The 144,179-nt window shown below is 42.3% G+C and overlaps 2 protein-coding genes and 1 long non-coding RNA gene across 4 annotated transcripts; 2 read left to right on the top strand and 1 right to left on the bottom strand.

Moving 5' to 3' along the window:
• Positions 1 to 50,404: 50,404 nt before the first annotated feature.
• BMP15 (bone morphogenetic protein 15) lies at positions 50,405 to 53,047 on the top strand (the record flags this gene model as incomplete). The annotated part of the gene is made up of 2 exons (XM_079765990.1): positions 50,405 to 50,732; positions 52,188 to 53,047. The coding sequence occupies 2 exons, from the start codon at positions 50,405 to 50,407 to the stop codon at positions 53,045 to 53,047; spliced, it is 1,188 nt and encodes a 395-aa protein (XP_079622116.1).
• Positions 53,048 to 87,177: 34,130 nt separating this feature from the next.
• On the bottom strand, positions 87,178 to 126,826 carry LOC307095901. 2 transcript variants are annotated; one of them, XR_013813235.1, is made up of 6 exons: positions 126,444 to 126,826; positions 126,091 to 126,205; positions 123,707 to 123,753; positions 120,182 to 121,023; positions 107,759 to 107,836; positions 87,178 to 88,400 (listed from the first exon to the last, which is right to left on the bottom strand). It is a non-coding gene; the product is annotated as an uncharacterized lncRNA (long non-coding RNA). The 2 variants fall into 2 exon arrangements; XR_013813236.1 differs by lacking the exon at positions 107,759 to 107,836.
• Positions 126,827 to 127,171: 345 nt separating this feature from the next.
• Positions 127,172 to 129,070, top strand: LOC307095200 (diphosphoinositol polyphosphate phosphohydrolase 3-alpha). The gene has a single exon (XM_079764404.1). The coding sequence runs from the start codon at positions 127,448 to 127,450 to the stop codon at positions 127,928 to 127,930; it is 483 nt and encodes a 160-aa protein (XP_079620530.1). The 5' UTR covers positions 127,172 to 127,447; the 3' UTR covers positions 127,931 to 129,070.
• Positions 129,071 to 144,179: the final 15,109 nt, after the last annotated feature.

Here is a 144,179-nt window from a genome sequence, read left to right as displayed (position 1 = left end):
CTAATCACAAAGTTTGTGGCAACTATTATATTCATTACAATTCAGAATAAATTTTTGGCACAATTTCTTTATCACTAGCATAGCTTGCATAATATCATTGGATTGCACAGTGGAAGAACAATTCTTAATATGTGAACACACTAAGTGATCTTTCAGTTGGCATATTGATGTGCATATTTAAGAAAAGAGCTAGTGAACTTTTGTTCTAGTTATCACTGAAAAATAAGTCTTCAAGATAAGATAATCTTCATGTACTTAAAGATAATTTTGTGATATTTGCTAAAGACTGAAAAACATTGGCCTAAAACCAATGTTGACAAGGTAGCAGCTATGCATGCAACAAGGAAGGGTGCTACAGTCACATGAATAAAAGAAGCTGTACCTGAATGTCAATTCATACTTAGATGTATTCAAAGAAACATTAGTGGTCAATAATATGCCTTTTGATTTTGATTAAGTGCTGAAGATAAGGGTCCAGATTGGGATTATGAAAACATATCCCCCATTGAGTGTTTATCTTTTCATGATGCTAAGTGAAGAAATGGGCAGTAAGTACAAGTCTATCTGATTTATGAAGGTCATTCAAGGGGAAAGATATTCTCCCAAGCTTTTTGAGGGACAAAACATAAAGCATTTCTTCATGACAGTGATAACACCAAAGACCATCTGTATTATTTCGATTGAATGTTCAAGTGGTATATCTCAGCAATATATTTTGTATTTTGAACAGCCTGAGCTTATCACTTCAGGGCTTAAATGTTACTATTTTATGATATCAGGATTTTTTTATATGACTTAAATGTGGTACAAATGGTTCAATCTCTGAATCTGACTTGGTGCTTTTCTTTGCTCATTGGAGAACAAAAAAAAATGGTATATTGTATATCCACATCCACATGCTGTAATGAAATGTGGAAAAATACCTTTCAGATCTGAATGCAGCCAAAGAAAGGATTAGATCTATTTGCTACTATCTTCCAAGTTGAAACATTCATCCTTTCAGTTTTTATGTGTGAAATGCTTATCACCTTCGTGTCTGATGGAGTGTTGAATGTAGCCTTTAGTAAGAAATCATTCCAAATTTCTAGTTTAATGTTCTATCTGAATATGCATATCCAAAACTATCTGTCAGAGCCACCAAATACTTGCTGCCATTCGCAACAACTTTAATTTGTGAATTTTTTTTCTTTTAGTAAAAATAAAGGTTAAAAAAAAAAAGAAACCAAAGGGATATGAAACCTGACCTATAGTGCTAGTAAGTATGTAGCTAGATATAGTTGTCTGGGTGAAATATTGCAAATAAATTATTTATTCTCACTGTAACAAATCAAAAAGACAAATTACCCTGCCCAAGTTTACACAGCTCATGAGAGTAGATCTGTGGTTTGAATCCAGGAGTGTCTGATGTCTAAGTCTCACAGGCGTTATGCTACACCATGCTGCCTTAGGAGCTGTCTCTCCACTTGAGAGCTGATAGTAAAATTTTCAGGAAGTTTGCAAGGAAGTTGTGAAACACAGCCATCATTAAAAATTAAATTAAAGCCCTAGCCAGTTTTGTTCAGTGGATAGAGCATTGGCCTGCAGACTGAAGGGTCCTGGGTTCACTTCTGGTCAAGGGCACATGCCTGGGTTGCAGGCTTGATCCCAAGTAGGGGGAGTGCAAGAGGCAGCTGATCAATGATTCTCTCTCAATATTGATGTTTCTAACTCTCCCTCCCTCTCCCTTCCTCTCTGAAATCAATAAAAATATATTTTAAAAAATTAAATTAAAGCCCTGGCTGGTGTGACTTGGTTAATCAGGCATCCTCCCATGCAATGAAAGGTTGCCTGATCAATTCCTGGTCAGGACACAAGCCTGAGTTGCAAGCTGGATTCCCAGTTGGGGGTGTTCAGGAGGCAGCCAATCAATGTTTCACACTCAGATCGATATTTCTCTCTCTCCCTCTCTCTTCCTCTCTCTCTCTAAAAGAATCAATAAAAAAATTAAATCACATAAGCTTATATTTAAATAAAGATGATAAATATGTATCATTTATTAATTATTTTACTACATGTTACTATTATGTATGATTTAAGGTTATTTATATCTGTTGTAGCTATATGGTGGAAATATCATATAATGGTGTGCTACAGAGCATTTCTTCTCAACTCTGTATTCAATAATACCACATTGGTAACTTGAAATTGGCCATGGTGGGGGTAATTACAAGAAAGACATTAGCAACTGCTACAAATTAAGGTCTTTTTCCCCTGGAGAGTTAGTTGTTAAATATTTACCAGCATACCATTGAACTTACGTCCCTTAAGTCTCTACAGAATCTAATAGCTATCATCTCAAGTGGAACACTAAGACCTCTGTCTATATCTCTTAGCCCAAAACAGTATTTCCTGATACAGCCTTGTAATTAACCATTACTCCTCACCACCCTATTTTCATTCTCTCTCTCTCTCTCTCTCTCTCTCTCTCTCTCTCTCTCTCTCTCTGTTATTTCTGTTTCCTGTCTTTAGTGCTGGTAACATTATCTATTCACTTGTTCATACATTCATGAAGCTTTTATCAAACATCTACTGAGAGAATTAGGTACTAAGAATCCTGAGGTTAAAATAAGACATGGCTCTGCCCTCAAGAATCTTAAAATCTAGAAGGGAGACAGATGAGTAAACATAGAATAATCAGATAGTCTGATAAGTGCTGAAACAGAGATATGTATAGAGTGTGGTGGGAAATTGGAAGAGTAAACAACTTAAGCTTTTAGAGAAAGTGTAGACTGGGGAAGGTTTCACAGAAGTAACATTTAGATTGGATATTAAAGGATGAGTAGACATTATTAGACCAAAGATACAAGGAAGGGCATTCTGAAGACTAGAAACAAGGACTCAATGTATGGAGGAATGACAAGCATCATAGTCATAACAATTGCCAGACCTAAGCAAATTTGAACAGATAAAGAAATTTAATGGAAAATTTGATTTAAAAAATTTTAGAAAAATTAAACAAGTATGAATTAGAGTGTCTTTGGGAATCTAAGTAAATAAGAATTGAAGCATAATTTTTTTCAAGGTACCCTCATATGGCTAAAACAGTTCCAACTATTTTCTGTCCTTGTGCTCAATATTAAAATTGCTGAGAGAGAATGTGCTTGGAATACCATGCATCATATGCCTACCCATGCCCTAGTAAGAGTTGGGCATGACTGTATCACCAAGACTGAAACAAATGGGAGAGGAGCAGTTCCCTAGAAAGAAAACTCATGGTGTAGATATCAGATGAAATGAAAATGGGTTCTGGCTGATCAACAACGAAAGGTATACAGAAAAATGTTCTCTAATTCAAGTGGCATCTCTGGCTGTAGCTGGGTATCCTCTTAATTTCTAATTTCTGCTGAAGAGCATCCCCTCAATTTTATAGTTATTACCTGACAGCCTCTACAATGAACTTGGTATCTGGGTATAGTAACACTGATTTCTCCCTGTCTTCTTGCAGTCCTAGAGATGGTAGGCAGTTTCTACTCTTGATCATCTCTGGGTGCTTCACTTCCTCCTGTTTGGTCTCTCAGCTCTTCTCATGTGTTTTTCCCACTAAAGTTCACCTATTGGACTCATATGCTCCATTTTCCTGACTAGACTCTAACTGATGTAGTTCACACTACCTTTCCCAGGGTAAAAACTGACAAAAAATCAGCATTGGGTGGGGGAGGAGGGGGTCACTGGGCTCAGAAGAACCCACAAATAAAGTCTAAATATCAGGATATTTCATTCACATATCTGGACTTTAATCTTTGAATCACCAGTGCTGAGCAAGATTGGCAGAGGAAACTGAAAAACCACAGCAGTGTATCAAGGGCAAAAGAAGTAGCTATAAACTGTAACCAAATAGTCACTAAGCTGTTGTTTTGTCCTAAACCTCCATGGGGGGTATTTAAAAAAATGAGTTTTCCATTGACTTAGTTAATTATTATAGGCTTCTTCTTGTGACCTTGTCCTTTTTTGGAAATAAATGTTTTGCTGTTGTTGTTTTATAGTATAATCATGCTGTGTCTCGGCTCACAGCATGTGCGTGGGGTGTGGTATGTGGACTCCTAGGGAAACACGTGAGTGCAGAGGACTGGGTGTGCATGCCTTCAAGTCTGGTGACTCCAGTTTAGGTTTTTTTATCTCTACTCTTATTTAGGAGGACTTTGACTCTACAGTGAGGCTGGAGATATTTGCTGTCTCATTGGACTGGTCCTTTTATTCATCCTCTCAAGTCTATTTCTATAGATGGATAGTTATTACTGATCAAGAGAATGTAGGGACAGCAGAGGGAGAGACACCTGATTTGGTATCAGGGTAGGGATAAGTCTTTAAACCCTCATGATTTCGTCTAGTCACTCCTAAAACTCCCAGAAAAACTTAACACTCTAATCCAAAATAGTATGCAAATGTAGTTTCAGAACAAATTCCCTAGTTTGCCCTGAAAATCCCTAGTTTGCCCAGACCATTTACAAACAGAACAATTATCCAACCTTCTCCTACATGGAAATTCAGAAGCCTTCACTGCCCCAGAACATCATTTATTTGAGATTCACTCAAATTTACATCAGTCTCTGAATTTTGGTTCTATGGCCTTTCGCATGAATATTAAGACCAGTAACCATGCCTCTGTAGAATGGGATTAAGCCACAATCAAGTCCTAGATTTCACGTTTTCAGCCATAGCTGGTCTGACTTTCTCAGACTTTGATTCTCCTAGATAAAGTCCAGTAGTATAAGGGATGTGGAGCCAATGTTGAGTGGCCATGACTATGTGTTCTCTTTGGGAGCAGTAGAGAAAGGAGACATGAGTAGAGGTCAACTCACCACTGGACTTCTGGTCAAAGAATGCTAAGATAGAGATGCCAGAGAGTATCACAAAGTCCAGAAAATTGAGCCATATCTTAGACCCATGACAAATTCTCAAAATTAATCTTGCATCAGAATCACCTGGAGGACTTATAGAATCTCTATGCTCTCAAAGAAACATAAAAAAGCAATTAAAAAAACCTGTCAGAATAAACTGTGTCAGTACTCTGGAAAACAGTCAAGGGTTTACATCAACCAACTGAATGCTTAATAAAGAAAAATGCAACTTAAAAATGGTAGGAAAGCTTGTGGCACTTTTACTTGCCTATTACCCATCTTCTCCCCAGTACAGTAGCTGTCTTAGCCCATATTCCTAGTGTGGGATCCTGGTCCCTAGTTCCAAAGAAAGAAGAAGAAGTCTTATTTTTCAAGTATTGTGTATATCTGTTCCAACCTGTCTGGGGCTACCTAATGGACTGACATTAAATGCTCATCTCTGTTTCACCTAACTTGGAACTCAGGCTAAAAAGTGTTAGACATTTAAAAGCCATAGGCAGCAAAATAGCAAACATTTGCCCTAACAATATCTTTACCGATACAGCTTTTAGGGCTGTGGTCGGCAAACTGCGGCTCGCGAGCCACATGCGGCTCTTTGGCCCCTTCAGTGTGGCTCTTCCACAAAATACCACGGCCTGGGCGAGTCTATTTTGAAGAAGTGGCGTTAGAAGAAGTTTAAGTTTAAAAAATTTGCTCTCAAAAGAAATTTCAATCGTTGTACTGTTGATATTTGGCTCTGTTGACTAATGAGTTTGCCGACCATAGGACCTAGGGCAATGGAAACTAAGGAGAAAACAAACAAATGGGACTACATCAACATAAAAAGCTTCTACACAGCAAAAGAAACCATCAAAAAACAACAAGAAACCCCACTGCATGGGAGAACATATTTGCAATGTTATCACCAATAAGGGCTTAATCTCCAAAATTTACAGGGAACTCATACAACTTAACAAAAGAATGATAAACAATCCAATCAAAAAATGGGCAAATGACCTAAATAGACACTTTTTGAAAGAGGACATACAGAAGGCCCAGAGACATATGAAAACATGCTCAAAGTCACTAAATCATCCAAGAGATGCAAATCAAAACAATAATGAGGTACCACCTCACTCCTGTCAGAATGGCTATCCTCAACAGATCAACAAAGGACAAGTGCTGGCAAGGATGCGGGGGAAAAGATACCCTCGTGCACTGCTGGTGGGAATGCAGACTGGTGCAGCCACTGTGGAGAACAGTATGGCGTTTCCTCAAAAAAATTAAAAATGGAACTTCCATTTGACCCAGTAATCCCACTTCTAGGAATACATCCCAAGAAAACAGAAACACCAATCAGAAAGGATATATGCACCCTTATGTTCATAGCAGCACAATTTACAAAAGGTAAGATTTGGAAACTGCCTAAATGCCCATCAGCAGATAAGTGGATTAGAAAACTGTGATACATCTACACAATGGAATACTATGCTGCTGTAAAAAAAGAAGGAACTCTTACCATTGGCAATAGCATGGATGGAACTGGAGAGCATTATGCTAAGTGAAATAAGCCAGTCAGAGAAAGATAAATATCACATGATCTCACCCATTTGTGGACTATAAAGAACATTATAAACTGATAAACAAAAATAGATACAGAGGCAAAGAAGTATCGAACAGACTGTCAAACTACAGCAGGAAGGCAGGGGAGGGTGGTGGGGGGTAAGAGATCAACCAGAGGACTTGTATGCATGCATATAAGCTATAAGCCTAACCAATGGACACAAGACACTGGGTTGGGAGGGGCATGTGCCAGATGCAGGGCTCGTGGCTGGTGAGCGCAGCTGCAGAGGTGCCCGCAGTGGAGCAACAGCAAGCCTGCCAAACAGCGGTGGCAGGCGCAGCAGGGCCAGGATGAGCGGGAGCGGTGCATCACCTGGCCCAGGCTCGGGCTCCTCCCTAGCCGCCTGCCACTTCACGCCCTACTACATCCCTCAGGGGATGTTGGACTGCCAGTTTCGGCTGATTCTCACAGGCCATGCCGAGGGACCCCACAGGTGCACGAATCCATGCACCAGGCCTCTAGTAACATATAAAGACAAACAACTGGATTGAAAAATGTAAAAAGGGCCCAGCCATCATCGCTCAGTGGTTGAGCATTGACCTATGAACCAGGAGGTCACGGTTCGATTCCTGGTCAGGGCACATGCCTGGGTGGCGGGCTCGGTCCCCAGTAGGGGACGTGCATGAGGCAGCTGATCAATGATTCTCTCTCATCATTGATGTTTCTATCTCTCTCTCCTTCTCCCTTCCTCTCTGAAATCAATAAAATATATTTTTAAAAGAAAAATGTGAAAAGGATCTAAGTAGACATTTCTTCAAAGAAAGCATACAAATGGCAATAAGCAGCCCAGCTGGCATGACTCAGCGGTTGAGGGTCAACCTGTGAATCAGGAGGCCGCAGTTTGATTCCTGATCAGGGCACATGCCCAGGTTGCAGGCTCGATCACCAATGTGGGGTGTGCAGAAGGTGACCAATCAATGATCCTCTCTCATCATTGATGTTTCTATCTCTCTCTCTCTCTCTCTCTCTTCCTCTCTGAAATCAATAAAAATATAATTTAAAAAACAAATGGTAATGAGCATATGACAAGATGTTTAACATCATTAGTCATTAGGGAAGTGCTAATGAAAACCACAATGAGATATATATACCTCTTCATACCTGTTTGGATGGCTATAGTTTTTGTATAAAATGGAAAATATCAGGTATTGGCAAAGTTGTAGTGAAATTGGAACCCACACACTTTGCTCGTGGGAATGTAAAATGTTTAAGTAGTTGGGAAAAGCAGTTTGGCAAGTCCTCAAAAAACTAAACAGAATTACCATATGACTCAGTAATTCTATTCCTAGATATATCCAAAAGAAATGAAAACAAGTTTCAAATAGACACGTGTACACCAATGTTTATAGCAGCATTATTCACAATAGTCAAAAGGTAGAGACAACCCTAGTATTCATCAACAGACTAACATAAACAAAATGTGGTATATTCAAACAATGGAATATTATTCAGCCATGAAAAAGAGTGAAATTCTGAAGCATGCCTCAGAATGGATGCACATTGAAAACACTATGCTAAGTAAAATAAGCCTGACACAAAGGACAAATATTTTATGATTCAACTTATATTAAGTACCTAGAAGAAGCAAATTCATAGGTACAGAAAGTAGATTAATAGTTACCAGAGTCTGGGTTGAAGAGGGAATGAGGAGTTACTGCTTAATGTTTACAAAGTTTCTATTTGGAGTGATGAAAACATTTTAGAAATATACAATTTTTATGGTGCCATAACATTGTGAATGTAATTAATGTCACTGAATTGTACACTTAAAAATTGTTAAAATGGCAAATTTTATGCTACAGAATTTTACAACAATAAAAAAGGGGGTGGAATTGGATGAGAAAAAATGACAACAGTAAAAATAACTTCCAAATTGTAAAAACCAAAAACTTGAAAATGCAAACTCTATTGTGTCAGAAAGTGAGCCAATGGTTGCCTGAAAAGGAAGTGATTACAAAGGGGAAGGAGGAAATTTCAGGAGTGATGGATATAAGCATTGTATTGATTGTGGGATGGTTTCATGATATATACATATATCAGAATTAATTAAAATGCACATTTTATATGTGCAGTTTACCATATGCCAATTATACCTCAACAAAGCAGTTTTCTTAAAAAATGGAAACTTATTAAGTAAACAGTTTTGTTAAAGACTTGGTCTACATAATCAACAAGAGAGGCCCAGTCCCTGCTGTCATGGAGCTTACACCCTAGTAAGAAGGATAGGCTTTAATCAAATAATCATACAAACCACTGCTTAATTAGAAACTAGGATTTATTCTAGGAAGGAAAATTGTGGAGAGCTCTGAAAGCATATTAATGCAGGGCCTAACCTTGTCTGGGAATGATTAGGGAAGGCTTTCCAAAGCAAATGGTCTTTGAATTGAGGGCTGATGGATGAAAAGGTATTAATTATGCATGGATTAATGGAGATGAAAGGATGGGTAGGAGACAGATTTTCAGTACAGGAAACAGCTTATGCAAAGGTCCTGAGGTATAAAAGACCTTAGTATGTTTGAAGAATTAAAAGAAGGCCAGTGTGCCTAAGGCATAGTGACTGGGGAGAGAGTGGTAGGAGAAAAATCTGAAAAGATAAGCAGTGTCAGACAATCCAGCATGTGATAAGCCATATTAAGGATCTGAATTTTTATCTTAAGAAAAGTGTAAAACCATTGAATGGTTTTAAGTGAAGAGTAACATGATCAGATGTGAATTCTGAAAGGAATACCCCAGCTGCTATGTGAAAACTGAACTGTAGGTGGACAAGAGTAGAATCATATAAATTAATCAGGACCCTTCTGCAATGAATGGTCCAGGCAAGATAGACAGTGGTTTACTCCAGGGCAAAGGCTTTAGAGTTGCCAAGAAGTAAACAGATTTGAGATTTTTTTTATGAACTATATAAAAGAATGGGTCAGAGAGCTTATTAGAAGGCTGATAGGAAGGGAAGGGGGAATTCCTTTTAGTGACAAAATTAGTTTTTCAGTGGCTTAATTAGGGACATTAAGAGAAGACACAAAGCAGGAAAGGTTTATGAATAAATTGGATAATGAATCAGGATCCAAATCATAGCATTTATTGAGTTGTCTATATATATATAAATAAAAGCCTAAGTGACTGGACGACTGGCCAGTAGCTATGACGTGCACTGACCACCAGGGGGCAGACGCTCAATGCAGGAGCTCAGTGCACTCCCACAGCCAACCTCCCGTGGCCAGCCAACCTCCCGTGGTCCCTCCCCATCACTGGCCCTGATTGGGACTGGGCAAGAAGGCCCAAATTGGCCGGGAGGAACCCCACCCACTCATGAATTCGTGCACCAGGCCTCTAGTTAGTATATATATATGCAAAGCTCTGTTCTAAGCTCGTGACCTATAGTAAAACTCCTCACAATAATTCTTAAGAGGCAGATTCTCTCATTATAACCATTCTAGGGATGAGAAAACTTAGTCACAGAGAAGGAAAGTAACAGAAACTGACAGGGCTGGAATTTGAACCCAAGCAGAGACTCTGCTTTTAATAACAACATTATGAAACCAGATGAAATGGAAAAGTGACATAGCCTTGGGAATGGAGAGACCTAGCCCTGAGTTCTAGAGAAAAAGATCCAATCTACACTTGGGGGTTTCACCTTGGAAAGACACCCTTGCCTTGCTCAGGGTTTGTTTATTAGCAAGTACTCATAGCATCATGTTCAAGAGAGATTTTGTGAATAATTTGGAGCCAGCATCAGTAAGCTTCAGCTCTGGGGTCTGTACAGAGCATCTTATGGTCTCTGGACTATCTGCTCCCCACCTCACAACAGTCAGCCACCAGAGTTGAGCGAGAAGTGAAGCTCTTAATTCTACCCTATCCCTTCCCCCCTCAGAGCTGCTCCACGGTCTTCTGGGGAGATACTTTTTTTTTTTCCTTCAAGTCCTCAAATACCAGCCATCCTGTCCTCAGCACACCAGCTACCTAGCTCAAAAAAGCCTGTGCCTTCCTCTAAACACGTTGCCCTCATTACCACACTGGCTACTCAGATTATCTGCCCTCAGCTCAGACAGAGCCATGCCCCAGCAGTTTGCACCACTCTCCCTCTTTTCCCGGATGAGCGGCTAGCCAGATAAAGAAAAAAAAAAAACCTCTCCAAACCAATACCTTGCTAATCTGGGTTCCAGGGAAGAAGTTCCAGACAGCATTTTCACCTGCATTTTCTTGTCCCTGTCCCCCTCTACTTCATACACTACCATTTGTACAAAAAGTCTATTTGCTGTCTTCATTTCAAGGTCATTTTTCTGTCCACCTTCCTCTTCTTCTCAGATCTCTGGAATGTCTCTACTCGGCCTGAGGCTCTTTCTGCCTGCACTTCTGAAGCCTCCTTCCTGATGGCTATTCCCAGATCAGCCTCCACCTGGAGAATTGCTTGGAACTAGAATGGATCTGGCTTTTCCACATCTCTGTTCAAATTAAAGGTTTGATCCTTTGTTTAAGTAACCTCTTTTCTCAATGTGTAGTACATTCTAATTTTATGGTGAAAAGCAAGGCTAAACAGAGCCCTTTTTAAGACTGATGAGCTAAAGAACAAATGTGGGTGGCAGATATCATTGCTACCATTGCCTGCTCTGTCTGCCAGGCAGCCTTGAACCCCCTTGAGAAGGTCTGGTATGAAGCACACACCCTAATTCAAGGAGGTTAACAATAAACATGAGCCATACTTGTAAAACTAAACTCCATTTACATGAAATTTCTAGAATACACAAATTAATCGAGACATGACATAGGTTGCCTGGGCTTCAGGTGCTGGGGAAGAATGGGTTGATTATAGGTACAAAATTTCTTTTTGGGATGATGAGAATTTTCTAAAAGTGGCTGTGGTGATGGTTGCCTGACTCTGTAAATAAACTAAGAGGAATTGAATTGTAAACTTTGAATGGATGAATAATTGGATGGCATGTGAATTAAATATTAATAAAACTGGAGAGAGAGAGAGAGAGAGAGAGAGAGAGAGAGAGAGAGAGAGAGAGAGAGAGACCTGGCTAGGGAGCAAGAATGGCAGAGGTAGCTGTGTTCAAATATGTGAAGGACATTCCTGAGATTAAGGAGCAGTCCTGTCTGGTTGGTTGTCCTGAGGGCAGAACGTGGGTGTATAGGAGGAAGTTACAGGGGGGCAGGAACAACATTCTGTCAAGTGGAATCCTGAGCTTGCTGAGGCAGGGAGCTCCCAGGTCCATCCCAGTTCACTTGGAAACTGGCTGGGAGTGCTTGGCAGGAAGGCTGAGGAGGGGGTCTTACACCAGGTGGAGAGGGTGGGAGCAGGTGATCTGACAGATTTTGTAGCCTGGGTCTGATGAGTCTGGAGGCAGGAGGGCTGATGAAGTGGGACAGATGGACTCTGTGCCCCTCTGGACCTGACACTCTGGTGCTTTGGTTCAACTCTGTCTCCTGGCTGCCCAGCAGTAGCCCCGCCTGTTTCCTGGGTGGCCAAGGGGAGCCTGTGAGATTCTCTATGGGAGGCTGAAGTCTCTGCCTCCGAAAGGCACATGGGCTCTTTCTCCTGGAGCAGTCAAGGTCCCAAGTTCACATTTTGGCCCCTTCTCCTGCCTAACTCCCTGAGTTTAAAGTTGTTTTCCTCAGAGCAAGAGAGCAGAATGGGCTCAGGCTATCATGGGCTTTGGCTTTTGATGTTATTGTCTCTAACTCTGGGAAGCACTGTTCACAGAGTTATTGTCTGGGTTCTTCTGAGTGTGCAGCACTGTATAGAGTATATGGGTGAGGGATAAGGTGGTAAAAGGATGAGTCAGGTTAAGAATCTGGGTGACTGCCCCCATTCTGTTGCAGTTGGGAAAGTAAAAGCCCCAGAGAGTAAATGACCTATCCAAGGTCATAGTAAATTAGTGAATTAGTTTATAGTGAGTTAATGACACACCAAAAAATAATTAAATATTATTCTGTTTCTGGCCCAGGACTGTTTTATCTATCTATCATCTATCTATTCATCTATCCACCTATCTACATAGCCAAACCTGTGTTTGATCAAAGAGTAGAGGAAGTGTTTTGAATAATGGTCATAATGTTATGTTGCTTGAGGATCATTTATCTGAAACAGGCCATGCTTATCCCAGCTTCCAAGCCTTTACTTAAGTTATTTCTTTGCCTGGAGTATTGTCTTTCCTCCATTCCCTGCCTTTTCCCCTTTCTACCCTATCATATCCAACCATCATTCAAGGTCTAGCAGTTCAGCTCACTTTTGCCTGGGGTCTCTGAGCCCACTTATGTGGCCTTTTAGTACATTTTGTAATGGAAACCAAAGGTTTGTTTTATCTTCCCAGATAGCAAGACTAGGTCTCAGTCTCTTTTTGTCTACTAGAATCACCTTCTATTGAGGCTACATCTCAATTAAGTGTTCAGAAAAATCCAGATTTAAATCCAGTTGATGAACACTAGATGTAGTACAAGCCAGTCAAGCAGCTAGCCACATAGTTGTAGCTGTATATTTTTGTTGAAATCACATTCAAATTAGCTAAGATAGCCCAGATGGCATGGCTCAGTGGTTGAGTGTTGATCTATGAACCAGGAGGTCACGGTTCAATTCCTGGTCAGGGCACATGCCTGGGTTGCGGGCTCGATCCACAGTGTGGGGTGTGCAGGAGGCAGCTGATCAATGATTCTCTCTCATCATTGATGTTTCTATCTCTCCTTCCTCTCCCTCCTCTCTCTAAAATCAATAAAAATATTTTTTGAATTACATAAGAGACATAGTGTAGCACTCATATCCAGTCTGAGGTCACCTATGCTTTTTAAACCTCACCAAGGCCTCTCTCAGCCCCCTTGCTAGTAAACTTGGCTATCCCTATACTAGTCATTACAGGCATTACAAAATAAGAAGAAAATACTGCAAGTTCTGCTCCAGCTTCCACATGGGAAATATGTCGGCAATCTCCACTCACTGTTGTCTCTCTGGTTCCAGTCCAGGCATTGTCCTTTCTTATAGTAAACCCAGCCTCCTTTAGATCAGTCCCTCAGCCTAGTCTGTCCATAAATCTCTCCTACCCTTCTCTCTCCTTTGCATCCTCCCACTCAAACCTCAGTCAGCAGCTGCCAGTTGTAGGGACTCTGAGAACCCAAATGGGGATTTTCCAGATACTTCACCTTTTCCTCACTGTTAAAAAATGTGTTTTGCTCACTTGAAATGATTGGATTCCTCTTGCCCTCAGTAGCACTGGGTGGATGAGACACTTGTCCTAAGCAGACCAAAAAGGGTCACAGCCTGAGCAAAATCTAGCCACTTGTGTCTCTGGAAATCTTAGTATGTATAAAGTGTAAACATCTTCTCAGACCCTTTCTACACAGTAGTCCCAGACATTTATTTCCCTCCCTGTTCACTTTATTCTTGGAAACCAGGGTTGCTGGACCACTGCTTGACTCCTTGTTGTCCTCCCCACATTTCTTATTGATGATGTCTGAGGTAAAAAATTTGTAGCTTGGACTGGGACATGTTGATCTAGTTCAAGTTCTTAATTTGCTCTGTGCATTGGTCACACTCCTCTCCCAGTGGATACCTACTATGCCCAGAGTGGAAACTCTTACCAAGGTTTCATAGGTCCTTTGTTTTTTGTTTGTTTGTTTTTTTTTTTGTCATATCACTTGATACAGTATTTTCCTTTCTATGCCCTGAGACTCTTCTTGCCAAGCCCTAACCACCACCTGGCCTCTAATAGGGGTATATGTCAGATATCCAACAAACTTTGTAGCTATAGCCCACATGAGGGAAGGTAGAAATCTATATATATAAAAGGCTAATATGCAAAGTGTCCCCTCTGGAGTTCAGGAGACCAGGAGTTCAATTGTTCACTATGACGTGCACTGACTACCAGGGGACAGCGCAAAACGAAGGGAGATCCTGGCCCACAGCCAGCAGCAGAGGAAGGAAGGACCTGATCGGCCCTGATCGCCTGAATTTCATGCACTGAGCCTCTAGTTTATTTATATAACACCACACTCATACACAATCTAGGAGTTGTGGGCCTTTTGGCAGAGGCAGGGTCAACCCGAGTAGCCTTCTCCAACCTTTTGGCAGTGTGCCACTCACTCCACCCGTGAGTGTGAAGCTAAGCCCAGCCAGCATGGCTCAGTGGTTGAGCGTCCACCTATGAACCAGGAAAATACTTTTGATTTCTGGTCAGGGGACATGCCTGGATTGCAGGCTCAATCCCCAGTAGGGGGCGTGCAGGGGCAGCCAATCAATGATTCTCTTTCATTATTGATGTTTCTATCTCCCTCTCCCTCTCCCTTTCTCTCTAAAATCAAGAAAAATGTATATTTTTAAAAAAGAATCGATCAGACCATCAAACCTCAGAGGGAAGGTAGGGGAGGGGAGGGGTAAGGGGGAGAGATCAACCAAAGGACTTGTATGCATGCATATAAGCCTAACCAATGGACACAGACACCAGGGGGGTGAGGGCATGAGTGGGGGGGGGATGGGGGGATAAGGACACATATGTAATACCTTAATCAATAAAGGAAAAAAAATTTTTAGAGAATCTTAGCTGCACGGAATCTGAGCTTCAAGGTCTGAACAAATGGCCTGGCATATTTTCTAAGTTTAGTTTTAGCATCTATACTGTGTGGTTAGATGACAAAGCATTTCCACATCTGTTGCCTCATTTGATCCTCATGAAAACCTGGTGAGATAAATATTCTTACCCCCAGTTTTGTATGTGAAAATACTAAAGCATGATAATAACATTAATGACTAATATTCATCAAGCATTTACTATGTTCTAGTGTTCTAAGCACTATGTAAGTATTAACTCTTATTTTCCTTACAACAAACTCATGACCTAGTTACTACAATTATCCTAATCTTATATAATAAAGAGGTAATATGCGAATTGACCATCACTCCAACACTCCCCTGCAGGCCTGATTGCCCCCAACTCCCCTCCCTTGCAGGCCTGGTCCCTCCCAACTGCCCTCGCCTGCTGGCCTGATTGCCCACAACTGCCCTCCCCTGCTGGCCATCTTAACACAAGATGGCTGCTACAAGATGGCCAGCAGGGGAGGGCAGTTGTGGGCGATCAGGCCAGCAGGTGAGGGCAGTTGGGAGGGACCAGGCCTACAAGGGAGGGCAGTTGGGGGCAATCAGGCCTGTAGGGGAGGACAGTTAGGGGCAACCAGGCCAGCAGGAGAGGGCAGTCAGGGGGGACCAGGCCAGCAGGGGAGGGCAGTTAGGGGCAATCGGGCCGGCAGGGGAGCAATTAGGCGTCGATCAGGCTGGCAGGTAAGTGGTTAGGGGGTGACTAGCCTGGCAGGCAGAAGCGGTTGTGGGCAATCAGGCAGGCAGGCAGGCGAGCGATTGGGAGCCAGCAGTCCTGGAAAGGGATGTCTGACTGCCCGTTTAGGCCCTATCCCACCTTTGAGGGGTCTCAGATTGGAGAGGGTGCAGGCTGGGCTGAGGGACACACACACACACACACACACACACACACACACACACACGCATGAATTTCATGCCCTGAGCCTCTAGTTTTAAATATTAGGAAACTGAAAGCCAGAAAGGATAGGGACTTGCCCGAGGTTACAGGACCAGTAAGTGGTGGTGCCTTATTTTGAACATGGGAAGCCTGGTTCCAGAGCCCACATGTGTAAACACTATGCCAGTGATGGGCAACCTTTTGAGCTTGGTGTGTCAAACTTCGCCAAAAAACTGAGCATAACTTGGGTAGTGTGTCATTTTGAGGAAAAAACTAACTCCAAGACTCTAGTCGCAAATGTTTCATCCTCAGGAGCAGCAAATGTTTCATCCTCGGCATGCGGCCACGTATCATCAGAAATGGCTACGCGTGTCAGTGCTGACACGCGTGTCATAGGTTCGCCATCACTGCACTATGCCATTCAGACTTAAAGGGTTGAAAGGTCAACTCATTTTCTCAAAACCAAAACAATTGTTAAATGATAGATACTAGGCTGGACACTAGGCTTTTTTACTCCAAACTATGTTCTCTTTTCACTATGTATTCATTTATTCACTCATCTAATAAGAATCACTGCTATATGCCAAGCACTGGGCACAAAATTGCTGCCCATAAGAAACACAGGCTAGTAGGGGAAATAGACAAGTAAACAAAAAGTAAAACATAGCATGATGATTAAAAGCACACCTTTCATGCTCAATGTAATTAGGTTCAAATCACAATACTACTACATATTATCAGTACGACGTGAATCTTGATATCATCATTTATAACATGGAGATGATAATATCAGTACATACCTAATATAATTGTCATGGTGAGGAATAAATGTATTAATATGTGAAATAAACTTAGAAAGGTACACAGCACATAGTGTTAGGTGATGCTATAATAATAATTATTATTACTATTATTTTTATTATTATTAATTTATTTGTTCCATGATAGAATGCAAATGGCTAAGAAAAGGCCCTAAACCAATGTTTGAGGAAGAACAAGAGGATGCCTGGATGGAGGCCCGGGCTTGCATGCCATGCACTATGCCATGCTATGTAGCAGAATGGGATTGTAGCAGGGTCTCTGAAGAGGTGAGTGACCAACCCCTATATGACTGCTATTTAAAGGAAGAGCAGGCTGGGTAATCAACCTTTATATGTGGTCTAGTGCCCCCAGCATGCAGCAAATCTTTTTTCTTTAGCTTATTTTCACAAGATTGAATATCTGTGAGTGACCATATGAACTTCTGATCTGTTTTGAAAGAAACTCCTCCCTTCCTCAGTTGTCAGCAGCCTTCTGCTCGACCAGGTAAGAGCTACAGGTCATCATGTCCCCATATAATTCCTATGGCCTCAGGCAGTGACCCAGGAGTAATGAGGCTACTGGACAATGTCCTTTGATGCTGACTTCTATAAAGTGAGAGTTTGGGAGTGGGATAGGTGGAAAGAAAAGGTGTGTGACATTGCACTGGGTACTGGGTAGTCCGAGGCCAAAGGAGCAAGACACCTTAAGGATCTAGCTAGGAAGTGTTCCAAACAGCTTGAGATGTTTCAATCTGCCCTCAGGGATTGTTTTTATAAAATATATTAGGACTTGGGCCAAACAAGCCAGTGTCAGTCTTAAGGCCACTGTAGTTCTTCCATTGTATATTTCCCATCTTCTCTTTTTCCAAGGTCACCTGCTTGAGCTGCTAGGCCCTGGGGAGTGTAAGGAGAAATATAACCATCATTCCTCACATTTGGATAAGTCTCTATGATTTACAAAGAACTCATATATTCATTGAATTCTAAAATACCTCTGAAAAGGAGGCAGAAAAGAAGCATTTGCTTGGTCATGATTTCATATTTTACAGATGAACAAATCAAGGAACATGCCCACAGTCACACAGCAAGTGAGTGGTGGAGCCAGGACTCTGTATTAGTTTTCTATGCTGTGTAACAAATTACCAGAAATTCAGCAGTTTACTAGTAAAACACCATACATTTATCTCACAATTTCTTTTGTTGAAATATGGACATGGATTACTAGCATCTTGCAAAACCACAACCAAGGAGTTATCCAGGCCTGAGTTCTCATCTGGTGGCTCGACTGAGGAGCATTCTGCTTCCGCATTCATGTGGTTGTCGGCAGGATTCAGCACCTTGTGGCTATAGGATTCATGGCAGCTTGTTCTTCAAAGCCAGCAAGGGGAGAAAGAGCAAGTCTGCTAACAAGATGGTGTCATATATAACAGAGTATAAAGGTGAGAGTGACATGCCATCATTTTTGCAATATTCTGTTGGTAAGGAGCAAGTCATAGGTTACACTCTTGCTCAGGAGGAAGGGATTACATGAAGGCATGAATGCCAGAAAGTGGATATTATGGTTGCCAACTTAACATCTGTTTGCCATAGGCTCCAACTCAGCTTTGTCCGGTTCCAAGTCCAGGAATCCTTCTAGTGGATTACACTATTACCACTAGGGAAACATTGTATCTATACCTAAATGTATGTCCACCTATTTAAAGGTGCATTTTCCAAACACAGAGTAGAATAAATCTAAGAAGCCTGCCTTGTCCTTACATCTGTGCCCTGGGTCTCACAGCTTAAGGTCCTAACCATGTGACATATAGACTTCCCCACACACTTTCTTAACTTGGAAAAAATAACTCATCACTTCTAAAGATGGAATGATGGAATGTTGTTTGGGAACAATTTTGTGTAAACCCTGAGCTTCTTATCATCAAAAAAAAACCAACAACATTGTATGTCTTTTCATTTTAGGAGACTTCAGCTCTTATCCTAATAATGTTCAAATTACTTACAAAGGCAAAGGGAGTCGTGCTGTGTTTTGCTCCTTTTGCCTTTGTGGTTAGGTCCCATTAGTTTGATCCCATTAATGACTGTCAAAGAAGATGTGGCCTCAGAGGAAAGGGGTTAAAGAGAGCTTTTTACATTTCCAAGCCAGGACCAGAAAGCTCCGTGTGGATGGTTTTTAAAGTTTAAGCTTGCCTGCAAAGAAGCCCTGTAGCTCTCTCCAGGGGCCTTTCTTATTTGATAATAGGGCCTAGGACTACCCAAACTATTCTTTTTTTTCCATCCATCTAACAAGTCATTCAACAAGTATTTATTGAGCACTTCTTTGTGCAAGGCATCTTTCTAGATGCTAGCAATACTGAGATCACCATTCCTATACTACAAGTAAAGGAGTTCACAGGGGAGTGAAGACTCAAACAAGAAAACAATCAGCAGTCTGTAGAACTGCTTTAAGGAAGATGTGCAAAGCCTGCGGGACTCTGTCTGAAGGGGTTCAGAAAAGAGATATGCTCACTCAAAATTGCAAACCCAACGCTTCCAGTACCAGGCAAATGAAACAAACAGGTGAATTCAGGGAGTGCTGAAGATTATACTAAACTGGAAGGCATTTTAATTTTAAAAATGTAAATGTACCATGTGGTCCTAATAAAATATAGCCTGCAATCTAGCCATTTGTGATCCCAGCTTAGATAAAGGAGGTGGTGTTTGAGCTTGGATTTAAATTATAAGAGCAAACACTTATATATAAGTTATTGTGTACCAGATATGCTTGTAAACAATTTAAATGAATTAACTCATTTAATCTCCATAACAAGTCTATTAGGTAGGTACTTTTATTAGCCCTATTTTATAGATGGGGAAACAGAGACCCAGAGAATTTAGATAATTTTCCTGATGACACAGCTAATAACCAGAGCTGAAATTTAAACTCAGCCTGCCTGGCTTCAGAGCCTATGTTCCAAACTACTAGGTCTCCAGACTCTGCTAAAAGATGATTAAGTGTTTAAAAGGTGGTGATAGAGCATGCCATGCAGAGGAAGCAATATGTGCAAAGATGGAGACCTGGAGATTCTGAGGGATTCCAAGGTCCATAAACAGCACAGTATTTTTGGAGTAGCAGGATAAGGAGATGGATAGGGAGAAATAAGGCTATACAGAAAAATCAAGAAAGTACTTATATGCCATGTAATGATCTTATTTATTCCTTAGATATTCATTATGCACTTGCTATATGCCAAGAGTTTACAAGGGATTGTGATGAGTACTGACATAGACCTAAGCACAAGATATTGGGGGTGGATCTTCAGAGAAAAGGCATCAAATTCAGCATAAGGGAGACTGGGAACACTTGCCAGAAAAAAAAATGATTGGATTTATCTAAGTCAAGAAAGGATTGACTGGGCAAAGGAGATGAGAGAGGACATTGCAAAAGAGAGAAAGCATTTCTGAATTCATGGTAAAAATGACCTTCCTTCTTGTCTCATTTCCCTATTCTTTCTTATCTTCTCATTGATTCACATGTCACAGTGGAAAATAGAAATCCAGAGAAGAATCATACTAAGAATTGTTCCACAGCATTTCCATATTCTGGTATACCTAGCAGAGGAAAGAAGGATAAATTTGGGATAAAAATAACCGAGTTCGGGTTCAGGCACTTTATTCACATTAACTCCAATCATCAATCATCCTGCAAGTTTTCTATTTAGTCCTTTATCCCATTGTATAGATGAGGAAATGAAGGTTCAGAGAAGTGATCTCACCTGCTTGAAGTACTCTGTTAGTAAGAGTCATAATTTGGGGTTTGAACCCAGGATTGACTGAACCCAAAGCCTGAGTTCTAATATTTTCAGTCTGAGAACCTTTTCTTTTATTTTCTTTTCTTTTCTTTCCTTTTGGTAGAATATTATTTACATTTTATTTCTTTTTAATTGAATTTATTGGGAATTTATAAATTCACAAAAACATATAGGTTTCAAGTGTACAACTCAATAAAACATCATCTACACACTGCATCATGCACCCACTGCCCCAAGCAAAGTCTGTCAGTCCCCATCCCCTCCTTTGCCCACCCCCACCTACCTTCACCCCCTTTCCCTCTAGCTAGCACTACACGATTATCTGTGTCTATGTGTTATGTATATACTAGTGGCCCAGTGCACGAAATTCGTGCACGGGAGGGAGGTGTCCCTCAGCCCGGCCTGCACCCTCTCCAATCTGGGACCCCTCGGGGGATGTCCGACTGCCGGTTTAGGCCCGATCCTACAGGAATCAACCCTGTAGGATCAGGCCTAAACCGGCAGTCGGACATCCTTCTCATAATCCGGGACCACTGGCTCCTAACCACTCACCTGCCTGCCTGCTTGATTGCCCCTAACCACTCTGCCTGCTGGCCTGCTCGCCCCCAACTGCCCCCCCACCAGCCTTCTTGCCTCCAACTGCCCCCCCCCTGCTGGCCTGCTCACCCCCTGCCAGCCTGCTCGCCCCCAACTGCCCCCCTCCCGCTGGTCTGATCACCCCCAACTGCCCTCCCCTCCTGGCCTGATCACCCCTAACCACCTCTTCCTCAGCCCTGCCACCATGGCTTTGTCCAGAAGGACGTCCGGAAGGTCTCCCACTCTAATTAGCATATTACCCTTCTATTAGTATAGATGTTTTCTGTCTAATCCCTTCACCATCTTTCATCCAGCGCCCCCTCTCCTCCCCTCTGACAGCTGCCAGTCTGTTCCATGCATCTATGCCTCTGTTTCTGTTTTGCTGAGAACCTGTTTTTCTGAAACTGAAAGCATGTTTTCTCTTGGTAATGACAGCTAAAAATAATTTTTTGCAAGCTTGGTCCACGATACAAATAATTTCCATCAACATGTCATTCCTCTGAGTTTTGGATTTCTCAGCTGTAAAATGAGGCTTTAGTAGAAATTACTAACTGTTCACCAATATTCAGTTCCTTTCTTTTTTCAGACATACACGGATATTATACATTTTTGCCTCCTTGAAGTTAAATGTGGCCATTGACTCATTTTGACCAATGAAATATGAGTGGAAGTGTTGTGTGTAGAAGCATTTAAGAGATTGCATGATTCTGTCTTCTCTTTCCCCTACTACTAGACATTCCAAATGGTAGTGCTTCCATTGTCCTGGGTTTCTATGTGAACATGGCATGAACCAGAGTCTTCCACTTACCAGCAATAAACATATAGAATAAGTAAATATTTTTTTTTTCATTTTTTAAGCCACTGAAATTCTGGGGTTGTTTGTTACCCTAGCATAACCTATACTTTTCTGACCAGTACAGAAGTGAATGCTCTCTGTCTTATAGATTTGTTGTAAAGATCAATTAAATAATGGGAGCAGAAGTGCTTTATAAATTCTGAGGCTGAGTGCCCATGCCATGTATTATTAGTTGCAGGTCCTAATGAGCTGTGTTCTAATGGAATTTCACTGTGCAAATAGAATGTTTTTAGAAACTACATTGAATTTTTTTTACATTATAGGCAGATATTTACTTTTTTGCATAGTGCTCTTGTGTGGGAGGCTTCCATTTTATTGATAGGGAGGAAACCAACCCTGAGATATGAAGTTGATTTCTCAAAGATGATGGGTTACTGATAATCTTTGTGCAAAACAATTACTACTAGTTCCATTTTTTTTTCTATCTAAGCTCAAAGGAACATTTGTGTGTGTGGGAGGAAACCCAATCCTCCCAGATAGCAACTCCAGATTCTACTTCTCCTGGAGTAGATGAAAGCCTGGTGATTCTAGGCCTGATAGTTCCAAGCCAATAACCCACCAGACGCTGACCTGCAAACGTTAGCCTCAAAGAGCTAGTCATGACACTTGTCATTTAGTGTGACTTGGACGGTTTATGACCATGGGAAAAAAGCCTGCACTTCCCCAGGACTTTTCTCACTTGAGCCCAGTAAGGTTGCCATCAAGGGAAATGGCAGTAATCAAAATACTTATATTCTCTGACCTAGTGATTATCTCCTGAGGATCAATCCTAAGAGAAAAATTCAATAGAAAAAAAAAGCTATATGTATGAATTTTTTTATTGTTGTTACTCCTCACCCAGGGATATTTTTCCACTGATCTTTCAGAGAGAGTGGAAGAGAAAGGGAACAGCAGAGAGAAACATCAATGTGAGAGAAACACATTGATTGGTTGCCTCCTGCATGCACCCTGACCAGGGTCTGGGCCAGGAGGAGCCTGCAATCAAGGTACATGCCCTTGACCAGAATCAAACCCAGGAGCCTTTGGTTCACAGGCTGACACTCTATCCACTGAGCCAAACTGGCTAGGGCGTGAATATTTTTTATAATAGTAAGACTACAGAAAACATCTAAAACTCAACAATGGGGTAAAGGCTATATGCAAATTTAAAATGAAAATTGTGTGGAAACATGGAACTATATGTTAGAGGTGATTATTAAGGCACAGGAAAGCCATGCTAGTTATTTAAGTTCACCAGACTCAATAAGTGATAAGAGTTGGACTTGAACCCAAGCAATGCAGCAATCAGGATCTATGAGTATTTTAGTCTGCTCAGTCTACCATAACAAAATACCATAGACAGTGTGGCTTAATCAACAGAAATTTATTTTCTCACAATTCTAGAGGCTGGCTGGAAGTCAAAGAGCAAAGTTCTGGCACAGTTCATTTCTAGTGAGAACTCTCCTCCTGACTTGCAGACAGCTGCCTTCTCACTGTGTCCTCCCATAGTGGAGAGAAAGAATTCTCTGGTGACTCTTCCTCTTTTCCAAAGACACCAGTTCTATCAGATCAGGACTCCACCCTTATGACCTCATTTAGTCCTAATCATCTCCTTAAAGATCCTATCTGCAATACAGTCATATGGGGAATTAAGTCTTTCACATATGAATTGGGGCAGGGTGGTGAGGGGAGGAAACACAATTCAATCCTTAGCATTCTGCCCCTGATCCAACAAAATTCATGTCCTTATTGCATTCATTTCACCCCAACAGCCCAAAAAGCCTTAATTCATTCCAGCATCACCCTAAAGTTTAAAGTTTCATCTACAAGTTAGGTGCTTTCAAAATACAATGTTGGGAAGGCATAGGATAGACATGCCCATTCCACAATGGATAAATAGGAAAGGAGGAAGGAGTGAAGACTCCCAAGCAAGTCTAAGACATTGTAGGGCAAATTCCATTACATGTTAAGGCTCAAGAATAATCTTCTTTGATTTGATGCCTGCCTTCTGGGCCCACAGGGGTAACAATTCCACCCCCAAGACTCCAGGCAGCTCTGTCCCCACAGCTCTGGTCAAGAGCCATGTGGCCCTTTGAAACTGAGGAGCCAGCCCTGATGATTTCTGAATTACCTCCAGAGTCATTTTTCCGTTTCTGAAAGAATAGTGCATGTTCACAGCTGAAGAACTCTATGGTTCTGCTCCATGGGATATAAAAAGTCTGATGGTCTTCCTTTCTTTCATCTCATTTTTTTCTGTCCTCTTTAGTCCCATCTGGCAGTGTTTCTGTTGGTATAAGCCCATCTCTATTCCTAGCTTCTGCTGAGATGGCTGATCAAGTTTATGAGTCACACCTGATCTCCTTATCAAATGATTGTCCAGCCACACCCTTAGTGTTCTCTTCAGAACAAGGTATCTTTTTTTTTTTTTTTTGCATTATGGATAGGCTGAGAATTTTCTCAGTTCTGGTCCCTTTCTGTCTAACAATTCCTTCTTAAATCCATCTCTCTCCTCTCACATTTTACTATAAAAGGTAAGGAGGGCCCAAGCTGCATCTTCAATACTTTTCTTAGAAATTTTTTTCTGCTAAACATCCAATTTCATCAGTCTCAAGTTCTACCTTTAACAAAGCACTAATACACAATGAACAAAGTTTGTTGCCACTTTTTAATAAGGATAGTGTTCCTATCAGTTTCCAACAACCTATTCCTCATTTCTGTCTGAGACCTCACCAGAATCACCTTTAACATCCATATTTTTGGAATGTACATCAAAACTCTTCCAGCCTCAACACATTATCTAATCTAAAGCCACTTCCACGTTTTTAGGTTGTTAAATCAGTATCCTACTTTTAGGAACCAAAATCTGTATTAATCAGAATTCTCCAGAGAAATAGAACCAACAGGATATATACAGGGTATCCCCCAAAAATGTATACACACATCAACAGCTGATAGCTCAATTTTGAAAATGAAATGTATTTTAATAAACACTGCCTTTATTCAATGTGTTTATATATTATCTATAATAATAAAAGTGTAATATGCTAATTAGACTGGGGACGTCCTTCCGGATGACCATCTGAATGAAGCCGGGGCTGCAAGGAAAGCCTGGGTCCCAGGTGCCAGAGGGAAGCCGGTGCTGGCTGCCAGGGGAAGGAAGGCCTACTCTTGCACGAATTTCATGCATTGGGCCTCTAGTCCTATATAATAATATGCAAATCAACTGAACAGCAGAATGATTGGTTGCTATGACACACACTGACCACTAGGGGGCATACACTCAATGTAGGAGCTGCCCCCTGGTGATCAGTGCGCTCCTGACTGTTGGCAAGTGCAGCGCTAAGGATGTGGGACATCCCCCGAGGGCTCCTGGACTGCTAAAGGGTGCAGGCCGGGCTGAGGGACCCCCCCCCCGGGTCTCTAGTGCAGTGGTCAGCAAACTCATTAGTCAACAGAGCCAAATATCAACAGTACAATGATTGATATTTCTTTTGAGAGCCAAATTTTTTAAACTTAAACTTCTTCTAATGCCACTTCTTCAAAATAGACTCGCCCAGGCTGTGGTATTTTGTGGAAGAGCCACACTCAAGGGGACAAAGAGCCGCATGTGGCTCGCGAGCCACAGTTTGCCTACCACAGCTCTAGTATATATATATATATAATTATAATTTTACATAGATTATATTTTTATATAGTTCAATTTATTATAAAGAACTGTCTCACATTATTATTGAGGCTGCTAAATCCCAAGATCTGTAGTTGATAAGCTGGAGACCCAGGAGAACTTACTGTGTATTTCCAATCTGAGTCCTAAGGCCTGAGAACCAGGAGAGCTAATGGTGTAATTCTAAACTGAGAGCCAGCAGGATCAAACCTAAAAAGTGTTTATTTTTTCATCTTGAGTTCAAAGGCATGGAAAGACCTATGTCCAAGCTCAAATGTCAGGCAGGAGGAGTTTATTCTCATTCATGGAAGGGTCAAATTCAGGCCATCACCCACATTAGGGAGGACAATCTGCTTTACTAAATCTATTACTTCAAATGTTAATTTTATCCAGAAATACCCTCACAAACACACCCAGAATAGTGTTTTATCAAATGTCTGGGCACACTGCAGCCCAGTCAAATCAACACAAAATTAACCATCATAAAATTGACCCATTAACCATAAGTTTAACAATGGGCTTATTTTATCAGTGCCTGCCCTTCTTGACCCTTATTGGCTCTTTGTAAAGCTTTCTTAATTATTTTGCTGTTTACTTTTAAAGTGCATTTTTCTGAATTCTAAAATTTATTAGGATTTGCATTGGAATTGACATCCAATTCAGCCTCCACGCTACTGCCAGGGGAAATTTCTTCATTTACAAATCAGATAGCATTCCTCTCTTGATTAAAACATTTTGATAGTCTCCAAAGCTCTCTAAACTCTTCTGCAGGAATACTAGACTTTCACAGTCTGACCCCTGCCAATCAATCTCTCCTCCTGTCCCATCTATCTTATCTAATAAAAGATTAATATGCAAATTGACCATCACTCCAACACACAAGATGACTGCCCCCATGTGGTCAAAGATGGCTGCCCCCATGTGGACACAATATGGATGACACAAGATGGCCAGCAGGGGAGGGCAGTTGGGAGGGACCAGGCCTGCAAGGGAGGGCAGTTGTGGGTGATCAGGCCAGCAGGGGAGGGCAGTTGAGGGTGATCAAGCCTGCAGGGGAGGGCAGTTAGGGGTGACCAGGCCAGCAGAGGAGGGAAGTTGGGGGCGACCAGACCTGCAGGGAAGGGCAGTTGGGGGGGACCCAGGCCTGCAGGGGAGAGCAGTTGGGGGAGACCAGGCCTGCAGGGGAAGTCAGTTAGGGGTGACCAGGCCTGCAGGGGAGGGCAGTTAGGGGCAAACAGGCTGGCAGGGGAGCAGTTAGGCATCAATCAGGCTGGCAGGAAAGTGATTAGGGGGTGATCAGGCTTGCAGGCAGAAGTGGTTAGGGGCAATCAGGAAGGCAAACAAGCGAGCAGTTGGGAGCCAGCAGTCCTGGATAATAGTACAAGTTGAATGACAGTGCACAATTATGAATTATGAAGCCAGAAGTTTTATGGTGAAAGAAGAGAAACAGATATAAATAGAAACTAGACCATCAACTTATACCATACACAAGAATAAACTCAAAATGGGTAAAAAGCTGAAATGTAAGTTGTCAAACCATGAAAATCTTAGAAGAAACCATAGGCAGCAAAATCTCAGACATCTCTCATAGCAATATGTTTGCTGATATATCTCCTAAAACAAAGTAAACTTAGGAGAAAATAAATAAGTGGAACTACATAAAAATAAAAAGCTTCTGCACAGCAAAAGAATTATCCCAAGAAACTAGAAACATGAATCAGAAAGGATATATGCACCCCTATGTTCATAGCAGCACAATTTACAATAGCTAAGATTTGGAAACAGCCTAAATGCCCATCAGCGGATGAGTGGATTAAAAAACTGTGGTACATCTACACAATGGAATACTATGCTGCTGTAAAAAGGGAGGATCTCCTACCATTTGCAACAGCATGGATGGAGCTGGAGAGCATTATGCTAAGTGAAATAAGCCAGTCAGAGAAAGATAAATATCACATGATCTCACTCATTTGTGAATTATAATGAATAACATAAACTGATGAACAAAAACAGATCCAGAGACAGAGAAGCATCAATCAGACCATCAAACCTCAGAGGGAAGGTAGGGTAGGGTTGGGGTAGGGGGGAGAGATCAACTAAAGGACTTGTATGCATGCATGTAAGCCTAACCAGTGGACACAGACAACACGGGGGTGATGGCATGAGTGGGGGGTGGGGAAGGCAATGGGGGGGGATAAGGACACATATGTAATACCTTAATCAATAAAGAAAAAAAAGAAAAAAGAAACCATCAACAAAATGAAAAGGGAGCCCACTGTATGAGAGAACATATTTGTCAGTGATATATCTGATAAGGGGTTAATATCCAAACTATATAAGGACCTCATACAACTTGACAAAAGGAAGAAAAGCAACCCGATTAAAAAGTGGTTGACAGGGGAGATATCGAGATGGCAGCTGGTGGGACAGCAGTGAGTGAGAGGGTGTGAGTGAGTAAGGAAATGAAAAGGGCATGTGTGCATGTGTGTGATGTGTGTATGTGTGAGAGTGCGGGACAGTTAGATCTTGCAAGAGTCTTGGGGGCTGGCAGACCAGGCTCTCCTGGATGGGGAGCCCCTGCCACCACTGTGGGCACTTCCAGGGCTGTGGGGCTCAGTCATGGAGCCCATGCCAGCTTGAAGGGGAGAGCAGCCTCTACTAGGAACTCAGCCTCACAACCACCCATACTGGCTTTGGACACTGCCCAGGACCCTGCAGCCACTCTGGCCAAAGTCATGCTGCCTTGCCTGCAGACCTGCAGACCCCAGGACATCCACCTCCCGGCTACTGGCTCCTGGTCCCCTCAGGCGTGTGGCTCCAGTAGCAGAAACCACAAATTACCCAGCCTTGCTGCCAGCTTCTGGACATCACAGTCATGCTATTCCAGCAGCAAGCCCCATGAGCCCACCTCCCTAGCAGACGGCTCCTGGGCCCCTCTGTGAGCCACCGCTGGGTGCATCCCTTTCCAACCAAGGGTACACAGCCCCAGCAGCAGAGCCTGTGACTTCCTCCTCCCCCCTGCTGGCTTCTGAACACCCCAGCTTCTGGACACTGAGGTTGCACTGCTCCAGCAGCAGGTCCCATGACTACTGCTTCCCTAGCCACTGGATCCTGGGCCCTGCAGTGAGTTACTGAGTGCGTGCCTCTCCAGCCAAGGGCACACAGCTTCAGCTGTAGAACTGGTGACTACCACTTCCCTGGCCTCTGGACCTTGGGCCACTTGGTGAGTTGCTAAGTGTGTGCCTCTCAGCCAACATCGCATGGCTCTAGCAACAGACCCCATGACTTCCCCCTCCCAGGCTGCTGGCTTCTGGACATCTCTGTGAGCTGCTGAGGGCTCAACCTGTCTGGCCAAGGTCATGCTGTTTCAGCCACAGACTCCAAGATTCCTGCATCCCCAGCCACTGGCTCCTGGACACCCTTGTGATATGCAGAGTGAAACCACCCTGACCAGAGTCCCGCTGCCTCATCCACAGTCTTGGACACCTACCCCCCGCTGTCACGGGTTCCGGGATCCTCACGGTGATTTGCAGAGTGACACTACCCCAGCAAGAGTCATGCCACACTGGCCAGAGTCACACTACCTCAGCCTCAGGCCCTGTGACACCCTCCTCCCAGGCCATGGACTCTGGGATCTCACAGTGAGCACATGCCAGTGAGACTTCAGGCAACCCTTGCCACAAGAACTGGAACCACAAGCACATCCACAACAGCTTGCACGATGAGGCCAGGTGTGAGACACATTGTCAGACAACCTGTGATGAGACTTCATCCATAAAGGAGAAACCAACATTCAAGACCAACTACATCAGGAGAACCCAAATAGTTCAAGTAGGGGGCTCCACTAGAACATCAAGCTCAGGAGATCTGAGAGACTGCACCACTGGGTCCCACAAATCACCAACTATATAGGACCACCCTCAAAAGAACCTGGGTAGCATATCAGTTGGATCTAAGACATAGAAACAATTACAATAGGACAGAAAAATGGGGAGACAAAGAAACATCACCAAAGAAAAGAAAAAGAGGAATCACCAGAAAAGGAATTAAATGAAATGGAGGCAAATAATTTGTCAGAGAAATAATTCAGAGTAATGGTTATAAGGATGCTCAAACATCTGGATGACAAATACACACAACTCAATGAGAATTATAAGGAGCTGAATGAGAATTTTACCAACATGAAAAAGAATCAAGAGGAAATGAAGAATGACATAGCTGCAATAAAGAACACAATGGCTAACCAGTTTGGCTCAGTGGATAGAGCATCAGCCTGCAGACTAAAGGGTCCCAGGTTTGATTCTGGCCAAGGACACATGCCCGGGTTGCGGGCCTGATCCCCCCCAGTAGGGGGCATGCAGGAGGCAGCCAATCAATGATTCTCTCTCATCATTGATGTTTCTATCTCCTTTCCTCTCTGAAATCAAGAACACAATGGAAGGCTTCAACAGTAGACTACAATAAGCTGAAGACTGAATTAGCAAGTTAGAAGACAAAGTAGAAAAAACACCCAAGCTGAGCAGCAACTGGAAAAAATAATTTTAAAACAGGAGGAGAGTCTAAGGGAGCTATGGGACGACCAGAAATGAAACAACATTTTCATAATTGGGGTGCCAGAAGGAGAGGAAGCTGAGCAAGGATTAGAAAACCTGTTTGAAGAAATAATGACAGAAATCTTACCAGACTTGGGGAAGAAAAGTCACACTTATCCAAAAATCACAGAGTCCCAAGCAAGATGAACCCCAAAAGATCTTCACCAAGACACATTGTAATTAAATTGACAAATGTAAAAGACAAATAATCTTAAATGCTGCCAGAGAGAGACAGGTTGTTACCTACAAGGGATCTCCCATTAGACTATCAACTGATTTCTCAACAGAAACACATCAGGCTGGAAGGGAATGGAATGAAGTAAACAAAGTGATGCAAAGCAAGGGACTGGACCCAAGAATACTCTATCCAGAAAGGCTATCATTCAAAATTAAAGGTGAAATCAGGAGCTCCACGGACAAAAAAAAAAAAGGCTAAAGGAGTTTATTACCATGAAGCCAGCAATGCAAGAAATGCTAAAGGGACTACTGTAAAGAAGAAATAGAAAGGGAGAAAGGATAATAGGCATAAAGAACAAAGATGGCAACAAACAAGTACCTATCAATAATAAACTTAAATGTAAATGGATTAAATGCTCTAATCAAAAGACATAGGGTAGCTGAATGATAAGAAAACATGACCCATATATATGCTGTCTACAAGAGACACACCTCCGAACAAAGGACTCACACAGACCAAAAGTGAAGAGATAGAAAAAAAATTTTCAGGCGAATGGAAATGAAAAAAAAACACACCAAAAAACACCTGGGATAGCAATACTTATATCTGACAAAATAGACCTCAAAGTGAAGGCCATAACCAGAGATGATGAAGGCCACTACATAATACTAAAGGGATCAATCAACAAGAGGATATAACTCTGGTAAACATATACTAGTATGCATCCAATACAGGAGCATCCAAATACTTAAAAAAACTTCTGGAAGATATCAAGGCAGAGATCGACAGTAATATAATCATAGTAGGGGACCCTAATATCCCACTGACATCACTGGATAAGTCTTCTAGACATAAAATCAACAAGGAAATGTCAATCCTAAATGACTCACTAGATTAGATGGAACTAATTGACATCTTCAAAGCATTTCACCCCACCAAAGCTACAGAATATACATTGTTCTCAAGTGCACATGGGACATTTTCAAAGATAGACCACATGTTAAGACATAGACTAAGTCTCTACAAATTCAAGAAGACTTAAATCATATCAAGCATCTTCTCAGATCACAATGGCATAAAATTAGAAATTAACTACAATAAAAACAATCATGAACAATCAAACATATGGAAGCTAAAAGGCATGCTATTAAAAAACAAATGGGTTACCAAAGACATCAAAGAAGAAATAAAAAGCACACTGGAAACAAATGACAATGAAAGCACAACCCAAAATCTATGGGAGACAGTAAAAGCAATCCTGAGAGGAAAGTTCAGAGCTTGTAAAAAGTTGTCTAACCCTACAACTTAAAGAATTAGAAAGAGAACAACAAGAAAAGCCCAGAGTAAGTAGAAGGAAGGAAATAATAAAGTTCAGAGAAGAAATAAATGACATAGAGACAAAAAAAAATACAAAAGATCAATAAAACCAAGAGCTGGTTCTTTGAAAGGATAAACAATATTGATGAACCTCTTGCCAGACTCACCAAGAAACAAAAAGGGAGGACCCAAATAAACAAAATAAAAAATGAAAGAGGGGAAGTAACAACTAACCCCACAGAGCTATAAAGGATCATAAAAAAAATACTATGAACACTTTACTCCAATAAACTGGACAACCTTGACCAAATGGACATATTCCTAGAAAAATACAATCTTCCAAAACTCAACCAGCAAGAATTAGAAAACCTGAATAGACAAATAACTACTGATGAAATCAAAGAAGTAATAAAATAAAATTTGAAACTCCCAGAAAGCAAAAGCCCTGGACCAGACAGCTTCACAGGGGAGTTTTGTCAAACATTCAAAGAAGAACTAACACCTATCCTCCACAAACTATTCCAAAGAATTTAGAAAGAAAGCACACTCCCAAGCTCTTTCTATGAGGCCAGCATTACCCTAATCCCAAAACCAGGTAAATACACTAAAATAAAGAGAATTACAGGCCAATATCCCTGATGACCATAGATGCTAAAATCCTCAACAAATTTCTAGCAAATTGGATCCAGAATTACATTAGAAAGATCTTACACCATGACAAAGTGGGATTTATTCCAGGGATTCAAGGATGGTACAATATCTGCAAATCAATAAATGTGATACACCACATAAACAAACTGAAATATAAAAACACATGATAATATCAATAGATGCAGAAAAAGCATTCAACAAAATCCAACACCCTTTCCTGATAAAAACTCTCACAAGGTGGGAATAGAGGGATCACACCTCAACATAATAAAAGCCTTATATGACAAACCTACAGCCAACATCATACTCAATGGACAAAAGCTAAAACAATTTCCCATAATAACAGGAACAACAGAGGGATGCCCACTTTCACCACTCCTGTTCAACATAATACTAGAAGTGCTAGCCATTGCGATCAGACAAGAAGAAGAAATAAAAGGCATCCAAATTGGAAAGGAGGAAATAAAACTAACAAATGACATAATGTTATACATAGAGAGGAATAAAAGATGGCGGCTGGCAGGACAGAGGTGAGGGAGAGGATGTGAGTGAGTGAGGGGATGAAAGGAGAGTGTGTGGATGTGTGTGTGTGTGTGTGTGTGTGTGTGTGTGTGTGTGTGTGAGTGAGGGACAGTTAAATCTGGCAAGAGCAGCAGGGGCTGGCAGACCAGGCTCTCTTGGACAGGGAGAGACTACCACCGCTGCAGGCAATCCCTGGACTGCGGGACTCGGGCACAGAGACCATGCCATCTTGAAGGGGAGAGTGACCTCTTCTAGGAACTCATCAGCACCACCACCCAGACAGGCCTTGGACACTGCCCGCGACCCAGCAGCCACCCCAGCCAAAATCCTGCTGCCCCACCCACAGACCCACGGACCCTGGGACCTCCACCTCCAAAGGGGCACCGTTCCTGCAGCAGTAAGTGTGACTAACACCTCCCCAGTGGCAGACCTCCGGACACCACAGTCACATGCATGTTTCCAGCACACAGGCCTCCAGGGCACACCACTCCACAGGCTGCTCTTGGGAGCCACTGTGAGCCCCCTCTGGGTGTGATTTTGTAAAAACAAGGGTGCTCTGCCCCGCAGTAGAAATTCTGAATTCCCTCTTCCTGAATAACTGCCCACAGACACCCCAGCTGTGCAACTTCAGCCCCAGGGCCCCTCAGAGTGTGTCAGAGCTCTGAACGGGCAAACGCACCACGGGTGCCTGTGTGAGTCACCACTGGGAGCGCGTGGGTATCCAACCACAAGCACAACAGCAAAAACTGAGTCTTCCCACCCCACAGCTGCAGAACTCTGGACACTACAGTCGCACACTTTTCCAGCATGCAGGCCTCCCAAGCCCACTGCTCCACAGGCAGCCCACTGTGAGCCCCCACTGGGCACGCACTTACATAAACAGGGATGAACTGCTGGGCTGTAGAAACTCTGAATTCCCTCTTCTGTGATACCTGCCCACAGACACCGCAGTCATGTGGCTTCAGCACCAGGGCCCTTCAGAGTGAGTCAGTACACCCTGCTGGCAAATGCACCATGGGTGCCCCTGTGAGCCGCCACTGGGGGCACATGTATTCAACGAAGGAGGCAACAGCAAAAGCTGAGTCTTCCCACCTCACTACTACAGAACTCTGGACACCACAATCATGCCTTTCCAGAGCACAGACCTCCTGAGCCCCACCACCCCAACAGACAGCTCCTGGGTGCCACTGTGAGGAGTATGCATGATTTCAACCAAGGGCACAAGACAGCAAAAATTGGGACACCTCCCTCCCCAGCTGCTGACCTCTAGACACCGCAGTTGTGACTTTCCAGCTCACAGGCCTACATCAAGAGAACCCAAATAGCTCAAGTAGGGAGCTATGCTAGATTATCAAGCCCAGGACACCTGAGAGATCACACCAGTAGCACCATCCCCAAAAGAACCTAGGTAGCAAAGCAATTGGATCTACAATTAAAACATTACAGCAAAACATGGGAAGACAAAAAAGCAATCCCCAAAGGAAAGAAAAAGAGGAATTACCAAAAAGGGAGTTAAATGAAATTGAGGTAAGTAACTTGTCAGCGAAAGAATTCAGAGTAATGGTTATAAGGATGCTCAAATGGCCCACTTTCACCACTCCTGTTCAACATAGTACTGGAAGTGCTAGCCAAAGCAATCCGACAAGAAGAAGAAATAAAAGTCATCCAAATTGGAAAAGAAGTAAAATTGTTATTATTCGCAGATGACATGATACTGTACATAGAAAACCCTAAAGACTCCATCAAAAAATTATTAGACTTAATAAATGAATTTGGCAATGTAGCAGGATACAAAATTAACATCCAGGAATCTATGGCTTTTTTATACACCAATAGTGAACTTACAGAAAAGCCCAGCAGGCTAGGTGGGTTTGGTATCCTTATTGGTAGTTCTGAAAGTGGACAAAAGAGGAGGTAACTGCCTACTCACCATATTTATTATATCTGTGAGCCAGGTCTCTCCTTTCCATCCACAGGTACTATGAAAATCCTGGGATTTTCTGGAGCTATTTGTCCTATTGACTTGGCTCTGATATTGAATCTTAATCTACCAACCCCACATCTTCTCAAACCCAAAGGGTTTTACTAGAAATGATATCTCTCTCTGGAAATGGCCAACCCCCTTCTGCATTCTGCTTAATTCTCTACCTTGGGCATCTGGAATGGGAAGTATAAGTGATTTTAATCTGCCTTTTAGCTCAACAACAAGATAATTAAAAATTGCTGAAAGAGTATTTTAGGCTCTAAATTAATCGTTTCCCTGCACTTGATTATATTCCAAACTGGCTTGTTTCTGCTCCAGTACAATCACAGCATACGTTCTGGGCAAAGAGTACTGTTAGCTGTTTCCTGCTAGTGCCTCCTGCTTGCAATTTTTCTCTCTGATCCCCTCTTTTCTTTTCAGCAGTCCTCCCTCCCTTAGAGACTTCTAGTAACATCAAGCCCTTGCTCAGGGAAATAAAACTCTCATGGGATAAGGTTCAGTGATAGGCTAGCAGGAGTGATGGTTGAATGCAGTGAGGATCTCAATGATTCCCTGAAATCCTACCACATGACTGTCCTCCAACTTCCCCAAATATCCCACTGATTACCATGGATAGCCACACAGCCCCTCTCAAAAATGGCCAAGAAAACAGAGGTAAAAGCATTCATTCATTCATTCACTTATTTACTTATTTAACAGGTATTTTTTGTTGTTGTTGAGTACTTCAGCTGAAGGCATTCTAGAAAAGGGGAACAGCTTGAGAAAAGGCAGGAAAACTAAGGGAGAACTTGACTGGTGGTTCAATAAATTGTTAATACTCAGGCTTAAATGGAGTGTAGGATGCAAATATGCATGTAAATATAGATCAGGCCTGAGAAATAGCTTCAGGAGAGGTCAGAAAGGGCCTTGCTTGTCATTCTGAGGAATTTGGGGCTTTATCTTGAAGGTAGTAGAAAACTGCTGAAATGTGTTAAGCAGAATAGTGACATGATGAGATGTGTGTTTTAGAAAGGTTACTCAAGTAGTCACATTTGGGACAATGTTGAGCAAAACGAAAGACAGTTACAAAATATTATCCAAGTGAAAAACAGGGCCTTAGCCTATAAACATTACAGGAAAACCCTTCTTTCTTTAGGGGCCATCAGAGAAACTAAAGTATCACTTATTTAAAAGCAACTGAGAGAGAGAACCAAGATGGTGGCATAGGTAAACACCTATACTTGCTGCATCTCACAACCACATCAAAATTATAACTAAAAGGAAGAACAACTACAACCCAGAACCAAGGGAAAGCTGGCTGAGTGGAAGTTCCACAACTAGAGAGGTGAAGAAAGTGCATTGAGACTGGTAAGAGGTGCGGAGGCGCAGAAAGTGCTGGCACCTGGATGTGCTGCTCTTTTAACCAGGAGGGAGATACAAGTTCCCGCTTGCTCTGAACTCCAGTTCCAGGCAAGACTCTGGGGGACCCAGGCACATACAGGGAGAAACTGGACTATCTGGAATCAGGAAAGAAACACAAGGGTGGCTTTCTCTCAGAGGTGCTCGCAAAGTGCTCACAGCGATCATTGTTCCTGCACAGTGCTGCAGGACACAGAGACCAGGGGACCTCTCCAGTGCAGGGCTGACTAGCAGCATAGCTCTTTGCTCCACCCTGGTGATTCCCAGAGACCCCGCCCCACCAAATTTACAACCCCACCCAAGCTGTGTACATCGGCTTTTGCATATGAATGGCCTGTCCTTTCTCTGCCTAAAACCTGTCAAACTGCAGCTGCATCAGAGAGCCCCAGAGCTTCTAAAAGAATGCCCAAGGCCCATCAGCAGCAGTCTGCCTTGCTTCACAGCTGGGCTTTGTCTAGGCACTTCCAAACCCCATACAAAGAGGAGGAACCTGCAGATATCTCTGTAGCTCCTCCTGGGTGGCCCCAGACAGTGGCTGACCTTGCACCTCCTTGGAGATCCAAGAGCCAGTGTACCCAGTGGTCAGAGTGAGACCATAGCAGATTACAACTCTTCACATCCATAAGAGACACACTCAAGGGGCAGACTCAATGAGCACCAAATCCCCACTGAAGCAAGTCCTGCCCCATAACTGTGTCTCCTGCACAATAGATCTTCCAGTGTAGACACAGCTGGTCATTACAGCCAATTGGCCTGGAGGTTAATTCCTCCCAGTGACACCAACAACAATCAAGACTTAACTACAACAAGGCTGAACACACAGTCCACAAAGGGGTGCACCAAGAGCGTCTGCCTCAGGTAACTGGGGAGGCTGAGCCCCTGGGCCCTATAGGAGACCTACCACACAAGGCCACTCTATCAACTCAAGGACAATTAGCAGCTACCCAGCACATAGAAACAAACACAGGGAAGCAGCCAAAATGTGGAGACAAAGAAACAAGTCACAAAAGAAAGAAATGGATGAAAGCAAAATACTAGATATAGAGTTCAAAACCATGGTTATAAGGTTACTCAAGAATCTTCTAGAAACCTCTGAGAAATTTAGTGAGACCCTCAAGGATATGAAAAAGGACCAATCAGAAATTTTGCATATACTGACTGAAATAAAGAATAATATACAGAGATTCAATAGCTGACTAGAGGATCCCAAGAATCAAGTCAAAGATTTGAAATACGAAGAAGCAAAGAACACCCAACTGGAAAAACAAAAAGAAAAAAGAATCCAAAAATATAAAGATAATGTAAGAAGCCTCTGGGACAACTTCAAGTGTACCAATATCCGAATTATGTGAGGTGCCAGAAGAAGAGAGAGAGCAAGATATTGAAAACCTATTTGAAGAAATAATGACAGAAAACTTCCCCTACCTGGTGAAAGAAATAGACTTAGAAGTCCAGGAAGCACAGAGAACCCCAAACAAGAAGAATCCAAAGAGGACCACAACAAGACACATCATAATTAAAATGCCAAGGGCAAAAGACAAAGAGAGAATCTTAAAAGTAGCAAGAGAAAAACAGTTAGTTACCTACAAGGGAGTACCCATACAACTGTCAGCTGATTTCTCAACAGAAACTGTGCAGGCCAGAAGGGAGTGGCAAGAAATATTCAAAGTGATGAATAGCAAGAAACTACAACCAAGATTACTCTACCCAGCAAAGCTATCATTTAGAAATGAAGGTCAGATAAAGCACTTCACCGATAAGACAAAGCTAAAGGAGTTCATCACCACCAAACCAGTATTACATGAAATGCTGAAGGGTATTCTTTAAGAAGAGGAAGAAGAAAAAGGTAAAGATAAAAAATTGTAACAACAAAGTGACAACAAATACATATCTATCAACAAGTGAATCTAAAAATCTAAGGAATAAAAAAACCTGATGAACAGAATAAACTGGTGAATGTAATAGAATCAGGGGCATGGAAAGGGAGCAGACTGACAATTCTCGGGGGGAAGGTGTTGTGGAGGGTGCAGGAAGAGATTGGACAAAGAGCTTACACCTATGGACAAGGTCAGTGGGGAGGGAGAAGGCCTGGATTGGGGTGGGAACCGGGTGGAGAGGAGCTGTGGGGGGGGGGGAGAGGAACATCTGTAATAATCTGAACAATAAAGATTTTAAAGCAACTGAGAGTAGTATAATTGGGTCTGATCAGGACATCCCAAGGGAATTTGCTTTTGTTGGCAGTGGACCCAAGCATTCTTTCTATCTACAGACTGACCTTGACTAATTTCTGGTCTTTAGGGCATGAAAAATAGAGTTGATACATAATGCTTTCCCATCAGCACTTATGAGTTTCACTCATTAAAAAAACAAAAACAAAAACAAAAAAAAACTTCCTGGATCCCTCACACTCCTCTAGCTACCACTTTGTCTCTTTTCTCTCCTTTATAACCACACTTCTGAAAGGAATTTCTAGTCTGAATTTTTCCATTGTCACACCTCCTATTCATTCTCAACCCCAATGCAGTACAATTTGATTAGTGCTAACACTACTTCACCAAACACAGCTCTCACTAAGGTTATCAATGACCTTAATGCTAAACCCAATGGCCACTTATTTGTTCTCATATTCTTTATTTCTGTGCCTCATTCAATACAGTTAATCATTTACCTCTGAAAACATTGTCTGTCTTTATCTTCTGGTCCCAGCATCCTCCTGGCTCTCCTGCCTCCTTGGCCTTCTTACCTCTACTCAACCTTAAAATGCTAGAATTATCTAAGTGTTAGCCTAGGCCTTCTCATTATCACTCTATATTTTCTCCTCTAGATAAACTCAACCATTTCCATGTCTTCAATAATCATGTATATGCCAACGACTCTCAGTTTTGTATTTCTAGATTTCACGTCTGAACTTCAAAATAGCATATCCAATCACCTACATGACATGCATTTGAAATTACAATATTTAGACTCAAACTCATTATCTCCCCTCCTCTCCAAACCTGCTCTTCTCCCAGTGCTCCACAACTCAGTAACAAGGAACACAATGTCTCCAGTGGAGCATACCCAAATTCAATTAGTTTTTAATTCTTCCTCTCCCAAATACAAAATAATTGATATAGTCCAAATGGTTACTGCATAGTTTAACTCCTGCCAAATTCTCCAGCCTCATCTTATGTTCTATGCCCATGCCAAACTTCACTTCTTTCAATTCTTTGAGGATATCCAGGCCTGCTTTCTTTCTTTCTTTTCTCTATTTCTTCCTTTCTTTCTTCTTTCTTTCTTTCTTTCTTTCTTTCTTTCTTTCTTTCTTTCTTCCTTTCTTTCTTTCTTTCTTCCTTCCTTTCTTCCTTCCTTCCTTCCTTCCTTCCTTCCTTCCTTCCTTCCTTCCTTCCTTCCTTCCTTCCTTCCTTCCTTTTTTCCCCTCAGAGTTTTCTCTTGCCAGAATATTCTTTTCCCATAACTTTACCTGGTGAACTCCTCCTTAACCTTTATGTCTCCACTTACATGTCACTTCCTTGGATGAACCTTCCTGGACCCATGTGAATAAATTAGATCTTCCATCCCACCTTCATCTCCTGCTGGGTTATGTTCCCAGGGAGGCCTGAAATTTCCGTTCATAGCACTCCATTACAATTTTTAATATTTATTCATTTGTGAGGTTGTCTACATGATGTCTGCCTCCCCCATTGGACTATAAAATTCACAAGGATAGGGACACTATCATTAGTATTTTGCTCTTCTGTGTCCCCAACACAGAACTGACACCTAGGAGGTAGTTAATAAATATTCCTTCAGTGAATATACATATGAATACAAATTTTTCTCAAAGAGCATATATTCTTCTGTTAAAGAGCAAGGGCCTTGTGAGTTTAGGAGCCTCTCTATGAAGAATGGATACTCTGAGAGGTTGAGAACTGTCTTGAGAACACAGTGACATCCTCAACAAAGTTCCCAATCATTTTTACAGTAATTTTCCAAGTTGAAGTTATTATCCTCCCTTATTCTCTTTTTGCCCCAAGGCCTCTCCCTGGGATTTCTATAAGCTTTTCTTTAACCTGAGAAGAGACAACAACAAACACCATAAAACAAGCATGTCAACTCAAACACTAACATGGGCCAAATAAACAAGATTCAAGTTTATGTGGGCTGCAAAAAAAAACAAAAGCTTCAATTTTCATAGAAACGTAGGTTTATTTCCAAAAGTATCTATACTAATAAAAGAGTAATAGGCTAATTAGACTGGGAGACCTTCCGGACATCCTTCCCGACAAAGCCATGATGGCAGGGCCAAGGCAGAGGCAGTTAGGGGCGATCAGGCCAGGAGGGGAGGGCAGTTGGGTGTGAGCAGGCCAGCAGGGGGGCAGTTGGGGGCGAGCAGGCTGGCAGTGGGGGGCAGTTGAGGATGATCAGGCCAGCAGGGGGGGGAATGTTAGGGGCAACCAGGTTGGCGGGGGGGGGCCATTGGGGGTGAGCAGGCTGCAGGCAGAGTGGCTACAGGCAATCAGGCAGGCAGGCAGGTGAGCGGTTAGGAGCCAGCAGTCCCAGATTGGGTGCAGGCCAGGCTGAGGGACACACACACACCCCCGCCCATGCATGAATTTCATGCACCGGGCCACTAGTAGAGAAATAAAAGCAAAAACTTGTTAATTCTTACTTCTTTTCCCTTCTCATGGTTTATTTCCAAAAGTATTCTATCTAATAAAGAGGGGATATGCTAATTGACCTTCATGCCGTCTCAAAGATGGCGGTGCCCACAGCTAATAAGGAGGAAATATGCTAATTGACTGCCCCACCCTCAAAGATGGTGGCACCCACAGCCACAAGATGGCAGCACCCAGTCCCCTCAGCCCCACCAGGGCAACAGGTGCCCAGCCGCTCCGTGTGCCTACCTCCGGAGTCCCCCAGTCCCCTAAGCCCCCCAGACACCCAGGGCCAGCCCGAGGGGCAGGCAAGCCTCCGATGGCAGCTGCCCAGCTGCCCAGGGCCGGCCCGAAGTGCAGGAAGCCTTGGATGGTGGCTGCCCAGCCACCCAGGGCTGCCTGAAGCTCAAGTAACCAGGGCCGGCCGAGGCTTGCGCTGCTGGCAGTGGCAGCAGCAGAGGTGTGATGGGGCGTCACCTTCCCCTGATCGCTGGGTCACCTCCCACCCCTGAGGGCTCCCGGACTGTGAGAGGGGGCAGGTTGGGCTGAGGGACCCCCCCTCCAGTGCATGAATTTTCATGCACCGAGCCTCTAGTAGTAGTAAAAAGAATAACAAGAGCAATGATAAAATTAATGTTTTCTTCCTGACACTTGGCATCTCTTCTCTGCTACTATCTTTCCTACTTCGGGGGAAATCTTGTTTGAAGTGATTACTTTCAAAACTGACCTAAGGTGAATGTCAGTAATTCTGTATCTGACAGGAGACTTATTTCCTTTCATAATTGTAAATAGCTGCTCACACCAATATGTTGGCTGGGCCGCAAAAATATTTGTTGTGGGCCGCATGCAGCCCGCGAGCTGCGAGTTTGACATGCTTGCCATAAAATGTTCGCTAGATTTTGTTGAGTATCTAAAAGATTTGAAGCTGCTTAGAAATTTGGCTGGAGTTTTGAGTTGTCTCCAAGTTTATGCAAACAATTTATCTGGGGCTAATTTGGTTGTTCACAAGTTTGCTTTCTTCAACTTTCAGTTTCAGTATGAGAGATGGAATTGGACTCTCCTTACGGCCCAAATGGAGAAGTAAAGCTCAGGATTTAAGGTAGGAAAGGAGAGACAAGCAATCTATATTTTCAAACCTCATGATCCCCATTCTTTGTGTCTCAGATTCTGGCTCCCACATCCATGGTGGCTTATGCTCTGGTTTTTCCAGAAGTCTTGCCACAGAAGTAGGAGAAGAGAACACTTCTTATGGACAGTGAAGGAGAAACATCCACCTGTGCACTTTTTTCCTGACATCAAAAATGAAAAGTAAGACAAAGACATTTCTAGCCCTATATGACTCAACTAGAGAGTGGCAAGGATTTGTTTAGAGAAAGTGACCATTCTAAAAAAATTCCTTATAACTCCCCTACTGTTAGTTTCAAATGCTTGCCTTAGATCCAAGTTCTAGGTCTTTTCCTTTTTAGTAACACCAAACTCTGCATTTCCCCTTTTAAAAATTGAGATATAATTGACATGTAACATTATATTAGTTTCAGATATACAATATAGTAATTTGATATATGTATATATTGTGAAAAGACCATGACAAAAAGTCTAGTTAACATCTATCACCACACATAGTTACAAGATTTTTTTGTGATGAGAATTTTTAAGATCTATTCTCTTAGCAACTTTCAACTCTCTTAGCAGCAGTCTTGTTAACTATAGTCACCATGCTGTACATTACCTCCCCAGGACTTATTTATTTTATAACAGGAATTTTGTACCTTTTGACCACTTTCATCCACACTGGCTTTGAGATAAGGGCAGAGCTTGTAGACTTGTAGAACAGGCATATAGCTATTGAGTCTTTGAAGAGGCCACTCTTTTTTAAAAAAAATATATATTTGTATTGATTTGAGAGAAAGGGAGAGGGAGAGAGACAGATAAATATCAATGATGAGAGAGAATCATCAATTGGCTGCCTCCTGCATGCCTCACACTGGGGACTGAGCCCGCAACCTGGGCATGTGCCCTGACCGGGAATCAGACCCTGACCTCCTGGTTCATAGGTCGATGCTCAACCACTGAGCCACTCTGGCTAGGTGAGGCCACTCTTAACTTCCCTTTCTTATGTCACAAGCATCCATAATGCCTTCCTTGTAGTTAGTTGTTCTGGCCCAGGTTCTATTGGTATTCAGCCATGCCCAACCCATGTGAAGTTGATATGCAATAGAAAATGGATTATACTTATGCAACCAGTCTCTGTGGGACTTTCAGAAGGACAGTCCCTCTATCTCTAATGCAGGAATTCAATTACCTAGTCATTTGCTTTATTATCAAATAACAAAAAATACAAGTGGCTACTGGGATCAGAGGGAAGGAGGCCAGAGAACGGAATTATGGCCAGTGGTAAAAATACTGATAAATTGAATATCCAGGAATGACCAAAAACTCCAAAAGCTACACCAGCTAATGCTGTCTCTGAGGCCAAAAGGATATTCAGAATGTATCATCACTAGCTCTTACTTGCATACTTGGCTAAAAGAAAACATACCCTTCTGGTTGCCTAGGAGTGAAATGATCTATAAGCAATGATGAGAGTTAAAATTTTGCACTCTTATGCTGAAAACCAAATTCTGAAGACCCAGAATGAGAAGCCAGGCTTTGAGAGTACTGAATAACGTTAAGTACAGACTCCTCAAAGATACACAAAAAGCCCTGAACCTGGAGTCAAGATCTGAGTGCAAATCTGCCTTTCATTATAGCTATGTTATCCAGGTTAAATCACTTAACTGCTTTGAACTTCAATTCCTCTTTCTGTAAAATAGGAATGCCCATACCTATTTCACAGTTGTAATTAATGAAATAACACATGCACAAAGGATCTAGTATATGCTCAGATGGCGTGACTTGTATCTGATTTTGTTCCTTACAACTGCTGCCCTGTTCTTCTTAAGTGTCCCACAGTAGGAATGACACTGTTCTTTAGGTCCTGCTTTGCAGAACCTTTCAAGATCTCTTCAATCCATCCTTCTTACAATTTTGAGGGCAATATTTAAAATATTCTGGTTCCAGAATGACATATCCTCTTTTGTCTATCCATTAAAATCCTACTTATAACTAAGAATCCAATTCAAGTGTCATCATCATTGCAGATCTTCTTCAAATGCTCTTTAGATCTAATCTAAGGACTCAGGGACAGCATCCTCAAGGAAGCAATACTTTAGCTGAGATATAAAGGCTAAGAGGACATACTCTGGGGAATGGGAGGGGAAGAGAGTATTCCAGGCATAGTAGATAGTGTATGTAAAGACCTTGAGACAAAGGTACTACAGTTTGTTGGAAAAACTGAAAGATAACCAGAAGGCCAGTGTGGCTAAAGCACAGAGAAGGCCAAAATCCTTACAAATAGGATAATTATAAATGGCTGTGCAATTAGTGCACTACACAAAGGTTCCCTGTCAAAGGGGCATGTGCGGGCTGAAATCCAGCATAGAGCTGTGTCCACTCAGAAGGGTTATCTCTTTCTAATTTGTGCACTCTTGTTTTAATTGTCAAAAAGATGCACAGCCCAGCCAGTGTTGCTCAGTGGTTGAGGGTCAACCTATGAACCAGTAGGTCAATGTTTGATTCCTGGTCAGGGCACATGCCCAGGTTGTAGGCTTGATCCCCAGTGTGCGGCGTGCAGGAGGCAGCCAATCAATGATTCTCTCTCATCATTGATGTTTCTATCTCTCTCTCCTTCTAGCTTCCTCTCTGAAATCAATAAAAATATATATATATTTAAAGATGCACAAAGGCTAGCAGCAGCCCTTTCAAAGCCATGCATATTTTGGCTCCTATATACCATCGTTACCTGAAACTCTTTCCTGCGGTCTCTTCTCTGCACTCTAGCTATATGGATCTTTTGCATCCTTGGGACCTTTGCAAATGTGTTCCTTGCTGAACTGGGTTCCACTATCATACACCCACAATATGTGGCACACCATTGAGGCTTGATAAGTGTTTTAGTTCAGGGTCCATGCCCCAAGGTTAATTTGGCTACCTAGGAGTCTAGACCTAAATGTACTGCAAGTAAAGACCTTTCCTGGTCTTCAGACAAGGGAGGCTGGACACCAAATGCTGTGAGCAGTGATTCTTGCAGCCCATGCATGGAAAAGGCGGTGCTTCTTTTACTGGGGCCTCTGGCATCAGTAGGAATGGTGAAGTCAAAAGGACTTATTAAAACAGGCAATAATAACTTTTTTGAAAAAGTAGTTGAATGCACAGGGAGGGAGAAGTGATTGTTTCATTTCTACCTCAAAACTCAGGAGAGCCTTCTCTGAGGACACATTACAACAAGAGTCCAACGAAAGTCTGCCCATAAGCCTAGATTTTGGCAAGAATAATAAGCTCCTATTGCAACCATTTGTTCAATAAATACTTATTGAGTACCTATAATAAATAAGATGGACATGATCATTGATTTCACAGAACTTATATTCTAGTGTTGTTTTTCAGAATCTCTGTGAGATTACCTTATGGAGTTACTGAGTCTTGTTAAGGGGCTAAATGCTTATTGGTAGTTACATAGCAATGTATAAAGTATAAAGAGAGGGTCTCTAAGATCAACCTGACTTGGGGACCAAATCCCAGTGGACTCCATCTTTTGAGAGCTGTACAACCTTGGGCAAGTTTCCTTTTCCTATCTTAAATTTCCTTATCTTTAAATGAGAATAACAATACTTAACTCAGAGTTGATATGAAGATAAAATGAGATACAATAGAATATAAAAGGATGTAGTCTAGTATCAAATTAATATTTCTAAAAATATACTATAATCTGTTTTTTATATTTTTATTTTTCAAATACAGTTGACATACAATACTAGTATTATATTTGTTTCAGGTGTACAACATAGTGATTAGACATTTATATAACTTACAAAGTGACCATACTAATAAGTCTAGTACCCTCCTGACACTACTTAGTTATTACAATATTATTGACAATATTCTTTATGCTATACTTTACATCCCCATGACTGCTTTTATAACTGGCAATTTGTATATCTAATCCCTTCCCCTTTTTTACCCACCCCTCCCTATAATCTTTGTTTTATAGAAAATGATTTTGTAAACAACATATCTAGAAAATAGGTCCATTTTTCAAGAACTCAGAACAGTAATCAGAGAAAATGCCATGGCTTTGGGGAAATGGTTCCTATCTTTTATGTCACTATGAAAGTTGTTATTTCCTTGAAATAGAAACTTTTATCTTGGTATCTACCAACCTATTTCAGTGCTTAGTATAGTGCCTGGGAGTGCTGAAGATAGAGGACTTGTCATATTAATTTCTGTAGTCTCAGGGTTTAATATAGTGTCTAGAACACTGTATGCTTATTACGTACATTAACACATTTAATCCTCACAACAGTCCTCTAAAGCAATGTTATTATTATTCTAATTAGATGAGGAGCCTGAGGCACATAAACATCAAGTCAATTGCCCAAAATTACCAAGCTAGTTAAGTGGTAGAGCTGGAATTTGAACCCACACAGTCTAGCTATAGCCCTGGACCCTTAATTTCTAACACAAGAAGATGCTTAATTAGCTATTTGTTGAATTAATACAATTGCAAGAAAATGTGAATTATAATAATGTAAAAGAAGGAATCCTTTATACATGTATACTTTATAAAATAGCCATCCTCCCCAAAACTAGATAAAAGTTCACTCTTTTATAAATTTCATGTGCTTTACCAGTATGCCCAACACATTAGAATTTCAAAAGTTAACCCACACCACATATTAAGGGTACCTGCTGCTCAAAGCAACTTGCGGTGACCCATTTTGTTGTTTCAAGAACCCCCTTTGTCATGTCAATAATCACCTCCTACAGTGTCCAATTTATACAATTAGTTGTTTGCCACATACTGGCTTTTCTAAAGCAGGAAGGGTTGGTAAATATCCTTTAGTTAACCCTGTTCCACTCACCTATAACCTGCCCCTCTACCTCACCCCACACCTGTAACCATAAGGCTAAAAAGAAAGTTGGTGCCCTCCTTTGGGGATATGGGGCAGTATCATACTTTGGGCCCACCAGAGGGCATTTCAAGGAAATAATCATATTAGCTTCTTTAAATTCTAGTGGTAAGAATGGGGTTGCTTTAGGGATCTTTTTCTGAAAATAAGAAAGCTGACCTATTCAATCAGTTGTGTCTCCTCAGGGTATGAAGGGATGGAATAAAAATTCAGCTGAACTTTAGATGAATGCTGACCAGATATTTCCTTCGGTCAGATACACTTATATATACTTTTAAATCATAGGCTATTAATGATAAATTTTACCATTTATCTATGTGTTGGGTACTTTATATACATTATCTCATTTAAATCTCACCACAACCTTGGAAAGTAAAGAATATCCCCAATTTACCGTTAAGAAAGCTGAGAAGCAGAGAGGTTAAGCAACAACCAATAACAGGCAGAACCAGGAATTCAAACCCAAATCACGCTCTTTCCAGTGTAATATGTTGTTTCTTTTTACTTCTTTTGATCCTATGTCAAAATCGCATTACTAAGAGATGGCAGAAAAATGTTCTTGACAGATGTAATCCCAATCCAATACCACTGAAACATCAAAGAAAACTGTACCCAAAACTCTTATATAGACCCTTTGATAGTTGTCCTGACAACTTGTTCTTTTATTTAGCTATGTTGAATAGAAAAATAGGAAGTTTAAATTGGTAACAGGCAGAGGTCAAGGGCCAAAGAGAATGTTGGGGCAGCAGAGAAGCGGGTAAGAGAGGAGGGAGGAGCCGTGTAGACCAAGGGGACAGAGAGGTTTCTTGGCTGCCTCTCTGCAGCTCATGAGGCCAGAACTAGCACAACAGTGAAAGCCAAGCTTTCTGGTGAGCACAACTTGCATCAAATGTAGTAACAATTAACCTGTGTCTAGAATTTACTTTGTGCCAGGCACCCCTTTAAATGCCTTATGTGTATTAACAAATTTAATCCTTACAAAAATACTGAGGTAAGTCTTTTGATTAATCCCATTTACATGTTAGAAAATTGAAGCAGAGAGAAGCTATGGTTTCCATTTTACAAATGAGAAAACTGAAGCACAGGGAAGTTGAATAACTTGCCCAAGATCAATCTAATAAATGGTGGATCTGAATTTAAACAGGATTCTAGCTTCAGAGCCGTGTTCTTACCCATCATGATATATTACCCCTCCCAATATGTCGTAAGGATAAATATTGCTTCAGAAAATGTTTACTTCAAGTACATATGTGTGAGTGTGTGTGCTTATGCTTGTATTGGGTTGCAATGTAAAATGTATTTATTGCTGTGAGCCACAGACAAGAATTTCTAAAAGCTACTGCTCTAGCATTGGTATGGCTGAATTATACATCTTCAACCTTACTAGAGATAATGCAGATTGCTCTTTAAAGTGATTGTATCAAGTCACTTCCCCAACTGCAGTGTAAGAGAGTTACGTGTGTTCTATATCTTCACCTGAACTTAATAGCATCACCCTTTTAATGTGCTGCCAATTCAATGGGTGTGGAATTGTATCTTGTGTGATTTTAAATTGCATTTTCCTGGTTTCCATTACATCGTTTTGTATGTTCTTGCCAATCAGGTTTTGCCTACTGTGAATCATCTGTTTGGATCCCTTACTTGTATATTATTGTATACAATCCAAATGCATGCAATATTCTCACAACTTTCTAAAGGAACTAACAGTTCAGATGGAAAGAAAAAAAAACTCACACTGGGAGAAACTTTGCTTAACGTCACCCAGCTAATGGGTTTTTTTTTTATTGGGATTTGAGTCCAGACCTAAAAGACCCATAATCCTAGGCCTTTTGTTTTGTAAGGCATGTGTACATGCCAGGGACCAAGGCCATGTTAGAAAAACTAAGGAAAGGGAACAAATAATTTTGAGCATGTAGCCAACATGTTGTGTGATATCCATCCTGTGTCTAATTAGATTTATGCAAAGAACATAGATTATTTCTTTGTATCCTCATAACAACCTGTGAGATAAAACATGTTATCTCCATTTTGCAGGTGAGGGGAGTGAGGCTCAGGGAAATGAAGAGATTTGCTTCGGAGAAGTTAAATTACAGCTAACAAGAGATCATCACAATTCAAAGAGGGGGTAGAGAAGAGGGAGGAGAGGTGTGAAGCAGAACTATCTAGTGCTGCTTTTTTTCATCCTAGTAGATAAGGTAAAGGACAGAGAGGCTTCTTGGCTGCCTCTCCACAGCTCATGAGGCCAGAACTAGCACATCATGGGGAGTGCAGTGTGATTACAACGTCCATGCCTGTTTCACCATAATGATGCCCATCCATAGATATTTTGGGTATGAGGTAAAGGCCTCCTACCAATCAGGCCTGCCGCATCATCTCCTAGACTCCTAGGACCTAGAGCCATGGCTTGACCTCCTGCCCCACCTTCTCCTTAGAACCCCAACAAACTGCTTCTCCTTGGACAGAACCAGAACTCCACCTATCATTTTTCTGCAGAATCCTGGTTTGAGCAGCCTTAACTAAACTGACCCAGTCCTGCTGCTTCCCATTAACCATCCAAGCTAGGTAAGTTCCCAGCCAACTTCCACAGATTTATCTTCCATCGCTCCAGCCTTCTCTGATGAAGCACATTCAGGATCTCAACACCTTCCATGGTAAACCAGAAAATTCTAAGTCAGGGCACTAAAACAGGGCTGCACATTAAAATCAGCTGCAGAACTTGAAAAAATCGTGATGCTCTGGTAACACCCAGATCCACTACATCAGAATATCTGGAGATGGTACCCAGGCATCCCTGATAGTTAAAGCTTCCCAGATGATTCTAATGTACAGCCAAGATTGAGAACCACTGTTAAGGCATCTTCTTCAAGTTCTACCAGCCACACTCACACAGTGGTTTCCACATTTACTGTTCCCAGGAACTTCTTGGAACATTTGTTAAGATTCAGATTTCTGGGGACCCAGAAGTCTGCATTCTTACCAGTCACAGAAGATAGTTTCACTACAAGTCATCAGCAGACCACATTTTGGGAAATGCTGCACTAGAGACAGTACTGCATGGAAGTAAGGTGGTAGCAGGAGTCCTCTGGCCCTTTAAGGACTGATTAAGAGACTTCCTTTAAAGCTGTGAAGCAGAACTAGCCAGTACTGCTTTTTTTCATCCTAGTGGATAAGGTAAGGGAGCAGATCCTGGAATGGACTTTTCCTTTTAAATTACCTCAGCCTCCAAATAAGTGCTATCTTGTTACCAGCCCTGGAGAGCAGGAGGGGCATGCTGCCTTGTCCCACCTGCTGTTTTTATTTGTTTTGATGCAAAGAGGCCAAGTTAGGAGACCTCATTTGGTCCAGAAGATCTTCCCAGAAGAAGCAACATAGGGCTTACCTGCCTTTCATTTTTTTCTTGCCCTCTCTTTTGTGGTTGTGGAGCCAGGATGCAATTACCTCTGTGACAGGAAAGAGACAGAGTGATATCCTTTGGGCTTGGGCTGGAACACGTTGTTGAACACCAAGCCTTTCAAGATGGTCCTCCTCAGCAGCTTTAGAATTCTTCTTCTCTGGGGACTGGTGCTTTTCACAGAACACAGAGTCCAAATGGGAACGGTAGGGCAGCACTCTGCTGGCCCCCTGGCTGAAGTCCCTACCATGCCCCTGATTCCGGAGCTGCTAAAAGAAGCCCCTGGCAAGCAGCAGAGGAAGCCACAGGTCCTAGAGCATCCCATGCGGTACATGCTGGAGTTGTACCAGCGCTCAGCTGATGCGCAAGGGCACCCTAGGGAGAACCGCACCATTGGGGCCACCATGGTGAGGCTGGTGAGGCCCTTGGCCAATGTAGCAAAGCCCCTCAAAGGTGAGTTATAATTCCATACTATACTGGAGGGAGAGAAATCTTGGGGAAGTGTGTCAAGGACCTGAGTTTACTGTCAGGTTTCATTGTCTGGTAGGGAGGTTGTTTTCTCAGGATTGGTTTTCAAAGAATGGCAAACTTGGGGAAAGCTGGCTCCAATCCTGCTATCATTTAGAGACCCAATTTAAGAATGAATTGCCTTGGGCCTACCTGAGGAATATCTCCGAGGCCCCAGGGCAATTGAGTGATGTGTCAACTTCTATCTTATAAAAAAAAACTCTTACTGCTTATTATATCACTGAAAACTGTAACTGAGAAATACCCATATACATTCTTGTGGAGGGCTGTTTATATGTTTTATTCTTAAAATAAGGCAAAGACTATAGAATGCTGAATTGGGGACATTTACAACGCCTCAGAAAGGACAGAAACAAGCTGTATACTGGCTGAATGAATATCAATTGTACTTAATCCTTAATGACAGCTACTATCACTAGCTGTCAGAGCAATTAGCCTAATTGTTAAAGATAAGAAAAACTAAAGCACAGAGAGGTTAACTTGCAAAGGTCACAAGGACAGTGGGTGGCAGGGGCAGGATTTGAGCTCAAGTCTTTTTTATTCTAAAGTATGTTCATAACTTCGCAAGTGTTTAAATGCTGTACCCCAATATCCTTGTTTACCAAGCAGGTGTGTGTGTGTGTGTGTGTGTTTTTATTTAGATCATGTTGCCATATTGGGATTTTGGTAACAAATATATTTTGGAATTGTCTTTGTTCTCATTATGCTTAATTCTGTTTTAAACGTATTCATTAGACACTGTTCCAGGACAGCAGTGGGTTCCTGAAGTACAGGGCTCTCTAGGGAAAGCTGATAGTCATCAACTTCAAGGAAACCTTTGGAACATTGTTATATCAAACTTAGGCCTTTGCTAGTCTCAAAGATGACAACAGACAGGATTTACACTCCCTCCTCCAAGAAAAACAACCAACATCCCCTAGCTAACCTTTACTGTTAGCTAACCAGGTGTCAGGCATTGGGTAAAATACAAACATGATCTTCCTTAATATCACTATCCTATGAGGTAAGTACTATTAACATACCCATTTTATAGGTGAAGAAACTGAGACTTAGAGTAACTTACTCATGTAACACACCTAGTAATTGGTAGAGCTGGGTGTGACTTGGGCTCAAATTTTTATTGTACCACACACTGGCTGTATGTCCTCTGGCATAGACTTCTCTGAGTCTTAATTTCTTTGTAAAATGGGGATAATAACTAGCTCATAAGGCTACTGTAGGTTAAAGAGCTAATCCTCAATAAACAATAGCTATTATTGTGATCTTGAGTTAATTTTAGGGCTGCTTACAGCTGTCTGTGTGTACTGAGGTTTGTGAAGGAGTTTCAGGCTCAGGGGCAAGAAGCTAATCCTCTATTCTTGTTTCCTCTAACTTATGCAGGCCCCCGGCACATACAGACCCTGGACTTTCCTTTGAGGCCAAACCAGGTAGCCTACCAACTAGTCAGAGCCACTGTGGTTTACCGCCATCAACTCCACCTAGCTGGCTTCCACCTCTCCTGCCATGTGGAACCCTGGGTCCAGAAAAGCCCAACCAACTGCTTTCCTTCCTCGGGAAGAGGTTCCTCAAAACCTTCCCTACTATCTGAAGCTTGGACAGAGATGGATGTCACACAACACGTTCAGCAAAGACTCTGGAATCACAAGAGGCACCGGATCCTACGACTGTGCTTCATGTGTCAGCATCAAAAAGGTAGTGAGGGTCAGGAGCTCCTGTGGCATGGCACTTCATCCTTGGACACTGCCTTCTTGTTACTCTATTTCAATGACACTCATAAAAGTGTTCAGAAGGCCAAACTTCTACCCGGAGTCCTGGAGGAATTTATGGAAAGGGACTCTTCTCTTCTCTTGCGTAGGGCACGACAAGCAGGCAGCATTGCATCTAAGATTCCTGGCCCCTCCCAGGAACATGATAGGCCTGAAAGTAACCAATGTTCCCTCCACCATTTCCAAGTCAGTTTCCACCAGCTGGGCTGGGATCACTGGATCATTGCTCCTAATCTCTATACCCCAAACTACTGCAAGGGTGCCTGCCCTCGGGTACTGCGCTATGGTCTCAATTCTCCCAATCACGCCATCATCCAGAACCTTGTCAATGAGCTGGTGAACCAGAGTGTCCCTCAGCCCTCGTGTGTCCCTTATAAGTATGTTCCCATTAGCATCCTTATGGTTGAGGCTAATGGGAATATCTTGTACAAGGAGTATGAGGATATGATTGCCCAGGCCTGCACATGCAGGTGATAGCACAGATACAGGTAGCTCAGGTTTCCCAAGAAATTGGAGTAGGGTTTAAAATAAAGATACAAATGTCAATGTTAAAGCTGCAGTGATCCTCTAGTTAATCTATGGGTTCTATTTCTTGCCTTAAGTGTGGTTACTTAAGTCTCCTTCCCTGTTTATGATCTCACTTTATAAAAACAGTTCTGATACCAAACATCAGTATGTTTTGACCACTAGTCAGAGCCCTTAATGCTTGAGTAAGATGTGCCTTTGGATATGTCCTCTATTTTCTTGTCTTTTCATGGTGATTTTGTTAAAAAGGTCACGAGTCCATTATGGATACAATTTTAGGCATTGTCCCACCAAGACCTGGGAAAGGTGGAATCTTCCTAGTGGTACATCTTCTGAGGCTCTCTAGAAGATTTGGGGTGAAGAAAGCAAACAGATTTTTTTTATACCTCCTCTTCCTTGCCTCCTATATTCTAGAAACTAGTAACTAATCAGAAAGACTGCCTGCCTCTATGCTTGGATTGCCATCTAAATCTAAACTAACTTTTGCCAGATATATTAGAAAACTTGTAGGCAATAACCTCCACAAAAATCCTTTAAGGGAAACAGAGGAAGGGCTTTTCCTACATTATCAGAGCTTTTCCTCTCAGCCTCTGGACCTGGGAAAAGTATCTGAGTTTCCTTCCTGTCCTTGGGTGAGGAGAACAGCCTTCAATAAGACCACTAGGGAAATATGGAGCTGTCTGAGACAAAATCATTTCAAAACCACCCACATCTATGGTGAAGAGAAAGAGGGAAAGAGCTGTCATTTCTCATTAGGATTATGTATAGGGGAGTCATTTTAACCTTTCTATGGAAGACTAGATTTCACAGGTTATTGTCTTTATGTAACACTTAAACCCCTGTAATTACTCCATATAGAAAGCTCTCTGGTGTCTCAGAGGCTAGGAGTTGGCCTAGTTGTGGGGGTAGAGAGTGCAGTTAGGAAGATTAAAGGTCTGTGGGGGAAGGATGCATCATGTTGAGGTCTGACTTCATTCTACGCTTGCCTGTTTGTGCAAGTTCAGTTTGGCTCTGGGCATGGGTCTCTGGAGGAGATGGGTTTGCTGCCTTGGGAGGCATGGGGTTCTCTACCTTGGACTGCAGGATGCTTGCAGTATAACTCTTCAACTCCTGTGCTGTATTGAAGTGATGGGAACTGGACTGTTACAAATAAATCATTTTGTTGTAAAAGAGACTCTTGAATGTTTTGGGGGTTGGGGGAGAGTGGGCAGAAGGAATTTATTTCCTTTATTTCCTTTAGCTATGACCAGAAGCTGAACTCTAATCCCCAAGGGTGGGGCTGGAGGCTCCTCTGAAGTTATGCCCTCTTAAGGCAGCCCTGGTTCCCCAAGGGGCCCCTTTGAAGAAGCCTAATAAGGCCTTTTCCCTGTCCAACTGTTTTCTTGCTTAGTCTTATGACCAGTCTCGGTGGGATGGGACTGATTTAGGATGGGTGCATGTATTTGCCAAATATAAATCCTTCTTTCTTACCTATCCATTGTAAATTAACTTCATCTCATGACTCCAATCTCAATAATTGGTTCCAGCTAGACTGAATGTTTATAAATACACACATTTTACTCTTTTACCTGAGGAGCTGTTCCATAACATCCTTTCGTCCATCTACCTTCCATACAGTATCTTTGGGAATCAGTTTAGACATTTCTCTACACCTCCTCTCCCCATGACATCCCAGATTCAGGCAGGTGTCCTGTACCCTGTGCTCACATAGCACTATTTTCTTTCCTTTAACACACTACGGTGTAACTTTTTGGCCAAAAGATGGAGCTCATTTTGAGAATTTCATCTGTGTTTTACCCATTTCTATATTAGTGGAGCCTGGCACATAGTATGTCCTTGATGGTTTTTTGGATGTATGAGGGATATACTCTTCCTGACATGGAATATTTCAATTAGTTTTCTATTGGAATAAATGTAATATAAGATATATTTTGTATATAAAGTAACATTAATTTTTGCCCCATTTTAAAATCATGATTCAAATTATAATAGAATGTGACAGCTGTGTTCTTAAGTAAGGCAGTTTGTGCAATCATATATGTGGCAAGTTGACATGGGAGAGTAAATGTGAGCTTCTAGTCTAGCCATTTCCCCAGCCTACCCGTGGTAGGCATAACTACATAACAGGCCTGAAGACAGACTTTTGTCACAGGACCAGATTCCGAGTTCAGCATCTCGGTGTTCTTAGGGGTTTTCAGAAAGTCATGGTCTCCAAGGCTTGTGAGTCCTAAATACATCTGAAACTTTATTTATGTAGAGCTCAAAGTTAATTGGCCCCATTATCCAGTAAGCCTTGAGTTGTCATAATATCCAACAAAAACACTGGCAGAATAGGGTCAGTTGTTGATGATGTTATAAATTCTCTTTTCTTTTGAAATATTGCTTTCAGCTCAGCACTTTTTCTCAAGTCTGAAGTGAGAGATCTATACCTCAAATCTTCTTCTGGGAGGAAGGAGCTATGCTTGTGTGGATCAGAATCTGTCTGCCAGCGCAGAAGTTGAAGAATCTGTGGGTGGGGAGAAATGATTATTTGGTCTAGAAAGGAAAAGCAGAGAGCAAAGTCCACCTTGTCCTAGCTCTTTTAGTGAATGGGCCAGAACTTTATTCAATGTATGGGCACAAAAGGAGCAGGCATTTAAAGTTGCTTCTGACCCTGGAGCTCTGTTTGTCGCATTTACTGTGGTAGTATATTACATCCAATTCTGAGCAAAGTTGGAAAGCAGGTAAAATTTATTTTCAGTTCCACCAAATACTTGGATGCCTAATTTGGTAACAAAAGGTTTCACAACTCTTCAGCTAATTTTCCCAATAGCACGATGAAGCAGAAGGTATTATCCCCATTTTTAAAAATAATTGATTTATTGAGATCTAATTTGCATACCATAAAAGCCACAATTTTAGGTGTTCAATTCAGTGATTTTTAATGTATTCACATAGTTGTGCAAAAATAACTACACTCAATTTTACCATAAAATAAATCCTATGCTCATTAGCATTTAATTTCCATTTCCTCATTGCAGTCCCAGTCCCTGGCAACCTCAAATCTACTTTCTTTTTCTATGGTTATGAATATTTATTTATATAACTTGAATCATATGATATTTGGCTTTTTGTGACTGTCTTCTTCAACTTAGCATAATGCTTTCAAGGTTCATCTTTGTTGTTCATTCCTTTTATTGCTAAATAAAATTCATTTGTAGAATATGCCACATTTTATTTATCCATTCATCACTTGATGGGCCTTTGAATTGTTTCTACTTTTTGGCTATTATGAATAATGTTGTCATGAATGTTTATGTGAAAGTTTTTATGTGAACTATATTTTCTTTTTTTTATCTTATTTCTATACCTAGGAGTAATGGTGCTAAATCATATGTTTAACATTTTGAGAAGCTGCTAAATTGTTTTCCAAAGCGGCTGCACCATATTGAAATCCAGGAATGTGAGTGAGGATTCCAATTTTTCCACATCCTCACCAACACTTTTTGTTGTCTCTTTTTATTTTAATCATATTAGTGGAGGTGAGGTGATATTTCATTGTGGTTTTGGTTGCATTTCCCAAATAACTAAAGACTAACAACTAATGAGGTTGAACACCTTTTCATGTGCTAATTTGCAACTCACACATCTTCTTTAGATAAATAGCTATTCAAATCATTCACCAGTTCTTAATTGGGTTGTCTCTTATTGTTGATTTGTTGAAGTTTTTTATAGATTCTGGATGTTAGTCCCTTTATCAGATATATAATTTGCAAATATTTTCCCTGATTCTGTGGGCTGCCTTTTAACTTTCCGGATGGTGTCCTTTGAAGCACAAAAATTTTTAATTTGGGAGAAATGTAATTTATCTATTTTCATCTTTTGTTGCTAGTGCTGGTGTTATCTAAAAAACAACGAATAATCCAAGGTCATGAGGATTTACATCTATGTCTTTTTCTAAGAGTTTTTAGAGTTTTATCTATAACATTTAGGTGTTTAATTCATTTTAGTTAATTTATGCATATGCTACGAGGAAAAGGTCTAACTTCATTCATTTTTACATAGTTACCCATTTGTCACAGCACCATTTGTTGAAAAGGCTAATCTTTCCTCGTTTAATTATTTTGGCACACTTGTCAAAAATTGACCCAAAATATAAGGTTTTATTTCTAGACTGTCAATTTTGTTTCATTAATCCATAAATCTGTTTTTATGCCAGGATGACATTGCTTGATAACTGTAACTTTGTGTAATTTGTGTCATTGGGAAATGTGATTCCTCTAAATATTTTCTTCTTTCCCAAGATTTTTTAGGCTATTCTAGGCCATTTGAATTTTCATATGAATTTTAGAATCACCTTTTCAATTTGTGAAAAAATACTACCTGAGTGTTCTTTTTATTAGGGACTGCATTCAATCTGTAGATAAGTTTAAGTAGTATTTCTATCTTAACATTATGAAGTCTTCTGATCTGTAACATGAGATATCTTTCCATTTATTTAAGACTTATTTATTCAACAATGTTTTGTCATTTTGTAGGATATATCTTACATTTTAATTTTATTCCTAAGTTTTTTATTCTTTTTGATGCTGTGATAAAAGGATTTTTTCTAAATATCATTAATTGCTAGTGTGTAGAAATACAAGTAATTTTTACATGTTTAACTTGTACTCTGCAAGTTTGCTGAACTCATTTATTAGCTGTAATAGTTTGTGTGGATTCCTTGGGATTTTCTTCTTTCTCTTCATCTGAATGTATTTTTGGCTAATTATCCTGGCTAGAATCTCCAATATAATGTTGAATAGAAGTAGTGAGAGAAGACATCCTTGTGTCTTAGGGGGAAAGCATTTAGTCTTATAAGTACCGCGCGCTAACCGATTGCGCCACTGGAGCTCCAAGCATTTAGTCTTAACATAAGTTTGATATTAGCTGTGGTTTTTCATAAATGCCTGACTACAATATTCACTTTTAAGCTACAGTAATCAACATAGTGTAGTATTGGTGAAAGAATAAACAAATAGATTAATTGGATAGAATAGAAAGCCTCAAAATAGACCCACACAAATATAGTCAACTGATCTTTGACAAAGATGAAAAAGCAATTCAATAAATAAAGGCTAATCTTTTCAACAAATGGTGCTGGAATAACTAGAAAACCACATGTACTTGTCCAAAAAATTAATTGAAAATGGATCATAGATATAAACATCAAACACAAACTATAAATCTTCTAGAAGATAATATAAAAAATCTAGGTAACCTTTGATTTGGAGATGATTTTCCCCCAAAATTTTGAGCTTTTCATTTTATTTCATCTTGGCTTGAATGGGTATCATTTCATTTTACATTTGTGGAAGCAAAGGCTTCTGGAGGCTTGCCTGAGGTCACAAAGCAGAGCAAATGAGTGGGTAGCCAGATCATAACCCAAATCTGTCTGATGCCCTGATTATGATTTATTTTTTTTATTTTTATTTTTTTAAAGCGGAACATTTAATTTTGACATTTCCCGAAGGCACACTATACAGCCCATGTAGACATACATAAATATGTACCAATCAGTGGCATCCAGAAGTGGGTCAAGGTGTATGGCAGGCTACCATTTGTGTTACGGAGGAGCTAGAGGAGGACTATATGTATATATTTACCTTATATGCATAAAATATCTCTGGTCACTTAAGGAACGGAGTGGTTTCAGTACAAGCGGTGAAAAGAGATTTTTTTCTTGTATAACATTTTGAATTCTGAACCATGTGAATGTTCAGGAAAAAAAAATTTAACACATCCCTGCACCCTTCTCTTATGCACTTAGCTGTGTGTTGATAGGACGATGCTGATGGAACTGAGCCTAAAACTCACAAGGCTGACCATTTTTGTTTTTGTACTTCTTAGAGCCTCTTTGTAACATCCTGAGAGTTTATCTTACTATTCTCATAGAACCAGAGCTCTAGTATAGAACATTGTTTTAGTTTTGTTTCGTTTAAAACTTATATGCTTTAAGATTTAAAAAAAAAAAAGTGAGTCCTCACAAAAATATCTCCTACTGACTTTCCTTTATGGTTTCTCATCTTCCGTAATGAAATGACATCAAATAACTGGACTGAAGAAAGCTTTCTTGTCCTGTCCTTTATCAGCACTACTGGCAGACTCCCTAGGGCAATGCAGAAATCCAGACAAGAGAAGGAAGTGCACTAAAATAATAGGGGACAGGCACATATTCTTTTCTGCAAACTTTGGAAATCTATACCATTTTTTGAAGATGCCTGCTTGCACGCCTGTCAACTCTCCAAGGTAATAGCCAGTTCACAGCCGCCTAAGCCAAGCCAGCCATCACATTTCTTAAACACACCTGGCAAAGAAGAACTCCTACAACTCCAAATTTCAGCCATTGTTTTAGAGCAATACTCTGGGTCTTGCTGCAAGAGATGTTTTAGTCCAGATCACAACATGGCACATTTGGTTATCCTTTGAATGGTCACGACATAATGCACCCATATTGCCTGTGGTCAGGCCCCCTGTCATCTCAGCAATACTTCCCCCTCCGATGATCAGAAGAAACGTCAGAGCAACTGTGGGGAGGCCCAGACAGTAGCCATGTCTAGGCCTGGAGGTCCGGAGCCACAGGATGCTTGGACCCAGCTTGGCCACTGCACTGCTCTGATGATGATTTTTTTTTTTAATTTTGCCCTGGCCGTATTCAAAGTGGTTAGAGCATCAGCCTATGCGCCAAAGGATCGAGGGTTCAATTATGGTCAAGGGCGCGCACCTGAGTTGCAAGTTCGATCCCCAGCCCCAGGCACATGGGAGAGGCAACCAATTGATGTGAGAGAGACACATTGATATCTCTCTCTCCAGCCCACGGCCCCCGCCCTCCCTCCCTTCCACTCTTTAAAAATCAATGGAAAAAATAAATTCCGATGAGGATTAACTTATTGATTTTGAGAGAGAGAGAAAAACATGAATTTGTTGTTCACTTATTTATGTATTCAATGGTTGATTCCTATATGTGCTCTGACCAGGGATCAGACCTGCAACCTTGGCATATTGGGAGGATACTCTAACCAAATGAGTTACCTGGCCAGAGCTTGATGGTGATTTTTTATATATAACATTAAAAGCATGATCTAAGAATGAAAAAATGTTGGACTTTATTAAAATTAAAACTTCTGTTATTCAAAAGACACTGTTAAGAGAATGTAAACATAAGCCACAAATTGGAAGAAAATAGTTTCAAAATGCATATTAGATAAAGGATTTGTATCTAAAACATACAGTACCAATTGCTGGTAGGAATGCAAAAGTGGTACAGCTGCTTTGGAAGACAATCCGACAGTTTCTTACAAAGCTACACATAGTCTTACCATACAAGACAGCCATTGCACTTATTTAAATGTGTGGAAAAGTTATGCTCACACAAAAACCTGTACATGAATGTTTATAGCAACTTTATTCAGAAATGCCCAAACTTAGAAGCAACCAAGATGCCCTTTAATAGGTAAATGGATAAACAAACTCTGGTACATGTATACAATGGAATATTATTCAACAATGAAAAGAAATGAGCTATCACATCACAAAAAGACATGGAGGAATTTTAAATGCATTTTGCTAAGTGAAGAAAGCCAGTCTGAGGAGGCTACATACTGTATAATTCTATTCATATGACATTCAGGAAAAGGCAAAACTATAGAGAGAGTAAAAAGATCAGTGGTTGCCACTGGATCAGAAGGAAGAAAGGAGGGATAAATATACAGAACACCGGATTTTTAGGACAGGAAAACTCTTCTGTATGATGCTGTAGTGTTAGAATGCATTATGCATTCATCAAAACCCAAGTAGAATGTACAATAAAAAGAGTGCAGCTCTCCCACCAGCCTGATGAGCTGCAGTGGCTCCAGGCACAGACACTGAGTTGGCGGCCTGGGTCTGGGCCTCTTGGCCTTGGGCCCTGCTGCCCACCAGTACCATTTAGGAGAACAAGGCCAGCCCCGTGGGACAGCAGAGTGGCCTGGGACTGAAACTGGGGGGTGCTGGCGGGGGAGCCGGTTGAGTGGCACTGGGCAGCTCCAGTGGCCTGTGCCAAATCTAATGAGGTTAATGTGCTGCCAAGTACAGGCAATGGAAACGTGAAGCCGCTGGTGTCTGGTACGCCTCTGGTGGACTTCCTGGTGCAGCTGGAGGATTACTCGCCTACAATCCTAGTGCAGTGACTGGTTACTACCTGAACCCCGCTGGCTCTGAGGCCTCAGATCCTTGCATAACTTGGCTCATCTCCCTAGCTACTCAGAAATTCATCTCAGATATTGTCAACAATGCCCTACAGCAATGCAAAATGAAGAGCCTTTGGCAGCTCCTGAAGCAAGAGCAAGGACTACAGGTACACTCTAACAATGGAGGACTTGACCCCTACCCTCAATGAGTATGGCATTCATGTGAAGAATTTCACCTGAGCCACCCAACCTATATGTACTTGTATAGCCCCTTCTCCCCACACCAGCCTGTTTTCATAATAAACTTTATTGTGACAGACAAAAAAAAAAAAGACTGAACCCTCATGTAAACAATGGACTTTAGTTAATAACAATGCATCAATATTGGTCCCTCAATCAAAACAAATGTACCATACGAATGCAAGATGTTAATAATAGGGAATACTGTGGAGGGGGGAGAGGAAGGAACAGTGGTATATGGGAACTCTGTATGTTCTCTGACTCATTTTTCTTTAAACTCAAAACTGCTATATAAAAAAAGACTATCCCATGGAACAGACTGATGAATCTCAGAGGGAAGGGGAAGGGGGTGGGAATAAATTAACCAAAGAACTTATATGCATATATGCATTACCCATGAACATGGACAATAGGATGGTGAAGGCCTGGGGTGGGGTGGGAACCAGGTGGTGGGGGCAAGGGGAAAAAAAGAGGGAGACATTTGTAATATTCTCAATAATAAAGATAAAATAATAAAGACTATCAAGACAAAATAAAAAGCTTTTTCATAGGGTGCACTCTGAGGTAGATCAAATAAAGATGAGTCATGTGAGTGGGTGTTTAAAAGAACTGTCAGGTCATATTGTGACTATTATTTGGTAATGGGGTTTTTTAAAGACCTCAAACCTGGTCTGCCCCTTCCAGTGACTGCTAGGCTACTGATTTCCAGAACTCGTATAGTTGTCAAGCTGTTATTTTTCAAAGCTACTGTGGAGCCAAGGAGAGGGTGATTGGAACAGGACAAGTTAAAATGCCACAAAGCTCACTATTCTCATGTTCAGCCATTTTTAAAGTAAATGCTCCTTGGATTCTTGAAAGCCTTTGAATAATTCCGGAGTTCTGAAAAAGTTGAGTTTGATCATTGTTTTGCAAGTGTTCTTATTGGTTTTACTGAGGAATGGGTTTTTGGAGGTCCCTGATCCACGATTCTTAAAGTGCTCTTCTATTGGCCCCATTTCCCTATGACTTGCCCCAGAGATCCATAGCTCCATGTCTTCTCTACTCATTCATTTATTCAACAGATATAAATGGAGAGCCCCAGATAAGAGACTATTTCATATCATCCTATAAAGTTTTAAACAGACCTAGAAACCAAGATGTTTATATCCCTACATACACCTGCATACATATACATATGCCCCCACCCTCTATCTATCCATCCATCTATCCACCCATCTATCCCATATGCAATTTTATTTACAAGTAGAGTTCATTGCTAGAATTCATTTGCAAGTAGAATTCATGTGAAGCAAGAAAATGGTGTCCTTACACAGTGTGCTGTTGCCTAATGAAATGCTTATTTCACTTTCTCATCTTTGTGTGTTTGATTACTTTTATGTTCAACTAGACGCCTGATGCACAAAGATTCATGCAGAATGGGCCTTCCTTACTCTGGCTGCCAGCACAGCCTTTGCTCTGGTCCAGACCCGCCTTTCCACCTTCCCACGCTGCCCAGAAGCCCAGAGCGGCTGGGGCAGTGCGAAACCCCTGGGTGCCTTGTATGCAAATTAACTGCCATCTTTGTTGGGTTAATTTGCATACTCATGCCTGATTGGCTGGTGGGCATTGCGAAGGTACGGTCAATTTGCATCTTTCTCTTTTATTAGTGTAGATGAGCAGAAAGTTGACCTTAAACCTAGTGTTTTATCTGGCCCTGGGAGTGCTCACACACACACACACAACAACAACAACAACAACAAAAACAGAGAAAGCAAGATGGGAGGGGGTTTGGGTCAGAGAGGCAGAGGCAAAGGGAATCCTACACACCAGAAATGTATCACATTCTTGAGCAATGTCTGTTAGCTAGGAGGAACAATCCCAAGACTGGGTGTGGAGGGATGGGCTTCAAGAGTATAAGGAGGCTTAGTAACTGTACTACATTTTAGTTCAGCTGATATCTGCTAGGATGCTTTTCTGGCACTACCTACATATTATACCTTAATGGAACCATGCCATGTTTTGCTGCTATTACCACTGCTGGCACCTCAGATGGTAAGTCTGATAGAACTTCACAGTACTAAGCATTAGATTGAGTTACTTTCTCCTTTTTCCTTTTTTGTAGACCCCTACCTACCAAACTGAAGATATTGTTATTTTGAAGAAGTGAGGCTGTGGCAAAACCATAAGATGGCATGGGTCTGCAAATCATCTCCAGGTGACTAGGATGAATCCATTCTAGAGAATCCTTCACTGCAATTTTGTTGGGGTTTCCTACACTTGGACCAAGTAATGCAGGTGAGAGCTTTGCCTCACCCTGGGCCTATTCACAGCTAAATTGCCTAAGGCCAGGATTCCTAGGATCCCATTGACCCCCTGCTTTTTTTTTTTTTAGGAATGGTTTCTATGTAACTAAAAACTTTGGGGCTGACACCATAGAGAAGATAGACATAAAAGCCTGAAGGGAGATAAAGCATTGCTAAGCAGTTCACTTGCTGTACTTTGTTTCTGCATGAATGGACCTAAACAATTCCTGGCATTACTGATTTTTTTTGGCTACTTCATATTTTATTGTACCTTACTGGAATGACATATGTTTTATATCAGGCTATAAATGATATGGGAATAAGAGGAAGATCAAACCACTAGTCCCTGTTAGTCTGTGTCCACTGTGCCCTAGAGCCATCCTGCTTATTTCTTAGTAGTAATAGGATCCTATCAGGACAGCATTGCAATGAACATAAGATGGCTCTGACCTTGGAGAGTTCAGTGTAATAATGTGGAAGAACTTTTTTTCCTTCTCCATACCACCTCTCCACCCAAAACACACATACATGTCCATTGTATCTATCAATAGCTGAGAGAGGAAGAGGGGCTGTGTTCCTATGGAAATTCCCTAGATCTATACCTTTAACATTACCCACAAATTTTCCCATTCCACAGGAATGCAGAGCCCTTCTATCATAGTCCATATCTCTCTGCCTTTCAATTCATACTACCAATGAGATAGATGACTGTCCCCTACCCCAGAGTACACACAAATTGCTGTATTATCACATTCCACATTTCTTTGTAAGCCAGGAGTGAGTAAATTATTAGGAAGGAGCCCTGTGTGTGACTTCCCTAGCCCTTACTGTGCCCTTCTAGTCCCATAGTCCAAAACTCTCTGTGGAATCCAGCTAAGGGTATTTGTCAGGTGCAGAGTCTCATGAGCCCTTATAGCCCTTTGCCACTCCCCCTACCCCACCAGAGCTCTCATAAGGAACCAAAACTGCTGACACCTAGTTTTCAGACTACAGAACTGTGAGAGAATACATTTCTGTTTTTTTAAGCTACAAAGTTTGTGGTAATTTGTTATGGCAGCCCTAAGAATCCAATACAGTAAGTAAATATAAAAGTTAACATTATTGTTTTGTTGGTTTGTAAACTCCTATTTTTCTATATAATTCAAAAGATAATTATAGAGAAAACTATAAATCTACATTGATTGGAACACAATGTATAAAGATGTAATTTGTGAAAATAACAACATAAAGGGGTAAGGATGGAGCTGTGTAGAAACACAGATCTTATGTAACATTGAAGCAAAATTGATATTAATTCAAACTAGATTGTTATAAATTTAAGATGTTAATTGTAATCCCTAGGCTAAGAAAATAACTTTAAAATATGCAGGAAAGGAAGTGAGAAGCAAATAAAACAGTTCTCTATAAAAAATCATTTAAACACAAAAGAAGACAGTAATGGTGGAAATGAGGAACAAAAAGTATAAGATATATAGAAAACAGCAAAATGTAAATACTTTAAATGTAAATGAATTACACTTTCCAATTAAAGGCAGAGACTGGAAGAATAGATAAAAGAAACATGATCCAACTGTATATTGTTTACAAGAGATATACTTTAAATCCAAATGAAAAAAACAGATTAAAAGTGAAAAAGTGGAAATCACTATTCTGTGTAAATAGTAACTGAAAGAGAGCTGAGATGGCTATAATGATATCAGATAAAATGGGCTTTAAGTCAAAACTTGTTACAAGAGACAAAGAAGGACATTATATATTGATAAAAAGGCTAATCCACCAAGAAGGTGTGAAAATTATATAATAACTTATTGATAGTTCTAAAATAATAGCGGAGACTTCAACACCACACTTTTAGTTATGTATAGAACAACTAGAAAAAAGGTCAATAAAGAAATGAAGACTTTGAACAACACTATAAACCAAGTAGACCTAACAGTGTTCTGAATGTGTGTATATATACAGCACACTCTACCCAACAACAGCCAAATTATTCTTCTCAAGTACTCATGGCATATTCTCCAGAATAGATAATATTTTAGTCAAAAAGTCAATAAATTTTAAAATATTAAAATCATACAAAGTATCTTCTCCAACCACAATGGAATGAAAGTAGAAATCATTAACAGAAAGAAAATGGAAAGTTGATGAATTTGTTACAATTAATCAATGCACACAAACAACTAATGGACAAAAGAAGAGTCACAAGAGGAATAGATAATACTTAGAGATAAATAAAAAGGAAAAGACAGCTTATGAAAACCTATGGGATGCTAAAAAGGCAATTCTCAGTAGGAAATTTATATCTGTAAATGCCTATATTAAAAAAGAAAAATATCTCAAATAAATAAGAGCAAACTGAAGCCATAGCTAATAGTAGGGAGGAAATAATAAAGATTAAGGCAGAGATATATGAAATGAAGAATAGAAAAACAATAGAGGGAATCAATGAAATTAAAAGTTGGTTCTTTGAAATGAACAAAACATTGACAAACTTTTAGCTAGACTAGACTAATTTTTTAAGGAAGAAGATGCAAATAACTAAAATCAGAAATGAAAGCAGAGCATTACTACTGACCTTACAGAAATAAAAAGAATTATAAGAGAATACTCTGAAGAAATGCACACCAACCAGACAATCTAAGCAAAATATAAGTATTCCTAGAAACAAATTACCAAATCTGACTTGATAAACAGAAACTCTGAACAATCCTATAACAAGTAAAGAGATTGAATCACTAATCAAAAACTTCCCAACAAGGAAAAAGCCCAGGACCAACTGACTTCACTGATGAATTCTACCAAACATTTAAAAAACTAAACCAATGGCCCTAGCTGGTTTTGCTCAGTGGATAGAGCATTGGCCTGGGGACTGAAGGGTCCCGGGTTCAATTCTGGTCAAGGGCATATGCCCAGGTTCCAGGCTCGATCCCCAGTAGGGGGCGTGCAGGAGGCAGCCGATCAATGACTCTCTCTCATCATCATGGATGTTTCTATCTCTCTCCCTCTCCCTTCCTCTCTGAAGTAAATAAAAAATATACATGTAAAATATTGTTTAAAAAAATTAAACCAATGTTTCTCAAACTCTTCTGAAAAATAGAATACTTCCTAACTCGTTCTGTAAGGTCAGTGTTACCCTAAAAACTAAACCAGACAAAACCACTATTAAAAAAATAAAACTACAGACCATTATCCCAAATGAATATAGAAATTTCATTTCTCAGAGGTCAGAAAGTTCTCTGCGTCTCAGTCACTGCTATAGAATAGTACTTTACAAATAGTAGATCCAAAAATATATTTGTTCAGTGAACTAATATCTTTCCAATCTTATTTTCATGCACACATTTTAAAACCATAAAACATTTTTTTTTGTAAAAGCTGTTTAGTAGGGCTCAGTATTCTGTCTCATTAAATGTATTTCAACAGCATCACGTCAAGAGCCGCTTCATTGCACTAGGCACTTCTGAGTGAATAGTGTAATAGTTTGCATCCAGTCATTCCTCTGGTATGTGATTTGCTTTGTGCTAGAAATATTACTTTGTCTTTGTTCATCTTGTCATTTTATCATCCTTTTCTTTCTTTTAAGATTTTAGATGTCTTTTTATAAAGCATTTCTTCACTGCCGTCATCATGTTTATCAGATTCCTTATTTTCATCTCGTCCCCTCAACAATATAAGCTTCAGAATTGCTATTTTATTCACTGCATTATCCCTGATTTCCAGAACAAGCACTCTATAAATCTTTGTTGAATGAATACAATGTATTTAATTTCTTCAATTGCCTCATTTGTAAAACAGGGAGGGTAATACCTATGCCATTGAATCTTGGGGAGAACAGTAGAGCTGTATTATGATGTGGATGCTAGAGGGCATATGAGATGCTGTGACTAGCTAAGAGTGTGGGTGCTACACACCAGCTTCCATAGAAATGCTAATTCAAATCTGTGTTTAAGCAAACTGTAACCTGAAGTTGAACATTGGCATTGCATCTATATAGCTAAGGCTGCAAATGTTAAATCCAAAAGTGTCAAGTTTTAACTCTGTAGGAAGGCAATGAATCCTCCAATGTAATTTTATTTGATGAGAAAGAGAAGTGAAATAGATTATGAAACACCTAATTTCTAATAAGCAGGGGGCAGTGTTATAAAAATGGTGTTTGCATGTAAGTGTATTTTTCAGTACAAAGGGAGAACCCAACTGTTCCATGCTGTTGTTTTTGGTGGTGATTTTGGTCTGATAAGTAGGAAGAATAGGTATAATCTTTGTGGGGCTTTCAGTATTAGCAAAAGCTTTTCAGAAACAATGTTTGGTGGGGTGGAAAAGAGTAGCTATGAAGAACTTCTTTGTACACGTGTTTGTTTGCAAAATTAGAATATTTTGCTATGTTTCTTGATATGTTAAATGCCAACAATTAAAAAATAGTATGTGTTCTAAGTACCCTCCCCTTTACACATATTCCTTGAGGCTTTGTCTGCTTGGATAACTCTTTGCTTTTCACTCAATAATTACCTTTCTTAGTATGCTGCAGAGAGCTTGAAAAGTACTGATGTCTCATTCAGTGATTCATCCTATTTATTGCCTAATTTGGAAGGACAGTGAAAGCACTCGTAATTACTTTGTGATTTTCCACATTGACAGCTTAGCTAATATATGGCAAGTCCCAAAGTAATTCAAAGGACTTTCAAGTTCCCTGCAGCCCGGCAAAGTGCGTGCCTAGAAAGAACATTACAGGGACCTGACCTTAACACTAGACTATCCAACAGTCTCTGCTGTCATTCGTCTCCCAAGCTGAGGAATATAAGATTTCCTTTATCTTCTGCCTCCACCTGACTTGGTTTCTTATTAATATAATCACCTCAAGTCTACAGTCTAGGTCTATACTTTTACATAATGGTATGCTTTGGGAACATCCCTGGAAGACCTCCTGCCTCCAAATCTCTCTTTCCACTCTGCTTAAACATTCCAGTTTTGTAACCTAATGCCTGTATGACATTACCACGAACACAAGCTAAATTTATTTATAATAAGGATAAAGGTAACTGGCCTGATCTCTTTGACAGTTTGCAGGAAAATGAGCATGTTCCCCTCTCACTGCTACTTGATTAATGTCTGTATAAGCTATTGAGCCTCCTGGGACTATAGTTCCTCTTCTGTCAAATGGACATATCGATCCCTACCTTGCTGACTGCTATTCAGAATCTTTAACAACTGGTATGGCATGGGCCCTAACCAATCATAATGTACACTTGTCAAAATTGAACTAGTCTATCATACTGATTGAAAAATCAGACGTAGCTCATGGAGAAGATCCACTGTGTGTGAGTACCTATTAAAAATTGATATTCTTATTTCAAATCAGTAGTTCTCAGTGGTTTATAGAAATCTGTACTTTTTAACAAGTTCTCCAGGAATTATGATTATTAGGCAATCTTGGGAAATGTAGAAATAATGCCCAGAACAAAGGACCTTGCCCTTGTAGATTAATTTCAAAATAGGAAGAACCAATAATAAGCAATAAATATAATTGAGTACATTAGATAGGATGCATATATGGTGATAGGAACTTTAAGAAAAAAAGTAAAGCAGAGTTTTTGCATGTAGGTATTTTCATGTTTTAGCTGTTGCATATTTGCATTAATTGTCTTGCATTCAGAGAATGAGAGGATCAAGTGTATTATAGAGCATCAACTAGAAGGAATGTTATATATTCACTAAAACAATAAATGCAAAGCAATCCTATATAATAAAAGGCTAATATGCAAATAGACCGAATGGTGAAACAACCAAACAACCCAACAACCGGTTGCTATGACGTGTGCTGACCAATAGGGGGCATGCATGGAACATGGCGGGCCTTAGCTGCAGCAGGATGGTGGAGCAGGTGAGTGGCAGCGCCAGACCAAGGTGGGGACCAGTTGCTGTCATCGGGGCGAGCCTCTGGTGGTTACTGAAAATTCTTTGCTCCTGCATGCCGCGGTCCCGCCCGGTGCTCACACCAGCTGCTGGTACCAGCCCCGCTCGCCCCCACTGCCAGTGCTGGAGCCGCCACTCGCACCCGCTACCAGTACCCGGCACCCGCCAGCGCCGTTAGCAGGTGCAAGTGGTAGCTGCCAGCCCAGATTGTCCCTCGGGACTTCTTCACCTCCCCCTGCTCCTGAGGGTCAATCATGGCCAGCAGCCACCTCTTGCACCCACTGCTGGCAACAGCTCTGCTTGCACCCACTGCCAACACGGGAGCCATCGCTCGCACCCTCTGCCAGCCTCGGTACCATCAGCGGGTGTGAGCGGCGACTGCTGGCCCCAATCTCCCCTGAGGGCTTCTCCACTTCCCCCTGCTCCTGAGGGACAATCAGGGCAGCAGGTGCCACTTGCACCCACAACTGGTGCCAGCCCCAATCACTCCACGCCGCCAGCGGGTGTGAGTGGGGCAGCACTGTCAGCGTGTGGGAGCAGCAGCGGTGGGAGCAGGCTGCAGGCAGACAGGGGACTGGGGGCCATGGTGGGAGGGGCCTGGCAGGAGCATGGAAGATGGGCCAAGACCTGCCCCTGTGCCTACCACAGCCTTGCGGCCCATAGTTCCTTTCAAGGTTCATGAATTCATGCACTGGGCCCCTAATAAAACAATAAGTGCAGCAACATAGATTAGTCAAATCATGTTAAATAGAAAACATGGAACCAAATTTTTTATACATGATGATTATAGCTCTGTAAACAAGTATGATATTACCAGGGGCATGATCCATGAAAGAAATAATTGATAAGCTGAATTGCATTAAGAGTAAAAAAATAAATTTCTGCTTAGTGAAAGACAATGTCAAGATAATTAGAAGACAAGCCACAGACTGAAAGAAAATATTTGCAAAAGACACCTGACAAATGACTGTTATCCAAAATATACAAAGAACACTTAAAACTCAACAATATGAAAATCAACAACTCAAATTAAAAATGAGTGAAAGACCTTAAAAGACACCTCACCAAGGAAGATATACTAGTACAGATGGGAAGTAAGTATATAAAAGGATGCTCCACATCATATGTCATCAAGGATATGGAAATTAAAACAATAATGAGATACCACTACACACCTATTAGAATGGCCAAAACCCAGAACAATAACACCAAATGCTGGTGAGCATATGAAGTAACAGGAACTCTTGTTCATTTTTCATGGGAATACAAAATGATACAGCTGCTTTGGAAGATTGTTTGGTGGTTTCTTACAAAATTAAACATACTTTTACCATACGACTCAGTAATCATGCTCCTGGGTATTTACCCAAAGAAGCTGAAAACTAAGTCTGATGGGAAAGAACAAATATAGATCACTCATATGTGGGATACAAAAACAACAAACAAAACAAAACAAAAACAGGCTTATAGAGGCAGTCAATAGATTGACATTTATCAGAGGGGAAGTGACGCAGAGGGAGGGAAGGTGAAATGGGTAAAGGGGATCAATTGTATGATGATGGATAGAAACTAGACTTTTGGTGGTGAGTGTGATATAGTACATGCAGATGTCAATTTATATTGTTGCACACCTGAAACTTATATAAGGTTATAAATCAATGTTGCCTTAATTAAAAATAAATTTTTAAAAAGATGATTTAGAATTCAGAAAAAAGATGGCGACCGGCTGGAAGGTAGGGAGAGAGTGTGAGTGAGGAACCCATAGAGGAGAGTGTAGACGTGTGTGGTGTGTGTGTGTGTGTGAGCTAGGGTCAGTTAGATTCTGCACGTCTTCCAAGGGGCTCCTTAACTGGGCAGTCCTAGACGGCGCAGCCCCGCGCACAAAGCGGACACTTCTCAGCGGCTGGTGCGGACGCGGAGACCACGCCATCTTGGGAAACAGAGCTGCCTGAGACGCGGATCCTGGCTTCTGACACAAACCAGGACCCTGCAGCCACTGGGCACAGAGAACTGCTATCACAGCTTCAGACCAACAAACAAGAATCCAGACTTCTCAGCAGAATTCCGTGAGTCAAAGAGCCTACCCCACTCCCAGCAGGCGCGCGAGCGCCATAGTAACTGATAGACCCGCCCCTCCCCCAAGCTGCTGAACGCTCACAGGCGCGCCGAGAGCGCAGTAACTGATAGACCCGCCCCTCGCCCAAGCTGCCGAGCTTTGCGCAGGGACGCGCTCCCCACTAGGGAATTTGGCGCGGCACGGGACAGAAGCAGCTCCCGGTCGGGGAAATCTGTCAGTGCGCACAGAGGGCTCCCCTTCGGGGAATTTGGCTTGCGGGTCACAGCTCCCCCTTCTGGGAATCTTAGGGCGTGCACAGAAGGGCTTCCCTTCAGGGAAGTTGGCGCGCAGGACGGACTCCGCCCCCCTTCCGGGACTTTGGGAGAGTGCACCACAGAATCAGCTCACCTTCAGGATTTTAAGAATGTGCGCTCTAGCCGGTTTGGCTCAGTAGAGAGAGCACACACAGGACGCAGCTCCACTTCAGGGAATTTGGCACGCCGGACACAGCTGCCGGGGATCCCTGACTCACAGCGCATTCACACTAAGAGCCAGCGACCCCAATTGTTGGTGCATGCACACGCAGGGACCCTGATTCTCAACGAGAAACCTCACAAGGCAACAGAGAATTTGACACTCGAGTCTTGGTGCAGACACAGGGAAACTCTGACTCCTGGCACATCCTAAGGATCTCATTTTCGGTGCATACCAACAGTGTGGTGCAGACAGGGCCCCTGATTCCAAGTGTGCACACGAGACCACACAGAACACTGGGGACACTGACCCTGGGCAAGTCTGGTTCCCACCAACCAAAGGCAGCCACACGTCCTAGTGTCAGAGCACTCCAGTGAAACTCGGGTGGAGCGAAGTCCCCACAGCACACGGCCCAGGTCCACACAAACGGAAACTTGAGCTTTCTGGTAATAGCCAGAATGGGGAAACGAAATATCTCACAGAGGAAAGAAAATGTGGAGTCGCCAAGAAAGGAAATTAGTGAAACTGAAGCTTGCAACATGACCGAAAAGGAGTTCAGAGTAATGGTCGTGGAATTTATACAACGGATGGATGAGAAAATCAACAACTTATGCAAGAATCAGGAAGAAATGAAGAGTGATATAGCTACAATAAAAAACACCATGGAAAGTTTCAACAGTAGACTACAAGAAGCAGAGGACCGAATTAGTGAGTTAGAAGATCAGGTACAGAAACAAGCTCAAGCTGAACAGCAATTGGAGAAAAAAATTAAAAAGCAGGAGGAAAGCCTAAGGGAGCTTCGGGACAACATGAAACGAAGTAACATGCGTATAATAGGGCTGCCAGAAGGACAAGAAGAGCAGCAGGGTTTAGAAAATCTATTTGAAGAAATAATGACAGAAAACTTCCCGGATATGGGAAAGATAAAAGTTACGCAAGTAAAGAGAGTCCCAAGCAGGATCAACCCCAAAAGACCCACACCAAGACATGTCATAATTTCAATGGCAAATATAAATGATAAAGAGAGAATCCTAAAGGCAGCAAGAGAGAGACAGAGAGTTACCTACAAAGGAACACCCATCAGATTGTCAAATGATTACTCATCAGAAACACAACAAGCTAGAAGTGAATGGAAGGAGGTATACAAAGTGTTGCAAAGCAAAGGACTGAATCCAAGAATACTATATCCAGCAAGACTATCAATCAAAATTGAAGGGGAAATCAGGAGCTTTGCAGACAAAAAAAGCCTCAGGGAGTTTATCACCACCAAACCAGCAATGCAAGAATTGCTAAAGGGAATACTGTAAAAAGAAGAAATAAACAGGTAAGAAGGAATACAGACACAAAAATAGATATGACTGCAAACAAATACCTTTCAGTAATAACTTTAAATGTAAACGGACTAAATGCTCCAATCAAAAGACATCGAGTAGCTGAATGGATAAAAAAACACGACCCATGTATATGCTGTCTACAAGAGACCCACCTCAGAACAAGAGACTCACACAGATTGAAAGTGAAGGGATGGAAAAATATCTTTCAGGCAAATGGAAATGAAAAAAAAGCAGGGGTAGCAATACTTATATCTGACAAAATAGACCTCAAAGTAAATGCCATAACAAGAGATAAGGAAGGCCACTTCATAATACTAAAGGGAGAAATCCAACAAGAAGAAATAATTCTGGTAAACATATACGCTCCCAATATAGGAGCACCCAAATACATAAAAAAACTCCTGGAGGATATCAAGGGAGAGATTAATAGCAATACAATCATAGTAGGAGACTTTAATACCCCACTATCACCACTGGACAAATCCTCTAAACAAAAAATCAGCAAAGAAACAGCAATCTTAAATGACTCACTAGACCAGATGGAATTAATTGACATCTTCAGAACATTTCACCCCAAAGCCACAGAATATACATTCTTCTCAAGTGCACATGGGTCATTTTCAAAGATAGACCATATGCTGGGTCACAGGCAAAATCTCTTCAAATTCAAGAAGATAGAAATTATATCAAGCATCTTCTCAGATCACAGTGGCATAAAACTGGAAATCAACTACAATAAATACAATCCAAAGAAATCAAACACATGGAGACTAAACAGCATGCTATTAAACAAGGACTGGGTCACCAGAGAGATCAAGGAAGAAATAAAAAACATCATGGCAACAAATGACAATGAAAACACAACAATCCAAAATCTATGGGACACAGCGAAAGCAGTCTTGAGAGGGAAGTTCATAGCTCTACAAGCCTATTGCAAAAAACAAGAAACAATGGTAACAAATTACTTAACCCTACAACTCAAAGAGCTAGAAAAAGCGCAGCAAGAAAAGCCCAGTGTAACCAGAAGGAAGGAAATAACAAAGATCAGAGCGGAGATAAATGACATAGAGACCAAAGAAACAATACATAAGATCAACAAAACCAAGAGCTGGTTCTTTGAAAGGATAAACAAGATTGATGGACCTCTAGCCAGGCTCACCAAGAAGCAAAGAGAGAGGACCCAAATAAACAAAATCAGAAATGAAAGAGGTGAAATAACAACAGACCCTGCTGAGATACAAAGGATTGTTACAAAATACTACGAACAACTCTATTCCAACAAACTGGACAACCTGGAGGAAATGGACATATTCCTAGAAAAATATAACCTTCCAAAAATCAATCAAGAAGAATCTAAACAGCTCAATAGGCCAATAACTATGGACGAAATTGAAGCAGTCATCAAAAAGCTTCCGGCAAACAAAAGCCCGGGGCCTGATGGCTTCACAGGAGAGTTTTACCAAACATTCAAGGAAGAACTAAAACCTATCCTCCTCAGACTATTCCAAAAAATTCAAGTGGAAGGAACACTTCCAAGCTCCTTCTATGAAGCCAGCATCACCCTAATACCAAAACCAGATAAAGACAACACAATGAAAGAGAATTACAGACCAATATCCCTCATGAACATAGATGCCAAAATCCTCAACAAAATTCTAGCAAATCGGCTCCAGCAGTACATCAGAAAGATCATACACCATGACCAAGTAGGATTTATCCCAGGAATGCAAGGATGGTACAATATCCGCAAATCAATAAACGTGATACATCACATAAACAAATTGAAAGATAAAAATCACATAGTCATATCAATTGATGCAGAAAAAGCATTTGACAAAATCCAACACCCTTTCTTGATATAAACTCTCAACAAGATGGGAATAAAAGGCTCATACCTCAACATAATAAAAGCTATATATGATAAACCCACAGCAAACATCATACTCAATGGGCAAAAACTAAAACCATTTCCCCTAAGAACAGGAACAAGACAGGGATGCCCACTCTCACCACTCCTGTTTGACATAGTACTGGAAGTATTAGCCATTGCAATTAGACAAGAAGAAGAAATAAAAGGCATCCAAATTGGAAAAGAACAAGTAAAGCTGTCTTTATTTGCAGACGACATGATATTGTACATAAAAAATCCGAAAGACTCCGTCAAAAAACTAATAGATTTAATAAATGAATTCGGCAATGTAGCAGGATACAAAATTAACGCCAAGAAATCTATGGCCTTTCTATACACCAATAGTGAACTTACAGACAGAGAGACTAAAAAGGCAATCCCATTTACCATCGCGCCAAAAAAATTAAGATACCTAGGAATAAACTTAACTAAGGAGGTAAAAGACCTATACACGGAAAACTACAGGACACTGAAAAAAGAGATAGAGGAAGACGTAAACAGATGAAAGAACATACCATGTTCATGGATTGGTAGAATCAACATCATTAAAATGTCCATACTACCCAAAGCAATCTATAGATTCAATGCACTCCCCATTAAAATACCAACGGCATATTTCACAGACCTTGAAAGAACTCTCCAAAAATTCATCTGGAATAAAAAAAGACCCCGAATAGCCACAGCAATCCTGAGAAAGAAGAATAAAGTAGGAGGGATCTCAATACCAGATTTCAAGCTGTATTACAAAGCCACTGTTCTCAAAACAGCCTGGTACTGGCACAAGAACAGACATATAGATCAATGGAACAGAATAGAGAATCCAGATATCGACCCAAACCACTATGCTCAATTAATATTTGACAAAGGAGGCATGAACATACAATGGAATAAAGACAGTCTCTTCAATAAATGGTGTTGGGAAAATTGGACAAATACATGCAAAAAAATGAAGCTTGATCACCAACTTACGCCATACACAAAAATAAACTCAAAATGGATACAGGACTTAAACATAAGACAGGAAACCATAAAAATACTAGAGCAATCCACAGGCAGCAAAATCTCAGACATATGCCAAAAGAAATTCTTCACTGACACTGCTCCTAGGGCAGTGGAAGCTAAAGAGAAAATTAACAAATGGGACTACATAAAAATAAAAAGCTTTTTCACAGCAAAAGAAACCATCAACAAAACAACAAGAAGGCCCACTACATGGGAGAACATATTTGCAAATGGCATCACTGATAAAGGTTTAATCTCCAACATCTACAGGCAGCTTATGCAACTTAATAAAAGGAAGATAAATGATCCAATAAAAAAATGGGCAACAGACCTAAATAGAATCTTTTCAAAAGAAGACAGAAGGAAGGCCAAGAGACACATGAAAACATGCTCAACGTCACTAATTATCCGAGAGATGCAAATCAATACAACAATGCGGTACCATCTTACACCTGTCAGAATGGCTATCATCAACAAATCAACAAACGACAAGTGTTGGCGAGGATGCGGAGAAAAAGGAACCCTCGTGCACTGCTGGTGGGAATGCAGATTGGTGCAGCCACTGTGGAGAACAGTATGGAGTTTCCTCAAAAAACTGAAAATGGAACTCCCATTTGACCCAGTAATCCCACTCCTGGGAATATATCCGAAGAAACTAGAAACACCAATCAGAAAGGATATATGCACCCCTATGTTCATAGCAGCACAATTCACCATAGCTAAGATTTGGAAACAGCCTAGGTGCCCGTCAGCAGATGACTGGATCAGAAAACTGTGGTACATCTACACAATGGAATACTATGCTGCCATAAAAAAGAAGGAATTCTCATCATTTGCAGCAACCTGGATGGAATTGGAGAACATTATGTTAAGTGAAATAAGTCAGTCAATGAAAGAAAAATACCACATGATCTCACTCATTTATGGATAATAAAGAACATTATAAAATTGAACAAAAAGATAGATACAGAGACAGTAAAGCATCAAACAGACTGTCAAATTACAGGGGGAAGGTTAGGGAGAGATGGGGGAGATAAGAGATCAATCAAAGGACTTGTATGCATGCATATAAGCATAACCAATGGACGCAAAACTCTGGGGGGTGAGGGCATATATGGGAGTGGGGTGGGGGGGGGGCAATGGCAAGATATGTACACATATAATACCTTAATAAAAAAAATTGGAAAAAAAAATAAAAAAAAATAAAAAGATGATTTAAGCAAATAGAAAACATTCCATGCTCGTAGATCAGAAGACTTAATACTGTTAAGATGGCAATACTCCCCAAAGTGATCTACAAATTCAATGCTATCCCTATCAGAATACCAACTCATTTTTTGTAGAAATTGGCAAGGTGGCCCTAAAGTTCATATGGAAGCTCAAGAGATCCAGACTAGCCAAAGTAATCTTAAAAAGGAAGAATAAATTTGGAGGACTAACACATAACAATTTCAAAACTTACTGCAAACCAAGAATAATCAAGAGAGTGTAGTATTGGCATAAGAATAGATATAAAGATAAATGGAATAAAATTTAGAGTCCAGAAATAAACCCTCACATTTACAATCAATTAATTTTTTTACAATTAATTAATTTAAGGATGCCACCAAAACAATTCAATGGTGGAAAGTGATCTTTTCAACAATGGTGCTAGGATAACTGGATAGGTATATGTAAAAGAATGAAGGTAAACTTGTACCTCACATCATATGCAATAATTAATGCAAAATAGCTCAAAGATCTAAATGAAAGAACTAAAACTATAAAACTTTTAGAGGGAAACATAGGGGTAAATCATTGTGACCTTGAATTTGTCAATAGTTTCTTAGATATGACACCAAAAAGCAAGGCAACAAAAGAAAAACATTGGATTTTTATCAAAATTATGAACTTATGTTTTTTGAAGGATACTATTAAGAAAATGAAAAGTACAGCCCACACAATGAGAGAACATATTTACAAATCATATACCCAGTATGGTCTAGCACCCAGAATATATAAAGTACTCACAGGTCAATAATAAAGAGACATACGAATGAAGTACTAATTAATACATGCTATAAGATGGATGAACTTTGAAAGCATTATTATAAGTGAAAGAAGCCAATCACAAAAGACCACATATATGATTCCATTTATATGAAGTGTCCAGAATAGGTCAATCTATAAAGACAGAACATAGATTATTAGTCGCTGCCAGTGACTGGAGGGCAGGGAAAATGGGGAGTGACTGTCCATTTTCCCAATGGGAAAATGTGTCTGGGATTTTTTACTGGGCTGATGAAAATGACCTAAAACTGTGCTGATTGTTGTACAAATCTGAGAATAACCTGAAAAACATTGAAATGTACACTGTAAATGGATGATTTGTATGGTATGTGAATTATATCTCAAAACTGCAATAAAAAACTGTTACAGAAAAGGTCCAATAAAAATTTAAAATAATGTAACAAAAGTCCCTCTGAATAGAGTTCTGGAGGAGTAGGGAATTAAGCAGGTAAATGTAATTCTTAAGAATTAAGAAGACAGGACTGTGTCTTTTTTACTGCTGCAGGGCACATGTTTAATAAAGTTCTATGTGTAGCCAACGTTAAAGGCAATCACAATAAAAATGATGGAAAGCTCTTGGAGCCAAATCATTAATCAATTTGCAAGTATGTGGAAGAAAAGATGTTATAAAACCACTGAAGTCTCAAATAATGTAAACATTTAAGAGGCCTGTCAAATTGCTTTTTGCAGGGTCCTTGAGACTCGGTCAGACTATTACTTATTCTGGAGATGCCCGGGAGTTCAAATAGCTGATAACCAGGCCTAGAACAATTAGGACTGCTCTGACCACCCCCCAAATTTCAGCATACTAGAAACTATATCAGGGCTCAGGACATAACTATAGGATCACAGAGCTGTCTTGCTTTCCATAAAGACCTTGGGACTTCTAAGAAGGGCATCATATTTGGGGTCAGTTTTTGAGATTAAAAGTCCTGATATCTGTACCTTGTGGAGACACCAAGGGGCATTTTTTCAATGATTTTTCTCCCAATAAAATCCCAAAGTCTGATTGTGATCCAAATCTATGGGGTTCATTTAGAAGCAAATGGCTGCGGGGATCATTAACTTTGCTTGACTACATAATGAGTAAATTGTTAAATTGACTAAATATGCACTTTACCCAGGTTTGAATTTGGTCTTGCAGAAAACTGGAAGTAAAAAAGAAACATGCTTTAGAGATCTGTCAGGAAGCTAGTCTAACTCAAATAATTTTCACCAATGGGTTAAGAATAAACCTGTAGCAATTTGATTTCTCTACTGGTAGGAGTAGGGTGGTTGATCAGAGAATCAGTATTATTTATATTTGTTCCCCCAAACCTTGATGGTGTAAAACACATATACTTTATGGGATAGATTAATTCCCACAAATGTCCACATGTAAGACCAAAACTGAACAACATTTAAAATGAATTCCATGGCCCCCATTATGAAATTACAGATGGATTTTCATGAGGGAGAGTTATCATAAGAAACTTGAAATTTTTTGCAAAGATGCTAACACAGTGGTCATTTCCATGACTTATTTATTGAGTAGTGTAAAGAATACAACTAGACTTTTTGGTATCAACTGTAAACTACAATTTAGTAGCTATCTTCCCATGATAAGAACTCTGTTGGGGCCAAGCCAGTCCAATTCAGGTCTCCTCGGGATTCTTACACGTACGATAGTAAAGACCTGTACTATATCTGAAAGAAAGGAGATTCTACATGTCAGGGCTTGAGGAATACTTAAATGATACTCTATGAATGTTGGAACTCCTGCATGTTCTCTAATAATAGCTGACATTCATTGTCTTTTACTATATTTTGAACCCTGTCCAAATCATATTGTATGTATTGTCAGTATTTCCTACAATTCCATGAGGTAGATACAATTATCCTCATTTACAGATGTGGAAACTGGGGCACAGAGAGATTAAATAACTTTACCTAAGGCCTACAGCTAATAAGTAGCTGACAGTTTTGCTCTTGAACCTTACACATATAACCACTATGCAATACTGCTATAGCAGGCGTTCATGTGTATTGCTTAGTACTCTTTGGGCTTGGTGAATGTTAAGATAGGTGAAAATGCTCCTGGGAACAGAAAGTGTTGAGGCCAAAAGGATCTTACTCTACCTACCTCCTTTTACAGATATGCATACAGGCCCTTCTGAGTACCTATACATATGACCTAAAGAGGCATCATCTCTTCAATTTTTATGTATTCTCTTTGACATTGGAATCTGATTTTTGCCTCTTTACTCCTTTGTCACTTGATTTCTAGGACACAATGCCTTCATAGTACTGACAACATTGCCCCTCTCCACTCCTTGAAAAACCCCTCCCTGATCATTCAAACTTGGAAGGATAGCATGCACCTCTTCTCATTTTTGTCTGTCATCTTCTGTTCAAGGTCACTCAACAGCATAATGAAGGGAGAAATTTTTGCAATGTTTGTCAAAGCTGAAAGCTTTTCCCCCCCCTCAACTCCATTTGAATGGAGCCTTGGCTATGATTTGTCCTCTATTATTATCCATTTGCTTTAGAGAAATGGATTGTGATTTACTTTTGTTAAGTCTATTTTGTTGCTCTTGCTTAGCTTAATATTTCTAGATCATCTGTCAGAAGTCACTGAGTAATTATGATATTGCATCAGTGAACAATTCTGAGTGTCTCATTTACTTACCTATGGAAAAATTGAACACAAGAAAATCCTACTCATCTGGTATCTCTAATTAAGGAAAAAATGCTCTTAATCTACCTGATATGTATCATAACACTTTGCTTTTCATAGGTCATTTTATTTCCTAACTGTAAAGAAAGAAAAAATAGTAGTGTGAAGAGTGGACCAGCAAGGTCAACCTCAGTGGATGTCAGAGGAATGCTCTCTATACTGACTAGGGTATAATTAGAACTAATTTCTCTTTATTTTGGTTCAGGGCTTTAACAATACAGACATGTCTATCTTAACATTTGCATTCTGCCAGCTAGGATGCAGGAATATGGTTTGGGTGTCTATTCTGTTTGACAATCTTATGAAGTCAATATAGTCTATATACTCAAAGGTTTGGACACAGCATTGGTCATGCCATTTTAAAGCTTCCTGCCATTCTCAATGGGAATTAGAAGAATGTTTCTTTTTAGGACAGTGGTTCTCAACCTTTCCAATGCCGCGACCCTTTAATACAGTTTCTCATGTTGTGGTGACCCCAACCATAAAATTATTTTCGTTGCTACTTCATAACTGTAATTTTGCTACTGTTAATGAATCGTAATGTAAATATCTGTGTTTTCCAATGGTCTTAGGCTCTACAGCAGTGGTTCTCAACCTGTGGCTTGAGAATCGCTAGCAGGGTCGCCTAAGACCATCGGGAAAAAACACAGATATTTACATTACGATTCATAACAGTAGCAAAATTACAGTTATGAAGTAGCAACGAAAATAATTTTATGGTTGGGGTCACCACAACATGAGGAACTGTATTAAAGGGTCGCGGCATTGGAAAGGTTGAGAACCACTGTTTTAGGACAATTGTGGGATTTCAAGAAGAAAACACCTGGTCTGGGACATTGATAAGTATAATCTAGTCTCAATAGCTTCCTATTGGAGGGGTCTAAGAGAATTCTGCTTATATTTGCAATATAAGGACCAGTGTTCATTCATTCATTGTTGAACATATATCTATCAGGTGCCTACTGTTTGGAGGCACTAAGGATATAGAAGGGAGGAAGATAGACAAACCCTCCTTGCTCTTGGGAACTTGCTCTGTTAATGTTCAGCATGTCTGTGAGTACTATGCTCCTTAGTTTTGAGGTCTTCGGTCATTGAAAGGGATCACTTCTCCCTCAAAAGAAGACACTGAAAATTTCCTGGTTTTCCACAAGTAAAACAAAGGTAAGATTGTGCCCTCCAGGGAAGCTGACTCTGAGCCAGAGCTTAGTGTACAAGAAGTTTATTGGGGATGGTCTCAGAACAGACACCTATGAGGGGCAGGAAAGAAGCAGGATTGGGCAGAGAGAGCTGCTGAACTGTGACACAGTCTCCACAGAAGCTCCAGGTGACTGGATTTAGGATTGCCCTCCTGAATTGGAGCCAGAGGTCATGTTTTTGCACCTATATAAAGCAGTCTTTGAACACTTGCCTTGGGCAAAGCAGCTCTTTTAAGTAAATGGCAATTCCCAAAGCACTATCTTTAGGCAGCACTTCCAGCAGCTAGGGGAATAAATTCTATAGTTCTGAAGGGATTATGCATTATAGCAGCCACTACAGAAGGACTGATCTCTGATATATGAAGCCCTAGCTAGGTGTCACATCCTGTGATCCTATGACTTCAGGGGACTAATAAAGTCACTGCTGCCTGCTCTGTCAACAGGCATCTTTAGGGAGTACCTCTGTGATAGTGCTGACTTGGGATGCTATTCTTTATGGCTACCTGCTACTCCAAATACCTGAGACTTTGACTGAAGGTCCAACTAATCCCTCATCCTGCACTAAGCTTCCACTTATATCCAGTAGTCTCTGTGAGGTCTCCCAGCCCAGTAACCTTCCAAGTAGATGTCAGGGTCTTGAGTTCCATCATAGGCCTCTGCAGACCTAATCTGGGTGCAGCTACACCTTGTCTAATTTGGAGAGCAGGAATTTGTGAATATTCTGGAGATCTGATCCAGTCCCCGCTTAGAGAGAGCTGTAGGTAAAGCGATGCAGTGTCTCTGAGATACAAAATTTTATAATGTGTTGCTGCCCTCTGGTGGCCATTAGGCTGATGTGCAAAACAGAACCCAGGGATTTCATTCATGGAATACATACCCAGAAAAATACATCTTTAATGTGGGTTTTTTCCACCTCACCCTTTGGAAATAAAGAAAAAAATGTCAAAGTTTCAGCTTAGATTATCTTTAAACAAATTATTCCTTCCATGGAAAGTCTTCTATCAATCTTTTAGATCCAACTCAGATGTCTCCTCTCTAATAAACCTTCTGAAGCAACCCAGCAGTTAACCCCTCCCTCCTCTAGGCTGCCCTTAGAAAGTCTAAGTGTCCCTCCAGCCAAAATCCAAGAGTGACAGTCACTGGGTGATCTTGGGTTCCAAACTGAGGGGGTTCTAAGAGAGCATGAATTGTCTGGCCCTCCTCTGGTCTTTTCATCCAGCAGATCTCCCGTTCACCTTGTAGCAGCCAGCAGGTACTAATGAATCAGAGATGCCCTAAGTCTCTCCAGGTAATTTTTCCTAGACTCTTATTGCAGATTTCCCACCTGCTCTGTGTCTTGTCCCTTTCCTACCTGATGGTGAATTCTGGATTCAGAATTCTGATTTTAATGAAACATTTACAAGCAATTCTACCTGGGAAAAGTATTATCAAGGAAAATACAGAATGTTGTAAGAACATGTAACCAAATCTAGGGGAGAGGTACAAAAGCCTTCCCTGAGAAAGTGGTATCCAGGCTATGAATTAAAGGATAAGTAGATGTTAAGGAGGAAAGGGGCAGGAATAAAATCTTTTGCAGGAGGAAGAAATAGAGTCAGTGAAGAAGCCTCAGAAGAAATAGCCAGAGAGGTAGGGGGAAAGCATGATGAGAGAATATTAGGAAAGCTAAATGAGAAGTGAGATGTTGTCAGATCTAAACCCAGAGGTGTTGTTTGTTACCCCTTTCTGCTGACAGTAACCTACAGCACCAAATATGATCACCATCTTCTACATGAATTTTGGTTTCAGCAGGACAACTTCTTGGCCAAGAACTTCTCTTCTGAGCAACCAGTTTACTAGGAACTAGGGATGTGGGAGAAGGATTTGTCTACAGAGGGGCATGAGGACATTTTGGGGGGTGATGGAACTATTGTGGTTATACTATTGTATGCATTTGTTAATTCACAGAAACAAAAAAGGTGAATATTACTGATTTAAAATTCTAGCTAACTAAATGTAACTAATAAAAATAATTTATTCTCAAAATAAAACAATGATTTATTTGCAAAACTAATAATAAGATATGTTATATTTTAGTGTAAAATAATAATAAAATGTTATTCAGAGTAAAAAAGGGGGGAATAAATGATTAAATAGAGAGATATTCCATGTTAGTGGACTGGAAAATCAAATATTTTAAAGATGCCTTCTCTCCAAAACTTGATCTATATATTTAATGCAATAAAATAAAATATCTCAATTTTTTATTGTGGAAATTGACAAATTCTAAAATTTATATATAATTCAAATATCCAAGAAAAAAGAGATTCATTTGAGGAAGAACAAGGTATGAAGTCAGTGTAGTGATCACAAAAACTTGTTTTAATATAAAAACACTTGATTAAATAATAATTGTGGCACTGCTGACCATGGGAAATTGACTGTTCTTCCATAGTCTTGTAAAAACTGGGCATCTCAAAAAATAAATAAATAAACTGGGCATCTCTCTAATATCATTCTGAATGAACTTAAATTTGAAAGGACGCCCCTGGGTCCGGGTGAAGCTGAATCCTGGGGCTGGGCGAGGCCGTGTGCCCCTGGATCCGGGTGAGGCTGGGTCCCGGGTCTGGGTGAGGCCGTGAGCCCCTGGATCTGGGTGAGGCCACGCGACCCTGGGTCTGGGAGAGGCCACGCGCCCCTGGGTCCGGGTGAGGCTGGGTCCCGGGTCCGGGTGAAGCCACACGCACCTGGGTCCAGGTGAGGTCACGCACCCCCTGGGTCCGGGTGAGGCCACGTGCCCCTGGGTCCGGGTGAGGCCACGTGCCCCTGGATCCGGGTGAGGCTGGGTCCCGGGTCCGGGTGAAGCCACACGCACCTGGGTCCAGGTGAGGTCACGCACCCCCTGGGTCCGGGTGAGGCCACGTGCCCCTGGGTCCGGGTGAAGCCGTGCCCCTGGGTCCGGCCGAGACCAAACCAGAGGGAGTCGGACCTGCATTACCACCATTTGTCCACCATCCAGAGCTGAGGGGTCAGTGCCGACATGTACACATGAGGAACTGGTGGACATTGATATTGGGTCTCAAAAGAACTGTTGGTCCAGAAAGAAACTCACTACAGACTGATTCATTTGCCTGTCAGCATAACTATTATTGCTCGTCTCACATTCAGTTCTTATAAGTATATCTCTAGTGACACATGATTTCGCTCATCTAGGGGAAATGATGAACAACATAGTCTGATGAACAACAACAGAACCAGAAACAAGGAGGCATCGATCGGACTATCGGCCTCAGAGGGAGGATAGGGGAGGGTGGGGGGAGGGGGGAGAGATCAACCAAAGGTCTTGTATGCATGCATATGAGCCTAACCAATGGTTAAGTTCAACAGGGGGTTGGGGCATCCGTGGGGAGGGGTGTGGGATGGGAATGGGGGGATGAGGACTAATATTTGACACCTTAATCAATAAAGAAATTTAAAAATAAATAAATTAATTAATTAAAAAAATAAAAAAATAAAAATAAATTTGAAAGGAAAAGCATACATCTTCTGAGATATAAGACTATGCATATTCATGATCTCAGGTTAGAGAAATATTTCTAAAAAAATCACAATATACAGAGAGTAAATATTGATAAGTTTAACTATGTTCAAACAAAGCACTTTTTTGGGCAAAAGACATCATATATAGAAATTTTTTAAAATATGAGAAAAGGTATTTGAAACACATAACTAACAAAGAACTCTTACCCAGAATATATGAAACACATCTACATACCAATTAAAAAAGAGAGGTGACCCAATACAAAAACTATGACAAAAGAGTAACTATAAGATATTTTTTAAAATGTATATGACACACTAGGGCTGAGAGACAGTACCCAAAGAAGGAAATACTTAGAAGGAGTTCAGACCTCCTCAGATAAGGTACAGTTCAGTCCTCTGGATAGCAGAGAAATGGGCTAGTTTAGCTAGGTCTGTGCTTGTCTACAATCCTTGGATAAGTAGAAGGCAACCCAGTGCTTAGAAGGGCCAGCAGGGAGGGGTTAATCAGCAACTTGTGACTTGGATGTACAGTGAGTGGGCAAAGAAGATGAGAACCCTCCAGGCAGCAGGCGGGCTGCACTCAGGACTTTCAGAGGACTTGTAGAGATAACAGCAGGTCAGTGTGGACCCTCCAAACCACACCCACCCCACCCCCCCCGCAAGCCACAGGCAGGCTTGTGCTGAGGCTTGCAGAGGGAGTTAGAGTGCTGGTGTGGGCCAGAGGCTTTCAGGGACCCACGCAAAGATGGGAAGACTTTGGGCATGGATGTGGTGAGAGGCAGTCTGGCAATGATGCCAATGGAAAGCCTTAGGGGTTCAGTTTCTGGGTTGAGAGGGCTTCAGACAGATTATTGTCAGACGGAGGCTGCAAGGTCATTAAGGAAGCCTGAGTTTAGGAGCCCCTATGGCTGTGGTACAAGTCTATACATGCACTCATCCCACCACAGCTAGAAATTGAAGGAAAGCCTCTTCTTCCTTCTATGTCCCTCTACCACCATCATAATCACTTAAAAGGAGAAATGCTTTTATAAAAATTTTTTTCGATTACAGTTAACATGCAATATTTTTATACTAGTGTCCCAGTGCACAAATTTATGCACATTGAAAGAAAATTATTAGATGAAATATTTTAATATCGCTATTCACCCTTTCTTTATAAGTGTCAACCAAATTCATGATCGACAATGACAGATTGAAACACATGGATGTGATTGGCAACAGTGAGAGCTTTATTTGTATCACGCATGCACAAGTCAACTTAGCCTTTTATAGATATAGAATAAACTCGCTTAATTAGACCACTTTCTGATGTAGCTAAGCTTTTTCCAGTCCAGTGAAGCACCCCAACTTCTCTTTCAGGTAATTGTCAGCAACACAGCAGTAAATATCAACATGAAGCAGATTATTATTGTAGATCACGCAGGGAGAACAAAGGGTAAAATATTTAACTGCAGCAGTGTTTGACTATATTCTGTGCAGTGAGAAAACCTGAAGTCGTTTTCAAGTTCCACCATTTCTTACTTCTTTTCAGTCGGGTCAAGTTTCTAAACTTTCTTAATCTCCATTTTCCGGCCAATAAAAAGAAAACAGGATTCCACCGAGTCTCCTCTCTACCTACTCCAGGACTTCTGTGAAGATCAAATGAAATAAGGCACGTAAAAATGCTTCACAGACATTTGGTTAAGGTGTAAAATGTTTGCACCTGGCTATAAAGCAAGTCAGGTTCCTGGGATAAAGAAACTCCAAGGAGGCTAGTTGCTAGGGAGAGGAAGCCGGGTGTTGCTACGTGACATCATTACCTGGCACCTACAGTGACCATTTCCGGACTGGGCTGCGCTGTGGGCCACATCTTGCACCATGGGGTCTTGGCAGCATTGCCTGCAATTTGGTGGGATGTCGCTCCCGGGTGTGGCGGAGCCTGTGTCCCACTTGGGGGAAGCCGAGTGTTGGTTTGTTGGTGCCAGGTCGGTGGTGCCATTTATTTTTAAATGGCCAGTACACATCATGGCAGCTCCTGCATTGAGCATCTGCCCCCTGGTGGTCAGTGCACGTCATAGCTACTGGTCAGACAGACAGACACTTTGTTTTTTATAGATATATATTAGTTTCAGATGTACAGCATAGTGGTTAGTTAGTCAATTATATAGTTTACAAAGTGATCACTGATAATTCAATTACCCACCTGGCACCATGCACAATTATTATAATTTTTTAAATCACAAAGCATATATTGAAGGATATGTTTCAAGCTGAGAAGCAATAAATTGATAAATGGCACAAATACCATGGAATAAATCTAACAAAGTAAAGACCTACATAGAAAAATTAGTAAATCTTTAAGAGGCTAACACAGAAGGGTAAACTAAGTCTCCATAAAACCCAGAGAAGAGATGGTAAAACTGCTCTTTGGATCCTGTCTGGAGTCACAGCTGGAAAAAAAAAAAGATAAATTAGAAAATCTATTCAACGATACTGTTATAGGTTCACCATCCAATTCATATGTTCAAATCTTAACCCCCAGCACCTCTGAATGTAAACTTATTTGGAAACTAAAGGTCCAGTGCACAAATTCGTACATAGGTGGGGTCCCTCGGCCTGGCTGGCGATCGGGGCCATCTTGCCCAGTCCCAATTGGGGCCGATGAGGGCCAACCGGCCCAATAAGGACGCAGGAGGTTGGCCAGCCAGGGAGGAACTACAGGAGGGCTCCAGGGAATTTCCAGCCCGTCTGGCCCAGTCCTGATCAGCTGGACCCCAGCAGCAAGCTAACCTACTGGTCGGAGCGTCTACCCCCTGGTGGTCAGTGCGCATCATAGCGACTGGTCAAGCAGTCAACAGAACAGTCGACCGATAGGTCAGACACTTATCATATTAGGCTTTTATATAGATAGCATTATTGAAAATATAATAGAGATGGGGTCATTAGGGTGAAACCTAATGTAATATGACATAATGTAATATGGTGTCCTTATAGAATAGGGAAATTTGGACAGAGAAGCAGACACACAGGAAGGAAAGATTATGTGAAGACAAGCCAAGGGGAGAGGCCAACAGGTCCTTCTCTCATGGCCCTCAGAAGGAACCAACCCTGCCTACACTTTCATTTTGGACTTCTAGCTTCCAGAACTGTGTGACAATATATTTTTGCTGTCTAAGCCACTAAGTTTATGGTACTTTATTATGGCATCCTAGGAAACTAATATAGATTTTGGTACCGAGAAGTAGGGTGTTGCTGTAACAAATAATCTACAAATGTGGAGGCGGATTTGGAATTGGATACTAGAGTAGGATAGGCCCCTAATCAATATGACCAGTGTCCTCATATAAAGAAGGACTTTGTACATAGATATGCACATGGGGGGATGTCATGAGAAGATTGGAGTTATGCTGTCACAAGCCAAGGAACTGCCAGGAAGCTAGGAGTGAGGCATGGGGCAGATTCTCCTTCATAGCCCTCAGAATGAATAAACTTTGCTGACACCTACATCTTGAACTTCTAGCCTCCATAACTGTGAGACAATAAATTCCTGTTATTTAAACAACCCAGTTTGTGGTACTTCGCTACTGCAGCCCTAGGAAACTAATACAAATACTAATAATAACTTCAAGAAATAGAAAAATATGCTGGGGGGAAGGGGACATCTGTAATACTTTCTTTTTTAAATTTATCTTTATTGCCTTAACCGGTTTGGCTCAGTGAATAGAGCGTCGGCCTGCGGACTGAAGGGTCCCAGGTTCAATTCCGGTCAGGAGCATGTACCTTGGTTGCGGGCACATCCCCAGTAGGAGGTGTGCAGGAGGCAGCTGATTGATGATTCTCTCTCATCAATGTTTCTAACTCTCTATCCCTCTCCCTTCCTCTTTGTAAAAAAAATCAATAAAATATATATTTTTTAAAAATTTATCTTTATTGTTGAAAGTATTACAGTTGTCCCATTTTTTCCCATTGGCCCCTTCCACCTCACACCTGCCACCTGTAATACTTTCAACAATTAAGGTACATTTTTTAAAAAGAATGCTAATCAAAGAAATAAAAAATATGCTATGTTCACCAACTGGGAAACAATATTATAAAAATATCAGTTCTCTCTGAATTATTTTAAAGAGTTGATGCCATCACAAACAAAATCCCAATAATCATTTCGTGTGGCATTTAACCAAGTGAATGTAAATATTATGTAGTAATGCAGTAGGTTAAGAACACCAAAGAAGAAGAAGGTAGAGGACAAGCCAAATCCTCTATTTCCACAGTAGTTGAGGACTTTTCAAGCTGAAACTGTACAAAACTATCTTAATCACTGATAGAAAAAAATAATGTTCTGTGAACATTGACTATTTTTGCCAAACTTCAAAAACTCTTTTACATGTATAAGAAAAATTTTAAAAATAATAAAGCTGTCATTTAAAACATTAACAATATTGACAACTAAGGTATCCAATATATCAGAATTCCTTTAATGTGAAGTTTTGTTTGGGGGCGGGGGGTTGCGTGTGCTATTTATAGCATCATTATAAAACTGGAAAGAACACAAATGCTCATTATTAGAACTGGCAAATATATTCTGAACAAGTAATTACAGCTAATAGTATCAAGATAAATGACTTTCATTATAGTGAACAAAATTAAGTCAAAAGAGTAAACAGAATATGATGTGAATATTAAAAAGTTTAAGATCAGGCAAAACTATAATGTTTAGGGGTGCAAACAAAGATCTTAAGGGCAGCTCTTAAAGTTGGGGGCTTTGATAGGAAACCATAGCATTTACTGAGCAGTGTGCCTCAGTACATTCAAAGTGCCTTGCATGGAGCCACAGAAGCTTCCCTTCAGTAGGAATAAAATGTATAGAGTTTAGGTGCCTTTTTCTCTTTTGGTTTTATTTCAGCATTATTTTAAAGAAATGCCAGTTTAATTGTGGAAAACTGATAAAGTACAGATAAGCCTTTACCAAGAAAGTTGTTTGATGAGGAGAGCAGCAAAAGTTGTTCAGTGTGTCTGTGATACAATGTATCCATTCCACTGTTGATGGAAACTTGAGTTATTGCCAGTTTATGATCATTATATTGTTTTTATAAACACCCCTTTACATGTCCTTCATGTCACAGGGTATGCATTTGTTCAGCTTTAGAAGATACTGGGAAATTTCCTTCATTTTAGCCATTCTGGTGTTTATATAAAGGTATCACCTTATAGTTTTATTTTACAGTTCTATCATGATTGATAGAGATTAGTGTCTTTTCATGTATTTACCTTCTATTCTATTGTGTTAGAATTTAATGTTAAATTCAGAATGCCACTGGATTCTGACCTTAACTGTGCTATGAACCCTGGAACTGACCTAGGACAATCACAGCCCCAGTAATTTGACCACTCTGATGTGCACAGAGACAAATAACTTAGAGTCTAACGCTCTTCCCACATTAGTATACAGTTACTTGGAATGATGCTTTGCATATCAGGTACACACTCTGCCACAGTCCCGCTCATCTCTGCTGCCCTTGCCACTTGTGGGTTTTGTACCCCCTGCCACTCCCTCCGATTCCCCATTCCTCTCAGGATTTTTTTACAGGTCCTGGCTTCCTACTATCTTCTAACTGATGGTCCATATCCAAACTCCCCTCTGCAAAAGAGACCTCTGCTAAAGCCTTTGCCTGCAATCTTCTTCACATCTCAAAACACAGTGGGTTCCCTGTCTCAACACATGTGCTTTCCTGTCTTTGAAAGTGTTCTTCCTCATGGATCTTCTTCATGGGTGGATTTAATTTCTTCAGCAATCAGACTATCCACTCTTGGGTAGGGAGCTCAGTGCCTCTTTCATACTTTTGCCTCCCTGGCCTAATATACAATCTCCAGGAGTTGTTTTCACTTTTGTCTAATTTGTATTAAACCCAGTGGAAGACGAGGCAGAAGGGCCTGGCAAATTTTCTAATAAATTAGGATGAAGCCTCGTGACAGGACCATCTAAAGATGTACAGCTCATTTATCCTTCAGCATGTAAGCTGAAATGAAAATTATCAGTGCTTTGCTAAAATGGCCAGAGAAGAATGATGTACAATTGCTGTGCAAAACGTTCCCTCTCTTCCCACTATGATTACCTTATAAATGATGGCTGCTTTCTTAAATACTGGGTATATGATGGATCCTCCATTCACTCCCTATTCACTTATGCAGTGCCCCAGCCACTGTGCAAGAACCTCTGATGCAAAGAAAACTCAGACCCCCTTCCTAGGCAGCTAAAACAGACACACACACACACACACACACACACACACACACACACACACACACACACACACCAATTCTTTCTGTCTTGGTGGGATAAGGATCAGTGAGCATTAGCAGCTGAAGAATGTCACAAGGGGGCAGCAGTGAGATAGAAAGCTGTAAAGCTGTGACCTAGAGGCAGGACATCCATTTTTCTGTAGTTCTCATAATTGAGGACAAGCACACCATGATGTCATGCAAAGACCAGGTTCAGTGCTCCAGAACATCCACAAGCTGCTGAGCTCTAAATTGGTCTATAGCAGTATTATTGATATTTAGATAAATCATAGTGTGTCCTATATGCATTTCTCATTGTCTTGGGAATTTATGTATTCATTAGAGGCCCAGTGCAAAGATTCATGCACCGGTGGGGTCCCTCGGCCTGGCCTGCGGGGATCAGGCCAAAACCAGCTCTCTGACATCCCCCGAGGGGTACCAGATTGCAACAGGGCACAAGCCAAGCCGAGGGACTCCACCGGTGCACAATCAGGGCCAGGGAGGGCCTGTGGGAGGGCTGCAGGACGTGTCTGGCCCATCTCACCCAGTCTCGATCAGCTGGACCCCAGCAGCAAACTAACCTACCAGTTGGAGCATCTACCCTCTGGTGGTCAGTTTGTGTCATAGCTATCAGTGGAATGGTCGAATGGTCACTTAGGATTTTATATATATAGACTAGTGGTCCGGTACACGAAATTCATGCACAAGGGGGTGGGGGACCCTCAGGCCAGCCTGCACCCGCTCCAATCTGGGACCCCTTGGGGGATGTCCAACTGCCAGTTTAGGCCCGATCCCTGTGGCAGTCAGACATTTCTCTCGCAATCCGGGACCACTGGCTCCTAACTGCTCCCCTGCCAGCCAATCTGATTGCCCCTAACCACTCTGCCTGCTGGCCTGCTCACCCCCAACTACCTCCCATGCCGGCCTGTTCGCACCCAACTGCACCCCTGCCAGCCTGCTTGCCCCAAACAGCTGGCCTGCTCCCCCTGCCAGCCTCATGGACCCCAACTGCCCTCCACTGCCAGCCTCATGGTGCCCAACTGCCTTCCCCAGCTGGCCTGATTGCCCCCAACTGTCCCCACTGCTTAGCTGCTCACCCTCAACTGACCCCTGCCAGCCAGGTCTCCCCAACTGCCCCCCCCCCTGCTGGCCTGCTCACCCCCAATTGCCCCCTCTGCTGGCCTGCTTGTCCGCAACTGTCCCCCGTGCTGGCCTGCTCACCCCCTACTGCCCCCCCTGCCGGCCTGCTCACCCCCAACTGCCCCCTGCCAGCCTGCTCACCCCCAACAGGCCTCCCCTGCCGGCCTCATGGCCTCCAACTGCCCTCCCCTGCCAGCTTCCTGGCCCCCAACTGCCTCCCCTGCAGGCCTCATGGCCCCCAAATGCCCTCCCCTGCTGGCCTCCCCTGCGAGCCTCATGGCCACCAACTGCCCTTCCCTGCCATCCGCATAGCTCCCAACTGCCCTCCCCTGCCAGCCTCATGGCCTCCAACTGCCCTTCACGGCCTCCAATTGCCCTCCCCTGCCAGCCAGCTCGCCCCCAACTGCCTCCCCTGCAGGCCTGTTCACCCCCAACTGCCACCTCTCCAGACTGCTTGCCCCAAACTGCCCTCCCCTGCTGACCTCATGGCCCCCAAATGCCCCCCCGCCAGCCTTATGGCCACCAACTGCCCTCCCCTGCTGGCCTCATGTCCCCCAAATGTGCCCCCAACGGACTTATGGCCCCCAACTGCCCTACCCTGCTGGCCCGATTGCACCCAACTGTCCCACTGCTGGCCTACTCGCCCTCAACCGCCCCACTGCCAGCCAGGTTGCCCCCAACTGGCCCCCTTCCTGGCCTGCTCACTCCCAACTATCCCCCATGCTGGCCTGCTCACTCCCAACTGTCAACACTGCTGGCCTGCTTGCCCCCAACTGCCCCCTCTCCTGGTCTGCTTGCCCCCAACTGTCCCCCATGCTGGCCTGCTCATCCCTAATGCCCCCCTTGCAGGCCTGTTCGCCTCCAACTACCCCCCTGCCAGCCTGCTCAACCCCAACTGCCCTCCTCTGCCGGCCTCATGGCCCCCAAATGCCCTCCCCTGCCAGCCAGCTTGCCCCCAACTGCCACCCTGCAGGCCTGCTCGCCCCCAACTAACCCCCCTGCTGGACTCATGGCCTCCAACTGCCCTCCCCTGCCAGTCAGCTCACCCACAACTGACCCCCCTGCCAGCCAGCTCGCCCCCAACTGCCCTCCCCTGCTGGCCTCATGGCCCCCAACTGCCCTCCCTGGCCGGACTCAGCCCTCCCCTGCCAGCCTCATGGCCTCCAACTGCCCTCCCCTGCTTACCTCATGGCTCCCAACTGCCCTCCCAAGCTGGCCTGATTGGCCCCCAACTGCCTTCCCCTGCCAGCCTGTTCGCCCCCAACTGCTCCCCCTGCTGGCCTGATCACCACCACCTGCCACCCAGCTCGCCCCCAACTGCCCCTCCTGCTGGCTTGCTCACCCCCAATTGACACCCTGCTGGCCTGCTCGCCCTCAACTGCCTCCCCTGCAAGACAGCTCGCCCCCAACTGCCCCCCTGGTTGGCCTGCTCGCCCTCAACTGCCCCCCCTGCAAGACAGCTCGCCCCCAACTGCCCCCTGGTTTGCCTGCTCGCCCTCAACTGCCCCCCCTGCCAGCCAGCTCGCCCCCAACTGCCCCTCTGCCAGCCTCCTCAACCCAACTGCCCTCCCCTGCCAGCCTCATGGCCCCCAACTACCATGCCCTGCCAGCCTCATAGCCCCCAACTGCCCTCCCCTGCCAGCCTCATGGCCCCCAACTACCATGCCCTGACAGCCTCATGGCCTCCAACTGCCCTCCACCACCAGTCAGCTCGCCCCCAACTGCCTCCCCTGCCAGCCTGCTTGCCCCCAACTGCCCTCCTCTGCCGGCCTCATGGCCCCCAAATGCCCCCCGCCATCCTTATTGCCCCCAACTACCCTCCCCTGCCGGCCTTATGGCCCCAAACTGCCCTCGCCTGCCGGCCTCATGGCCCCCAAATGCCCCCCACCAGACTTATGGCCGCCAAAAGCCCTCCCCTGCCGGACTCATGGCCCCCAACTCCCTCCCCAGCTGGCCCAATTGCCCCCAACTGTCCCACTGCTGGCCTGATCGCCCTCAACTGCCCCACTGCCAGCCAGGTTGCCCCTACCTGCCCCTCTTGCTGGCCTGCTCACCCCCAACTGTCCCCACTGCTGGCCTGCTTACCGCCAATTGTACCCCCTGCTAGCCTGCTCGCCTCCATCTGCCCCCATGCTGGCCTGATTGCCCCCAACTGCCCCCCCTGCCGGCATGTTTGTCCCCAACTGCCCCCTTGCCCATCTGCTCGCCCCCAACTGCCCCCTTGCCAGCCTGATCGCCACCACCTGCCCCCCCTGACGGCCTGCTCGCCCCTAACTGCCCCCTTGCTGGCCTGCTCACCCCGCTACTGTCCCCCCCATGCTGGTGTGCACCCAATGTGTTTTCCAATGGTCTTGTTGCCTAAGACCATCGGAAAACACAGATATTTACATTACGATTCATAACAGTAGCAAAATTACAGTTATGAAGTAGCAACGAAAATAATTTTATGGTTGGGTGTCACCACAACATGAGGAACTATACTAAAGGGTCACGGCATTCAAAAGGTTGAGAACCACTGCTCTATGAAGAGGGCTTATAAAACACATATCTGGACCCCAACTCCCAAGTTTTCTGATGCAGTAGGGCAGGGCAGGGCCAGAGAATCTGCATTTCTAACAAGTTCCAAGGCAATACTAGTGCTGCTGATTAAGGAATCACACTTGAAGAACCCCTGCCTTAAAGAGAGGCAGAGGAAATATATTGGTCCAGACCCTATCCTGGGTGGGGAAGATACAGAAAGGTGTAATCATGGTCTCTACTCCAGAGTCTCTCAGACTGATGTGGGAGAAAGGCCCACAAGCAGATGACCATAACACATCACAGGAAGTACCCAGTGAGTGATTTTTACCTGTTAACTTGGGAGTTCAGGGGAGGCTGGTTTTATCTTAGGCAATTAAAAAAATAGTAGTGTTTAACTGGATGAGTGAATCCCTACTGAGTAAATTTTAGAAAACTTTGAATGTGTAGCTGTGTTTATATAGGTAAAGATGAACATTTGAGCATAAATATAAGGTAAGAAATTATTGTGAAATATACTTTTGTCTTCCTTTTTCATCTACTTCTTCATGGGAATTGAAACAATTCAAAACCATCTGAGAATGTCAGTGGTTTTTCATGACTGGCATATTTCTATTGATATAAACAAACATCATGGCTGTTTCAATACAAAATGCTCTTAGGAACTGGGTCTTCATTAAGATAGAGGATAGATAGCTAAGTGGTTAAAATATTATTTTATATTTGTGTATATGTGTGTTCTTTGTAGCAATGATGGCCACTTTCACTTTGATGTGGTAATTGGGAGATGGTGGAACACCTGAAATTTTCTTTTCTATCGTTTAAATGAGATTTCATGTTTTATTAAGGAATCCTTCCCTTTATTTCTCACAAGCAGCAAAATTTCCCCCTGTACCCTGCATAATTTCAGGATGAAGGTTGGGATGATTTGTCAGTCACCATTAATTCTGCCTCCTGCATTGGAATGGGCAGATAGAGCTGGAGGTTTGCTGGATCCAGGCTTGGCTGCAGACCAACAGGGGTATCTTATCTCCTAGTATTTACAAGCACTTGGGAACTGATTCCTCATGAGAATTTCATTATTTCCAGGATAGAATTTTACAGAAGAGATGAAAAGCTATGAGCAGATTCCAAGATGGCGACCAGGAGGATGGCAGTCAGGGAGAGAATGTGAGTGAGGGAGTGAAAGGGGAGTGTGTTGATGTGTGGTGCGTGTGTGTCTGAGTGAGGGACAGCTAGATCTCACAGGACCTTTAGGGGCTGGCAGACCAGGCTGAGCAACCTCTGCTACTGCTATAATCATTCCTGGGGCAGCCGGCTCTGCTGCAGAGGCAACACCATCTTGAAGGAGAGGGCTGCTGTGACTGGGAGGCCAGCCTCACCTCCACCCAGGCAGCCCTCAGACACCACCTGGGATCTTACAGCCACTCCGGCCAGGGACCTGCGGCCTCGACTACCAACCCACAGACACCGGGACACCAGCCTCCCTGGCTGAGGGCTTCAGTGAGTTTCGGAGCATGCTCCCCTCCTGCCAGCCAGACGTTTTAGCCCGGGCACCTTGACCATGCCAGCAGCCATGCCAGCAGCCATTGCCCGTGACCATGTGACCTGCCACCAAGCGCACTACTGCAGCCACAGGCCCCACATGACTTGAAACCTAGATCCTTTGGTGAGAGCAAAAATGGGGAGACAGAAGAACAACCCCCAAAAGAGAGAAAAAGAGGAATCACTAGAAAAGGAACTAAATGAAATGAGGCATGCAATATGTCAGAAAAAGAATTCAGAATAAGGGTCATACACTTGATGGATGAGAAAATCAACAACCTATTTAAGAATTAGGAGGAAATAAAGAGTGATATAGCTACAATAAAAACTATGGAAGCTTTCAACAGTAGACTAGGAGAAGCAGAGGATCGAATTAGCAAATTAGAAGGCAGGGAAGCAAAAACATACCCAATCTGAACTGCAAGTGAAGGACAAAATCAAAAGACAGGAGGAGAGCCTAAGGTAGCTTTGGGACACCCTGAAACAAAGCAACATATGTATAATAGGGGTGCCAGAATGACAAGAAGAGGAGCAAGGGTTAGAAAAAGTATTTGAAGAAATGTTGTAAGAAAACTTCCCTGATTTGGAGAAGAAAAAAGTCACACAAGCACAAAGTGACCCAAACAAGATGAATCCAAAAAGACCCACACCAAGACACGTCATAATTACAATGTAAAATGTTAATGACAAAGACAAAATCTTAAAGGCTGCAAGAGGGAGACAGAAAGTTACCTGCAAGGGGTCTTCTATTAGATTATCAAATGATTGCTCAACAAAAACACACCAGGCCAGAAAGGTATGGAAGGAAGTATACAAAGTGATGCAAAGCAGGAGACTGAGCCCTAACCGGTTTGGTTCAGTGGATAGAGCATCTGCCTATGGACTGAAAGTTGCCAGGTTCGATTCCGGTCAAGGGCATGTACCTTGGTTGCGGGCACATCCCCAGTAGGAGGTGTGCAGGAGGCAGCTGAATCGGTGTCTCTCTCATCGATGTTTCTAACTCTCTATCCCTCTCCCTTCCTCTCTGTAAAAAATCAATAAAATATATTTTTTTAAAAAGCAGGAGACTGAATCCAAGAATACTCTATCCAGCAAGGCTAGCATTCAAAATTGAAGGTGAAATCAGGAGCTTCACAGACCAAAAAAAAAAAAAGGGGGGGGGGGGGGCTAAGGGAGTTTATCACTACCAAGCCAGCAATGCAAGAAATGCTAAAGGGACTGTTGTATAAAGAAGGAAAAAATAGCATCAAAAAATAAAAATGGCTACAAACAAATATCTATCAATAATAACTTAAACATAAATGGCCTAAATGCTCCAATCAAAAGATACTGAGTGGCTGAATGGATAAGAGAACATGACCCATATATATGCTGTCTACAAGAGACCCACCTCAGAACAAAGGACTCACACAGACTGAAACTGAAGGGATAGAAAAAGTATCTTTCAGGCAAATGGAAATGAAAAAAAGCTGGGGTAGCGATACTTATATCTGACAAAATAGACCTCAAAGTGCAGGCGATAACAATAGATAAGGACGACCACTTCATAATACTAAAGGGATAGATACAACAAGAGGATATAACTCTGGTAAACATAAATGCACCCAATGCAGGAGCATCCAAATAAATAAATAAATAAAACTTCTGGAAGGTATCAAGGGAGAGATCAACTGCAATATGATCATAGTAGGGGACTTTAATACCCCATTGACATCACTGGATAAATCCTCTAGACAAAAAAAAATATCAGCAAAGAAACAGCAATCCTAAATGACTCACTAGATCAGATGGACTTAATTGACATCTTCAGAACATATCACCCCAAAGCTACAGAATATATATTCTTCTCAAGTGCACATGGAACATTTTCAAAGGTAGACCACATATTGGGTCACAGGCAAAGTCTCTCCAAATTCAAGAAGACTGAAATCATATCAAGCATCTTCTCAGATCACAATAGCATAATATCAGAAATCAACTACAATAAAAACAATCAAAAAATACAACACTTGGAGGCTGAATATCATGCTATTAAACAATTATTGAGTTACCAAGGAGATCAAAGAAGAAATTAAAAACATCCTGGAAATGAATGACAATGAAAATACACCAATCCAAAACCTATAGGACACAGTGAAAACAATCCTGAGAGGGAAGTTCAAAGCACTACAGGCCTAACTAAAAAAAAATGGTAGTAAATCATCTAACTCTACAACTTAAAGAATTAGAAAGAGAGCAATAAGAAAAGCTCAGAGTGAGGAGAAGGAAGGAGATAATAAAGATCAGAGCAGAAATAAATGACATAGAGACAAAAAAAATACAAAAGATCAATGAAACCAAGAGCTGGTTCTTTGAAAGGACAAACAAGATTGATGCACCTCTAGCCAGGCTCACCAAGAAGCAAAGAGAGAGGATTCAAATAAACAAAATCAGAATGAAAGAGGTGAAATAACAACAAACCCCACAGAAACACAAAAGATTTTTTAAAAATACTATGAACAACTCTATTCCAACAAACCAAACAACCTAGAGGAAATGGACATATTCTTAGAAAAATACAACCTTCCAAAACTCAATCAGGAAGATTCTAAAAATCTTAATAGGCCGATAACTATGGAGGAAATTGAAGTCGTCATCAGAAACCTCCCAGCAAACAAAAGCCCAGAGCCAGACAGCTTCACCGGGGAGTTTTACCAAACATTCAAAGAAGAACTAAATCCTATCATTCTCAGACTATTCCAAAAAACTCAAGAGGAAGGCACACTTCAAGTCAGCATTACCCTAATCCCAAAACCAGATAAAGACACTACAAAAAAAGAGAACTACAGGCCAATATTCTTGATGAACATAGATGCTAAAATCCTCAACAAAATTCTAGCAAATAGGATCCTGCATTACATTTCATTAGAAAGATCATACACCATGACCAAGTGGGATTTATTCCAGAGATGCAAGGCTGGTACATTATCTATAAATCAATAAACGTGATACATAACATAAACAGAATGAGAGACAAAAATCACACAATCATATCAATTGATGCAGAAAAGGCATTTGACAAAATCCAACACCCTTTCCTGATAAAAACTTTCAGCAAAGTGGGAATAGGGGGATCATACCTCAACATAATAAAATCCTTATATGACAAACCCACAGCCAACATCATACTCAATGGGCAAAAACTAAAATCATTTTCCCTAAGAACAGGAACAAGACAGGGATTCCCACTTTCATCATTCCTGTTTGACATAGTACTGGAAGTGTTAGCCATAGCCATCAGACAAGAAGAAGAAATAAAAGGCATCCAAATTGGAAAAGAAGTAAAGCTGTCCTTATGGGCAGATGACATGATGTTGTACATAAAAAACCCTAAAGACTCCATCAAAGAACTACTAGAACTAATAAATGAATTTGGGAATGTAGCAGGATACAAAATTAACACCCAGAAATCTATGGCATTTTTATACACCAATAATGAACTTACAGAAAGAGAAACTAAAAAACAATCCCAGTTACCATTGCAACAAAAAAATTAAGATGCCTTACCAATATAGCTCCTAAAGCAATGGAAACTAAGGAGAAAATAAACAAATGTGACTACATCAAAATAAAAAGCTTCTGCACAGCAAAAGAAACCATCAACAAAACAAGAAAGCCCACTGCATGGGAGAACATATTTGCCAATGTTATCTCTGATAAGGGTTTACTCTCCAAAATTTATAGGGAACTCATACAACTTAACAAAAGGAATATAAACGACCCAATCAAAAAATGGGCAATAGACCAAAATAGATACTTTTCTAAAGAAGACATACGGAAGGCCAAGAGACATATGAAAACATGCTCAAAGTCACTAATCATCCAAGATATACAAATCAAAACAACAATGAGGTACCATCTCACACCTGTCAGAATGGCTATCATCAACATATCAACAAAAGACAAGTGCTGGCAAGGATGCGGAGAAAAAGGAACCCTCGTGCACTGCTGGTGGGAATGCAGACTGGTGCAGCCACTGTGGAGAACAGTATGGAGTTTCCTCAAAAAACTAAAAATGGAACTCCCATTTGATCCAGTGATCCCACTTCTAGGAATATAGCCCAAGAAACTAGAAACACCAATCTGAAAGGATATATGCACCCCATATGTTCATAGCAGCACAATTTACAATAGCTAAGATTTGGAAACAGCCTAAGTGCCCATCAGCAGATGGGTAGATTAAAAACCTGTGGTACATCTACACAATGGAATACTACGCTGCTTTAAAAAAGAAGGAATTCTTGCCATTTGCAACAGCATGGATGGAACTGGAGAGCATTATACTAAGTGAAATAAGCCAGTCAGAGAAAGAGAAGTATCACATGATCTCACTCATTTGTGGAATGTAATGAACATAAACTGATGAACCAAAATAGAACCAGAGTCATAGAAGCATCAAACAGACTGTCCAACCTATGTGGGAAGGCAGAAGGTGAGGGATTAAGAGATCAACCAAAGGATTTGTATGCATGCATATGAGCGTAACCAATGGACACAGATGGGTGGGGGAGGTGAGGGCATGTGCTGATGGCACCAGCCCCACTTGCACCCACTGCTGGAGCCGGCCACAATCACTCCACACTGTCAGTGGTTGCAAGTGGGGCCGGCACCATCAGTGATGGGAGCTGTGGGAGCGGGAGCAGGGCTGCTGGCAGACAGGGGACTGGGACCATGGTGGGAAGGGCTGGACTGGGGCACAGAGAATGAGCAGAGACCCACCCCTATGCCCACCACAGCCTCGTGACCCACTGTTCCTTTCAAGGTGCACAAATTAGTGCACTGAGCCCCTAGTAATTATAAAATTTAAATTAAAAAGTTTTTAAAGATGAAAAAAACGTATGGAGAGCTGCAAAAATGCCACCGTGAGGAAGTTGTTCAATTAAAGTGAGAATAAAGCTAAAAGAAGATGGTCTTGTTAACTTTGTTAGTTCTGCTGTCAAACATTATTGTCAGAGTGAACTTTTAAGCATTTTGTGGTGACCTGTGGGTACAAGCATCACAGAATGTAAAATTAAGCAGTTGGATAAATGAGGTTTTTCTCCATTTGGGTATTTGCATATAAACAAACTGCAGTAGTGCTTTTTGAGAAATGTTAACTTGAATGGTTCTGGGTAATTTCCTGTGTTTTCTGTTTATGCTTTCATTGGATAAGATATTGACATACAGAGAGATGATGGACAATTTGTTTGAATAGAGTCAGAGTAAGATAAGAGTGAACCATTTTGAGTTTTGCAACCATTGTTTTGGTCATCGTTCTGTGGAGGGGATGGATTTTCAGTTTGAATGTTAAATCACTGTTGGTGATCTCTTTTATTATAATACTAATTATTATTGTTGTTTTATTTAGGGAACTATAGACTAGCATGGGAGAGGGCCCAGATTAAATTACATGAAGATGAGAACCAAGATTAGGGGTCCAAAGGAAAGTGCTAAGAGGTTCTATATCATGGAGTAAGGCAAATATATTTTCACTAGAGGCCCAGTGCACAAATTCGTGCACCAGTGGGGTCCCTTGGCCTGGCCTGCGGGATCAGGCTGAAACCAGCTCTCTAACATCCCCCAAGGGGTCCCAGATTGCAAGAGGGTTCAGGCCAGGCCAAGGGACCCCACCGGTGCACAATCAGGGCCAGGGAAGGACGTAGGAGGGCTCCAAGGCATGTCCAGCCCGTCTCGCTCAGTCCCATTCAGCCAGACCCCAGCAGCAAGCTAACCTACTGGTCAGAGCATCTGCCCCTGATGGCCATTGCACATCATAGTGAGTGGTTGAGTGGCCTTAGCATATCATTAGCACATTATGCTTTGATTGGTTGAACGTATGACCAGATGACTGGACACTTAGCATATTAGGTTTTTATTATATAGGATAAGAGGAAGCTTGTGGACACAGAAGTAAGTAAGGCAGAGTATCTGGCTGCATTGAGCTATTACTCTATCTCAGAAAGCAGACATTAAACCAGCCACAGTGACTGGTTAAAACTGAGATTAACATACACAGTAAAAGTACAGGGAGCTATGAGAGGATATCATAAGGATTTGACCTAGTATAAGAGGGCCAGGGAGAGCAGCTTATTTGAATCAGTGGCAATTAAACTGAAAGTGGCAGAGTGAATATGAGTTAGCCAGGCAAAGAAGAGTGGGAGGAGTTGACAGATGCCCCTAAAGCTGAGAGCATAGCTCTTTGAAAGACTTTGAGCCAGGAAGGAGATGGGGTTATTGGAGCTGTTACAAAAAACCATACTTCTAGTGTGATTAGAGCATAGTGAACAGCAGGGGGAGTGGTGATAGACAAAATTAGAGAGGTAAGCCAGGCATGATCACTCAAAACCATATTGGATTATTTGTTTTTGTGGTGTTGGATTTTATAAGTTCCTTATAAATTATTAATTTTATTAATACATTTCTTTATTAATGTTGGCTATTAAGCCCTTATCAGATGTATTGGTGAATATGTTCTCCCATTCAATGGGTTGTCTTTTCATTTTTTTGATGGTTTCCTTTGCTGTGCAAAAACGTTTTAGTCCTATTTATTTATCTTTTTCTTCTCAGAATATATCCAAAGGAACCCAAAACACTATTTTGAAAGAATATATGCACCCCTATGTCCATTGCAGTGTTATTTGCAACAGCCAATAAGGTCTGCAATTGAGTTGACAGTATGGTACCATTATAAATTTTCTGGCTTTGATAATGCATCTTGGCTATGTTATTTTGAGGGGGATCTGAGTGAAGGGTGCAGGAGAACTCAGTATTGTTTTTGCAACCTCTTGCACCTTAAATTACTTAGAAATAAATTATACAAAAAATAAGATGTGAGTCAAAATTACAAATAGTTGGTAAAAATAAAACTTTATGATGTGATTCAGCAAAGATACCAGCAATTATTTGGACCTATAAGGATCTACATCAATTATTCAAATGCTGTTTATTGCAAGTAATGAAGCTTTAGTTGTTTGACTCTATTGTGTGCAAAATGATTTTGGTCATGCATCATGCCACCTGTTGGGGAGAGCCAGAAAAAATTCCTGGCCTATCCTAACTGAATTTCTTTTGGGGTTTCAAATGAGAAATTATTGGCAAAAATTCAGAGTGCATCTAGTTTTTACATTCTGGTTGTAGGAGATGACTATTAACCAAAAGCCTCAGTAGGCAGCTTGGAAAAGGACAGCAACATCTGAAGCCCCATTGAGGCTAGATGAGTGCCTTCCCCAGTTTGAAAGGCATTTAAGCTGGACCTTCCTCCTACACCCATTCCCTTTAATGTAGGTCTACTCTTGAAAAAGTGCAGATATCCAGAACCAGCTGTTGCCTCACATATAAGGAGGTAAAATGACTATAACAGAGACCCATACAACTAACATCTGGGCAAAGGTTTTATACTATGTTTCCCCTATGGGGAAGCACCAGACTTCTAATGATCTTTTCCTCAGATATGGTCTCCTGATCTTTAATCACACAACAATTATTAGATTATAAGAAAACAGTGACAAGAGGGCCATGGTATATGAAGATGGTAGTAGTAAACTAAAATAGATTACACTATTAAAAGAGGCAGCTCAGCATAATGGAAAGAGCATGAGGCATTGAACCAGACCAATGCAGGGTAGAAAATAGCTCAAAGCTTTATTCTTGTACAGATAAGACTAATATATAGATAGATCTGGTGATTCTTGGTGTCCATCTGCTTGTATTTTAGAGTTCATGGGAATACTTTGTTATGTAGTGTGTTTTTTCTTTAAATATTGTCAATGTTTTTTTTGTAGCAATTCAGAATATCAAAATGCTGGGTGAGGGTGCTGGGTGAAAAAAATAAAGAGATTAAGTACAAATTGACAGTTACAGAGATATAAAATACAGCATGTAAAATATAGTCAATAATATTGTAATAACTATATATGGTATCAGATGAGTACTAAACTTATGGGGGATCACCTCGTAAGTCATATAAATGTATAATATAATATTGAACGTCAACTGTAATTGAAACAATTTTAAGAAAGAACAGTTGGTCAGAGCTTATATGTTAGCGTGAGACTAGAATTGAAGCTACCCTTTAGTTCAACTGAAAAAAAGAAATACTTCACCTGAAAAATAGAAAGAAGGTATTTTTCTTTGCAGTTGTGTGTCTGGAAAATGCTCTGAGCACATGACAGTTAAAATGAAAGATTGTCTCAATTATCTGTACTAATAGCAGAAAATATTGTCATAGATTATACAATACAGAAACTAATGCAAAAATTTGCAAGTGGTTTACATAATTTTCTGGCGGTAGATTCACCTTCGTAATTATGTTTATCATAAAACTTGAGTTTCTGGAATATTCATTAATTGGAAAGTAGCTTCATCTATAACATGCCAGAAGAAGGGGGAGGAGGAAGAGCAGAACAACTATTTCCAATGTGCCTGTTTTGTGCCAGGAATAAACTAGTCACTTGAAAGAAAACCTACGCACCTACCGACATCATATTCCCAGAACCTCCATCACCTAGATTTCAGTCTTGTTAGTTTTATCATATTTTCTTCACCTATCCTTTATTGCTTAAGTATTTTAAATTATAGACATTCTTCTACTTTGCCCTTAATAATTTTGTATTCATCTCTTTAATAAAGGGAAATTTTCCTCAAAAAATTATCAACTACCACATAAAGTAAATTAGCAATAAATACCCTAATAACAATCTCTCACACAGCCCATATCCACAATGGTTGGATTTTCCCAAAACAGTTTTTATAAGTGAGGTGTGTGGTTTTTTTCAAACCAGTGTTTACATGTCATATAGGTCTTTTTAATCTCTCTTAACGGAGAATATCATCCCTCACAGACACAATTTGGTAGCATATTTTTATCATAGAGAAGTTTACAAATTGCAGTCCAGAACATTGAAAAGCTCTCCTATGGCTGCACTCCACCTCTTAAGAGAATATGCTCCTATGCTTTTATTCTAAATTTGTATTATAGACATTTCAATCACATAAAAACTAAAGAGAACTATAATACAACTCTATCACTAAGCTTCAACAGCCATTCACTTCCTGCCATTCTTGTTTTATTTATCTACTGCACATCCTTTACATTGCTATAATTTAGAGGAGCAGATCAGGTTGCTTCCTTCCACACTAACCTAGGCACATATAACAATACTAATGATGACCATGATGTTGATTATTTGATAACCGGTTTATTTTCTATCCTAGAGTTTTATCAGCATGAAAAGAAGAATCTTGTTTTCTGCTACTTGACTATCACCTAAAATGGTGCCTGACTGCCACACAGTAAATGTTCAGTAGCTTTTAAAAATAAGTGCAAGAACAATGAAATATCTTGAGCACAGAGAGATCACTTAGAGCAGGGCCTGGCATTAAGTGCCAGCTCTCAGCCAGATAGCTGTAAATAGATCCCATTATTTAAGTAGTTACTTACTGTGACTACCACTGTGCTAAAGAACGCTTGCAGCATTATTCTCTCAAACCCTCAAATTACTTAATAAGTTCCAGTGAAAACATGAGCATATTCATCTCAAATGGAAGAAAATTTGATGAACAATGAGATGGAATTTTTCGTCACTCAGATTCTTTTTTTAATCAGAGATGGGCATGGTATCTAGTGGTGATTACACTCTGGGAAAGAGCTTTGCACAGAACAAGTGGGAAAGTTTTTTAGAATTTAAAATGCTATTCTACTTCTTCATGATCATCTTAGGATAACAAATCAGGACAAACCAAGGCATAAATAATCACTAGAATATTGTTGGTGATTGTGAAGACTACATAATAAGGGAATAGCTAAATATAGGTATATGCAAGCATACTATGGAATATCTGTGGAGCAGATATTTTTCAAATCAGGCAGTAATTATGCTCATTAATTTTAACAATGAGGTAAACCTGGTCTAATATTATGGAATGATCTCCAAGAGAGAAAATTTTATAAGAAAAATCAAGATAGACTAAGAAGACAATAGTTATTGCCCCATATGTGTTAAACATGAAAATTTCTTGATCAGGCGCACCTAATTGTTAATTCTGATGGAAGTACTTAGGTTTTGAGAGCAGTAACAAGGTGGAGGGACATTCTTAGACTGTACTAGTGGATTTTTCTGCTAGAAAATATATAAAGTATTAATTTTCATTAGTCAAAGACCAACGGGGACACATCTGTGGTTAAAATATTGGGTTTGTTGTTCACTGTAGTGAGGGAGAATAAGATGATAGAACCAGGGAACATCTCAGTAAGAGGATGATAAAAGGGATTTAATGGTATGGTGTTTGGATGATTTCAGAAAGCACTTACGGGGGGAAGCAGGTTTTGCTCTGGTTTGGATGTTGTCGGGAAGCAGGGAGATTTCTATGATTGGGTACCTCAATAAACCTTAAATAGAAGGAAAGAACAGTAGATGAAGCTAAAACTGTAATTAGTAAAGAAGCATCACTCATATTAACCAGCATAGAGGGATGTTTGATCATTTTTGCAATATGGACAATATTCGTGTTTTTGTCCGTATTCAGGCATGACCACTGAGTGGTCTTATTTTTGTTTTGATCCAGTATGCTAACAAGGTGGCCTTGTCTGCTATTGATGTTCTAAGAAATAATTCAATGAGAGAACACTAAGGCCTTGCTATGAGTGCCAAGCGGCTCCTAGCAACAACAAGGCTTAGTTGATATTATTAGACCCAACTCCTGGATGTCAGGGCTGCTTTGCTCTTTCTCAATACCACTTCCCTTTAGCCAAGGACAGACAACATTGGCCTCAGAATATTTATCCATAATGTCCATATTTTACCATTGTCAAGATTCTGATCATCAGGAATTTGTTTAAAGAATGGTGTCTATAGTTGGATGAGGATTAATTTTTCCTGCTTCTTTTGTTGCTAGCATGTAGGATCATTTAATGTGACAATGGCTATAGAGCAGCATATAAGAATCAGGACAGCCCAAGCTGGTTTGGCTCAGTGGATAGAGCATCAGCCTTTGGACTGGAGGGTCCTGGGTTTGATTCCAGTCAAGGGCACATGCCCAGGTTGCAGGCTCGATCCCTCGTAGGGGACATGCAGGAGGCAGCCAATCAATGATTCTCATCATTGATGTTTCTCTCTCTCTCTCTCTCTCTCTCTCTCTCTCTCTCTCTCTCTCTCTTTCTCTCTCTCTCTCTTTCCCCTCCCTCCCTCCCTCCTTTCCTCTCTGCAATCAATAAAATATATATATAAATAAAATAAAATAAAATAAAATAAATCAGGACAGAATATGTCAACCAAATATAACACAAGCAATTACCAGGAAGAAAAATGATTATTAGTACTTGAACAAATTCTTAAAGTTATACTGGTAAATGAATTCAGTTAAGTAGCAGGATACAAAATTAATATTCAGAAATCATTTTCATTGTTATACATCAATAAGGAACTATCAGAAAGGGAAACTAAAAAACAATCCCATTTACAATTGCATCCAAAAAATACCTAGGAATAAATTTAACAAGGAAGTAAAAGACCTATACTTAGAAAATTATAAAGCACTGAAGAAAGAAATCGAAGAAGATACAACTACATGGAAGTATATACTCTGTTCATGGATAGGAATAATTAGCATCATTACCATCTATAGATTCAATGCAATTCCTATCAAAATACCAATGGCATATTTCACAGAACTAGAAAAAACTCATCCAAAAATTTATATGGAGCCACACAAAAACCTGAATAGCCTCAGTAATATTGAAAGAAAGAAGACAAAGTTTAAAGTATCACACCATCTGATATCAAACTATACTACAAGGACATAATCAAAACAGTATAGTACTGAGTAAAAACATATAGATCAAAGGAACAGAATAAGGAGCCCAGAAAAAAAACCGCATGCCTATATCATCAATATTTGACAAAGAAGGCAAGAACATACAATGGAGTAAAGACAATCTATTCAATAAATGGTACTGGAAAAATTGGACAGATACATTCAAAAAATTAAACTAGATCACCTTCTTACACCACATACAAGAATAAACTCAAAATGAATTAAAGACTTAAGTTGAAGACTCGAAACTATAAAAAAATTCTAAGAGAAAACATAGGCAGTAAAATCTCTAACATTTCTCTCAGCAATATTTGTTCTGATATATCTCCTTGGGCAAGGGAAAGAAAAGAAAATATTAAAAAATGGAACTACACCAAACTAAAAAGTTCTTGCACAGCAAAGGAAACCATCAATGAAATGAAAAGACCATCTACGGAATGGAAGAAGATATTCACCAATGGTAGATGTGATAAGGGGTTAATATCAAAAATTTATAAAGAATGCCCTTTTTGGCCCTGGCCGGTTTGGCTCAGTGGATAGAGCGCCGGCCTGCAGACTCAAGGGTCCCAGGTTCGATTCCAATCAAGCGCATGTACCTTGGTTGCGGGCACATCCCCAGTAGGGGGTGTGCAGGAGGTAGCTGATTGATGTTTCTCTCTCATCGATGATTCTGACTCTGTCCCTCTCCCTTCCTCTCTGTAAAAAATCAATAAAATATATATTTTTTAAAAAAAAGAATACCTTTTTTGGTTTGGCTCAGTGGATAGAGCATCAGCCTACGGACTGAAGGGTCCCCTAGTCAAGGGCACATGCCCAGGTTGCGGGCTCGATCCCCAGTGTGGGGCGTGTAGGAGGCAACCGATCAATGATTCTCATCATTGATGTTTCTATCTCTCTCTCCCTCTCCCTTCCTCTCTAAAATCAAGAAAAATATATATTTAAAAATTATAAAGAATGTACTACTCAATGCAAAAACAACAACCAAATAATTCAATTAAAAATTGGGCAGAGGAACTGAATAGAAAGTTCTACAAAGTGGACATACAGATGACCAATAGACATATGAAAAGATGCCCAACATCACTAATTATTAGAGAAATACAAATTAAAACCACAATGAGATATCACCTCACACCCATCAGAATGGCTATGTTCAATAAATCAACAACCAGTGTTGGTAGGGACATGGAGAAAAGGGAACCCTTGTGCACTGCTGGTGAGAATGCAGACTGGTGAAGCCACTATGAAAAACAGTATGGAGGGTCCTCAAAATGTTAAAAATTGAACTTCCTTATGACCCAGTCATTCCACTTCTGGGAATATATCCAAAAAATCTAAAACACTAACTCAAAAGAACATATGCAGTCCTGAGTTCATAGCAGTGTTATTTAGAATAGCCAAGATATGGAAGCAACCCAAGTGCCCATTAACAGATGAATGGATATAAAAGCTGTAGTACATATATATAATGGAATATGACTCAGTCATAAAAAGAATGAAATCTTACCATTTGTAACAGCATGGGCATGCCTAGAGAGTATTTTACTAAGAGAAATTAGTCAGAGAAAGACAAATACCATATGATTTCACTTACATGTGAAATCTAAAGAACAAAATAAACATTTTACCATTACGCTCTTGAGATTATTCATGCCTGTTGTGTTTGTATGGTAGAAATATTATAGTGTTATATTTCACATTTTTTTCTCTCGTCTGATTGCAGTGTCATCACGTTGGAAATTTGAAATTAATCATAGTAGGAAATATTGGCCAATACTATAGTCAAGCCTTTTTTAGCTTGGCTATCTAAACACACCACAGGCTTAGGGTTTAAACTACTCTAGCAATTTGGAGAGGGAAAAATCATTATCATTGTCAGCTGCTATTCTCAAATTGGCCTGCTATGTTTTCCTCTGAATATCTGCTGGCTATTTGTTGTTCTTCTGTCCTAGGGTATTCAGATGCTGTGACGTTATTTCCTCCTTTTATTGTCACACAGATGCCAACAGGTCCTGTGGGTGTTGGTGGTTTGTCTCCACCCACGTGTATTTGAAGGTATGTCAGAATATCTTGTCATCACACTTTATGGCAAATGTTGTTGATAGTAATTTTTGGTTTTTCTATTTAGTTGTTCTGTGTGTTTTTAAGTGGAGATTAAGAGAGACTGATAAATTGCCTTACCACCACCATCATTTCTGACATCATAACCTAGATTTCAGTCCTGTTAATTTTACCATATTTACTACATCTTTTTAAAGTATTTAAAAGCAAATAATTATAGCTACCCTTTCTATTTCCTCTGAAATACAGTGTCCAAAAAGGTATACACACTTTGATTATTAATTCCAATGGGTTAAATCTGAAAAGAAACATTGGAATTAATAATTATTCAAAGTGTGTATACATTTTTGGGACACCCTATGTTTTAGTATGTTTCTCTTTAATGAAAGAACACTTTTCCTCAACAAAAATCATCATACTATTACCACAACTGAAAAAATTAACAATTCCCCAATATTATCATCTCACACTCAGTATCTATATGGATTCCTTTCTTTGTCCTCACAATAGTTTTTAAAAGTGGGATATTTTCAAACCAATGTCACATGTTGCATAGTCTTTAAAGGATCTCTTAATCAAGAATGACCTAATGACCTTGTGACTGGCACTAGAAACCGGTTTGGCTCAGTGGATTGAGCGTCGGCCTGCGGACTCAAGGGTCCCAGGTTCAATTCCGGTCAAGGGCATGTACCTTGGTTGCGGGCACATCCCCAGTAGGGGGTGTGCAGGAGGCAGCTGATCGATGTTTCTCTCTCATCGATGTTTCTGACTCTCTATCCCTCTCTCTTCCTCTCTGTAAAAAATCTATAAAATATTTTTTAAAAAGAATGACCTACATCACAAATACAATTTTCCCTTTATTTTTCGATTGTGATATGTTCTTTTATTTAAATAGTAATACATATGTCTCCTTTTTCCCCCTATTGACCTCCCCCCGGCCTCACCTACCCCCCAGCACTTGCCCTCGCCCCCCCGCCGCCAGTGTCTTGCATTTATTGGTTGTGCTTATATGCATGCATACAAGTCCTTCGGTTGATCTCTTATGTTCTTATGGAATTAAAAGCCAATGCATTTTGTTCTAGCATATTTCTGAAAGTTACTATCCAGAAAAGATAAAAGCATTGAAAAATTATCCTATAACTGTACTCCATTCCTCATAGGGTATGCCATTATACTTTTTATTAAACATTTCAAAAAAACAATAGGGAAAATAATATATAACGAAACCCCTTGTACCTATCAGTTACCTTCAATAATCATTGACTTACTGCCCTTCTTGTTTTCATTAATTCCTTTATACTCCCTTCAAAATAACTATAATTAAACATGTTGGCTCAGCTGGTGTGGCTTAGCAGTTGAGCATCAACCCAGGAACCAGGAGATCATGGGCTTGATTCCTGGTCAGAGCACATACATGGGTTGTGGGCTTGGTCCCAGTGGGACAGGTGCAAGAGGCAGCCCATTAATGATATTTCTCTCATTGATATTTCTGTCTCTCTGTCCCTCTCCCTTCCTTTCGCTCTAAAAAAAAAAATCAATAAAAACCTATTTTTAAAACTGTTGGATTACATCTTCGCTACTGTCCTAGGCATATGTCACATAATAATGACAAGGGAAACACATTACAATACATGAAGGGAAATACGTCACAATACATGAAGCCATACCTTGTGACTGGCACTACAAATACAGTGAAAAGCAAACACAACTGTAAAAAAGACATTTTGGAGGCAATTGTGAACATTTATATAGGTTTAGGTTTGGGATGGCATTATGGAATTTTGTTGACCATCATAATGGATTTTTCTAAGAAAATACCTTTAATTTCTAAAGATGCATTTTGAAGTACTTGGATGTGAAATATCAGGAAGCTAGGGCTTGTTTTAAACGCTCCACTAGGGGTCCCTTTACTCCACTTCCAGATAAATTATGCCCTTTCCTCACTTCCCTCTCTCACTCTCAGAAGATCCTGTAATTCTGGTTTTTGCCTCCACAGGGCAATCCAACACAAAGAAGATAAGATTTTTCTGGAGATGGTGGTCAAGTTGCAGCAAGGTCATGTGTCTGTTTGTGCCTGAATCTGGGTCTGAGGTTTGGGGGCAGGGTTCAAAGCCCTCACAATTCAACCCTCAGGAAATTATCTCATTTTGATCTTTAGTTTAAAAAGTCATTCTTTGAATCAACAATACCACATCATGGTTTAGAATTCAAGAAGTTACCTAGGATAGATGCCAAATGATTTCCCAAACTCTCATCTCTCCTTTGCCTTCCCCACAAGCAGGTAACAACTGTTTTTAGATAACTTATGTATCATCCCAGAGGTATTTTATATATACACAAGTATGGATATATATACTTCCTTCCCCCGCTATTTAAAAAAATATTTTCTATTTATTTCAGAGAGGAAGGGAAAGGAGAGAAGCATCAATGATGAGAGAGAATTATTGATCTGCTACCTCTTGCACGCCCCCCAGTGGGGATGGACCCCGGAACTCTGGACTTGTGCCCTGACCGGGAATTGAACCATGATCTCCTGGTTCATAAGTCGACGCTCCACCACTGAGCCACACCGCCCCCCCCCCATTTTTAATACAAAAGTGGTAGAAAACACTGTACATGGCTTTGCACCTTCTTTTGTTGTTGTGATATACCACAGAGATGACACAGACCCAGAGACAACAGCAGAGCTGGGGCAAAGGGATTCCGCCAAGGCCATTTAGTTTTAAATGATGTGCTCAGTCAGTCAAAACCAGTAAGTACAAACTTTGGCCCGCCAAAAGTTAGGTAGAGAGGCAAAGGACAAGAACCACACAAACTACCCTAACCTCAGGAAAACAAAATGCCCCAGGGGTGGTGGTGTTCAAAGTTATTATTAGCACATCAGAGAGTATTCACTGGCCCAAAGGTCACATAACCCAATTAGGGACTTCAAAAACACATTGTTTACACTTACCGGACATTTTGGGATAGTCCTCTGTCCATTTCTCTCATCCACATTCCCTGTGTCCCTCCTTTGGACTCCCATGGTAGTCTGTACAGATTTATACTTCAAAGTCTACAGTTCCCTTTTTATTATGTATCTGCCTCTAACACTAGATTGTGAAATCCATGACTATGGCAGATCATGTTTCATTGGCCTTTACTAGTATATATTCAGAGGAATTATTCTGGAAATATGGTGGGAATATTTGAGTATTTGCTAAAGAAATTTATAGATACCACAGACAGGAAAAATACTCACTTCCAAAAGGGACTTGATATAGTGGATGCTATTTTGTAGGCACCATTTATTGACTTTAGAGATCAGATTCCAAGCAAACTCCTAGGCAACTTTGAGGCTTTCTGGGAGAATCGCATTAACAAAAAAGTTTTAGAAGCTCCACCTAGTATCTAGCAAAATTCTTATTACAAAGCCTCACTTAGCATTTCCAATATCATTTCAATCATTCTTGTAATATGACTGTGGGGTTTATAAGACAAAAGTATTTCTTAACAATTTAATTCATAATGTATCATCCTTTTCTCAAATAAGATCAGTTAAAATTTTCTGTAATTACTGAAAATACAAAAATGCATTATGTGCAATGTTATTTTTTAAAATTAATTCAAAAATACTGTTAAAATTAAAAGTTTAAAAACTAAGAATGAAATATAAATAATAAACTTAGTTGATTTTCCTTTTACTAAGCACTCTGTAAATGTTGTATCATTTAATCTTTACAACTGCTCTTCTAAACTTTGTGTAGCTCTAAAGTCATCTTGGTTGTCACCATTTGCCTGAGTGCCACTCTAGAAACCATAAACTTAGACAAAAGAGCAAGCTCTTTGAAATTAGACAGACTTGTGCTTTAATCCTAATACTTGCCATTTACTATCCAACCTTTTAAGCTACAGTAAGCCCTCATTTAATGTCACCAATTGTTTCTGTGACTTTAAATGAAATGACCTATTATGAAACCAATCTTACCACAGGCTGTTTACCATTGGTTTAAACAACATATAAGTTCCTATGACATCTCATCAACATTATAACAAAACAATGTTGAATAAAATGATGTTATTCGAAGAGATGGAGAGCAATTTCAGAGGAGGCATAATTTGGCTTAGGTTTTCAAAGTACACCCCTGTTTGCTGTGATGAGGCTAAACATTAAGATAAAGTTACAGGAAGGTAAACCAGTAAGGATGTTATTGCAACAATCCAGGCAAGAAATGATAGTGGCTTAGTCAAGTGGTAGCAGGAGAGGTGGCAAAATTGTTCTCATTCTCAACATATTTAGGACGTGGACAGAGCAGGATTTCTGGATGGATTAATGCAAAGACTGACCCCAGTATTTTTAAGTGAGCACCTACAAGCATAATGTTAATGTTAATGTTAATGTTAATGTTAACTGAGATGAGGAAGAAATAAATAGATGAAGTGAGGGGGATGAAATGAGAATATTTCTTTTCATAGTTAAAATTGAAATATCAATTAGACATTCATGTGGACTTGCAGAGTGCACAGTAGGCAACAGACTCTGGCATTTACACTGGATAACTAAACTGGAGAGAAAAGAGGGTAGAGATGGCATATAAGGCCACAATATTGGATGAGCTCACCAGGAGGATGAGTGTAGGTAGAAAAGAAAAGAGGACCAAGGATTGAGTTCTAAGGCACATCGCTTCCAAGAGGTCACAAGGAAAGGTGAACCTGCCACAAACAATGAGGCATTATAGCCAATGAGGTCAGAGAACAACCAGAAAAGTTTTGTCCTGGAGCTCAGGTGTGTATATGGCGTGACAACTTGGCTGGACCACGGGGTTGCCAAATATTAGCCTAAACCTTATTTCAAGGTGTGTCTTTGAAGGTGTTTCTGGATGAAATTAACATTTGAATCCATGGACTCAGTGAAGCAGTTTGCCCTCCCCAGGGTGGGTGGTCATCAACCAATCCCTTGAGAATCTGAATAGAATGAAAAGGTGGAAGAATTTAGCCCTTCCTGTCTGAAGGACTGAGCTGAGAAATGGAGGTATTCAGACCCCCAACTGGAAACTACATCATTGGCTTCTCTGGTTCTTGAACCTTTGTACTTGAACTTACACCAAGGGCTTTCCTGGGACTCCAGCTTGGAGACATCACCAGCTCCAGGGACTCCTCAGCCTCCATAATTGCATGAGCCACTTCCTTAGAATAATTCCCTTCCTGTGTATATATATCCGATCAGATTTGTTTCTCTAGAGAACCCTGAATAATACACGAGAGAGGTACTTCTAGGTAGAGGGAGTGAGCAACTCTGTGCAAAAATTATAAATGGTCATTAAGGAGAGGATTGTGAGATGGGCATTTGATTTAGAAATATTGATGTCATTGTTACCTTGAGCAGAATAGCTTCATGTTAATAGAAGCTGTATAAGATTGATTGAAGTATGAATCAGAGAGAATGGGAGAAGAGGAACTGAGGACAATGAGTGTACACAACGTTCTATGGGAGGCTTCTTTGCTTTCAAGGGGAGGATAAATGGCCCTAAAAAGATGGGAGGGAGGGAGGGAGAGAGGAAGAGAGAGAGCGCCTTGACTAATACACTTGAGAAGGAACAAGCCTGTTGTTGAAGTAAAACTCTATGATGACATAATGTACGTCAATAAAGAGGGGGCAGTGTGTTCACAGGAGTACAGACAATCAGGGTCACAAAACAGGATTTTCATAAATAATTAACTGGCAGTTATCAAAGGTTGTGGTAGGCAGAATTCTAAAACTGGTCTCCGGATATTTCCCAGCATAATCCCAGGACTGTGGACAAGAGGAGTTATCACTTGCACATGTGTGTTGCCTTAGGTGGCCAAAGGGATTTTGTGGATATAATTAAGGTTACTAAACTGGGGGCCTTAAAAGAGGGAGATTATCCTGGATTACCCAAAAGAGCCTAATCTAATAAGGAGCCATTGAAAAGCAGACAATCCTCTCTGTCTAGCAGCAGCAGCAGCAGGAGAAGCAAGGGAAGTTGCAAGCACAGGAAGAACTCGGCACCACACAGCTTCCTTGAAGATGGAGGGAACCACATGACGGGAAATACAGGCAGCCTCTGGAATCTGAGAGAGCCCCCCCACACCCACAAGGAAGTGGGGTCTGTCCTGCCACCACAGGAGATGCACCTGCTAACCACCTCAATGAGCTGGGAGGCAGCTTCCCCCAGAGCCTCCAGGTAAGACCCCACCAAGCTGACACCTTGATTCCAGCCTCAGGAGACGCTACAGAGAACTCACGTGATCCATGCCCCACCTCCGGCCCATGGAAACTGTGAAATAATAAATGTGTTGATTTAAGCCGCCAAATGTGTGGCAATTAGCTATGCAGCAACAGAAAGCTAACATTTACGTTATCGGTGTATTGGATCTGTGGTGGTGAAGGCAATTCTCTGTTGTTCAACAACCTACTGGACAGGAGGAGGAATAATTTCTGGCCCAGCGTACCCACATGTGGCTCTGAGGTGCAAATTAAAGTAAGAACTGTGGAAGGCACGGTGCAGAGAGCTCGGAATGGTGTGCAGTGAAGACTAACGGCAATATGGGGGCAAGCTCAAGGCTTGAGGTGGGACAGCAGCACAAAGGCCACTGTCTGGGAAGGCGGTGCCATGCTCAGTCAGTGTGAACAGCCTGGATGCTGGAGCGGCCCATTCTGTCCCTGACCTTTAGATAAGCGGACGTCCAGTTCCAAGGTTCTCTGTGGAGCAGCGGCAGGCAAGCACAGTCAGGGGACTTGCAGGTAGTGGCTCTGAATTACACGGAAATAAATCATTATGCAAAGGGCCTGATGTCACAGACATTCTTTGAGGCTTTAGAGTCAGACAGACTGGCTCCAATACCCTATATCCTAGCTGAGTTCCTGAGAGAAAAGGGGGGGGGGAGTGAGAGAGGGAGGAAGGGAGGGAGAGAGAGAGAGAGTATAAAACACCCCCTTGATACACAAATTTGACAGAGCTTTACAGACCACTGGGGTTAAGATCCACCTGCTGAATTTCGGCACGTAGACAGCTGGATCAGCTTGATTGACCCTCTAACCCCGGAGCCTGCTACAGTGCCTGGAACAGGGAGACTTTCTCACTACACCCCAGCCCCCTATATTCAATAGCTCCCAGTGCCCAGGCATGGCTGACTTCCTGGCTTCATGATCAGTGCAGGCCTCTCTAATAATCTCTCAATTGTCTGAAATGTCCTCACACTGAGAGAACTTTGGAAATTCCTCTAGTCTTTGCAAATACAGAGTGATGGTGCAAAAAAATCATTTAAAAATTGATGAATAAAAAAAATAAAAAATAAAAAAATAATAAAAATTGATGAATACAAGACTGGAAATTCCATTAACTGTTTTGGTGAAAATTATAACTACTCAGGAATATGAGATCACGTCTGTGAGCCGCAAACAATGGAATTTTCAGGGAGAGCCACGCATGTTCAGGGTCACAAGGACTCGGTTCCCCTGATCTGACTCCTGCTCCTACTGCCCCTATTCTCTCCCCGCTCACTTCTGTGTCTCCTCTTCCACGTTCTCCGTCTTGCAGGAAAATGTACTCTGTGGAGACTTGTAATTCATAAATTACATTCCACTCTTTTGTTAGCTTTCCGAGGAGATACTTAAAGACTAGAAATAGGTTGTGCTTGCTGTCTGCACGTCCTGTGTGAAGTCCACTGCAGAAAACATGGAAGGTGTTGCTGAAGGTCTGTTGAGTTCATTTATTTCTTATGGAATCATGGACAGCAAACCACCCTGGCGGCAGGACAGTCCCTGTTTTCCATGGAGGCAGTACATGGGTGGCTTCTCCGTGTCGGGTGCCATGGAAACCTTTCTAGACGCTAGGTGTTGGAGGGCTAGAAATCTGGTCCATTTGTCCACGTGCTTCTACATCACACAATTTTCAGCACACAATATGGCTTAAAGCAACTACTCCCAGGACTTAGTCATGCATATGCCTTTCATTACCTGACACCCCAACTCTAATGTTATTATAAACTCAATATTTTAGGTAAGGGAAAAGAATTATTTCTTGTGACTAAAGCTCTAAAAATAGAATAATGATATAGTAAAGGAATGGAATTTTTAAATTTACATTGGTATTGTCAAAAGCACGATTTTTTATATATTTTTAATGTGGGGTATGTTGACCAATACATGCAATAATTGTGACAGTAGTTCTTCTAAATCCCATCTGTGCAACTTCCTGGCTGTGTGACCAGGACCAAGCTACCTGGCCCCCTGAGCCTTCATTTCCTGCCCTATGAAACTGGAACAGCGGCATGTATGCCATAAGGATTTTATGAAAATTATCGGTGAGATATGTAAATCCCTGAAACACGGTAGACTCTCGTAGATTTTTTCCCTCATCTCTTCTGATGTTGCAGCTCAAGAATCAAACAAAACCAAACAAACAGGATTCCTTTATAAGTAACTGCACCATCAGAAAGTTCGCCCCAAGCAACGAGGCAAGAATACTACCTGAACCCACTTCTGATACCAAACATCCCTGTACGTGCCTGGCTGTCTTTCTCTAAGGAGCCTGTGGAATGTGTGCAACAGTGTGGTCACCCTGAGAAACCTGTTTTGCCTCTGAGGGAGCGGGTCTCGTGGTGCCTGGGCCTGTGGGCGCACCGTGTCTCCATAAGTAAGCTATGTCCCCTCCGAGGCTGCGTTCAGATCTCTTGGAAGGGAAGGGCATCCTGCCCAGAACAGGGAAACCAGCTCTGCAGCAAAGGACCCTCCTCAGGACCCACACTCATCACGAGGCACAAAGGAGATGTAAACAGCAATTACTGCAGGCATCCACAAGGACTCTGCGGAGCCACCTTCCCTGTGGCCACAGAAATCAGGGTGGAATGCACCAACCTTTGTCCAAAGGGGCTGGGGAGATCTCTGGGACGAAGAGCTTCTAAAACGCCAGGAGATGGGATGACAATGTCGGACAGCTGTGTCTGTGAACAAAAGGAAGGGAATGGTAAGACGGACGGCTGGGGGCAAGCGATGGGGGATCTGGCCACACTGCAGTCCTTGCAGAGTGCTAGCATCCGGGAGCCCTGAGCTCCCACCTCATGTGGCTGCCTACAAGCTGTCAGGTCCTGCGCAGTTTAGATAATGCCATTGATCTCAACATTCTCCCTCATAAAAATGGAAATATTTCCTTTGAGGGTTTTTATTAGGATTAAATGAAAGAAGATGATGAAATGCCCAGAGTAGGTACCCATCATTACATGTACTATTACTAAATATTAATCTCAACCTATATTTCAATTACTACATTCTATGGTTTGGCTTTCATTGTGTTTAATCATATAAATGTACTTTATTCTCAATGATGCTTTCATTTACACAACATACAATATTATATGTAAATACCAGTATAGCACATGTCCTGCACAGACTAAAACGGTGATGAGTGAGTGAGACCTGGAACCACCCTAAGTCATGCTGTGCAGGAAGAACTGAGCTAGCTCTATGATTGCTCTACAACTACACTGAGAACTGCACCATCAGAGAGTTCGCCCGAACCAACAGGGCCAGGATACTTCCCCTGAGATGGAGGAAGAGCTGTGGGTGAGGAGCATTCCAGGCAGGTGGATTAGCTGGAGCACAGGTCCTGAGGAGGGGTCTGCAGACAGTGGATCAGATTCTGGCTCTGAAATATGTCCCCGCTGACCGGGCTGGTGTCCTCACTGGGTTGGAGCTTCGTCCTGTCCACGGAAAGGTGGCAGGTTCAACTCCCTGTCAGGGCACATACCCAGGTTGCAGGTTTGATCCCTGATCAGAATGCATACAGAAGGTAACTGGTCAATGTTTCTCTCTCACATGCACGTTCCTCTCTCTCTCTCTCTCTCTCTCTCTCTCTCATCTCTCTCCTTTCTAAAATCCATAAAAAACATATCCTCAGGTGAGCATTTAAAAAAGCCTCCCAGCTGACTAGCAGAGTTTGCACGGCAGCTGGCACAGGCCTGGTGCTGACACAGAGGGCACCTACAGGAAACACTACAGCGTGGAAGCGGAAATGTTTTCTCTATTACTGTCACTTACTCACCCCACAAATATGCAGCAGCCTGTCCATTGTACCAGAAAGTGTCCTGGAAGGGGGTTGACAGAGACCAAGGAACAAGGCCCTTGTCCTCAAGGCTGTCGCAATGCAGTGGGGGAGACAGACACTCTTCCTCACATCAACAGATACTGTCTGGCCGACTCCCGCGTGTGCTCAGCAAAGTGCTGGGCTGCTTGATACACCAGTGAACAAGGGACAATGGTCCCTAAGATCAGGGAGCCTGTATTCAAGCCGGGGCTATGGGGGAGGCGAGAGATAAGCAACACACACAACAAAGAAGTAAAGAACTTAGTCAGCTAGCTGGTGAGTGGCATGCCAAACGGACAATTTAGGCCAAGGTAAAGGGGATAAGGAACATGGGGGTGGGGTGGGGGTGGGGGGAGGAGGCCTGCACTTAGCAATGTAAAATATGGTGGCCTGGGCAGGCCTCTGAGAGCAGGAGAGGGCTAAGCCAGGCCTTTATGGAGGGAGCACGTTAGTCAGGCTGATGTGAGTGAGGAGCATTCCGGGCAGATGGATTACTAGAGCAAAGGTGCTGAGGAGGGAGCCAGGCTGACAAGATCCGGACCTGCAGGGGTCCAGGTGAGCTGGGGATGAGTGGCGAAGGGGACAATCATACTGATAAAGGCGAAGAGGAGGCAGGGCCCAGGTCTTGTAGGCCTTGAAGAGCTGTGTCAGGGTTGACACTTGACTCTGATGCAGGACCCGAACAGCACTAGGCAGGGCTTCGGTGCTGAATTAGAAATCTACAGAGGGCACGGCATCAGGGAAAGAGGACACCGCAGTCAGGGAACCTGAGGGAGTGAAGGAGGAATCAGCGTGGGCTGCCTCTTTGAGAGAGTGGGCTACACATCCTCCATCACCTGGACTAGACATCCCTCCATCCCTGCGTCCACACCATTGAATGCACTTTGGTGCCATCCTATCTAATAAAGAGGGAATATGCAAATTGACCGTCCCACCATAAAAAAAGATGGCTGCGCCCACAGCAGAGGCGGGGTTTCTGTAACACAAGATGGCTGCACCCACAGCAGAGGCAAAGTTCCCATAAGGAGCCTTAATGAGCAATCAGCAGGGACCTGAGGCTGTGTGGCGCTAGGCTGGGGCAGGGGGCCTGAGCCTGCGCCCCCCCGCCCAGTGGGGCTTGACAGGGGACTTCAGGCCACACCCCCCATGCAGCAGGGCTTGATAAGGGATCTCAGGCTGTGTCCTCTACCCGGCGGGGTTTGACGGGGGACCTCAAGGCGCATCCCCCGGCCCGGCCCAGGCTGCGGGACCTCAGGCTGCGCCCCCCCCCCGCCCCAGCGCCAGACCAGGGGACCTCAGGCTGTGCCCCCTACCCAGGTGCCAGTCAGGGAAAACTCAGGCCATGCCCCCGGCCCAGTGGGGCTTAATGGGGGACCTCAAGGCATGCCCCCTGCCCCGGTGCCAAGCTGGGGGACTTCAGGCCACTCCACCTGCACTGGATGCGAGGCCAATGGACCTCAGGCCATGACCCCCACCCCAGCACCCGGCCAGAGGACCTGAGGCTGCGCCCCCCGGAGGGGCTTGACGGGGGTGGGGCCGGCTGTGTCTGGATCTCACTCAATGGGGGTGGGGCTGGCTTGGTCTGGGTCTCCTGGGACTTTGAGGCCCCGCGGGTGGGCGGGGACTTGACTCTGGGTCACATGGCATGCCCCAGACTCTGACAGGAGGAAGATTTTAATATATTACTAATTTTCTTTCATCTATGACACTTCTATTTTAGAGAAAGGGCAAATAACAATATTAAAGTATTTACTCTAAACCCCTTTAATGTGCACGAATTTCATGAACTGGACCACTAGTTACTCATATAATCACAACATTAGAAATCCGGTATCCACCCTGAGATTCATCAATTAATCCGGGAGATAAAATGGGGAGGTACATTTTGTTCCATTGTGTTGTCTTTGACAAGTGTTCCATGAGTTACCTAGTATGACCCACTATGAAGGCACTTCTGTGGTTCAGGAGAAACACTGTACAAAAAGAAGCAAAGAATCTGGGGAAATGTGGAGAGGGATTTGAAAGACACCCTGCCAAACCTCCCCAAGTGAAACGATATGTACAGAGCTACCTACAGACACTCATCTTTCCCTTTAAATCTCCCATGAACAATGAACAGGCACAATGACAACAGTCCTCTCTGATCCATGTGGCCTCTGTCTTGCCCTTTCACTCTGTCAATACCCCACGACAATGCTTCCAGTGGCACTCACTGTCCAATCTGCCTGCTCCTTCCTAACTCAGAAAAAAATGCAGAAATACCAGCCCAGCCTTGTTGGTCTCGGAGCAGATCCTCTTACCTTTGGACCATGACATGAAGCGATGCTCTCCTGGGAGCCGGGATATCCTGGGGGAATAATGGGAGAGGAGGAAGCTGTACCAAAGGCATGACACGCATGTGCACCTCAGCAGCTCGGAACAGCTGGGAAATATGTCCTAGTGGATGCGAGAGGATGGCTTTGGAGTCAGGCAAACCACGGTGACCATCTCAGCTCCATCACTTACTGCCTTACCTACTTAACCCATCTCAGCCTGTTTCTTAATCTGCGTAAGGGGGGTCTTGATACTCATTTGCCAACTTTGTGGGTAAATACATATTTATTGCATAAAATAATGCAGACTGTCAATAAATTACAATCAGTGCTGGGAGTCATGGCAAAATAGAGTACCTTCTTTTTTTGCATGATCTTTTCCATTTCATGCTCACTGGGGGAACTGAACCTGGAGTTGTTAAGTAACATCTCAAGATGACACATATAATTGCTGAGAGAGAGAGAGAGAGGCCTTCAGGTGTTCTTTGCACTATATTGTGCAAGAGAAGAACATCCACATGGGAAAATGACTTTCTTTGAACTCAGTGACTCTGAACAAATGAACACCTTGCCCAAGTACTCAACTCTGAATGTCATCAAAGAATGTCACAAAAAACATAGCTCTCCATGAAAATAATCCTTTTGACAAGACCTGGTGATATTGTGACTGCACAGCCTAGAGAGGCATGAAGACGCATTGAAGTGCAAACTCTAAGCCATCTCTTCTATGAGATGCAAATAACAACTGCCTCCTTAAGATTCAATTGCCTGTCAGTTAAAAAGGACACAGTGCTCAACACAGGGCCTGGTACATGGACTATTCACAGCAAATATTACCGGTTTAGCCTCATCCCTTCTCCTTTGGACTCCAGGGAAAATCCCATGTCAACCTCTTCAAGCAGAGGTGAAATTTCTACTCTAAAAATGTTCCCTCTCTTTATTTCTGTTGGATCTAGATGGGTGGCAGGGAATAGTTGTATCAGCTAGCTTTTGATGTATAACAAACCAGCCCCCTCCCCCATTCAGTGACTTGACACAACAGCCGGTTCTTGCCCTCACCATTCTGCGGCTCAACAATGGTAGCTGGGCTCAGCGGAGTGCTCCTTCTGCTCTTCTCTCCCAGCAGGCCTCCTCATGCACCTGTGGTCAGTGCCCTGCCCGCTAAGTGGCTCTGCTGGGGGCGGCTCATGCTCTAGGATGGTCTCGCTCACATTCTGGCATTTGGTTCAGGCAGCTGGGTGACGGGCATGCACGGGCCATGGGTCTCTCATCACCCACCTGGGCCTAGCTTCTTCATATTTGTGTCATCTTGTTTGAGGAGCACAAGCACTTGTTAATTTTTAGGATCCCATGGTAAAATCTATTTTGGGGTGGTTGATATTGCTACTGTGAATGTCATTTCCCCATTCTAACGTTATAAATATTTTTATTGATTTATAGAGAAAGAGGAAGGGAGAGGGAGATATGCATCAATCCAATCAGCTGCCTCCTGCAAGCCCCCGACCTGGGATTGAGCCTGCAACCCTGGCATATGCCCTGTCTGGGAAGTGAACTGGCAAAATTTCACTGCAGGGGATGATGCCCAACCACATGAGCCATACCGGCCAGGGTTCCCCATTCCAAATTTACATGATGAATATTGCTGGCATACATGAAAGATCTTGGCATTTTAAATATTACTATTTCATTCTACCATTTAAAGGAATTTATATATACACCATTTCTTGGGTGTTTTCCAAGAACATATCCATATCATCTGCAAATAATGACAATGTTGCCTTCTTCACCAAAACGATAGTCTTTTTGTCTCTTTACAATCTCATTACAGTGGAAAGAACACTCAAACAACATTAATGGTCTTGGTGATAACAGGTATCTTTGCCTAGATCCTGATTGTAATAGGTTTTTTTCTAGCGGTTTCACATCACGTGTGTACTTGTGAGCATGGGAACACTGAGGGAGATGGCCTGCTAGAACCTATTTTCCTCATTTGTTTTTAATCATGGGTGTTTCATTCCTACATATGTTCCTGATCACCTGTAGATCACTAAAACATGGTCAGTACCAGTTGTGTCTTTGTTGGTTGAAGTCATTCTCTTTATGTCTCCATTTAATCATTTTCCTCATATAGGACCCATACCTTTGTATCACATTATGCTCTAGATATTGCCCATGTGTGTTGCAATGAACAGCATCACTTTATGAGCGATTCTGGGTATCAGTGGGGTGGCGCAGACCCTGGGAAGCTGAACTGACTTGTTGTGTAAACATTGGACCGTATGTTTCATAACTACTTTCCATTTACGTCTCAGTCAGTTTCCGCTGGAATAAGGAATTATTTCATGGGAGGCGTGAGGTGTGGAGGATCTTACCTGCCCGGTGCCAGCAGTGTGTGTGGTTAAGGGGGAGACACAGATGCACGAAGTTGCCATATGGCAAAGGTTGAGGGACATCAGAGACCTCCTCCATAAGCTCCTGCTGCTCCTCCTAGAGCAGGAAAACAATACACAAACTAAGCAGGTGAGGGAAAGCTTTGGGTGGTTGAATGTTTGGCTGGGGGTGCGGCCCCTGCTGGGCCTAGAGGATGGGAAGAGCAAACAGAGAGCCGCCAGAGCACCCAGTTTTCTCACTGCAGCCCCATGCCAGGAGGCTTCTGAACATCACAATGTAGATATGAGGGGTTCGTTCCCTTAGGCCTGTTTCCCCAACCCCCACCAGCACTTACCAAGGAGAGAGAGAAGGGTGGAGGGCGTGGAGGATGGAGCTCCTTGGGGTGTCATAAAACACTACGTGGGGCGGTCCTCCAGCTGTTGGGGGGACAGGACGCAAATGCAAGGAGGCGAGGGGCTCACTGAAGAAGGCACCCAGGAACAGGGGAGGGGTTGGAGAAGAGCGCCCAGCTAGGGGCTGCGCCAAGGTGCCTGGCAGGGTGAAGAGCCCGTTAAAGAAATAGGACTGCAGGCCATGACTCAGCAAAGGTTAGGTAAGATCCGGTGCCAGAGGGCCAGGATCCTTCTGACACCCCGGCCTGGGCGTCAGCGAGCCGGTACCGTTCATGTGGGCGATGATGAAGATGCACTTGACTCTCCGGTGCGGAGGACGACTGCCGCCCGCGTTTCCTGCAGCTGCGGGGGGTGCGGAGCAGCACAGCCGGCGCCCGCCGAGTCCCCCCAGTCCCCGTGCGGGGCGTGTAACCACCCCGCGTGCAGGAGAGCCCCAGCCCGAGGGGCGGGCGCCTGCGCACTGGGCCCCAGGCGCGCGCTGCGGGAGTCGCGGGACCCCGCTCCCGCCCCCGCCCTCCAGCGGGAACGCGCACGTGGAAAGGGCCGCAGCCGCGGCCGCGCACGCGAAGCCGCCTCGCCGCCCTCTACCCTGCGGGGCGGCGCGGGGGGGAGGGGGCCACGCGCGCGGGAGCCGCCAGGGTGCGGGGGGCGGGCTGCGTGCGGAGCGGCGGCGGCGGCGGCGGCGGCGCCGGGTCCACGCAGGCGTGTGCGCTCGGACCCCGGCGCGGAGGGAGGGCGGGCGGCCTGCCTGACGTCCGCGCGGCCGCCCCCGCCCCACGCGCCCCGCCCCCGCCCCCTCGGCTCTGAGGCTCCGGGCTCGGGGCTGCGGCGCTCGCCTGGCCTCCCGCCCCGCGCAGCGGCCCATTCCCTCGGCAGCGGCTGAGCCGGCGGCCACGCGACCCCCGCGGCGGCGGCGAGCGAGCGCGCGGAGCGGGCACCCTGGAGGATGAAGTGCAAGCCGAACCAGACGCGCACGTACGACCCCGAGGGCTTCAAGAAGAGGGCGGCGTGCCTGTGCTTCCGCAGCGAGCGCGAGGACGAGGTGCTGCTGGTGAGCAGCAGCCGCTACCCGGACCGCTGGATCGTGCCGGGCGGGGGCATGGAGCCCGAGGAGGAGCCGAGCGGCGCGGCCGTGCGCGAGGTGTATGAGGAGGCGGGCGTCAGGGGCAAGTTGGGCCGGCTCCTGGGCGTCTTCGAGCAGAGCCAGGACCCCAAGCACCGGACCTACGTGTTCGTCCTGACCGTCACCGAGGTCCTGGAGGACTGGGAAGACGCGGTGAGCATTGGCAGGAAGCGAGAGTGGTTCACAATCGAAGATGCCATCAAGGTCCTGCAGTGCCACAAGCCCGTGCACGCCGAGTACCTGCAGAAACTAAAGCTGGGCGGTCCCCCCACCAACGGAAACTCCGTGCCCGGGAGCGACCCCTAGTATGTACCGCTCCCGCGCAGACCCCCGCTTCCCGCCCGCAGCACCCCGGCCCGCGCACCCCCGGCCCGCGCACCCCCCGTGCCTGCGGGCTCCCCGGGGGAGGGGGCGCCTTTTGTTTCCCTGGCAGACTCTCCAGCTCGCTTGCAAACTGTCTCACCTGCCAGGCGCCCTTGGTGGACAAGTTGCCCGTTTTGCAGACGCGGGCAGACGCGCTTCTGGCCGCGGAACCCGGCTGGTTCCCAGGCGCTTCTGAAAGGCGCCTGAGCGGCCCACCGGCCCGCGGGTGGCGTGTGAGCGCGTGTGCGCGGTGGGCGCCGGGCTTGTGGTTCGGCGGCCAAGGCGGGGACAGCCTGCTCACCGGGGCTGTCTGGCACCTCTCCTTCGTTTTCTTTCCCAAGTTGTTTTCTCGTTCGCTCGCAGTGTTAGCCCTTGTCAGCAAGACCTGCTGCGGCGGGGATCGGTTTAAATGAGCCGTTTTGCATTAAAAGATATTTAAGCAATTGGACTTCTTGTGCTCTTGCCCTACTCGACAGTAACGTTACCTTCAGCAGCAAAGTCATCTCATTTGCCCTTTTCAGAAATGGCTTTATTCATGTGGACATAACTTGATGTGCAAAAATTGTTCACAACTGCCAAGTTTTGACCGCTTACTTTTAGTGGCCATTCCCCAGGCGGCCCCAATGTAGCTGAACAAAATATGACTTTAGTGAGGAGGTGTTTCTGGGGAAGGTGGTGTTGGCCAAGCGCATCCCTGTACCTTATGGGGGAAACTGTTCATGGAGGACGTGCAGCATGCTCCGCCTCCAGCCCCCACTGCCCTGTCTAGGGGCCCTCAGAGCAGCCATGGTTTTCTCCACATAAACTAGCTTTGGAAAGGAAGTTGTTGCACACGTTTGGATTTAGCAGCGGTCCAGGTAAACTTCCCGGATGGGCAACCACAGGAATGGGAGCTGGCGACACCCAGCCGAGTGAGGTACCTTGCTTGGTGGTCCGCTGTTCCAGACTTGCAGAGTGGAGGGTCACCTGAGCGATCTGTCTGAAATGTTAGAACAGTGATGGCGAACCTATGACACGCGTGTCAGCACTGACACGCGTAGCCATTTCTGATGACACGCGGCCGCATGCCGAGGATGAAACATTTGCTGCTCCTGAGGATGAAACATTTGCGATTAGAGTCTTGGAATTAGAGTCTAACTTAACTCTAACTATGCTCAGTTCCCGAGTTATGCTCAGTTTTTTGGTGAAGTTTGACACACCAAGCTGAAAAGGTTGCCCATCACTGGTTTAGAACAAACGCGTTGTGTCTGTCACACGCAATCTCTATGGGGTGCTGAGTGAAAAACCCTCACATTGGCCTGGACGCTTGCTTGCCATCAGACTCCCAGCTGAGATACCTGGGTCTCCCCTGAACTACCGTTATTCCCCTAGGCATGCCTCCTGATAAGCTGTTAATACTGAAGTTAGCAGGTCTCCTATGTTTGTGGACACACAGTGCTCTGAGAAGTGGAAAAGGGAAGTAAAACATGATGGTTTCATGAGGGAGAGTTGGATGTGGTAGAAACTACATTGGGGCTTTGAAGTCAGACAGACCTAGGGTTGAAAACTGCCTGCATCTAAAATGCTGCCACAAATACCTGGGAGGTTTAATTTATCCATGGTGTTCTTAGAGATAATAATGCAAAAATCGCATGATTTGACTTCTATGCTATGTATTTGACAAATTGAAAAATACAGTTTTGATGTTTATCAACACTTAAGAGTTGTTAGCCTGTGTTTGCTGTATTTTATTCAGAAATATTTGGATTGCCAAAATATCTTCAATTTATGCAATGTGTAAAACTTCCAAGGTTTTTTGTTTTCTAAATCACAACAGAATATTTTACAGTTATCACACTGTAAGTTAATTTTTCAAATTCACATGGGCAGTTCTTGGTATATGTGCTTCTGGAGTTCAGTCTAAAAAGGTTAAATGAAAAATAAAATCAAAAGGCCCTTCATTTTCAAAGAGAGATCCAAAACTTCAGACTAAAACAGTTGACAGGGACGGTAGCAAATGGAATGGTGTCTATAACCTCCATTCTCCATGAGTTTAGTACACAGTTGGGATTTTGTGCTTACAGAGTCATTACATAGCACCCATGCATTACTTATGTGGTGACTGCACTAAAAATGTGCAGATGAGACTTTCAGCTTATACCCCTCCCAGAAAATAGTACATTGATCAAAGATAATTAATACTTTCAGACATGAGGTAGAAATTTGTTTTCAGCATGTTTTTTTGAGGCTAATTTTTTTCCCAACTGTCCAAGTGCCTATTCTTATCTTTAAAGTAAGTTTTAAGAAGACATGTTGGAGTAAATTTTCATTTGAGATCATTGTAAAGATTTTAACAGTTTTATATTTAGAAACGTCAAACATTGGGGCAGGGGGGTGAAGGAGCAGGAACAAGCCACTTGTAAAGTATCAGCAACATTAGAGGCACCTTCTGGGACAGAAACTTGAAAGGGCTCTGAAGCTAGAGCTGTATCTCTCACTTCCCATTCCGTTGAGTCCAATTGTAAGAAAAAGCAATTCCTCCATCAATAGTTGCTTACTGGGAAAAGGGAGGTGAAAGTGTGTTTGTGGAGACCACGGGACTAACAGCTGGCCAGAATTTTCTTTTTCAGGGTTCCTTTTGTGGAAGCACCAAGCAAAACAGGAAGTATTTTCAGCATCATTCTAGTATTGTAACCATCTTTCTGAATGACTGTTGGCCTGGTAGACTGTGAACTCGGCGGACTAGGACCCAGCCTGATTCCTGCCCATATTCTCAGCAGCTAGACCAGTGGCTAAAATGTGGAGACATTTGTCATTGATCCAGAGATTAGAAATGTCTACTACTAGTATATTCTTGATTTCTTAGCTTCATATGTTAGCTGAGACAATCTGTTACTCCCTCAGGCTCTCATCTGGCCTCACAGCAGAACTGCATTGGATAATTCACTGATGGCTTTTCCAATAAAAAACTGGTTAATGAACCATAGTAGACCACCAATAAACATTTGCTGGCTAGAGGAATTGATGAACCAATAAAACTATTAATGAGACTTTTTTTTCCAGATTTACTTTGAAAGAATCAAGAATGTGAACCCAGTGGTGAGTGGAATTGTGAAGCACAGGTGAGCTCTTTCATCAAGAACACAGCTCATTCTATGCTTTTGGACAGTTCTTCCCTGTTTATTACAATGACAATTCTCCAGGTTGTTGCATTGCCACTGTATCTGTACAGACTTCTAATTTGGCACTTATGGCCTTTTTTTGTGCTTTTATTATTATGTGTCTGTATTTCCCACAGGCTTATATGACCTTGAGTGCAAGGACCTTGTTTCCTTGGTCTTTTTATATATCTAGCATACAAGACATCACTTGAAATATGGCAGATATAACTGAAGATTTAGCTAAATAATATTTTGTAATGGCACTGAGTGTTAAAGCATTCACCTTCTAATTGGGTGTTAGTACAATAAATGCTAACATACATGTGGCTTTTGTACATCAGGTGTCAAGTGTTTCAAGGCATCTGTGAGATACCAGAAAGCAAAAATTCTTACTCATAGCTATGTCATCTGAGACATCATGTGCCTCCTGATGGTAGTACATTATACCACCTATGAAATATATTTGCCAAAATTTTGGACTTAAATGTAACTGTGCCTCTAGATATAAATCCTAATCTGTAGAAAATACAGGGAACAGAGAAACATACACCAGAGAGATGATAGCAGAATCCAGACTGTAGGAGATTCTATAGGATAGATGTTTCTTCAGTAAATGAATGACCTGGATGAAAGAAAGAAATGGGAGGATGAACCTATAGATTAAAAGAGACTTAAGAGACATATGAACCAGTTGTAATATATGGATATTTTTGGGCCCTGATTTGACCAAACTGTAAAATACATTTATAAGACAGTCCGGATAATTTGAAAATGATTTGATATTTGATATTGGGATAAATGGTGGTGTGGTTATGTTGAAAACAAATGAGACTATCTTTTATAGATACATTCTCAAACATTTACAGTTGGTATGTTGTCTGAAATTTGCTGCAAAATAATAAGTCTGGATGTTAAATGCATTGAAGATATTGATGAAACAAGATTGACCTTTACTTGATAATTGTTGAAGTTGGGTGATGGTTAAATGATGGTTCATTATATGTTTCTCTCTACTTTTGTATGTTTAACAGTTTCCATAATAAAAAAAGTGAATTTAAAAAGTTATCAGTATTCTTATTAAAGTTAATATATAAGACACAGGGGGGAAGGAAAAAGAGGAAAAATTTTTTGATTGTTTAGAAAATGTTGGCTCTGGAGTGCCACTCTGGCCCAAGAGGTCAAATGCTGAAAAAGAGAGGAGCAACATACCCTGGAGTGGCTAGTATTTCCCTTTGGAAAGACAAGTTTTAGGAGGTTTTCTTTTTCTCTAATTTGGCTCATTAAAATAGGAAGAGTTAAATTCTTATTTATACCTATTAGAGAATAGGAATAGATTCTCATGACAACACAGTCCAGTTCATATAAAATGTGAAAAATCAAAGGGTGGGGTCTCTAGGGAGCAAGTTATAGAATTTTACACAAACCCACAAATGCCCCTTTGGAATAGTTCTTTTAGGGAAATAGTGGCTTCAGACTTGTTAGTTGCACATTTATTAACTTTAAAGTTATATATGAAAGTAGGTATATATAAAACAGGAAAGTAAGTAGTCAACATTTCTTACTGCACTGAACCATTTTCCGTTTCATACCATACCTATTCCTTCAGGGTTTTTTTAAATATATTTTATTGATTTTTTACAGAGAGAAAGGGAGAGAGATAGTTAGAAACATCGATGGGAGAGAAACATCGATCAGCTGCCTCCTGCACACCCCCCACAGGGGATGTGCCTGCAACCAAGGTACATGCCCTTGACTGGAATCGAACCCGGGACCTTTCAGTCCGCAGGCCGATGCTCTATCCACTGAGCCAAACCAGTTAGGGCCTATTCCTTCAGTTTTGAACTGTGCTTAGAATTCTGTAAAGGCCAAAACCTTCTAGAACAGAGTCAGTGAAACTTTGCTGAAATCAACAGTTATGGGGACTATCCTAACATTTTACATGGGTCAAGAAGAAGCAGGCACAAAGTGAGAATAACATGGGAGGCCCCTTCCAGGGAAGATGAAGATGCACATTCCACTCCTGCTTTCTAAGTGGGTCCCAATCCAAAGAGCAAGAAATTCCTGGAAAAGGGAAGAGGAAAAGTTTACCTCTGAGCCCTTTACTACATTCAGCTTGACAGAACTTTCACTTCCAAGGTTCCCTTGTTAGGAGGAACAGAAAATTTTTCGTTAATCTTTCCCTAGAAGTTGTTTTTTAGCTTGAGTTCACAATAAGTTTAGCAGATTTTTTTAACTTGGAGGCAAACAAAGCCAGGTGAACAGAACTGTAGGTGGTGGCTGTAAGTTAAAACAAATAGTGCTTTGGACTCCAACAGGCCATGGCTAAAAATTGGCTTGACCATCGACTAGCTGTGTGGTCTCTGCTAAGTTACTTCACTTCTCCAATCTTCAATTTTGTCCTCTGTAAAATGGGGATAATCATAGCTCCTACCTTTGTTAACAACACTGCTTTTGAGAAGCACTTCTTGATCTCCTAGGGCAGTGGTTGGCAAACTGCAGCTCACAAGCCACATGTGGCTCTTTGGCCCCTTGAGTGTGGCTCTTCCTCAAAATACCACGTGCGGGCACACACATACAGTGCGATTGAAACTTCATGGCCCATGCGCAGAAGTCGGTTTTCGGCTCTCAAAAAAGAAATTTCAATCGTTGTACTGTTGATATTTGGCTCTGTTGACTAATGAGTTTGCCGACCACTGTCCTAGGGTAAGATATACTCTTGTGTTGCCAGGTGTCCCACTGCTTTATTTCATAGTTCTTATAAAAATTATACTTACTAGCCTTAATGTCTCTACCTTCTAAAGTCTGAGTTTCTGTGGCTTAGAGACCCAGACTAGCACAGAGCCTGGAACATGGTACCCCACAGGTACTCATAATGTGTATTATTATATAAAAGATTGTCATACCTTATACTTGTCAAAAATACATCTCCATTATTTTACCAGGTGTTTGTGTACTCTAAAATGTGAAGAAATGAGGGACCATAAGACCATGGTCAAATTTCTTTTTATTGGGAAGAATATTTTGTCTATAAATTATGTTTCCATTTTTTTCAAAAACTTCCAGTGCCAATTATGCCTAACTTTTTAACTTCATAAAGTACTGTAAGATATTTCCTCAGGTACTGAACTGGCCCCACAGCTGCATTTGATAATTCACTGAAGGCTTTCCAAATACAAATGATTTAAAGATATGGTAAGCTCTCAGTACCGATTCAATTTAAGAACTGTTGAATAGCCCTAACTGGTTTGGCTCAGTGGATAGAGTGTCGGCCTGCGGACTGAAGGGTTCCAGGTTCGATTCAGGTCAAGGGCATGTACCCTGGTTTCGGGCACATCCCCAGTAGGGGGTGTGCAGGAGGCAGCTGGTCGATGTTTCTCTCTCATCGATGTTTCTGGCTCTCTATCCCTTTCCCTTCCTCTCTGTAAAAAATCAATAAAATATATATATATTTTAAAAAGAACTGTTGAATAAATACAAGTATGCTAAATATTTTATTTTATGGGTAAAAAACATAGATAGCAATCAGGATTATATGGTAACAAATTCACACAAAGTAGATAAGACAAGGCCAAGACCTGAGTGATTCAACTAGTAAAGACACAATGAACTACTTCTAGATTTAGATAGTTTATTACTTATACTAGAGGCCCGGTGCACAAAATTCATGCACTTGGGCGGGTCCCTCAGCGCAGCCTGCACCCTCTCCAATCTGGGACTCCTCAGGGGATGTCCAACTGCTGGTTTAGGCCCAATCCCTAAACTGGCAGTCGGACATCCCTCTCACAATACGGAACTGCTGGCTCCTAACTGCTCGCCTGCCTGCCTGCCTGCCTGATTGCCCCTAACCACTTCTGCCTGCCAGCCTGATCACCCCCTAACTGCTCCCCTGCCGGCCTGATTAACACCTAACTGCTCCCCTGCCAACATGGTCACCCCCAACTGCCCTCCCCTGCCGGCCTGATCTCACCCCCAACTGCCCTCTCCTGCTGGCCTGATGGCCTGCAACTGCCCTCTCCTGCTGGCCTGGTCACCCCAACTGCCCTCCCCTGCAAGACTGGTCCCCCCCAACTGCCCTCCCCTGCTGGCCTTATGGCCCCCAACTGCCCTCCCCTGAAGGCCTGGTCACCCCCAACTGCCCTCCCCTGCTGGCCTGATCTCACCCCCAACTGCCCTTCCCTGCCAACCTGATTGCCCCTAAGTGCCTCTGCCTGCCTGATCAACCCTAACTGCCCTCCCCTGCCAGCCTGATTTCACCCCCAACTGCCCTTCCCTGCAGGCCTGATCTCACCCCCAACTGCCCTCCTCTGCCAACCAATTTGGTTCTGATTGGTCAGTTTCTATGCCAGTCAGCATCAAAAGCTCCACCTCCTAGGCAGCCATTTGTTCCTCACAGTTGACCCAGATTTGGTTCTGATTTGTTGGTTTCTATGCCAGTCAGTGTCTCTAGGCCTATCAACAGGACCTGAACAGAAAGGCAGGCTAATCAGCAGCCTGGGTGGAGGCCTGGAGAGAAATGGAGGCGCAGCTGCTGGCCAGGCCAGGAGAGAAAGAGAGAGGCAAGTGCTGATCAACAGCTGCCACCGAGACTACGGATCAGACCCTGCTTCTCTCTTCAGGCCTCTCTCTGGGCCTGATTCACAGCCCCCTCAGCAGTCAGTGCTGGGTCACCATGGCAACCCAGCGCTGACTGCAGGACTGACTTCCAGTTGGTCGAGCCTCCGGTCATGATGGACCCAGGGTTTTTATATATTAGGATACAGAGTACAAAGAAGAATGAGCCAAAGGTGCCAGCTTCCCAGGTTCTTATCCCACATATCCTAAAAGACAACACAGAAATAAAAGGGTCTTTATAACTGAAACACAAGTTTTGGGATACTCCATTACTGAGGAGCCAAATCTTGAATGCAGTTGAGTGCTTTTATATGTACAGCTCTATGGGGGGGGGGGGCCTCAGGACAGAAAGCCCCATCAGAAACTGGTAGGTTATAAGAAACTGTCTCATGACAACCTCCCAGGGGTGATAACGAGGTGTGTGGGAGATGGCCATATAGCAGCTCCTTACAGCCTTCCATCTTCTCACATTCTGGGAGGTCACAAGACGTTTAAACCAAGACAGCTTAACTGCAGTTCCAACCTATATGGATACCTGCAAGGGTGCCAGGCCATCATAGAGGAGCCATTTTCCTACAACTCCACTTTCCTTTTACACACCCAGCTAGGAATTCTTTCTATAAACACAGGCTACAGGTTGTGGCCACTCTGAAGATACACAATGGGCCCCATAAAAAATTTGGTTCAGATGTTGAGACTGATGCCACTTACATGCCAAGAGGATATTCAAAGATTTATTACTTACATAACAATGCTTTATGGGGAGAGCAGAACAGACTTCCAAAGCTGGTTTAAAAATTCCTGAGAGAGCAAGAAAAGGAAACTGGCTTGGATTTTTATTGTGGTTAAAGGGTGGGGCTAAAGTGAGGGTTCCAATGCACAGTCAGGGGCTTGCATGGTTTGAAAACTCCCTTTGGCACCAAAGGAGAGAGCACCCAGGGTTTTTATTAGCTTGCCCAGATGTAGAGCCAAAGGGGAAGAGTGAGCAGTGAGGCTTAAAAGCTGTCAGCAGTCAAACATCAAAAAGAAAATTGGAGACAGACTCTTTATTACAATTCATCCCTGGTGTTTGATGGCTAAAATGTACAATATTTCTTTAATTGAATTGGAACAGGTTTAATAAGCCATTAAGGTACACTGTGAGGTCTGTAGCCTGAAGTCTGTAAGAAAGGTGAAAGTTCCATCAAATGCCTTGCCCAGTATTGTGTATTCTGAGAAGTTGATTGCCTTAGTCACCATGTCTGGAATTCTGAAGGGGATAAGAACTGTCTTGATGAAGCCTTGTATTGTAGCTTGAGTATATGTAGAGGCATGTGTGACATTGATTTTTATTTTCTTATTTGTGAGGCAAGAGCTTCCCAGACTCTACCCAAAAATGGACAGTCTTGGATAAGGAATTTATGTTGCTGCCATTGGACAAACAAGATAACCAGCCCATTGGCAAGGGCCTAGGGTCTAAAATTTGTAGAGGGAAAACAAATAAAAAAATAACATAAAATAAAATTTGCAGAGGGTGCCAGGGAATCGAGTGCTAAGATGACTGACTGCCTGGAGTTTGGACAATTGCGCCTTGAGTTCATTACTTTATCTGAGACATACCGGTTAAGGGATGAAAAGCAGCAATACTCATGAGTATGGCAATTTATTCATAAAGCATACAAACTCCCATTAATACCCACTCAGTGGATCCCAAGAGGATCCCTAGGTAGCCACGAGGTGACCTATTTCAGCCCCATGGCTTCTGGCAAGGGACTAAGGACAGGGAAAGCCATCCCCACCTGCAAATGTCATATGCCAGAGGACCCAGGTTTTGCTCTATACCATAGCAAAGAGGTTTTGGTGTCTGTGATGCGTTTACAGGGTGTTTCTTCCAAAGCCCAAGGCACAATTAGCTGAATATGGAGGATCATAAGCCCAGGGACTGAGAGAACCTCTATTTCCAGGAGACCCCAGTATGCAGCCAGCAATTGCCACTCTAATAACATACAGGCATACCTTGTTTTATTGTGCTTCACTTGATTTCACTTCACAGATTTTTTTTTTTTACAAATTGAAAACAAGACCCTTCACCAGCAAAAAGATTACAACTTGCTTTATTGCACTACTCACTTTATTGCAGTGGTCTGGAATCAAACCCACAATATCTCTGAGGTATGCCTGTATAGCATGGGGCCTAGTAGGACAGTTTCTTGCATCAGAGGTCATGGACAACTTATGGAGATCATGAGTGGTCCTGACACTCCAAGAGGAATGAAAGGAGATTGCTAAGCCTCTACAGTAAAGGAATTTCTGGGGGGACACTAATAGAAGTGACACTAATTGAATTACAATTTGAAAAGAAAAATCCTAGAGACTTTTGGGGGGCATTAAAGGTGGGTTTATTTGCAAGTAACAGCATAAATGGCTAAAGTAAAATTTGTAAGTGAAGAATATGTTGCCTCCAGAACTCAAAAGGGCCTAAAAAATGTTGGGCTTGTTTTAATGTAGGTTCTGAGAGGGTTGGTAGCAGTTTCTTGACAGTATCAAAGATAGACATCTCTAATTGCTAATTGGATGGAGTCAATAATTTCCATAATATTAATTATGGGAACCGTAATGAGTCAGACCATAGCATGAAGGCTGAGGTAATCCATTGTGAAGTCCCATTCATTCCTTCCTGGTTGAAAAACAGACCAAATTAGGCTGATAGATGAAGAAGCAGTAGGAATAATAATCACTCCTTCTCTATGCAGGTCTTGTATAATGGATATCAATCATTGAAGGCTCTGTTTTAACTTACACTTGTCTGTATTAACTAGATAAAAGGTGTAGAAGATATCCGTGTGGTCCCATTTCTTCAAGCCAGTTTGTACTTGCCAAATATTTAATTTAATTTTGATTTATTATTTACTGGATCATAGAATCCATGCCCACTATTGGCTATTTTAAGGCAATGGGTGCTATGACCATGGAGAATGTAGTCAAGGCAATAATTATGATGGTTAAGGTAAGGCATACCTATTTGACCTCTGTTTAATATTCAATAACCACCCTTAGATCATAAGGGTTGCCAAATTCACTATTCAGGTTTCTCCAGAGAAACAGCCCCACAGGATGTTTATATATTTAGAAGGAGATTTAGAATTGGCTCACACATTATGCAGACTAGTAAATTCAACATCTGCAGTGTGGGCTGACAGCCTAAAGATGAAGGAAAGCCAATGGTGCAGTTCCAGTCTGAAGGCTGGCAGCCTGGACACCCAGAAGACCTGATGGTACATTATGAAGTCCATAGGTCATCTGCTGGAGAATTTTCTCTTGTTGGAGGGGGGTGGGGGAAGAGTCAGTCTTTTTGTTCTATTTAGACTTCAACTGATTGGATGTGACCCAATCACATCATGCATAGCATCTTCTTATACAAATTTCACTGATTGAAGTGCTCATCTCATCTGAAAACATCCTCCAAATTGACACACATAAAATTAACAATCACAAGTCTACCCCTTGTCAACTTGGCATCCATATACATCTTAAATCAAACATAATCACCAAATAAAAACAATAATAGGATCATCCTTCCACCTAACATGATACAACTATCCTGAATACAACCAAAAACACACTGACCCATTCCACAGAAGAGGATGCAAAGTCCCCTTAAATGATGTTTTCTCTTGTCCTTGATATTCCATAACCTAAATACTATGATATAAAGTTAACAATATTTAAACACTATGATATAAAATGAATACATCTCATGTTCCATGATAAGGGGCTAACAAAGGGAATAAAAGAATAGATATATAGATATAGATGTAGATATAGATATAGATTATATAAATATAGACATAAACATATTCATAACAATTACAGTCCTCATTTCTGTAACTGATCACATAGTCACAGCTGGTACTCATAAATACCTTCTTCCTCTATCTATTTCATATTCCCTTTGCCTTCAATAAACACCTCAACTGGTTGTAGTTCTTTACCTGTTGGAATGACCTAAACCTTCATTCCTGAAGGTTCTGGACTATTAGTAATCCTGCCTGAATTAGGTTGTTGTAGTTTCTATAGACTTTAATCAAAGTCGTAGTAATACTAAGAGATGCCCTAAGGCAGAGGCGGGGAACGTCCAGCCTGTGGGCAGCTGTATAAGGACTGGAAAATCACTTGGTCTGGCCCTGGTCAAGGCATTAGGGGTGAGTTAATTAAATGTTTGACCAAATACAGCAGGATAATTTTTAAGCTGATAATTTTGTATGGCCCAGGAATGATGTTACAATTATCCAAATGGCCCTTGGCAGAAAAAAGGTTCCCCACCCCTGCCCTAAGGGCTCTCCTGTATTCCAAACATGCTTTTTCTTCTCTCCTTTGTGGAATAGCAGTCCAGTTTCCCCCTTGGTAGTCAGGATCAATCTCTACAGCCAGCACAGTAACACCCTTCTTTGCCTATTGATTCAGAGGAATAAGGAGTCCAAGATGGACAGGTTGTAGCCTTAACTTCCAGTTCAATGAAATTATTGTTGTGCCTCCTGGGGGAAGAGTCCATCTTCCCTTTGGAACTAAGGCCTCTAGGCCAGCAGAGCATATGGTTGCGGGAACAGTAAGAAAACCCCCTGCTAGTGGGTCATTGGGAGTAATAGTGAGCAGTGCTGGTGCCATTTCTACCCATTGATGTATGAATCCATGAATCTTGGCAATGGAAGAAACAGCATCATATACTGAATGCTGACTCAGAGCATATACGGCCACCTGGAGAATCTTGCCCAGCACTGCAAGTTATTGCCACCTTGCTTGCACTGTAACTGAGTCTTCAAAGGGCCAGTCCACAGTTCTATCAAGCCAACTGCTTTAAAATGCTAAACCAGTGAATTCCATGAGCAAGAGCCCATTGCTGCACTTATTTTGCTGTGAAAATTATCAAAAGCAATGCTATATGGGATACCATGATGGCGGTAAGGCATTTTGTAAGTTCATGGATGGCGGTTTTAGAAAAAACACTTCATGCAGAGAAAGCAAATCTATATCCAGAATAAGTATCTATACCAATAAGAATAAAACACTGCCTCTTCCATGATGGAAGTTGTCCAATGGAATCAACGTGCCATGAAATAACTGATTACCCTGGGGAATGGTGTCATATCAGGAACTCATTGGCGGTTTTTGCTGCTGCCAGATTGATCAGTCAGCAGTGGCCATAGCCCAGTTAGCCTTAGTAAATGAAACTCCATGTTGTGGAGTCCTTACATAACCTCTCTTCTTGCCACCATGTCTATCTTTGTTCATAAGGCAATTGGATGATAATGGGGTGACGGGGACATGGGGGAAAGCTGACTGGTATCCACAGAAGTGGTCATCCTATCCACTTGATTATTAAAATTTTCCTTTGCTGATGTCACCCTTTGATGAGAATTCACACAAGACATAAATATCTTCACGTTTTTGCCCATTCAGAGAGGTCTATCCACATACCTCATCCCAAAACTTCCTTGTCACCAATTTTCCAATCATGTTTCTTCAAAGTCATTTGATGATTCAGCCAAATCGTTGGCCCATGAATTGATAACCACTTATCTAGCCATTTTTTCTTTTAAGAAAAGTGAACAACCATGAATACTGCTCAAAGTTTTGCCCACTGGGAGGATTTCCCTTTACCACTATCCTTCAGGGGCTATAGTGCTATAGCTGTCCACTTTCAGGTGCACCTGTATATCCTGCAGAAGCATTAGTAAACCAGGTCTGAGTCTTCTCTTTCTCTGTCAACTGATTGAATAAACTCCCCATTAGTCCAGAAGTGCAGGCTGGGAGAGAGAAGGCAGTGTAGCTGGAATAAGAGCCATGGGCATTTGGGCCACTTTTTAAAAAGCATGTTTTTGTTGATTTGAGAGAGAGAGAGAGAGAGAGAGAGAGAGAGAGAGAGAGAGGAGAGAGAGAGAGAAGAGAGACATTGATGAGAGAACTTTTTATCTGCCACCTCCTGCATGCCCCCCACCGAGGATAGTGCCTGAAACCCAGGCATGCCTTTATCAGGAATCAAACCAGTGACCTCTCAGTGCATGGGTCAAAGATCAATTAACTGAGCCACACCGGCCAAGGCTTGGGCCATTTTTTCATATAACTTACTTGTTCCCTCAATGTCTGCTTATGCTGGATCATATATCTAATCTAATAATAGACAAATATGCAAATTGACCACACCTTCGCTACACCCAAGCCACGCCCACCAGCCAAGCCAAGCCCACCAGCCAATCAGGATGGATATGCAAATTATCCCAACAAAGATGGCGGCTAATTTGCATATCGCGACAGTGTAGAAAGAAGCCAAGAGCTGCAGAAGGGAGCAAAGCTGCAGAGAAGCAACCAAGCCAAGGGGAGGAGAAGGGAGGAGCGGAGGAGGGGCCGGGGGAGAAGGGAGGAGTGGAGGCGGGGCCGGGGGAGAAGGGAGGAGCGGAGGCGGGGCCGGGGGAGAAGGGAGGAGCGGAGGCGGGGCCGGGGGAGAAGGGAGGAGCGGAGGCGGGGCCGGGGGAGAAGGGAGGAGCGGAGGCGGGGCCGGGGGAGAAGGGAGGAGCGGAGGCGGGGCCGGGGGAGAAGGGAGGAGCGGAGGCGGGGCCGGGGGAGAAGGGAGGAGCGGAGGCGGGGCCGGGGGAGAAGGGAAAAGTAGGCAGGCTGGCGGAGAAGGCGGAGCGGGGGAGAAGGGAGGAGCGGAGGCGGGGCTGGGGGAGAAGGGAGGAGCGGAGGCGGGGCCGGGGGAGAAGGAAGGAGAGCAGGCTGGCGGAGAAGGCGGGGCGGGGGAGAAGGGAGGAGCAGAGGCGGGCCGGGGGTGAAGGGAAGAGCGGAGGCGGGGTCGGGGGAGAAGGGAAAAGCAGGCGGGCTGGCAGAGAAGGCGGGCCGGGGGAGAAGGGAGGAGCGGAGGCGGGGAGAAGGAAGGAGAGCGGGCTGGCGGAGAAGTTAGAAAAGCAGGGGGGCTGGCGGAGATCGCGGGGGCGGGGGACAAGGGAGGAGAGCAGGCAGGGTGGGGTAGAGTGCAGCAGGAAACCCTATTGCAGGATTTTTCCTGCAACGGGAACGCTAGTATATATATATATATATATATATATATATATATATATATATATATATATATGCCATTTTTATTTCATGATGAAGTATTGCCCTGCATACCCAACTTTATGGTCAGGTGGTTAACTCAGGTTGCTTGGTGACTTGGTGGCCCGTGGTTAAGCATTCACACTTTCCTAAGGCTCAGTAGCAGGCCAATAGCTGTTTCTCAATTCTAAGGGCCTATGTAATAATTCATCTAAAGGTGCCTGACAAAGGCTCTACATACCATCCCTACCTGTTACTAACACTTTAGGCACCTTGATCCTGCTAGATAATATGGCCCAAGTGGAGTAAAATAGCTTGGACAGCAGCCTTCCATTGCAGAATCTATTACAGAACCTTCTCTTGTTCTGGGCCCCTCTGAAAAACAGCAGCTTTGGAGGTTATTCAGAAATGGAGGTTATCCAGAGTAACACACTCAAATGAGGAATATTCTGCCTCCAAAATTCAAAGATGCCCCCTGGGCATTGTGCCTCTTTCTTGATTAGAGGATGGGCCAGATGCAACATTTTACCCTTCATCATAGAAGGGATATTTCAACATGACCAATATCACTGGGCCCCTAAAAAGTTCACTGATGTAGAAGGCCCTTTAATTTTTGTCAGATTTATTTCCCAGGACTGGCTGTGTTCCCCAAAGCTCCCTTTTCCATTTAACTGTGTAGCTGGCAGTCTGGGGACATTGGCCAGGCTCCTTGCCCTTATGTTCTAGAATTACTCAGCCTTGATTTGGGGGTTCAGTCCTGAATTGTAGATAAATTATCATATCCTATGTGATGTTATATCCAGATGGATGTGCTGTATCCAGGTGTTCTTTTCTGGTACTGAACATTTGATAAATATTTTGGTTAATTTTATGTGTCAACTTGACTGGTTCACAGGACACTCAGATATTTGGCTAAATATTATCTCTGGGTGTATCAGTGAGGATATTTCTCGATGAGATTAACATTTGAATTGGTAGACTAAGTAAAACATATTACCTTCCCCAATGTGGGTGAACATCATCCAATCTGTTGAGGGTCTGAATAGACACACACAAAAAAAGCAGAAAAAGGAAGAATTTGTCCTCTCTGCCTTACTGGTTGAGCTGGGACATCAGACTTCCCCTGCCCTCAGACTGAGACTTGTGCCATCAACTCCCCCTGGTATTCAGGCCTTCAGATATTTCCTGGGTCTCCAGCTTACAGATGGAAGATAGTAGCATTTCTTAGCCTTTATAATTACTTCATAATAAATGAATGAATAAATTAATTAATATCCTGTTGGTTCTATTTCTCTGGAGAGCCCTAACTAATACAGATGTTTATGCATAGAGTGGTCCTAGAGGAATAAATATTAAGAATGAATTTTCTGAAT

Source organism: Cnephaeus nilssonii (assembly GCF_951640355.1).
Source record: "Cnephaeus nilssonii genome assembly, chromosome: X".
Classification (NCBI taxonomy): domain Eukaryota; kingdom Metazoa; phylum Chordata; class Mammalia; order Chiroptera; family Vespertilionidae; genus Cnephaeus; species Cnephaeus nilssonii.
The sequence above is the reverse complement of the archived record's forward strand: the minus strand, read 5'-3'. Positions and strand labels throughout refer to the sequence as shown.

What these genes read in the sequence shown, in the direction of transcription:
- LOC307095200 (XM_079764404.1), top strand. Translation starts at nt 127,448, where the DNA reads ATGAAGTGCAAGCCGAACCAGACGCGCACGTACGACCCCGAGGGCTTC.